At 33.4% G+C, this 144,179-nt stretch overlaps 1 protein-coding gene across 3 annotated transcripts; it reads left to right on the top strand.

The window, feature by feature from the left end:
- Positions 1-71,115: 71,115 nt before the first annotated feature.
- LOC146996798 (uncharacterized) lies at positions 71,116-139,713 on the top strand. Of its 3 annotated transcripts, none has more exons than XM_085818667.1 (4): positions 71,116-71,215; positions 115,273-115,324; positions 116,911-117,037; positions 131,124-139,713. In XM_085818667.1, exons 2-4 carry the CDS (start codon positions 115,303-115,305, stop codon positions 131,188-131,190), a joined length of 216 nt encoding a protein of 71 aa, XP_085674793.1. In that variant the 5' UTR covers positions 71,116-71,215; positions 115,273-115,302; the 3' UTR covers positions 131,191-139,713. The 3 variants fall into 3 exon arrangements, with proteins under 3 accessions (XP_085674793.1, XP_085674790.1, XP_085674791.1); XM_085818664.1 differs by lacking the exon at positions 71,116-71,215 and adding an exon at positions 71,257-71,584 and having other exon boundaries at positions 115,278-115,324; XM_085818665.1 differs by lacking the exon at positions 71,116-71,215 and adding an exon at positions 71,262-71,584.
- Positions 139,714-144,179: the final 4,466 nt, after the last annotated feature.

Here is a 144,179-nt window from a genome sequence, read left to right as displayed (position 1 = left end):
ATAACCCTAATCATCTTTCATGGAAGAAAGTGAGAATCTAGAGAATCTTCTGGCTAACTGTAATGGAATTGACTCTAGCTCTGTGTTCCTAGCAGAGATGACTGACTTTCATTTCTCTATCTCTACTTCTTTCTCCTTAATATTTACAACTGACTTTTGCCACTGCTCCTTCGGATTCTTCAACCAAGCTGGCCCTTGCCACCACTTGCGTTTCTGAAGTTTCCTAGGTCCACAACCTCTTGATAAAATGTCTGCTGGATTCTGGTCAGTTGAAATATGGAACCAATCTTCCGAAGTTGTCAATTTTCTAATTTCACTTATTCTGTTTGTAACGAATACCGACCACTGTTCTCGACGAGTTATCCACACAAGTACTGTATCTGTATAAGAATCTGTCCAAAAGTAGGTCTTGATGTTGGAAAGTTTCAGAGCTTGCTTCACAGAAATAAACAGCCTAGCACCTATGGTAGCGGCCATTAATTCAAGACGTGGTATAGAAACAGTCTTCGTTGGAGTTATTCGTGATTTGGCTTGAAGTAATTGAACAGTCACAGAACTCATACTGGATTCACTTCTTAAGAAAATGCATGCCGCATAAGCTGTCTTACTGGCATCGACAAAAGTATGGATACTTAAATTGGATTCCTTCATCACACCTAACCATCTTGGAATTTTTATATTTTTGAAGTATTTCAGTTGTTTTCCCCCATTTTAAAAATTTCTTCTTTATTTCATTTTCCCATCCTCTGAGATCAAACATTCCTTCTTTCATTACATTAGTTGCAGATTCGATGAATATTTCTAGTTCGGCATTATTTTGTACACTAGTTACGCAATTATCGACATAAAAACTATCTTGTAATTTTTTAGGAAGCTTTTCAGAATATTTTTCTTTCCACGATTCTTTGGATAAATGATGGTCAATAACCGCCATCAGCAAAAATGAACTACAAATAATGCCAAATACCACACGGGTGTGACGAAATGTCTTCACTCCACCATCACCACCATACCAAAGAAATCGTAAAAAATCTCGATCTCTTTCATTTAGAGATATCTGTAAAAAACCTATTCTGATGTCTGAAATCACAGCAATTTCATGTAAGCGAAATCTTGCTAGAATAGAGGGAATAGTTTCAATCAAATTAATTCCGGTTTCTAAACAGTCATTTAGAGATGGCTGATTAGGAAGCTTTGCCGAAGCATCAAAAACGGGTCTAATTTTCATGGAAGAAAGTGAGGACGTTTCCTTAATGACTGGACGGTGTGGGAGGTAATGAACAATGGGTAAAGACAACTACTCCTTTTGGGGAACTTCTTCAATAACTCCTTCCTGCAGCCATTCATTAAACACTTCATGATACTTTTCATGATATCCGATTTTTTCCAACTTCTTCGTAGTAGATTCGAGTCTTTTCAAAGATAGGTCATAATTGTCAGGTAAGACTGCATGCTCAATCTTCCAAGGCATATAAACCTCGTATCTACCATTTTCTAACTGACGAACTGTTTCTTGGAAATGAACCATAATAGCTCTTCTTGACTCTTCTTTAGTTTTTTGTTCAACAGGATCTCGGATACCCAATAATTCTAAGTCCCAATAGAGATGAAATAGGCAGGTCTTATTGAGATAACATAGAAACTATAGTCATATTTACATTGTGCTGATGTTCGGATTGAGGTACTTTACCCATCTTTATACAGTTCAACCCAATTTTGCTTCTATAGTCACTAAACCTGCTCTTAGTTCTTCTCGTTTGCCAGTAAATAACTTCCCTGCAACGTCTGCCCCTAACAGTACTTCAATAGGGCCTGGATTCTCTTGGGTATCAGTTAAGCCTATTCCTTTATTCCCTAATTCGCGAATCCAAGAACCGTATCTTATGCTTGAAATATCATTACAAATAACATCATGGTCTGCAGCATCTAATTTACACGAATAATTACCATCAAGGCTACTCAAATAAATCTTGTAACATTTATGTTTATAAATTTCAGTTTTCGTTCCACCAAATAAAGAGTGACTAAATTCTTCCTTCCATTGCAAGTCAAAACCCATTTCTTCTGCGGTAGACTTTAAAACATAACTTTTTGAGCTTCCCGTATCAATCACTAATCTAACTTTACGCCTTTTATTCTTACACTCTATGTTTACAACCAGGGTCTGAAGGAAAACTTCATTCGTAGCACGCGAATGCAAAGAATCGATTGTTTTCTCTTTTTTTCTCATCATTTTCCTGGTTATGCATTTCACAAGACTTACATTCAAGACTAGGACAAAAAAATTTCAAATGTATTTTTGAACAGATCTGACACTTAACATTTGATCGACATTGGTTACTGAGGTGACCTTTAACCAAGCATATTCTTCATAAACCTTTCTTTTTTACCGCAGACATTTTTTCATCTAACGGAATATAAAACGCCTTTTTACAGTTACGCGTTTCATGATCTTTGAAACAAAACGAACAAGAAGGTATTGCTTCATGACTCATCAAATCCGACGCGGAAGGAATATTTTGGCTAGTTGCCAAGTGCTTACGATCAAACACAGAAAAAATATCCGCTCTGCTTAATTTTATTTCTTCTGACTGAATTTCGCTTTTCGGAATTTCAATTATTGCATCAAGACTCGAAATGTTTTGTTCAGATTCAGTAATTTTTCGTTGTCTTTCAAATGATCGCAATACGTGAATAGGAATAGCACTTTCCACAAGAGGATATAAAATTGTTCCACACTGATCAGTTGTCACACCGAGACTGCTCAAGGCTCTAAGTTGTGTTGAAAGTTTGTTATACAAACTACTCAAAGAATCCTGCTTCTTTTTTGCTGCGTTATCCAAAACAAGTTTTATTAACTCTCGAACATAAAAATCAATTAAAAGTTCTTTACGGCCATATCTCTCAGTGAGGCTTTCTATAGCCAAAGGATAATTTTCGTTCGTCACAGAAAAAGATTCTACAATATCTCTAGCTTCTGATTTAATTTTTGTTGACTGTACCAAATAATGGAATTTGTCTGCATTCGTTAAGTTATTATTTTCATGTATGTTTTTAAACTGATTCCAGAACGTAAGCCAATTTTTTAAATCACCTGCGGACTTATAAAGTTCTACTTTCGCTAGGCGCTAGCACAAAGTTTTACATGTATTTTCATCAGTAACTAATTCCTGACTACTCTCTGACGCTGTATTTTGGATTTCGTTAAATTTTCTCTTGATATTATCGAGCAATCATTCCAATTTTAACTGTATCCTAAAAGCCTTTTCTCGATAGTCCTCTGTTATTTCAAATTCTGTTTCGAATTCTTTATCATCAGTAATAGTATCTAAATAAGCACTGTGCGTCAATTCTAATGTTTCTGCCTTTTTCTTGAACAAATAAAAACACATTTCTGCTTCTTTATAATCAACATTAACATCATTTAAAAGTTCATCTAGTCTTTTATATGCTTTAGTAAAAGTTGAACGTTGCGCAGTTTTGTTTCTTTTCATCATTTCCATTTTGTCTTAAGTTTAAAATATTCAGATAAAAATTAGGCAAGAATAGTATTTTAAACTTCAGTAAAACAATAACCAATAACTTCAAAACGGAAGTATAAGGTAATCAACTTACCCTATCTATTCTTTTATCCGACATGTTTCCAACTAACTACGAGGCTCTCTAAACGTAACTAACCTCACCGCGTTCTAAAATACCGCTGATAATTCAGCAAACTCTGAATATTACGTTGAAAGATTAACAATTTGCCGAGGCAAGCACACAGGCCGAAACGCGTGGTTCTTCAATTTCTAACGAACCGCCTCCGCGCTCGTGAAGTAAGAAAGCACACTTCGAACTCGTTTCCTTTCTATTTAACTCAGAATACTTCCACTGATAATTTGAATCCTTGCGCGTTCTACTAAAATTTACATACTCTGGCAATGGCAGTTCCAGGGGAAAGTAAGGCTTGACAGGAAAGATAGTTTAAACTTAAAATAAATGTTAGTTAAAATAAATATAAACCCTACAACTGATGAAAACACAAGAAATGTGTTACGTTTGGCAGAGGAAATAATTAAATGAATGTATTTCAGTCTTGTTCCATGCTTCAAAAAATATTTATTTCAGATTCTAAGCAATTCATTCTACTGTTATACAAAGCTGGGATAAAAACTAAAGAAAACACGAAGATAATTCTAAATAGATTTAATTACTCTAAGGAAAAGACGCTTAAAATCCGCTCAGTATACTCTCCTGACATGTGTGTCACTTTCTGGAAGGTGTCCTGCACCATGCCATTTCTTGTTGTTGTCCAGCAGCTTCCATTCAATTTTCGGCCCTTTCAGTTCGACAAGTGTTCGGGCGCCAATGTAATGTTGCGCGCTCCCAACATGCACGCAACCATAGTGGTGACTGCTATGAACTGGAAATTATACAAAGTCTTGAGAAGGGTTTAAATCCCTTTTTATTCAACTTTAGAAATTACAGATGCGTGCTCTTGACGCTCACAAACTACGCCGACCCGGCGGTAAAATAAAAATAAGAAACTAAAAAATGAATAATAACAAGTGACTACCTACGAGGCTCTCTAAAACGTAACTAACCTCACCGCGTTCTAAGATACCGCTGATAATTCAGCAAACTTATGAATATTACGTTGAAAGATTTAACTATCTACCGAGGCAAGCACACAGGCCAAAACGCGTGGTTCTCCAATTTCTAACTAGCCACCTCCACGCTCGTGAAGCAAGAAAGCACACTTTCGAACTCGTTTCCCTTCTATTTAACTCAGAACACTTCCGCTGACTATTTTGAATACTTTGCGCGTTCTACTAAAATTTACATACTCTGGCATTGGCAATTCCAGGGGAAAGTAAGGCTTGACGGGAAAGAGAGTTTAAACTTAAAATAAATGTTAGTTAAAATAAATATAAACCTTACATTTGCCGCTGCCAGAATTTGGTAAACTTGGAAGCAGGTCCTAGAAACGACCTGTTGAAAAGTTTCCACAACTCTGAACTAAAATTTAAAAGCCTCGTTTACATTAAAAAAAAAAAAAAAAAAAAAAAAAAAAAAAAAAAAAAAAAACTGTTTTCTTACAAAAGTTAGAATAAATTTCTGTACATACTTATTTAACCCTCTCTTCTTACAGCAACCTTTCCTGGACTTCAGCGATCAATCTGTTCTCTTCCTTCTAGCATCTGGAAGGAATAAGTATCAGTATCTTTCTAAATACATTATAATTTACACTTTTTTGACATTGAATAAAGTTTTTGTTTTTGATCGATTTATTTTTCTTAATTCACATTCATTCAAGTATTCAAACATGAATTTAACTTTACCCTGGCTCTCCACAATGTGTGGTGTCAAACGGGAATATTCGTGTTTTAGTATTGCAACACTTCCCCTAACCCTAACTGATTTGTTAGAATTCAGCGACCAAATAGACACACCTTACTCGACATTCTAAAACACGATGAGGTATTTTAACATTCTTAAAATTCAAGTGTAGGTGGAGAACCCTACAAAACACATTCATTCTAAATTCCCCCTCATTCATCTTTAGACATGCAGGCATTCGCTCTAAAGCATGATTTTATCTACAGTTTAATACTTAAATTTCAATTCATTTCTTTTGAGCATTTACTTTTAGCATCTAAAATTTTATGCTTCTAGACTAAATTCTACTTTTACATAAATTTCAAGTATTTACGTATATTTACAAAATTCTAATCCATATGATTTTTACAATTTACCATAAAATGAATAAGAGAAAAATAAATTTTTACTTTACGCATTCTTCGCCAAGCTGGCGGCGCTGAAACTAAATTTCTTATTAATACAAGAATACGAAGTTATTTTTATCTTCGGCCAAATTTTGGCTTTAACATAACAGAATTAGTCTTTCGACCAACAGAAACTGCTTGTTCTTAGATTTTATACTTAAAGAAAATAATACTTTTGCCTTAGCTAAATAAAGTAAAACAAAACTGAGTCTCAACCGAGACAATTTGACTTCCGTCAAAACATAAAACTTCGTAGTTACGCATAACCTTTCGGAACAAAAGAAAAAAAAAAATTTGAAGATTTTAACTTATCTTTGAGTTTTCGATGATTGGAACTCCGACATCCTCTTCTGGCGGAACTGCTCCCACGATACGGAATTCATCGACGTCAGTCGTCTCCTTTGTGTCCTTCGAGTGTCGTCCATGTTGATATTTCTTTTTCGCCCTCTGCATGCTGACCTCTTGGAATGGTAGTCGTCGGGTTGCTGTCTTTTCTGTCTTGCCCCTGGACGGCTGGTCTTGGCATCCTCCGGTCTGGAATCATGCTTGAATTTCTTCTGTTGGTGGTGGTCTTTTCGTTCCTCCTGCTGTCTTTTCGTTCTCGGAAACGGCATCCTTGTTTGCAGCTGACTCTCTGGCCCGGGAAGCGTTTTCCTCGATGCAGAATTTCTACTGCGATACGTTGTGACTGGTGTTTTCCTCTTTACCAAAGCTTCTTTACTCGGCGGCGTTGCTTTCTTGTCTTTCTTAAATGCTGGAGTCTGAACGTTTTCATTTCTTCTTTTCGGTACAGTCGCATGACTTGTAGCAGGGCTAGGTTTCTCTTCAGTTTTCTGCTTCTTGGGTGGTGGGCGGGTGACGTTACTTCTGGACCTTCTACTTCTTTTAAGCTAGAGAAACTTTTAAGGATTTCAAAATCATTTTGATTATAATATTTTTTCACCTGGTCAGGGCTTGCTTTACAGATTTACCCTCTCTGGTTCTTAAGGTACAATACGACTCCCTTTATTTCCTGAATTACATAGGGGCCTTCAAATTTTGGAACTAACTTTGCAGTAAAATTGTCTGGGGCACTTGATAAAGAAAATTTCCGCTTCAACACTTTATCCCCAACTTTAAAATCTGCTTCACGGCGTTTTCTGGCTTAGTATAATTTTTGTCTATTTCTTGCCGTATCCGAGCTTTTAACCGCCTGGTCAATGAGTTTTTGCACATCTTTTTGTTTAAATTCTTGCTCTCTTTGTTGCGCAAAGAATAATTTATCTAATGGCGTAATTAACTTCCGTCCTAAAAATAATTCTGCTGGAGTTTTTCCCGTAGTATCGTGATTTGCCGTTCTTAAAGCATAAGCTAACTCATTTATGTAGCCATCCCAGCGCTTGTGATGTGTGCTAACATAACTTCGAATTATTTTTACAATATTTTTATTAACTCTTTCTGCTATGTTTGCCTGTGGTCTATACGGAACCATTTTGATATGGCGTTTTTGCCAAGTCCAGTGCAAATGTTTTCAAATATTTGGCTAACGAATTGTTTACCGTTATCGCTAATAACTTTTATCGGTGCATCGTATTTTAAAATGTATATGTGTAAGAATGCGTCTGCGACTGTTTTGGCTGACGCGCGTTTAAGTGGAACAATTTCTGTCCATTTTGAAAAATGATCTGCAATTACTAAAAGAAAACTATTTTTATTTAACTTACTCTGGGGGAGAGGACCAAGAAGATCTATGCCTAAAATTTTATTCGGAAATGTAGCGCGAATGCTATATAAGTACCCGGCCGGGCTGTAATTAATATCACTTATTAACTGACATTGATAGCAGGATCTGACATACGCAGTTACTATTTTGTATAATTGCGGGAAATATACCGCCTGCGTACACTTTTTAAAGTCTTTTTGACCCCTAAATGACCCGCCGTTTTCGCGTCGTGTAATTCCTTCAAAATGCTTAATCGAAGCGAGGCTGCGATGACTGGTTTGTACTCGAGATTTTCGTTTGTTCTTTTCGTATAAAATAATAAATTATCTATTATTTCATAGTTTTCTGCTCTATTTCTTATCGCATCGATATCTGTGTGCTCAAAGCTTTCGGGGTCTTTCAAATATGCATAGATACTTCCAAATTCAGGATCAGCTTTCAATTCTGCAATAATTGTTTCTCTAGAATCTAAAATTTTTTAAGTCAACACAGCGCATTTGAGTTCATTTCCTTCATCGTCCAGTTTTATACGAGAAAGTGCGTCAGTTACATTGTTTTCCTTACCCGGTTTATATTTAATTATGAGATTATATTCTTGAAGTTTTAAAGCCCATCTTATTAACCTGGGCGTTAGGGTTTTCCCCGAGTAAAGTCTACCAACAGCCGCATGATCCGAAAAGACTGTTACTGGCGCTTTGCCGAAATAAACTCGAAATTTGTGTACAGCCGTTAATACGGCTAATGTTTCTCTCTCTGTAGCTGTATAATTCCTTTGTGTAGGGTTCAACGTTTTACTAAAAAATGCCAAAGGATGGCCATTTTGCATTAGAACAAAATAAAAGGGATACAGCATAGTCCGACAAATCTGCTGCAATTTCCAGGTTTTCGTCTCCCTCCGGGAATTTCAAAACAGGGGCATTGATGAGCGCTTCTTTTAACCTTTTAAATGCGGTATTTGCTTCTGCTGTCCACGTGAATTTACTTTTCTTTCTTTTAATTACTAACAAGGGTTCAACAATATTAGCAAAATCTTTTATGAATGACCGATAATAAGAACATAACCCAAGGAAAGAAGAAAGTTTCTTGGCGGTGATGGGAGGTGGGAAATTCTTGATGGCTTTTATTTTTGAATCTTGAGTTTCTATACGCTTTTGCGAAATTTTATAACCCAGATATTTAAGTTCTTTAGTTGCGAGCTTGCATTTTAAGTCGATTTTCCTAGGACAGGCTTTAGAACAATGTCCATAGCTCTCTGAAATGTTGACGGGGTGACAGGGCCTCACACAACCCAAAGGGCATGCGTAAAAATGCATAAGTGCCCGATTTTATTATAAATAAACGCGGTTTTATGTATGTCTTCGGGTCTCATAGCTATTTGATAGTAGCCAGACGTTAAGTCCAACGTAGTCATGTATCTTGTAGATTTAATCTTTCTAATAATTTCCTCTATAACTGGCAAAGGGTAAACTGGGAATTTAGTAACACTATTAAGTGTTCCGTAATCGATAGCAAACCTCCAAGCCCTTTTATCCGAAGGAGGAAACTCGTTCTTTTTCCTACATAGTACGACTGGACTCGCGTACTCACTATTTATGGGCGTTATTATTTGGTTCTTTAACATTTCCTGAATGTGTTCTTCTATGATTTGCTCTTTATGTTTATCATAGCGTAAGGTTTCGTCCTACAGGGTTTGTCGGCAGTTAACTGTATCTCATGCGTAACTATTTGACAACTACCAAACTGAAAACAAATTTGAAAAAGTACTCACCACTTGCTGGATGGCTTGACTTTCATGGTCATTCAAATGGATAAGGTCGACTTGCGGTTGTTCCACTGGTTCCACCACCCTCCGATCCATCTCCAGCACAACAGAACTTTCCTGAAAATTGAGTTTGGCGTTCGAGGCTTTTAAAAACTCCATACCTAAAATAAGTGCACTTTGCAAGTTTTTTACTACCAAAATTAATACTTTAGGCTTTCGTTTTGAACTTGTATTTTTAAAGATAGTTTTCCAATACAATGACAAGTTTGTCCTTGCGCTGCTTTAATTTCTGTGTTTTTGTTTTTAAATAATCGAAACCTATTAAAATTCTTCTTAAAAAAATATCGCTCATAAAATTACCTGCTGCTCCTGTATCGATGTGGGCTTCTACTGGTACATCGCCAAACAAGACTTGTATAATTGGTAAGTGTGAGTTTTTTACGATGACCGTATTTAAGTATCTTCTTGAGGGATTTTTCAAAACTTCCGGGGTCTGGACCCTCACTTTCACAGGCCCCTCTACTCGTTTAAAGCTTTCCTTTCAATTTCTGCCTTCTGGGTACGCGGACGGTTGTTTTCAAATTTCCTTTTTGGGCCTTGACCTTCGAGCTTCGATGAGTTAGCTTGATAGCTCTTTTCCCCATAAGAGCGGTTTGCATTTCTGATCTGCTCATTTGAAGATTGCCTTCGGATACTTTGAGAATACGGTGCCCCTCTAGCTTTTCCCGCTATTCTGCGATTTTGGAACTTGACGCCAATTCGAAGAGCTCCTGCAATGTGCTTGGGTTTCTAATTTCGAAGTAATCTTGAGCAGCAGGTAGCAATCTTGGTAAGATTATTTCAATAATCTCCGCGTCGGGTTTCTTCCCATACAGCATATCCGTCAGCTTAATTTTTCGCAGAATAATGTCCGTCAACTCTTCTATATCCCGTTGATAAAAACTATATAGATCGGCTTCAAGCCTTGCTCGGTCTTTCACTATGGGGAAGGCCTTTAATAACGAATTTTTGAAATTTTCAAATGTATATGTCTAGCCTCCGAATTCCCCTAATAAAAATTTGCCTATATTCTTCCACCATATCGAGGCCTGTCCTCTTAGTGCAGATGTGGCGATGGCAACTTTTTGTCTTTCAGGCACAGGGTAGAGCTTGAAGTGGTTTTCGAGGCCTTCTAGAAATATCGCCACCGCATTTTTTGCGTCGAAATTGACGTTTGGCTTGATTGACGCTCTCATCGTCTGGACCAGGTATCCAAATCCTTCCAATTGGCTTGCCATTTCTTGTTGTTGTCCAGCAGCTTCCATTCAATTTTCGGCCCTTTCAGTTCGACAAGTGTTCGGGCGCCAATGTAATGTTGCGCGCTCCCAACATGCACGCAACCATAGTGGTGACTGCTATGAACTGGAAATTATACAAAGTCTTGAGAAGGGTTTAAATCCCTTTTTATTCAACTTTAGAAATTACAGATGCGTGCTCTTGACGCTCACAAACTACGCCGACCCGGCGGTAAAATAAAAATAAGAAACTAAAAAATGAATAATAACAAGTGACTACCTATGAGGCTCTATAAAACGTAACTAACCTCACCGCGTTCTAAGATACAGCTGATAATTCAGCAAACTTCTGAATATTACGTTGAAAGATTTAACTATCTACCGAGGCAAACACACAGGCCAAAACGCGTGGTTTTCCAATTTCTAACTAGCCACCTCCACGCTCGTGAAGCAAGAAAGCACACTTTCGAACTCGTTTCCCTTCTATTTAACCCAGAATACTTCCGCTGACTACTTTGAATACTTTGCGCGTTCTTCTAAAATTTACATACTCTGGCATTGGCAATTCCAGGGGAAAGTAAGGCTTGACAGGAAAGATAGTTTAAACTTAAAATAAATGTCAGTTAAAATAAATATAAACCCCACAAAGTCATAAAATAACTTTTTTAATTATAAACTATTGTCATACAATTAGTTTGCATTGCGACCCTTCATCTTTACTTTATTGGTCATAAATTCTGGGCACTGAATGGGTATTATGTTTGGAAGAGTTTGTAAAAGTGTGTTCACAAAATCGTGGGTGACCGTCAACAGTTAGTTAAACAAGTCCTAGGTGACCTAACCAAAGAATGGATTACAACTAATCTTACGTTAAATTGTACCGGAGTTAACCTCTGCGGTCCGTTCTTAATTAAATACAAAAAGCAGAGAAACAGAGTATATCCGAAGGTTTAAATATGCATATTTATTTGCACGGTTACTAAGACAGAACAAATAAACGTTCAGCGTATGGCATCCTTCAGAGACAGTGGCATACAATACAATAAATAGTACAGAGAGACGTTAAAATACAGTGGTTATCATTTATTCAGAAAAAATCACAAAAATGATGATTACTAAAAACGTTACATGTAGAATTTAATGAAACTAATCCAGAATATACAATACATAGTAAAATATAAAATAACATGTAAAGAAATTCCTAGACAATTATGGTGTTATAGAAATTAGCATATGTATGAAATGGACAGATTGGACGTGTCTGTATAGCCAAATTGCCCTCAATATGGAGTATTAAATCATACTTAAATATGGAGTATGATCTCGCCTAGAAGAATACAACACATACATCGATGCCGTGAATCATGTAGTCTATCAATCCGTAGGAAGTCTATCAATTCCGTAGGAAGTGAGGGCGATTACTCTTGCAAATCAGTTGCAAGCATAATAAGGATCTGAGGAGGAGGATTGAAAGCACCTATACATTTTCCTAAAGTGTCTCAAACATGCGCGATAGGATTCAGGTCCAGTGATCGAGCTGAGCACTTTATGAGCTGAATTGTTTGCTGCTGAAGATAATTATTTACGATGCGAGCTCTGTGCGGTCTAGCGTTGTCGTCCTGTAGCAGGAAATTGCTCCGATAAAAGCGCGCATATAAGCATCAAGGATGGCATCTCCATAGTCCTGAGCATTCATGGTTCCACGAGAAAAGATACAGAGGTCTGTACTTCCACCCAAAGAAATATCACTCCAAACACAGATACTGCCTCCTCCGTATGCATCTCTTCCGCGGATGTGTGATGGATAATAACGAGTTCCAGGTTCTCTCCAAATCAAAAAACGCTTATCGTTTTGGAGGATAAACCTGGACTCATCCGTAAAGAGTACAGCCCTCCATTTATCAACTGGTCCAGTGGGCATGTCGACGTGCCCACCTCAAACGTTCACTTCTACGAAGTGACGTAAGCGGCACGCAAATGGCTGGTTGCCTCACGTACGGACCACTTTTGTGAAGCCTTCTAAGCACGGTTGACGTTGACACCAGCCTTCCAGTTGGCTGCAGCAAAAGAGGATCTGAGATGAGTAAGAGCAGAGGTTCTATTCTTCCGTGCGCATAAAAAAATATCGGTCATCAGCGCTCGTCGTAGTGGTTGACCGTCCTTGGCTGAAATTTCTAGATGCCGAATCTACGGTTATAAATTATTTCCAAAGTCTATGAACCACAGGAGGACTTTTATTTAGCCATGTGGCCACTTCTGTACGAATTAGTCCTGCCTCTAGTCTCCCAGTAGCTCTCAATCGCAGTTTTTCGTGCAAATGATGTCTGGAGGTCGTTGTAACAAATTGGCTATTACAGATTTCTTATCTCAGCATCACAGCGAAATGCAGTAGGCTTGCTCCAAAATATGCAATTTTATGCTCATCGCAGATGACGTATTTCGGTGGCAGCGCCTGTAATTTGCATACTGCAGTTTTACTCAGCAATTCTTACTTCACAACACATTAAAATTTTATACGGATTGGCTTATTTTTGAACGGGTTATCACTACTTTTGTGATTTTTCATAATTTTTGAAATCAGTGTATTTTTAATGCATCAATACACGATATTTTTTAATTTTAAAGAAATAACGAGACAAAATGACAAACTGGTCGGGACGCTAAGTCTATACTTTCAAACTGAAACAATCCCGTCAAATCGGGATGTCTGGTAAGCCCATTTAAAATGACGAATATATAATTATTAAGAAACAATTTCTTTTTAAAAATACACTTATACATCTATAATTAACATGCTGGTTGAAATTTCAATAATTTTTTTTTGTGGTCGAACAACAATGGGTACACGTAAAAAATCGCTGACATAGGATTTGAATCTCATATCTAAGCCAAACGAGACCATCAAATATGCAGTATGGCAACCAACAAATTATTCATTCTACAATCAAACTAAGATAACGTAGACTATAAAGCAAAGAAATACATTTTTGATTCTTTTAGTAGTAGAAGGGTTTTCATGGGGCGAATTAGTGATTTGTTTATTCAAAATGATTTGTTTGACTGGTAAAAACATGAAACACATGATGTCTATCTCTTCAGATTGTGTAATTTATTATATAAGCTCGTTTGGGATTATGAAACAGTTTTTAAGTGATTTATCACATTTTCATATTTTTATACCAATTTTCATCATTTCCTGTAGGAGCACTGTATGCATAGCAAATCATTGTTGGAAATAAAGCTAGAAACAGTTTATTTTTGTTACTACATTAAGTTGATTTCGAAGTTGACAGTTGAATGTATTTTTGCATTTTTTTTTCTTTTAAAATCATTTTGTATATCTTATAATATTAACGATTAACGTTACATTAAATTGTTTGCAAATAAAAAAATAAAAGTTTAGAAATACGACTTAATATTACAGCAAATATTGACGGTTGTCTGCTTGGAGAAATATGCTATTGAACGTATAATTTTAAGGCTGAGGGGAGGGTCTTGGCAAGAGCATGGCTGTTACATGACATATAAAATGGGGTGTAAGGATTTGATGAGTTTCATGAATGTTACAAGAGAACGGAGGTAAAAATATATTGTTAGACATACAAAGGTAGTTTTTGTTGTTTAAAAGCGATTTATTCCCTCCTAAAAATCACATTGAAAATTCATGAAAGATTGCATTAATTCTATTAGAGTTATGGCATTAATAAAAGATTGCATTAATTTCCATTACAGGTCTTGCATGAAAATTTTCGCATAACACATTGCAACATAGGCAACGGTATCATTTTAATGAATTTCGCTCAAAAGAGGCATTTTACATTCCTGGATAGAGAAAGGCGAGGTAGTAAATGCTTTGTATTAGACGTCCACGCAAAAAAGTAAAAAACATTAGCTCAGGAGATTAAATCTGTAGTCAAATGTCAGGGAATACTATTTGAAAAACTCCTTGTTATTCCTATTGGTTTTAGAGTAATACAGCTTTTTAAGACCGAAGTTTGGCATCAAGCATTCTGTTATGCTGCATCACTTTATGAGAAATTTTCACCTGTGACAATAAAGTTGTATTAAAGAAGTATAGTAGAAGACACACTAGTTTCTCTCAACACCTTGCTAAAAAAACAAATTTCGAGAAATTTTAATATTATGTGCCCTTGATTCTTCTTTTCTTCCAAATAACTATAAACAAGGTATCGAATGAAACATTTTTACCATTGTATTAAATACTGTGGCTAGAAACCCACCATTCAGACTAATTTTGAGGGAACACTTTCCTAGGTTTTGTTTGTTTGTTTGTTTGCTTGTTCACTTTATTAAGTGAAAGCACTCGAGAGCTCCTACTTAAAATAATGTCTTCGTAGATGAATTTACAAGGGAAATTGGCTCACCTTCACATTACATAAGCTTTTCTAAAGTAAGTTGCTTTTTCATTTTAAGTCCATAAGTGTGATACCAATTTTAATTTTAAAAGAAGCCATTATCCCATCTTCAAGACGCAAATATGTCTCAATCAATTGGAATCCACCTTTTTCCTAATTATAAAACTGCGATTTATCTTTCTGCTACACTTACTTGTAACATTGTTGTGAAAATCGTCGTATTTCATGTAGAAAGAGAAACTTCGCATATACGTGATGAAATTTTAGCGCTCATATAAATATTGTATAAATCTAAAAAAGCTTTTTTTTGTTAAAGGTAATTTAATAGATAAATAATAGAAAAAAATAGAAGCATGAGGAAAATAAATAGAAGCTGGTTAACAAATAGAATAATAGGTTATTAAATAGAAGCATAAGGAAAAGAATGCCTTCCTCTTGATAAATGAAACATTTTATCGAAAAAGACCTCTTTAAAGTAGCATAACTCAACTCAAAAGCAATTTTATTAATCAAGTTAAACAGCAGCCGAATCAATGCATTTTTGCCAACGCGATATAAGTTTATTTATGCCGGTAGAATAAAAGTTTGGAATTCTGGAAGCGATAAAGTTGTCAAAGGAGTTTTTGACCTCGTCTCGGTTTCTGAAACATTTCTTCTGCAGAATGTTATCCAGATGCTTGAAAAAGTTGTTATCGGTCGGCGAAAGGTCAGGCGAATATGGGGGAAAGAGGGAGAGTCTCGTATCCCAATTCGTTCAATTTCTGTAGGGGCAGTTGCACGACGTGCGGCCGAGCACCGTCATGGAGACCACTTTCTGTTGATCAATGCCGAGCACATGCGTTGCAACTTTTGATGCATTTCGTTCATTTGCTGACAGTATTTATCTGCCGTAATCGTTTCGCCCAGATTTAGGGTTGTGTGGTGTATTTAATTATGGCAAAACACACTAGGGCTACCTGCCTAAGGGGAGGGATGCCTTCGTGGAGGACTTTCTAAGGGAAACTGGCTCGTATACACGTTATACATGGAGAAAAACACGAAAACGCCCACGCAGCCAGCCCGTTCGCGGGATTCGAACCTCGGACCGAACTACCAGTGTTCAGCGACTTTACCGCTCGGCCGCTGGTGGACCCACCTAGATTTAGGAATGGATGAGACTTGCCGCAGAGCACCAAACAGTCCCCCTAATTTTCTTTTGGTGAAATTAGGCTTCGGAAAGTATTGTGGTGTCTGACCGTGGTCCAACCACTGAGCCGAATGTCGCCAGTTGTTAGAGAGAATCCATTTGTCATCGCACGTAAAAATTCGATCAAGAAAAGGATCGTTTTTGTTGCAGAGAAGAAGAGCAGACAACAGTTTAAAAGGGGAATTTTTTTTATTTTAGCTCAATATGTGAGGCACCTACTTATCGAGATTCTTTAACTTTCCTATACGATTCAAGTGATCAGAACTCATTGCTTTTCTTACGCCAAACTCCTCCGCAAGCTCTCGAACAGTTGTGCACGGGTTTGTTTCAACTTAAGTCTTCAAATCATTGTCATCAACGACGCTCTTGAACTTCCAGGTCAAATTCTCCACGACGAGACTTTTGGTACTATCGCTGAAATGTAGGTTCATTAACACATTTCTCGCCCCATACTTCTTTGGCATTTCGAGCCGTTTACGCTGCGCTGTAACCTAGCTTGTACTCATAAAAGTAAATTCGCAGAAAATCCCGTTTTAATATCTAAAGAAAAATACCTAGTAAATAATTTTAAAATAATTTTGGAACACAATTATTATTATAGAAATATAGAGCGAAAATGGAGCTTCAAAATGATATATAAATCAGTGTAATTCAAAATAATTTTGTTGCTAAAAATGTACAGAAAAGATAAACAGTTGCTAAAACCTGCATTATTTTTCGGACAACCTAATACATGCGGCTTGCAAACTGCCGTTTGACCATGTCTGGATCATAGAAAGGCCAAACGAATACATGTTTTACATATTTTTCCAAATTAATTGAACAGATTCTTACAAGTTATGTACTGTACTGCATTGGCTTTCCATATACAATTTAAAAGTTTGCTTTATTTGGTCTTGAACAAATAAAAAAACAATCCGGATAGCCGGAGTGCTGGATATCTGGTGTTCTGACAGGTGAAGCTGTAATATTTTTAAAGCAACACAAAACTATGAACAAATATGGATAATTTCACTCGAAGCTCAAGCGTGTGCTATTACCTGAATTACCTGAATCAAAATCTAAGAGTAATAATTAAGAACGCTGTGTTTGACTTTTTTCAAGTGGAGCTATAGTACAAAGTCAATTCTGTTTGAAACACACACATAAGAGAAAATCAATGGCCCTATTTCGGTGGCATACGATGTCTTCCAATCCAATTTTCTACCTTCTAGGTCAAGTCATTTCGGAGAATGGACAAACGCAGTGATGGATTACTTGATGTGATTTCTGTTTCCTTTTTCCGCGTGAATCGGAGCAAAAGGAGGTAGATCGGGATTCCACGTATCCGGTGGTGTTTTATTATAAATGTGATACCTGAACAGAGAGATGAAAATTGATTTCTGGAATCAATATCTGAAAATCAGTTTTTGATGGCGAAATATTATTTTCCCAAATATGGTTGCTTTTGCTTTGCAGAAAATATTGTTTATGTTTTAAGTATAATATGCGGGTTATACTGAATATTTGAATAAATAAACTAAAAATGTTCTGCAGACAATATATATAATAAATGCATTAGAAATCATTTTATAAATGTAAACTATTTATACGAATATTACCTTTCGTTGTTTGTATTAATTATGCTAATACAGTATATATTTCATTTATATAAATGAAATTGTATTAAAGCACATAAAATATAATTTGTGTATATCAAGCAGTATATTTTTTAAATTCAATTTGCAGGACAGAGTTTTGAGGAAATCTTCAAAAAAATATTTGTTGAGAAGTTTTAGTAAACTAAATGCTTTTCCTTTTAGTTTAAGCAATTATTCCTAATTGCAAAAATAAAAAAAATCGCTTCAAATAATAATTAAATTAGTCTGTGTATATTAAATACACAAAAGGATTTTTAGCAGACTGACACTGTACATTGAAATATATATATATATATATATTTACAATACATCTCACAAAAGATAGTCAGCATACTGCAATTCTTGAGCATTACCATATACATAATTTTAATAACATAGAAATTACTGTGCTAGATAGTGTACCAAACACCAAACTTAGACTGTTTAAGGAATCCATTTACATACTTCCAAAAAAGTCACTGTATCCTTACGGACTGAATGCCTATCTAAGTAATACCACCAATAGACAGTCAGAAGTCTCTATATATTGACAATTCAGATTTTTTAGCAATATTGATACCAGAGGATCGAGAGGAGGTGATTCTAAAAACATTTTTTTTTCTACACAAGATCTGAAATTAATTATTAAAAATCTTAATTCCTACTTTGAACATAAAGAATTCGCTAAGAATGCCATAAAACTTTTTCATACCTTTAAGAAAACTACCTTATGAAATCTGATTAAAATAATAGATCAACATTCTCAATGTTTACAAATAGTTAAAGATCTGATTATCGATTTTGCAATTTTAAACTAAAGAATAGTAATTTTTTTCACAAAAAACTTTTTTGTACTGTACAGTTCAAGCACCCTTATTAAAATCAACTAAAAATACCAAGCATTTTTAAAAAGTATCAACACTTGCTTCCTGAACAACAACTTCAAATTAAGCCCTGTTTTAAATTTGAAAAGACCTTAGGTCAACTAGTTATCAACCACCACGTTGTACAAGAAAATAGCATATGTAATTGCCAACAGCCTATTTACAATAAATATGTCGATCCTTTTCACCAACATGTTATTACTGGAGATCTCAATATCATTGAAGACTTAGAATTGCGAGCCCTTTTGCAACTTGTCACCAAATTTCGCCTACTTTTAGTATTAATAAGCGCTTTTGGCTCAAACAATTCAATCAGGATCTTGATAAATTTATCATCTTAGTTAGTAATAAATCCAATTTACCTACTACTACTTTTCCTGAATGGAAAGCTGCACTAATTAAAGAATTTCAACATTTACTTTTCAAGTCGCCTTATTTCAACTCTTTGCACAGTAAAAAGCAACTAGATAACCTTATTCAAAAACTGCAAGATAACTTTATCATCACAAAGATTGACAAAGCCAGCGACAATTTTAGTGTAATTTGAAAAAAGGTTTTACTTCAACCTTCTGCATAATGAATTAAATAACAATTGCACTTACCAAAAAATTACTACCAGCACTAAAATTTTTCTCAATAAAGTTAACGCACTACATAAAAGACTCAAAATACATCCCTGGAAATATAATAACAGATTTGCCAATCTTTATGCACTACCAAAATTTCATAAGTCTCCGATTAAATTCAGGTTTATTGCCAATAGTACCAAAAGTTATCTTATAGAAATAGATTATCTTTTTGCACAAAAGCTTCGCCTAATACGTGACCTAATTAATAACTATGATTTTAAGGATCTACATTGCAACTGGATGATTTCAAGTAACGAACTAGTTCTTAAAACTATAAATTCACTTAAAATAGACCATATCCAATGCTACGACTCTATACACTTCTTCCTCTATACACTTTACCACTTAAAGAAACCTCTATACACTTTTCCACTTAAAGAAATATATACAAGCTTACTTGCTCTTCCGAATTTATTTCCGCAAATTTCTACAATAATAAGTACCGAGAAATGGCAACCTTTTTTCTCATGCGTGCTTTTCAATAATTTTATTCAATTTAACAATAGCATCTTTAAACAAATACAAGGAATTCCAATGGGAGGTAATTTTTCAAGTTCTGTCTGTGAATTATTCCTTTTTACAAAAGAATTGACCTTTGTCCGTTCACTCAGTAAAGAAGAACTTAAATTTTACCAACACATCTATCGTTATATTGATGATGTCATTTCCTTTAACAACTACAACAAAATAGAAGTTGCTAATATCTACCCTACATGCTTAAAACTAAATAATACAAATACGGGGCAACATAATGTAGTCTACCTTGACTTACATATTATTGATTACAATTTTATAAAAGTTTACGACAAAAGAAGAGAATTTAATTTTTCTACACTAAAATTAACCAACTGGAATTCAAATATTTCCAAAAGAGTCATCCTAAACACAATTTATTCACAGCTACTTAGAATAAAAACAATATGCAATGCAACTAAACACCTTCAAGAAGAAATACTATACTTCGTGACTATTTTGAAAAATAACCTAATTCCTCAAAAAATAGTTAAAAATACCTTAATAAAAGCTGGCATTAGCCTTATCAATTTTTAGATTTTTTGAGTTAGATAGTGAAATTTTATACTTAAAGCCCAATGGGACGGTATAAAGTGGATGGCTGATTCAAAGAATCTAATGTAAAAATGTACAGATCATTCTTGTCACTACGTTTTCTTTCCTCCAAAAAATTTTGGCACAATACTTTTAATACTATTGTTTAAATAGTTTTAAATTAATTTGATGGCCAATTCTACTACTTTTATTAACAAATCGGGCCTTTACGTTTTTCATTGTAGCTTGATCGCCCTCTAGCTTGAAGAATGACGACTTTTATTAACAAATGACTGTTTTTTCCATTTTACTCTTACTTTTGTAGCCATGTTAAGTAATTTTAGCTGAATTAGCCATTTTCACATTTAGATACAGTTTTATTCTTCAAACAACTTGACTAACGCCATTTTGAAATCTTTCCACGTCTTTTCAAGTCTTTCAACCCATTTTAGCTCTGGGGGGACGAGTTCCCGCCAACGGACAATCTAATCGCATTGGCTGTTGCCCAGTGACATTGTTTCCCCCGCCTTACATCACACGACGAGTGGGATAGCGTTGAAGGACACAGAGGGGAATTACAACCCCTTTTCAACTTTGCTTCACGATCAACAGGACTGCATAGCCAGCCACAGGTCTGTTTTTTATGTTTCTTTAAAATTTTTTTTTTTCTTAGACATTTAGACAAGAGACATTTAGCAAGACCCACTGTGTTTGTTTTCATTTAAATTTAATTTCAAATCTCTAAAATTTATAAAGGTTTCATTCTTTAAGCTTGCAGGTCCAGCCCGTACGTTATTGTATAGTTTGACTAATAGCAGACCGCTATTTATTTTTATTTTATTTTAATTATTGCTGTACATCGGAGTTGCATTTACATTTTTTACACCTTAATGTGTCATTTTGTGCGGACGCGTCGGGAAATTTGAACAGAGAATTGAGACTATAAAAAAATTTTTTTAGGACAATTCATTTAATTACAAAAAAATTTCGTAAAACAAAAGTTTCAATTGTCTGTTTTGGCGAAACGCGTAATGGAGTTAGCTTGGTTCAACGTTTAACTAGAAATTTCCTTTGAAAAGTCAGGTTGGACATCGAATTGAGCTAATTTACCATTTTCTGCTTTATAATTTTTATAATTTTATGTTTTTCATATGTTTTTATTTGTTTTATTTGTTTTAACTTGTTCCATCGATCGGTTTTTTTAGGTTTTAAACTTTTCACTTATCACATCGATAAGTATTTTACTGTATTTTTTGCCATTTACCTGTTTCCAACGATTAATATTTTATTGTGTTTTATATTCTACATTTTTTTTCGCGTGTAGCCTAAATTTTCACTCTTCAATGTCATTGTTTTTTTAAAAAATACTGTGCTGAACTTTTTCTTGGAGCCACAGCTCCTGGTAACTTTTTAGCGAACTCACTACAATTTATCTTCTCCTCATTTCCTTAATTTTGCAGCATATTGCGCAAAAATTTTTTAAGACCAAATAGGTCTTTTTACACAGTACTTACTAACTAGCTTTTTAATTATATATTTACAATTTTATAGCTTGCATGAAAAATTTTGAATTAAGTTTTTATTTCAAAGTACCTGTTTAATAAAAATATGATTTAAGATCAAATACAATAATTACTATATTTTGCTTTAAAAAGCATAAGCTGTTGCTTCCTTTCAAAAGAGCTATTTAGATAGCCCGATTTTTCTGGGTTATTTAAATAAGATGTTAAGATATTTGGATATCACATAGCCACTAGAGCTGTCTGCGTAAGAGGAGGGATGCCTTTGTGGAGGACTTTCTAAAGGAAACTGGATCGTACTCACTTTACACATGGGAAAAACCACGAAAACGAACGATGCAGTTAGCCTTTTCAACTAGGATCGAACTCAAGACATGTCGAACTACCAATACTATTTAGATATAAATATAAAAAGTTATAGCTCAATCTGTTTTTCAAAACAACCGTTTCAGAAACTTAAGGCGTTCAACGCGGTGTCAGAAAATCTACAAAGTAATTTTCGCTGAGCAGTTGCTATCATACTGTAGAATCATTAGGTTTCTTTTTTTTTTTTTTTTTTTTTTTTTGTTCAAAACAGTAGAAGTGAAAAATGAGCAATGCCCTCGCCGGTACTCGAACTTGGACCTCTCGAATACGCGCTGAGTGTGCCCCCGTTACACCACGAAGGCATACAGAAAAGAGGGGAGAAATACCTTATATACTCCCCCTTTTAAAGGGCGAATCCTGGTGGTAAAGAATCATCATCCACCACCTTTTAGTTCGAGCGCCACTGTAGAGACATTCGGCTACTTTTAAAGCAGGAGACATGAAAAATGAGCAATGCTCTCACCGATACTCGAATCTGGACTTCTGGAATACGCGCCGAGTGTGCCACCGTTACACTAAGAAGGCATGAAGAAAAGAGGGAGAAAATACCTAAATCTGTTCATAAATCTTAACATAATTTGTTCAGATTTTCAGATTGTTTTGAAAAACATGAATATAACATAAATTATTGTTTTTAATCCCTTGTAGAAACAAAAACAGTGCTGTTTATGAAACGTACCTTGCCTGCAACATATGTTGGGAATGATGTTCCAACAGTTCAGCTCGCGTTTTGTATACGTTTCATTGTGTTCATAAAAATGTTTAGAAATGTTTCTTATCTATACTATGAAAAACAGAAGTGATGCTCAGTTTCAGTTTATGCCTTTCTCACGAACAGAACTTTTCTAAACTCTCGACAAACTTAGTCTAGACTGATGACAGTTGGAGAATTCGGTGGTGACAATCCTAAGATATGATTCTGTCACAAAGAAAAAAAAAAAAAAAAAAAAAAAAAAGAAAAATCTCTTCCAATATTTTCGTAGTGAAATCTGCTGTAAGACATTTCGCTCTTTTTCTCTGCATCGAAGTATGGTGTTCATTCTCCTGCAGTAAGCAACGAATTACCAGAAAGTATCTTCATAAGTTTCAGCACCTGTGGTTATTTCAAAGAACAGAAACTCGATAATTTGTCGCCTTGAGTTGGCATACCTTACATTATCGCAAGGAGGGGAGGAGATTGTATACGGAGATGCAGGTAGATGTTGTCTAATAATTCTGGCCACAGACGTATCCACTTTGATAAAAACACGCCTCATTCGTATGCAGTACCTAATCTAATATAGAATCTGTGTATGTTCTAGCACAGCAGCAATGAGCGATGTAAAGCACGATATGATAGTGTCCAGCGTTTGTTGTCCTTAAAAAATTAATTATCCCTCTTTCTACTTTTGAAGAATTCATTCTCTTCCTCATTACACTAGACTATACTAGTTTATTAACATTTAACACATATCGAAACAATGTAGGAATCCTTAAACAACTGAAAACAAAATATGGGCAGAGACATACTTTCAAATATGTTGTTACCTTTTAAACAGAGGAGCATCCTGCAAAAATCTGTCTACCTAAATAAAAAAGACATTATTTTAAATTAAAAAGATAATAGATTCATAAGATAGAACACAATTTTTGAATTACTTTCATTGCTTTTAAGCTGTAAAAATATGCCTTTCTTTTAAATCTACATCAAACAAAAATCAAAATTTAATCCGAACTTGTTGCATATTGTTTTATTTTAAATAAAATTAAATATTTACTAAATATTATTTAAATCAATAAAATTAGTTAAATAAGCAGAAAAGTATTTGCACAAGCGATCAGCAGAGAGCCATCACCTTTTTATTTCATTATGAACCGAATTGTTCAGGAGAACTCCAGTTTCCGTCAAATATACTATCCTGCACAATGACTGTAGCAATGAGGGGAGAAGAACTTTGAGCTTCAAAAGGGAGTAACGAGTTAGAGGAATTGATGAAAGCCTTTAATCCTGAATCCAAGTAATCGGACCTCTTCACCCCCCCCCCGAATTTCAATCAATATTTAATTTGCGTTAGGTAACTATAATTGCAACTGCGAATTATTTGTAGCATCAAAGGCAGGGATTTATCCAAAGCATCTGATCCGATTTTATGACATTTTAAGCAATATTAAATTAAATATCAACATGAAAATCACGTTTTATTTTATTAAAATTTTTGAGAGCAAGATCAAAAAATTAAAATCTTTCGAATAACGAATAAACGGACATTTTTTATTTACAAATATCATGTTTCAAGACTACAATTTGAAGTAATCTATAGGAATTTTTAGCCATTCTTTGACAAACAAAGTCATATTATACCATAATATTTACGAATTTAATACATCAAATAATTAATCGTTATATTTTGGTCATGTGAAAAACAGTAAAATTATTTCTCACTGAAAACAAAATAATATTTTTTGATGTAAGTTATTATAGTTTTAGAGTAGTTTAAAAGGGCATTAAACTACCATAACTATCTTATTATCCTTTTGCTTAAAAATACGCATTTAGTCATAAAAAAGTGAGATCCATTAAATTCTCAAGAAATAAAAGGAGATCAATAAAAACGAAATAAGATACTACGGATAATTTAAGCATTTTATGTATTCAAATAATTTCTTTAATTTCACCAGTTTACCATTTTATAAATCTGATGTTAAATTTAGTCGCTTATGAAAAATTATAGCTTAAACAATTTGTCATTTCAAAAAGAACTAATCTTTTAATCTTCTTTGCCCATTATGGATTACAAAATTTTTATTTACGCAAAACTGATTATTGTTATTAATTTTTATTAACAACAGAAATTTAAATCAATTGGAAAATTATAGAATTAATACTTTTTTCCCTGCATGTTTATTCCAAAACTCGTATCAATTATTATTTCTAGAAATGTCAAATAATTTTAAAGTTATTATTGGATGATTATCAGTGTTTTGTTGTATCTACGATGCTTAACTCAAATATTCTATAACTCATTGCTTTCTTTACAAAAGGCTTGTTGCCATACTCTACAAAATTAAAAACAACAGTTTTATGCAGCTAATGTTTTCAGGAGGATTGTAAAACATCATAAATACATCATTTTCTGAATATTCTTATACTTAATGAAATGGAAGAGAAACTCTCTAATATAAAATTTTAAACTAGGTAAAAAACCAACCTAGTTTTGGTGAAGGTTTAGCATGAAACTCTATCTGATTTGAGGGCGATCAGACACAGTTCCCTCTTCTTCAGGAGCAAAAAAAGAAAATTTCCATTGCTCCTGAAGAAGAAGGACCTGTATCTGATCGCTATCGAAATTCATAAAGTTATATTAAAAACTTTCGCCAAAATAAGGCATTTTTTGGCTTAATTTTAAATCATATACTTATTCGCATTCTCAATATTAGATAAAATGTTTGCGTTCAACGTGAAAATATTGCGAAATTAAAAGCAATTATTAATAAGGGCTCTGATTTTTGATAACGTAGAAGGATTTTTCTATTTGCAATTACGAATTTAAACCAATTTTATCAATAGAAATATGAAATACATAAAGTCTTACATAGCGAAATCCATATTTCACGGGTTTCTTCGGAACAACGTTTTAAAACGTTAAATGCTAGAAATGGAACACACGCGAGCTATGCAAAATAGAAAATTAGAAATTTAATTTAGACAAAACAAATTTATAAAATCACCATACAATTTTTACGTTAATTAGCATAGTTAGCTTGTTAGTTTGCCTGTACGTTTACTTCTACTTTCATCTTCCACCTGTATACAACTTAGTTAAAATATAAGGAGTAAAGATCTCTTGAATTTAGTACAAAGCTTTTGGCAGCTTTGCTGAAATGCAACTCCGTTTATGTTTGCTTGGTATTTGAAATGATTAATATGCTTTAGAATCGTAAACAGCATTTGCTTCGTGAATACTTAAGACGCATGCCAAAGCTTTTTTATTTGATTTCATATTTTAAATTTGACTTGAAAAACTGCTCAACATTTCCCGCGAGATGTTAATGATGTTCCCACAAGATGTTAAGATTAATGTTATTGCATCAGCTTTGTATAACTATCAGATTGATGTGTTAATAAATAGATTTTATTTTAAACTGAATAGTCTGAGATGAGTTTACTGTATTAAGCAGGGAAGGCCGGACGATAAGCTGTCCGACTTTTTTAATATTTCTAATGAGAGCGTGACGTTTTAAAGTAGTATAACACCGTATATAAACCTTGAAGCTGAAGGACTTTGCTTAAATGTTTTTCCCTGATTGAATTACAAGATTCTTGTGTTTTTTTTTTTTCTTTAAGTTCTTCATATTTAGAAAATGGATAATTTTTTTCTTGCACGTTTACGTAAAGGATTCAGGTATAACCCAAAGGGACGGTACCTTGGAAGGGCTACTGGTATTAAAACGGGATTTTGCGTTGAATCACTTTTCAAATTATTGCCACCAAACATTATCGCTCTATATCATATTTAAAGAAATTGAATAAAAGAGTCTGTATATAAATGTAAGTATATGTTATAACGACGTAAAACGCCGTTTCGAGATTAATAGCCCTTTGGGCTAAAAATCTGAAACCTTTCAGAAAAGGTCGCGCAAAGGGATTTGTTACGGTTTTTTACTATCTCACAGAGTTCACAGTCTACCAATCTGCTCTTACACTCACTCCTACTATCCTACACTTTTTTATCATTTTATTTTTATTATTAAGTATCATTTTTTTTCGCGCTTACGCCATATGCAATTCAACAGCGAAATTACAAAAATTTTAAAAGCAGCATAGCAGCATATGTTTAGAATTTCCGATGTAGCATTAATAGTTGGTATACAGTTTTCCATTTTTTTTCAGTCTTTTTGCAGTTCATCACATCATTGTTCAGTTTCCTTACTCAGATGGCTTAAAAAAACCTTTGCATTTTTATAATTAACGTGTATTTACTTTATTTACTAAATATGAGGTACTTGGCATTACGCTATATAAAATGCTATTAAACAGCAAAATCACAAAATATTTAAAAGCAGCATATCTTTAGAATATCCAATAGACAGTCTCACACACTGGAAATAATTTTTTTTTTCATTTTTCGCTTTAAAATCGTTGAGGTTTTAAATCAAACATGCGTTAAAGTTTTACAAAATAGGAAGTAGACGGTAAAATAAATTCGAAATTCAAAAGTATTTTTTCCAGTTGGTCATATTCGGGTGGAGGATCACGTTATTCAAAATTTTATTACTCTAGAGTACCATTGTTTCTTCACAATACGAGAAACATACATACAGTCATGCAGATTCTTCATTATTTAATTTCTTTAAATATAATACAGGGCGATAGTGTTTCGTGGCAGAAATATGAAATGTGAAACGGACATTTATAGTGAATCGACGCAAAATTCAGTTTCGAGACTAATTGTTCTTTTGGGCTGACGCCCCTTTCGGTTAATAATTTTAGCGAATTATCCATTGTATTTATTTTACAGGATTTCATCCTTACTATATGATGTTGCTTAACATCAATAAATAATTAGTAGTCAATTTTATGAATAAAATTTGCTATCAATTGGATCTTGATTATGCCGAACAATTGCTGGCGCATATTCGGCTATCGACCACCAATCGACCTCTTGGTCACTATTCACTAACTTTTTAAAATTTTATCGATCCCAAAGCGTCAATACCGACACCAATGGGCACCTCTGATCTAAAGAATCTAATATAGAGAATAGTACTGTTTTCAGAATGAGTGACAAATTCAATACACAAGTCTATGGATGATAATACAATGCGCTCAATGGATTTTTTTTTTTTTCAAAATTCCATTTAGACATTTCTAAAATTTAATTTTAAAACGATATTTATAACGTATCCGTTTAACAAAGAAATTAAAAATCTCAGAATTTTACTCTTGTATCATCGAATAGAGCGAAAAAAAATCTTTTAAATGAGATTTTGATGTAATTACTGATTTTTTGGTGGAATCGCTGGTGTTTTTCGATCATTTGATGTAAAGAATTGTCAGAAATAAAAGACTGATTATTAATTATTGAAAAATGATATTCAAGTTAACAAATTTGATTGATAACGTGTCAGATAAATAAAAAATATGAAAAGATAAAAGGAAGATAAAAGTTTCCCTAAAATAATCTTTTATTTTAAACTCATAATAATAATTAATGGACAAAAAGCAGAAAAAAAATTATCATATAGTTTAAAATGAGGGCAAGTGATTAAATGATTCTCTTTACAAAATTAATCTACAATTTTATATCATGAATAATGGCGCCAAAATAGCTAAATCTAATAATCGAATTGCACTGTCAAAAGTAAAAGCCATTAACTTTTTAAATTTGTTGAGGGTATCCTATGCTTTTATTATTCATAATATAAAATTGAAGAGGAATTTTGTGATGAGAATTCTTTAATTTCTTACCTTATTTTAACTAAATTATATGATAAATTATCGTTCTGCTTTTTAAGTCATTAATTATCAGGGTAACGGAGCCCAGAAAGGCTAGTAGTCTCAAAACGGGATTTTACGTTGAATCACTATAGAAGTCTGAATCACTTTTCAAATTGCTGTCACCAAATATTATCGCTCTGTATTATATTTAAAGACATTAAACAATGAAGAATTTGCATGAATGTATGCACGTTTTTAGCATTGTGAAAAACGGTGGTACCTAAGAGCCATCAAATTTTGAATAACGTAGTCCTTCATCCGAATATAGATACCTGGAAGACGGAATTTTGAATTTCGAATTTCTTTTATTATGTAAAATTTTAACGAATTTTTGGTTAACAAACGCAACGATTTCAAACCGAGCAATGGCAACACTGTAGGGAAAAAAACATTATTATTTCCAGCGCGCGAGATTATGTATCGAAACTTCTAAAGATATGCTGTTTTTAAATATTTTATTGTGTATTTCAAATTTTGTAAAACTGTAATCATTTTTCTTATTAACAAACTCAACGATTAAAATAAAAACATTGGCAACTTTGTACGGGAAAAAAAAATTTCAACAGCTCGGAGACTGTCAGTCGGGAATTATAAAGAAAGGCTGTTTTTAAATATTTTTAGCCCAAAGGAACATTAGCCCAAATGCTCTCGAAACGTGTATGTGTTTCGTCCCTGTGAACGTAATATAAAATCCAAAAGCTGTCAGCCTTTTATAAATATTTTATGAGTTTAAAAAAAAAAAATTATTCTTTAAAAACTTCTATTTCTTTTTTAGATGCCCATATTACCTAGAAATTATCCAAGACATTTATTTGTACATAATATGATAATCCGAAGTTATGTTAACGGAATACCTAAAGCAGACCTGAGAATTCTGTCTCCTAAATTTTCGCAGTTTGTTCTATTTTGCTACCATTTTTGTCGCATTTTATTATCATTTTCCTCATTAGCTGTTTGTAAACAATTACGTGCTGTAAATCGAAGCTATTCAGTTATATCAAAATAATCAGATGCATTCATAATTTAATTTATTGAAACAATGAAATTTTGAAGCTTAACGAACTAAATAAAAAACAAAATAGCGAGACTTTTAAAAGCGAGGATAGTCACTTTATTGTGATTTAAGTTCTGTCAAAGCTCTAGGAAATGAGTATTCTTGTTTTACTTCAACGCCGTGATTAAATTCATAAACCTTCATAACTAAGCACGCAGACATCTGATGGCTCGACTGTCAAGAGCGCCATCTGGAAGAGAAAGCTATCAAACGAAAGTTGATTGCCTGATCTGAAGTGCAAAGGGTATGGAAAATGAATAACGATTCTGCATTGAAATCATATGCTATGTGGAATAAAAGGTCACTTCTTGATACGATGATAACATGATATGTACCCCACAAATTATATTAGAGTCATTTACATACTATCACATTATTTATTGAAGGAATATGCTGAAACAATGCTAATTTAAATTTAAGTAATCAGTTATGTCTAAATTAGGTTTCTCAATCACTGCATAGAATATTACGAATTAATTTAGTTCAGTTATTCATTCCAGAATAGAACTCATACATGTTCTTTTTATATTTTACATAAAGCTCTATTTATCACTCACTAACAATGGATGGGACATTTAAATCACACGATTCTCAGAATTATTCGACATTCGAAAGCTCGAATAAGTAGAAGAAGAAGAAGCTAGTAGCTATATTTAACTATTACCTATATTTCCTCATTCGAATTTTCTTAAGCTGAATCTAACTTAACTATTATTTAAATTTAAATAAGTTAATTGTTTAAATTAAAAACTTTGGGAAAATTTATTATTGACGTCTAATGAATAAGTTCACTAAAAAGTATCATGTTCTGACGGCCCTAAAGGTCATATTTTTCATTTTTTTCCAGAAAATTTAGCAGTCGAGATTAGTGTTTAATGTGCATTCATTCTTGAAACAGTCATTTTCCTCTATAATTCCTTTAAATCAAAAAGATTGTAAAAGAAGTTTTTTTTTAAATTATGAATCATACCTTTTGTGAATTTTAATCAGAAAACAAATCTCAGGTTTCAAGAGTTATAATTATGTTCTTCATTTCCTACTTTTATTTTGTATCTTCTTAATAAATACAAGAATATTTATAGAAGAAACTGTATGCTTGTTTTTCATTACACACGTATTCGAAAGATGCTTTGATTAAAAACTCTAAATATTAGAAGATTTTATTTCTTTTTCTTTATATTTTCAAGTATAGGATTCGGGAGTTTCGGTATTCGAAAGAACTTTGAGAAATTCTGATTCGGATTGGAGGGAATTTATAGTTCGTCCCACCTCCGGCAAAATAACCATATATTTCATTCTCTAATCGGGAGGAGGTTTTTGCTTTGTTATAACATTAAATTATCTTCAGGTACATTTCTTGCTGATTTCAGAAATTAATGCTATATTTTTACCGGAAATCTTCACAGATTGTGCGTACATTACAGTTACAGTAAAATTCTGATTATCCGCGATGATACGGATCAGCACTACTTTATACATGACACACAGTTTCAGTTTCAACCCTCCTTTCAGACCCCGGTGAATTTAATTTTGTTCGAAAATAAATAATATTACACGTTCATTCGTTTTTAAGGGTATAATAATCATTTTAAGCTATAAAAATCCGGCTTATCGCCTTTTGCATTAACCGTCCATGCTTCCGCTACTTAACTTTTTTAACACGAAACAAATTTCCTTTGCCATTTCTAGGTAACTTTGTAGTGTCTTCCAATGAGGTAACGTTTTTACTTCTTTCAGAGAGTAATGCAAACAAAAGGAATGCTGTTGATTAAAGTAACCGCTTTGGAAAACCCTCACCTCCCCCCTCCTTTCTCGGTGAATAGCTTATCTATTTATCAGCTTTTAATTTGCATAATCTATCCAATGGACTTTAGCTACCAATTTATTACAGATATTTATCACTTTTATCACTTCCCGACATAGATAAACCAAAGTTTGCACCAGCATTTTATATGCTATATGTATAGATAGGAATACGACACATACCATTTGAAGACTTTCATGTTGTTTCAAGACAAAGTATAACGAAACTCCGGTTCTCGAAATTAATTCGTTCTTGAAAATAGTCGGTCATCAGAAATGTTCGCAAACCGAATTCGCACAAGTTCATATCACAAAAACCAAAACTAAGACAATAAATAAATAAACACAATATTAAATAAATAAAATAAACGAAACTTTAATTTAATATACCTGTGCATAAGAGATTCGACGGCTTAAGTGAGGAGGAAAACAAAAGAAAGATTATTGCTTGGATGAGGAGTCCCAGATATCTATCTTACCTGACGCATCTTATTTTGTCTTTTCTTTGTCCCTCTGTTTCCTTTGTTTGTAACGCAGTATGACTTGAGACTCGCCGTGTCTTTGTTTTAATCAAAAATATTCTTAGTGAAACTTTTCATTATCTACGTTTTAAAATGTTTCTGAAGTGAGACATGGCGTTGTGATTGAAAATGACTATGCTGCAGCCTACTAATGCTATATCAGGGTAATATCATTAGATGAAACATTACTGCTTACAATATTTTGAAAAAATTTGGAAGATAAAAAAAACTAGGTCCAGCTTCTCTTCCCTTCTCTTCCTGTAAAGACATGGTCCATAGTAGCTTTTTATTGATCTCCTCCTAAAGTTCTTAATTATTCAGCTTTTCTATGATCGTATAGCAATCCTTCAGGGTGTCACTGCTAACTTCGACGCTCATAGTTTTGTCTATCGAAGTAATTTCTTAGATAACAAAAACATCCTCAGAATTAAAGCCGTCAGATATATGCCTGCAACATACACTGGTGTGCAAAACTTAAGCAACGGGTGTTCTTTTGGCCATAACTCCACAAATAATCATCTGAGAGACATGAAATTCAGCAATGAGAGACAGCATTTTGTATTTAAACGATGACAGAAGAATAGATGAAACAAAATGAATACAATGCAAAAATGAATACAATGCATACAGTATAGAATCAAACAAAAAAAGGCTTTATTGAACTCATAGTATCGTTACACATGATTGTCTGCACAAGAGGAAGAACGACAAGCAGATGTTTCTTAGTATGGGATATGTGCTCCTGTTACTGCAATGGTAGCTTCGCACCGTCGCTTCATACCCAGCACCATATTGTCCAACAAATCATGAGGTAAGAGTGTCCATTCCTCAATCAGCGTCTGTTCAGTTGTTGGGTGTTCCCCGGAGGATGTAATCGTGCCGCAAGGCGTCTTCCTAAAGCATCCCACACATGTTCTATGGGATTTAAATCAGGGGAGTGCGGTAGCCAATCCATTCCAGTGATATCTTCACTTTCCAGTAGCTTCTGAAAAACAGGAGTCCGGTGTGGCCGTGTACTGTCATCCATAAAAACGAAATCTGCTCCAATGGCACCTCGGAACAGAGGCACATGGGGAAGGATTACCTCCTGACAATAGCGATCTCCGGCTACAGAACCTCTCTCGAAAACGTGGAGCTCTATCCGAACGTGCAGCATAATGCTTCTATAGACGAGAACTCCGTATTCATTGTACTGATCCAAAGAACCCCTTTTCTGCAATTTTATGGCTATCTGATTAAAATTTACATTGTTGCTTAAGTTTTGCACACCAGTGTAATTTGGCCATAATTTCATCCAGGCTAAATTCATAATTCTGTAAATAACTTGCTGCCAGGCTTTGTTAATGAAACTTTGTAGAGACATCCGATTTACTTTGAAAATTTCGATTCGATTTTTCGGTGCAATTCGTATTCCAGACCTGCCGATTGCTACCCTCATGTGCTTCCTGTTACACTACGAAGGCAAGCTGTAAGAGAAAATGCCTTATAAGCAACGCAAAAAAAAAAAAAAAAAAAAAAAAAAAAAAAAAAAAATAAATAAATAAATAAATAAAAAAATAAAATAAAATAAATAAAAAAATAAAAAAATAAAATTCAAACAACGTTTCTAGAAGTCCCTAAATGTTAGTTTAACATCAATGATTGCTTTCTTCAAAAATCCCTTATTGTCGACTTGAGAACTCGTAAATAGAGATAACGTTTGTTATCCGAGATGTTTTTTGTTCAGATAATTTGTTCGTGATCCGACTTGTTCATGATGAGAGGCTTCCGTGATCATACGTTTTACTGTATGCAGTGATAGATGCAGTCAAACATATTACAATCACGATTATAATTACAGAAAATAATGATACCACACAGGTTTTAAATACCCATCGTATGATAAAATTCAAGTTTCAGGAATAAATTGTAAAAAATCATTAGGCAAAAATAAGACAGAAATGAAATCTGCGTGCTAAAAATTAGAATGTAGATACAGGCGTTTTACTTTCGTTTATTTATTCATTTTAATTTTTGGTAAGATATTCTTATGAGCGCTTCAATTTGCTGTTGTTGCTTTAAGTTCAAAGAACTATATTTTATAAGTTTTATTATAGTGATCTATTTCTTTTCACAATTAGTGACAGTTTTGAGAAACTATTGAAAGTTACTCTAATTCTTTACTTGCTCAGGCCAGGCTGGGAAGCAAATTAGTAGGATCTGTTGTACGTTAAAAGCGGCCGAACACTTGTATGTTCATTGACATTAACACTTGACATTAACTTGTATGATATAAGATCCGACTTAACTAATGAGATCTTCCTCTTTCATAGACAGTCATAGTTTAAATCGTTAGTATGCAAAACTTTACGCAATAAAATTTTTTGAATTTAATATTTATGCCAAAAGTGCAAAGTATGTATAGAGATTACGAGACCAGATGGACGGATACAAAATACACATTTTATATTGATAGTTTTTGTACGCAGTGTTCTGCAGCCAACTGAAGCATGTCACACTTCGCGCAGTTGTTCTGTTCATATGCTTGCTCATCCTCCAAAGCTTTGCAACTATTATCGTACCGGAAGAAAAAATGTCTTGTTAGCGACATAAAATAAATGTGTAAACTTCATGTAGGCTTAAACGTTTTCTCTAACTGATAAAATTTATAAGCTGTTTGCCAAGATGTTTTAGATTAATTGAACCGATTTTTATTCCTTCTATGGTTCGAACGCTGTTTCTGTTTTACATGCAAATAGAAAATGTGTTACACGTTATTGCTAAAAGAAATGAGCGTTAGATACAACAAATTTAATTACATATAATCTACGTCTCACGCCTTTGATTCATTTAACTATGTTATAAAGTGATTTTCCGAAATCCTTATTTCCTGATAGGAAAATCATTAGTGTATTAACGCATATAGCGGAGGGAAACGTCATTAATGAAAATGTTATCATTTAACGCAAATTAAATTAGACCACTCAATATATTCTGAATTAGTTAATATCTAAGAACCAAGTAAGTTCCGAATGAATAGAGTTAATTAATTTCATTTTAGGACATTGCATTATTAAAAATAACCATAATTGTGATAGTTGAGGAAATTAAGGAGTTTTAGAACTCGTAATAATAGAATAGTTACTATATTTCTTGAAATCTCAACTACTTTTCTTTGCATCGGCTGGTGTGACTTTTAAAATACGCACTGAAGATTTAATTAATTTTAAGATCCTAAAAATCAAATTGTTTTAAATATATCTGTATCATATTTCATTGAGATGTAAGCATGTACTTCTTTCACTACATCGCTTAGAACAAGGTTCGCAATAAATACATCTTTCAAGTGGCAACACTTTTTTTTTGTTTATATTAATTCCTAATCCACTTATTGAGAAAACTAAACGCATATTCGGAACGTTTAAAAAGATAAACTTAATAAATAATCTTGAAGGTCACAGGTAGCAAAAGAAAGGATTTCTATGTTCTAAAGATATTTAAAAGAAAGAAACCAGTTATTTGATCTTCAAAATAAAAAATTATTGAGTCATTGTGCATTGGAAGATAAAGCGAATTACATTTAATCAGTTTGATCGTTATTATGGTTAGTGATGCCAATTGCTGGACTTTTTGAATTCCGGTGGATATTTTTAAATGGTGTTTTTGTTACATAGGATCCCTTAAAGTATCATTGAGGGTAAATTTCCTTTAAGAAGCTGATGATAGAGAAAACGAAATTGGAGATCTCGGATTCCATTCCCTTGGATATTCTTCATCAAAACTGGACCTACCAAATACTAAAAATACTAAAAATTTCGTACTCTCACCTACCAAATACACAAGGTCCAAATACAAAGACCATAGGTTATGCCTGTTCGGGAAGCATAATATAATCTATGGATGTGATAAGAATTTAAGATTTTGTTCTTATATAGGTAATTTTAGTAGAATTATAAGTAAAATGGTTATACTTTTCTGTATAATGTAGCGCGATACAAATGTTTTAAGAAAAAGCTATGCCAGAAAAGTAAGAATACAGGGGTAAGTGTATTTAACATTGAGTGAATGAGTATCTCGGTAATTTGGCGAGAAATCGCCAAAAGTCGCATGCCGAAAGTGCTTTTGCTGCATTCCAAGAAAAGATGGAAGTGGCAGTCAAGTCCGTTAGAGAAGAGATAAAAGCTGGCCAAGGAGGTGAAATCCGGCCAAGATTACGTTGAAGAAAAACTGGAAGCTGGACACGAATCCGTTAAAAGAGAGATGAAAACTATTCAACAAAGATTGAAGCAGCACAAGAGGAAATGAAAAGAGAATTTAACCGATAAATAGAAAACAAATTTTACGCTATGGAAGGCAGAATAGACCCTGTTGAAAATAGACTTGGACACATAGAAGAAAGAATTTCTTCTGTCAAAGAACTAGCAGATCATAGAGTTTCTATCTTGGAACAACGAATCGAAAGAAGAATTCCTGTCGACCAACAACAAACTGATGAGAGAGTTTCTGCTGCCGTCGACAAAGAAGTTGACACCTTAAAGAAGCGCATAGCTACAGCAGGAAGCAATTCTGAGGGTTTTAAATTTTTAAGCATGCCCAGCTCGTCCTTCCCTGAAGATATCCACATATGATCAAGAGACCTCCTGGTAAGTGTATAAGACACACTTTTCTATAGTGCTGGAAGCTAATGGATGGGATCCCCAAGTTAAGGCCTGTCATCTCGCCGCTCAGTTGAAGCAGAGCATATTCTTCAGACTCTTCCCGAAAACGAAAGGTTAGATTTTGATGCTCTGTCCGGCGCATTGGAACTGCGCTTTGAAAAAAAATGTTTAAAAGACTACAGTAGACTTCGATTAAAATCCTGTCAGCAGAAGCTCACTGAAACAATCCAGGAGCTCACCACTGATGTTAAAAGGCTGTCTCACCTTCGCTTTTCGAAGTGCATGGCAGAAACAAAGGAAATTCTGTCTCAGCAGTTTTCATCGACAGCATCCGGGATTCTGAAATACAGAAAGCTCTATGAATGGTGGATGTCAAAGATTTGAAAAGCGCTGTGATGTACGCCATGAAATTTGAGGCAGCTCTCCAGCAAGCAACTCGTAGAGACCACCAATCAAAGCTGCTGAAGTTCAAAAGCCAGTGAATGAACTGATTGCTTGACTAGATGGTTTAACCAGACAAATCGATGCTTTGAGACGAAACAGGAATGAGAAAATTGGCTCTTAAGTGCTAGAACTGCGGTGCTAAAGGCCACATAAGAAAGAACTGCAGAAAACCCCAGGCCACGGAAGTTAGGACCGCTTTTAACAAGAAGGAGGGAAACTAATCTCTACCATCTCTCAGGGCGGAGGTTGTCAGATAATGATAAGCCCCAATTTAAAGCGCTTCAGATTTCTGCTGTGATTGGAGGGGCAGTAATGCACTTTTCATCATGGGACATGTCAAAGGAGTTTCTTGCAATATGATCATCAATACAGGAGCCACTGTTACCATCATTCGAAAAGATTTCGCTCAACAACTGAAAGGTAAACTCATATGGGTGCCACCCAGCGTTACCTTACAATCTGTATCCAGTGATAAAATCGCTATTAATTGAAAATTAAACGTTAGCATTTGTAGGGTTTATATTTATTTTAACTAACATATATTTTAAGTTTAAACTATCTTTTCTGTCAAGCCTTACTTTCCCCTGGAATTGCCAATGCCAGAGTATGTAAATTTTAGTAGAACGCGCAAAGTATTCAATTGTCAGCGGAAGTAATTTGAGTGAAATAGAAGGGAAACGAGTTCGAAAGTGTGCTTTCTTGCTTCACGAGCGTGAAGGTGGCTAGGTAGAAATTGAAGAACCGCTCGTTTCGGCCTGTGTGCTTGCCTCGGCAGATAGTTGAATCTTTCAACTTTATATTCAGAAGTTTGCTGAAGTATCAGCGGTATCTTAGAACGCGGTTAGGTTAGTTACGTTTAGAGAGCCTCGTAGGTAGTAACTTGTTATTGTTCATTTTTAGTTTCTTATTTTTATTTTACCGACAGGTCGGCGTAGTTTGTGAGCGTCAAGAGCACGCATCTGTAATTTCTAAAGTTGAATAAAAAGGGATTTAAACCCTTCTCAAGACTTTGTGTACTTTCCAGTTCATAGCAGTCACCACTATGGTTGCGTGCAGGTTGGGGCCGCGCAACATTACATTGGCGCGCGAACACTTGTCGAACTGAAATAGCCGAAAACTGGATGGAAGCTTCTGGACAACAAGAAATGGCAAGCCAATTGGAAGTATTTGGATACCTGGTCCAGACGATGAGAGCGTCAATCAAGCCAAACGTCAATTTCGACGAAAAAATTTCGGTGGCGATATTTCTAGAAGCCATCGAAAATCATTTCCAGCTCTACCCTGTGCCGGAAAGACAAAAAGTTGCCATTGCCACATCTGCACTAAGAGGACAGGCCTCGCTATGGTGGAAAATTACAGGCAAATTTTTATTAGGGGAATTCGGAGGCCAAACATATACATTTGAAAATTTCAAAAAATCGTTATTAAAGGCCTTCCCCATAGTGAAAGACCGAGCAAGGCTACAAGCCGAACTATATAGTTTTTATCAACGGATATAGAAGAGCTGACGGACTTTATTTTGCGAAAAATTAAGCTGACGGATATGCTGTATGGGAAGAAAACCGACGCGGAGATTATTGAAATAATCTTACCAAGATTGCTAACTGCTGTTCAAGATTACTTCGAAATTAGAAACCCAAGCACATTGCAGGAGCTCTTCGAATTGGTATCAAGTTCCAAAATCGCGGAATAGCGGGAAAAGCTAGAGGGGCATCGTATTCTCAAAGTACCCGAAGGCAATCTTCAAATGAGCAAACCAGAAACGCAAATCGCTCTTATGGGGGAAAGAGCTATCAAGCTAACTCATCGAAGCTCGAAGGTCAAGGCCCAAAAAGGAAATTTGAAAACAACCGTCCGCGTACCCAGAAGGCAGAAATTGAAAGGAAAGCTTTAAACGAGTAGAGGGGCCTGTAAAAGCGAGGGTCCAGACCCCGGAAGTTTCGAAAATACCCTCAAGAAGATACTTAAATACGGTCATCGTAAAAAACTCACAATTACCAATTATACAAGTCTTGGTTGGCGATGTACCAGTAGAAGCCCTCATCGATACAGGAGCAGAAGGTAATTTTATGAGTGATATTTTTTTAAGAAGAATTTTAATAGGTTCCGATTATTTAAAAATAAAATCACAGAAATCATAGCAGCGCAAGGACAAACTTGTCATTGTATTGGGAAAATATCTTTAAAAATACAGGTTCAAAACGAAAGCCTTAAAGTATTAATTTTTGTTGTAAAAAACTTGCAAAGTCCACTTATTTTAGGTATAAAGTTTTTAAAAGCCGCGAAGGCCAAACTGAAATTTTAGAAAAGTTCTATTGTGTTGGAGATGGATCGGAGGGTGGTGGAACCAGTGGAACAACCGCAAGTCGACCTTAGCCATTTGAATGACCATGAAAGCCAAGCCATCCAGCAAGTGGTGAGTACTTTTTCAAACTTGTTTTCAGAACGGCCTGGTAGTTCTCAAATTGTTACGCATGATATACAGTTGTTTGCCGACAAACCCTGTAGGACTAAACATTACCGCTATGATAAACAGAAAGAACAAATCATCGAAGAACACATTCAGGAAATGTTAAAGAACCAGATAATAACGCCCATAAATAGTGAGTATGCGAGTCCAGTCGTACTATGTAGGAAAAAGTACGAGTTTCCTCCTTCGGATAAAAGGGCTTGGAGGTTTGCTATCGATTACAGAAAACGTAATAGTGTTACTAAATTCCCAGTTTACCCTTTGCCAGTTATAGAGGAAATTATTAGAAAGATTAAGTCTACGAGATACATGACTACGTTGGACTTAACGTCTGGCTACTATCAAATAGCTATGAGACCCGAAGACATACATAAAACCGCGTTTATTTATAATAAAATCGGGCACTTATGCATTTTTACGCATGCCCTTTGGGTTGTGTGGGGCCCCTTCAACATTCCAGAGAGCTATGGACATTGTTCTAAAGCCTGTCCTAGGAAAATCGACTTTAATCTATCTAGATGATATAATTATAACGAGTAGTACGTTGGAACAACATATTAAAGACCTAGAAGAAGTTTTTAAATTATTAAAAGAGGCCCGTCTTACAATGAACGCCTCAAAATGCAAGTTCGGAACTAAAGAACTTAAATATCTGGGTTATAAAATTTCGCAAAAGGGTATAGAAACTCAAGATTCAAAAATAAAAGCCATCAAGAATTTCCCACCTCACAACACCGCCAAGAAACTTTCTCCTTTCCTTGGGTTATGTTCTTATTATCGGTCATTCATAAAAGATTTTGCTAATATTGTTAAACCCTTGTTAGTAATTAAAAGTAAGAAAAGTAAATTCACGTGGACACCAGAAGCAAATACCGCATTTGAAAGGTTAAAAGAAGCGCTCATCAATGCCCCTGTTTTGAAATTCCCGGAGGTGGACGAAAACTTGGAAATTGAAGCAGATGCGTCGGACTATGCTGTAGATGCTGTTCTCATGCAAAATGGCCATCCTTTGGCATTTTTTAGTAAAACGTTGAACCCTACACAAAGGAATTATACAGCTACAGAGAGAGAAACATTAGCCGTATTAATAGCTGTACACAAATTTCGAGATTATTTCGGCAAAGCGCCAGTAACATTCTTTTCGGATCATGCGGCTGTTGGTAGACTTTACTCGGGGAAAACCCTAACGCCCAGGTTAATAAGATGGGCTTTAAAACTTCAAGAATATAATCTCATAATTAAATATAAACCGGGTAAGGAAAACAATGTAACTGACGCACTTTCTCGTTTAAAACTGGACGATGAAGGATATGAACTCAAATGCGCTGTGTTGACTTCAAAAATTTTAGATTTTAGAGAAACAATTATTGCTGAATTGAAAGCTGATCCTGAATTTGGAAGTATCTATGCATATTTGAAAGACCAGGAAAGCTTTGAGCACACAGATATCGATGCGATAAGAAATAGAGCAGAAAACTATGAAATAATAGATAATTTATTATTTTATACGAAAACAACAAACGAAAATCTCGAGTACAAACCAGTCATCCCAGCCTCGCTTCGATTAAGCATTTTGAAGGAATTAGACGACGCGAAAACAGCGGGTCATTTAGGGGTCAGAAAGACTTTAAAAAGGGTACGCGAGGCGGTTTCCGGCAATTATACAAAATAGTAACTGCGTATGTCAGGTCCTGCAATAAATGTCAGTTAATAAATGATATTAATTACAGCCCGGCCGGGTACTTAAATAGCACTCGCTCTAAATTTCCGAATGAAATTTTAGGCATAGATCTTCTTGGTCCTTTCCCCCAGAGTGAGTTAAATAAAAATCGTTTTCTTTTAGTAATTGTAGATCATATTTCAAAATGGACAGAAATTGTTCCCCTTAAACGCGCGTCAGTAAAAACAGTCTCAGATGCATTCTTACACAGATACATTTTAAAATACGGTGCACCGATAAAAGTTATTAGCGATAACGGTAAACAATTCGTTAGCCAAATATTTGAAAACATTTGCACTGGACTTCGCAAAAGCGCCATATCAAAATGGTTCCGTATAGACCACAGGCAAACATCGCAGAAAGAGTTAATAAAAATATTGTAAAAATAATTCGAAGTTATGTTAGCACACATCACAAGCGCTGGGATGGCTACATAAATGAGTTAGCTTATGCTTTAAGAACAGCAAATCACGATACTACGGGAAAAACTCCAGCAGAATTATTTTTAGGACGGAAGTTAATTACGCCATTAGATAAATTATTCTTTGTGCAACAAAGAGAGCAAGAATTTAAACAAAAAGTTGTGCAAAAACTAATTGACCAGGCGGTTAAAAGCTCGGATACGGCAAGAAATAGAAAAAAATTGTACTATGATAGAAAACGCCGTGAAGCAGATTTTAAAGTTGGAGGTAAAATGTTGAAGCGGAAATTTTCTCTATCAAGTGCCCCAGAAAATTTTACTGCAAAGTTAGCTCCAAAATTTAAAGGCCCCTATGTAATTCAGGAAATCAAGGGAGTCGTATTGTACCTTAAGAACGAGAGAGGGGAAATCTGTAAAGCAAGTCCCGATCAGGTGAAAATATATTATAATCAAAATGATTTTGAAATCCTTAAAAGTTTCTTGCAGGACTCAAGCGTAACACAAGTGGAAGGTCAAGAAGTAACGTCACCCGCTCCACCACCCAAGAAGCAGAGAACTGAAGAGAAACCTACCCCTTCCACAAGTCATGCTACGGTACCGAAGAGAAGAAATGAAAACGTTCAGACTCCAGCATTTAAGAAAGACAAGAAAGCAACGCCGCCGCGTAAAGAATCTTTGGTAAAGAGGAAAAGACCAGTTACAACGTATCGCAGTAGAAATTCTGCGTCGAGGAAAACACTTCCAGGGCCAGAGAGTCAGCAGCAAACAAGGCCGCTGTTCACGAGTGCGAAAAGACAGCAGGAAGAACGAAAAGACCACCACCAACAGAAGAAATTCAAGCATGATTCCAGACCGGAGGACGCCAAGACCAGCCGTCCAGGGGCAAAACGGAAAAGACAGCAACCCGACGACTACCACTCCAAGAGGCCAGCATGCAGAGGGCGAAAAAGAAATATCAACATGGACGACACTCGAAGGACACAAAGGAGACGACTGACGTCGATGAATTCCGTATCGTGGGAGCAGTTCTGCCAGAAGAGGATGTCGGAGTTCCAATCATCGAAAACTCAAAGATAAGTTAAAATCTTCTATAAATTTTTCTTTTGATCAGAAATGTTCTATGTTTTGACGGAAGTCAGTTTGTCTCGGTTGAGACTTAGTTTTGTGTTACTTTATTTAGCTAAGGCAAAAGTATTATTTTCTTTAAGTATAAAATCTAAGAACAAGCAGTTCATGTTGGTTGAAAGACTAATTCTGTTATGTTAAAGCCAAAATTGGGCCGAAAGTAAAATAACTTCGTATTCTAGTATTAATGAGAACTTTAGTTTCAGTGCCGCCAGTTTGGCGAAGAATGCGTAAAGTAAAAATTTATTTTTCTCTTATTCATTTTATGGTAAATTGTAAAAATCATATGGATTAGAATTTTGTAAATATACGTAAATACTTGAAATTTATGTAAAAGTAGAATTTAGTCTAGAAGCATAAAATTTTATATGCTAAAAGTAAATGCTCGAAAGAAATGAATTCAAATTTAAGTATTAAACTCTAGATAAAATCATGCTTTTGAGCGGAAGCCTGCATGTCTAAAGATGAACGAGGGGGAATTTAGAATGAATGTGTTTTGTAGGGTTCTCCACCTACACTTGAATTTTAAGAATGTTAAAATAGCTCATCGTGTTTTAGAATGTCGAGTAAGGTGTGTCTATTTGGTCGTTGAATTCTAACAAATCATTGTGGTTAGTGGAAGTGTTGCAATACTAAAACACGAATATTCTCGTTTGACACCACACATGGGGAAGAGCCAGGGTAAAGTTAAGTTCATGTTTGAATACTTGAATGAATGTGAATTAAGGAAAATAAATCGATCAAAAACAAAAACTTTATTCAATGTCAAAAAAGTGTAAATTATAATGTATTTAGATAGATACTGATACTTATTCCTTCCAGATGCTAGAAGGAAGAGAACAGATTGATCGCTGAAGTCCAGGAAAGGTTGCTGTAAGAAGAGAGGGTAAAATAATTATCTACAGAAATTTATTCTAACTTTTGTGAGAAAACAGTTTTTATTTTATGTAAACGAGGCTCTTAAATTTTAGTTCAGAATTGTGGAAACTTTGCAACAGGTCGTTTCTAGGACCTGCTTCCAAGTTTACCAAATTCTGGCAGCGGCAAATGTAGGTTTTATATTTATTTTAACTAACATTTATTTTAAGTTTAAACTATCTTTCCTGTCAAGCCTTACTTTCCCCTGGAATTGCCAATGCCAGAGTATGTAAATTTTAGTAGAACGCGCAAAGTATTCAACTGTGAGCGGAAGTAATTTGAGTGAAATAGAAGGGAAACGAGTTCGAAAGTGTGCTTTTCTTGCTTCACGAGCGTGAAGGTGGCTAGGTAGAAATTGAAGAACCGCGCGTTTCGGCCTGTGTGCTTGCCTCGGCAGATAGTTGAATCTTTCAACTTAATATTCAGAAGTTTGCTGAAATATCAGCGGTATCTTAGAACGCGGTTAGGTTAGTTACGTTTAGAGAGCCTCGTAGGTAGTAACTTGTTATTGTTCATTTTTAGTTTCTTATTTTTATTTTACCGCCGGGTCGGCGTAGTTTGTGAGCGTCAAGAGCACGCATCTGTAATTTCTAAAGTTGAATAAAAAGGGATTTAAACCCTTCTCAAGACTTCGTGTACTTTTCAGTTCATAGCAGTCACCACTATTGTTGCGTGCAGGTTGGGGCCGCGCAACATTACACATTAAATTTGGAAGTGTCGCCTACCATGACACGGCATATGTGGCAGATATTACAGATCCTTGCATACTCGCCCTGGACTTTCTAAAGATATACAATTTTCGCTTTGTCTTTAAAAGTAACGAATTGCATTCTGCCTCTGAGCACATCAAGCTATTCGTAATTAATGATGAAGGAGTTAACTCTGTCCATAAAATGATAGGTCGAGACAATATAAGAACACCAGCAAGAACAGAATTTTTAATTTCTGGATCCACAGCGTAAAATACAAATTTCCTCTACGATGTCATGAAGGGCATGGAAGAAAAGCGATGTCGTCGAGCCTTCAGCAAGTCCATGTGCATCTCCTACCTTCCTGGCCAGAAAGTAAGACGGTTCGACTAGATTTTGCGTTGACTATCGCCGGTTGAACGCTCTTCCAAGAACTGGCGACATTCTGGACAAGCTTTCTGGAGGCAAGTGGTTTTCGACGCTTGATTTGAAGAGTGGTTTTTGGCAGGAACAGATACATTTTGACTACAGAGAAAATACGGCTTTTGCTATCAGACAGGAACATTGGCAGTTCAAGGTGATGCTGCTTGGACTATGTAAAACGCCTGCAACATTCTAACGCCTCATGAAGACTGTGTTGAGAGGTCTTTCCTAGGAATCCTGTCTAATATATCTGGATGAAAACATCATCATCGGGAAGAGTTTTGATGAACATCTAGAAAATCTTAGAAATGTGCTTCAGAAACTTAATGTAAGCCGACTTAACGCTCAGTCCCACTAAATACAAACTATTGAAACAGGAAGTGACTTAGCTCGGACATGTAAGCGCTGCTGAAGGTGTGTGTACGGATTCTGAAAAAGTATCAGTAGTTAAAGACTGGAGATGCCCTGAAAATATCCATCAGCTGAGAAGTTTTCTAAAACTTTGCACCTACTATAGGAGATTCGTGAAGGACATTTTTTCTATCACAAGACCCCCTTCGCAAGCTGGCTGAGAGCAGGCAAATGTTTTATGGACAAAAGAACGTGAGGATGGATACATTCAACAACCTGAAGAAAGCATTAACATCGGCTGCTATCTTGACGTATCCTCAGCACTACATACCATTTATTCTTGACACGGATGAGAGCAATGAAATTGTGGGTGCTGTTTTGTACCAAGAAAAAAATAGCCAAGAACGTGGCCTCCGGGAGCAAGTTCCTCCGAAACCGGGGAGAAATTACTGTTCACCAGGAAAATGTTGCTCGCCGTAGTTAAAGCCGTAGAACATTTCCATCATTATCTCTGTCGCAGAAAATTCCTACTCCATGGATCGTTGACCTGGCTTTTAAATTTCAAGAATCCTGAAGGTATAATAGCCATACGGATAGAGAGACTCCAAGAACATGTCATCACTATCCGTCATCAGAAGGGATCATCACACGAAAACACTGACGCCCTGTCTAGAAGACCTTGTCCAGCAAACTGTTAATATTGTTCCAGGGTCGAAGCGAAATACTATCTTCTTAATCCGGTCGCACGACAAATTTCACCATCAACATATGCTGATCGAGACCCATGGTGGGACAAGGAAGTCAGGAAAGCCTAGCTGGAAGATGGCGACATTAAACCCATAACTGACTTGATGGAGTCTTCAAACTGGAAACCTACCTGGCTGGAAATTTCGATTTATAGTCTTATAACAAAACAATATTGGATTCTCTGAGACTCACTTAATATTCGAAACGGCATTGTTTTGTACTGGAAATTCGAATTGGATGATAGAAAGGCTTTCCGATGGCAGCTGATAATTCCAAGATCCCGGACTTCCGACCCCCTTAAAGGACTACATAACAGCTCTACAGAAAGCCACTGCGGAATGATGAAGACTTTGCAGAGAGTTTGAGAACGTGTTTACTGGAGTAATGCAAAGGATGGCTTGCAAAAGTGGTGCCCATCTTGCGATGCCTGTGTGGGTCGAAAAGGACCGAAATAACTCATCCAATGCAAGCTGCAACGTTGCAATGTAGGTGCACGTTTTGAATGTATCTCCTTTGACATCTTGGGACCTTTGCCACGAGCTGCTGAAGGCAACAAATACATCTCAGTTGTAGCAGATTATCTCACCAAGCGGCCTGAAGCGTATCGTCTTCCTGAAGAATAAGCTGTCACGGTTGCAGGTATTGATACAGCATTGTATTTCCAGGTTAGGAGTGCCTCTTCTGTTACATTCCGATAAAGGAAGAAATTTTTCACCTGATGTAATTAATGAGTTGTACAAGCTACTCGGTATTGGCAAACTCAAACGACACCTTTACATCCCCAATCAAAAGGCATGGTAGAGAGGTTTAATCAAACCATTCTTAATAACCTCTCATTGATGGTTTCCAAACTCCAAGACTAGGATAAGAAGTTACCTTTGTTTTTACTGGCTTATCGCATTGCTGGTTACCAGACTACCGGCTATTCCCCATCCCAAATGCTCTTCGGTCGTGACTTTCGTCTGCCTTGTGGTCTCTTCGGTCACTCTCCGGATGCGTCTTCATCGCCTGAGGAATACTTCCAAGATCTCCAGGAGCGATTTGAAATGATGCATGCTTTTGAATTACAGCAAGTTATTTTGACGGAGGAGAAGATGAAGACATGATACGACACGAAAGCTACAGGCCAAGAATTCGTTGGAGGAGACAAGTTATGATTATGGAATCCAATTCGACGGAAAGGACTCTGTCCTAACCTACAGTCACTTTGGGATGGTCCTCACACAGTTCTAAAGAGGCTGAATGACGTCGAACTCTGGGAAACTGAACAGTATTGGAGAATAACGCTATGAGGTAGTTTCTCTTTTCTTACCGTGTGTCTCCTTGGTGTAAAAATGTGCAGCAATTTCAGTTAACAATCGGGAGGTCCAGTGCTCAATTCTCAGAGACGGCAATGTACATTTTCCACGTCTTCTGCATCGTACGACGTATGACTTTACAATAATTTTCTAGACTGCTACCATGATTACCATGATTTTTCCTGACAGAAATTGCAGGCTGTAGCTTACATGCATGTTTAAATAAGTAGCTACACTATTAAAAATCTGTGCGCGTCTGTTTGTTTCGGATTAAGATAACTGTTACGGTATGTTATTGCCACGTAATTTCTTTTATTGATATTGAGAAAAATTTGTATTACCTTAAATTTAAATCATGACGTCATACGTTTCCGCATTAACATGAGATGTCCAAAGTTTTTGTTTCCTGTTTTGGCAATCAAAAAATTTTACAAATTTGTTGTTGCTTGGAAAGAATCAGCTGATTTCATTCATACTGAAATCATTTTATCAACTTTCTTTTCAGGTGTACATAGCACTCAAAAGTTTTGCTTTGGTAGCAACTAGCAACTTTGTATACAGTACATTAAATTAATTGTTCTTTTTATCTTCCGTTTTTCAGTACATAGAACTTAGATTCTATGAGCTGAAAAACGAAAAATAAAAAGAATGTATGTATTCCGTATGTATGTAGATATAAATATTGCTTTAACCGTAGACCGCTCATCTAGCGGGCTTGCCCCCTAGTATTTCATTTAAATTATGTTTCCAGCGAAAAATATATGACAAAGGACAATGGAATACTAAAGTGCTCAGCACTTATGAATATCTATAAAGAGACGCACACGAGACAAAAGTCAAAGAAGATAAACTATAATTACATTCCAAAGAAATTATCCCCTATAGTAAAATTTAGTGTGAGTAGCAACAAAATAATGCAAAAAAAAAAAAAAAAAAAAAAAAACTAAAAAGTCGATCGCACAAAATGAATGCCGAATATAAATATTTGGTAATTCAACATGAAATGAGAGAAAAAAACTGTTTTAAAAGTGAGAATATGAAATGAGTTAAAAACTTATTATGGATTTCAATATTTAAGGTATCGGTAACAACAAATCCAAAAGAAATGAGTTTTGTTTTTAAAATTAATTTGTAATTTTTACGAGTTTTATGTAAAATTTTAACTGGTTTCATTTTTACTTAAATTTAGTAATGATCCTTTCTCTTTTAACATTTCTAAGGAAACTGAAGAAAAAAAAAAAAAAAAAAAAATCCTAGTTTCAATACTCCGAACTCGGCAAGACACGTCTGAATTCCCCCATTCCACATTCGCCAATCAAGTGTCTTCGATGCAGAGTCAGCTGGTTTTAATCAGTCCATTTAATTCACTTTTTCCCCAAACTCTTTTTAAATATCAAATGTGAAGCGTCATTGGTATTTTCTGCGGTGTAATGAAAGACTGAAGTTCTCTTCCAACGAATCGATGGAAGAATACATTTCCCCCCAAACTTTACTAACTATCTTAAAAGGAATTACGGAGAAAATTTATTCCGCCTTTATAAATCAACGACTTTTATAGAAAAGCGATTGAAGAGCTATTTAATGAATTGTCTACCCTTCTAATAATATAAATAAAGCTACATATAAAAGGGAACAATTTGTTCAGCCTTCCGTGCCATTTTCTATTACCTCATTTAGTTTAAAATTTGGCTTATCTTGTATTAGTCACAATCAACCTTATCTTACTATGGTCTCAGTGTCGTCACAAACTAACGAAATGCATGCACCCGACATCAGTTAACACACAAAACTAAAAGCAGGTGACGATTTATTGTTACCCCTTGTAAACAACATCTAAAACTCAAAATTAACAACAAATGACACCCCTACTAGCTGCATTTCTAATAAACTTGACCTTGAGGTTACAGACATACGGCTATAGCTATGCCTTCTCAGCTTTATCTCCAAAACAGTTCTCTTATAATACGAAACTTTAATAAATAACAGATAATAAACATTCTTTAACAGCACGGCGGCTAATACATCTTCAAGGGTACACTGAATCACTGAGAAATAGAGTTTTAACCTTGCCAGTCCACACTCTCTAAATACTAGATGCACTTGTTCTTTAAATTTAACCCAATTTTTATATTAGTTAAATAAGGCAGAGAAATGGAAAGATCAGAAAATAATTGACATAAAATAGCTGGTTAGTAAATAAAGTTTTACAAATGTATGTGGCTATCTCCATACCAAAGTCATGAATTAAATAAATAGTTAAATCGAGAAAAGTTAGTTCATTTAAATTTTGACACATATTTGTTATTCAGAAAAAATCGTGCTATAATTTTTACATAATAGTTCTTATATTTTCATTCTGTAAAATATGCATCTCTCATTTCTAACATAGTAGAAAATGATATACCGTTAAAACATTATATTATTTAGTTTTTAGTTGCAAAGAAAATAGATGTACCTGAAAACAGCAAAAAATGTAAATTCGCGATTTCGGGGTAGATCTGATAATGTGATTTCCAATCACATCAACGCAAAAACAATGCAATCATTTTTAAAGCTCATTACGTTCGAAAGCAGAATGTATACCATTTTACTCTTTAAAAGATGTTATAGGCCTCAGAATAGCTGCCTTTGTAGAGAACTTTTTAATGAAAACTCGTTTCTTTCACATAATCTAAAGCTGAACACTAGATTAGTCTTATGCATCCGCTTCGTTCGGTTACAGGAATCAAAGAATAATTTTAGTAGGATAAAAATCTCATATTTGATCCCTGATTAACTTATTAAATATGATTAAATCTCTTGTGCATGAGTTTGAGAAATAGACTGAAATTTAAATTTCAAAGAATCGAGTACAAAGTAAGACAGGTCAAAAGTTTCATTCCAAAGTCTTCAAATAGTATCTGCTTAGTATGAAGAAAGGACGGTTTCACATAACTTGTACGGGAGAACAAGGGTATCTGTAAAAGATAGACTTTGATTTTGCAGACCTAATAGTAAACTGAGAAATGGACATAAATAACAACTAGTTGAAAAAGCTGATTTTACTTTATTTAAAATTACTGTTATATATTAAATTACAGTTAATATAGTAACGTTAAATTATATATATATATATAAATGAATGTTTGTTTATTTGTCTTTTATAAAAATCTACAATTTAATTCCGAGTTTTATGAAACTTATCATTTTCAAACTTCAAAACAATAGAAACGTCACTTTCCACATAAAATTTCTCAAAAGGCAGCCCATCGGGTTCGCACTCTTTATATACATATATTTTATGCTAATTTGACGAACTTTTGATTAAAAATTCAGCGATTTAAAAGCTTTTCGTTATCAAGACTAAGATATATATATTTCAAATTTGATCAGAAAACTTGGCGACATAAAAAAATTGTGCTGCTCTTCGGGGAAACGCAATCCTATTAATTTGTCTCGAATTTAATGAACAGACTCGGTTATTTAAGAGAAACTTGTTGCTACTGCCCAAATCAAAATATTTTAAAAAGTGTTGTCGCTCAGCAACGCATAAAATATTTAATTTTCCAAGCACTGACATGCATGTTATTGCATAACACACATTTTCTTTGCTTTTTGAAAGTGTATTTATAATAATCGGCACAAAGGATTACTTTCACAGTTAAATTAATTATGCCACCAAAATGAAAATCCAATCGATCTAAGCCTCAAGCACGAAAGAAAGAGATATTACGAGCATCAGAAACAAACGAGCAAAGGGAAGCTAGACTGGGAAGCGTTCCAGTACGCACTGCTTAAGCCTGTTCGTCTGAACCAGACGAGCAAGGGTGAATTTATTTAAAAATCTTCCGATCTCTTAATGTCCGTACCAGAAGGAAAAAAAAAATATTGTGTATCCAAAAGCACTTCAATAAACAGAACTAAAACACAAACACTTTCTTTCCTTTAAGTAGCACTGCAACACTTGCCGGGTTACAGCTAGTTTTCAATAAAACAATAAATGCAATAAAATGTATAGGAAAAGTATGATGATATTTTAATTCAATTTTTTTGTCACCATATAGTGGAAGAAAAGATTTAAAAGGATGAGAATTAGGATAAGATTCTCTCTTCCAGTAATGATGCCGTTAAAATATGCATATCCGCAGTTCAGTACCAAAGAAAATAGCACAGTTTGTATTTTGTCACAATTCTGTTAGTTTAAACATTTCTTTCAGAAATATTTCAGTATTGAGCAAGGTAGCTGAATATAAGCCTCGCCTTTCCTTTACTTGATTTTCTACTGCTTGTGAACATGCTATATTTTCAATATTTAACAAAAAATATTTTAAAACTTAAAATTTTCGCTCACCTTGCTTTGCAATCGAGATGAGAAATCAAATTTCAATTCAGCGCTACAGGTGTTGCAAATGTTTTGAACCTGTAGATATAGTCATTTTCCTGCAAAACGTCTCTTGCCTCTTCAACACTAATATTTAGTCGAAAGTTTAACACGTGCATGAATATTTGAACATGAACGTAACATATGTAATCTGATGAAAATTTAAGTAACATAGAGAAGCAGATTTTATACAATGATGATGTATTCACGTGTAGGCTTGTCGATTGAGTTCTTTATTTTTACTTCCTTACACGAAGTAAAGGAAGTATTTTAAACACGAAAAATTCTGGGTATTATATTTCAACAAAAATATCGATTTTGACCACTGTCGAATGAAATTTAACGATACTTTTGAGTGATATCTGTACGTAAGGGCAGAATAAAGGGCTCTTTTCCCCAAACGAATTAGAAAACTGATTTAAAGTAGATTCAGTAGAGAGAAGAGATTTTTTTTCGTGGCGTCTGTACATACGCACGTATGTATGTTTGAATATGGCATAACTCAAAAAGGTTTAGCCTCAGAAGGTTGAAATTTCGTATGTGGGACTGCTATAACATGTAGATATGCCCCTCCCTTTATGGTTGCAATAGGCTGCAGCAAAAACAATATATATATATATATATATATATATTGTTATATATAAGAGAGTGAGTATATATATATATATACTCACTCTCTTACTCGGCTTCATGAGCTCAGGTTTTTTATTCTTATATGTTGGTAAATTGCGCATTATTTGCTTTAAAATTATTGAATTATTTTTTTCTTGTTTTTATGACTTTAGTTAACTTCCACGCAATAGTTGCAGAATTATCAACAATTTAAAAATTGTTTAAGTACGGCTAGGCCTAATTTTGTTTTACCATAGCAGCCATATTTGTTTACATTTGAAACTTAGCAGAACAGTGAATTAATTCAGTTTCTGCACATTCAGTGTCGTTCTACCAAATGGGACCAAAAGCAAACTTTCACTTTTGTGCACCGAAAAATCTTCCTTGTTGCCCGCTGGTCGAAATGCTTGTTTTTGCGTTGAAACTGTAATTCTAATTGCAAAAATTGTATTTTTAATTGTTTTTACTGCATTTGTCGTTTTATACTTTTCCATTTTTCAATTTTTAATAAGAGCTTTTATGTTATTTTAATAATTGTGGTTTTATGTATATTTACTTTGCTATTTTTCAGTAAGAATTTATTCAGTGAGAACAGAATTAATTGAATGAGAAATGTATCTCTAATGAAATTCGAAGAGATTAGTTTAAATGAAATGCAGCAAAAATGCTTATAATTTAATATTCCGTACAAGGAAATCGTGGTGTACACATCAGATTTTTCTTTTATTTATTAAATAATAAATGTATCGAAACAAAGAATGCCACCAAATGGGCGTATCTTCTTTTCGAGTTTCAAGTACAGCACTGGAGTTGCAACAGAAAAGACAGAAGCAGATTACATCTTAACTTGATGAAAACAGGCGTGAAAGTGGGGGGAGGGAGAGAAACAATATTATTTTACGTATATGAAACATAAGAATTTACATAACGAATGGCAAAGCTTTTTTATTTCTAAGTAGAAACATGATATATTTGTTTATAATACTGATTTAAAAAAATTGGTTTTAATTCTATTTGACTAGAATATTTCTCTTTTCGTTTTGCCATTATCGAACACATCCGTAACCAACAACAATCGCACAACAGGGATTAAGTTTGGAATGATGCACTTCGGAAAGATTTATTACAAACATTTTACTATTTTTTGAAAAGGGAAATAAGGAATACTTCAGAAGATATTAGAAGTTCAATTTTAAATGTTTCACTTAGCAAAACATCTATGTGGGATATGGGATGAAAATTCAAGGACTACAAAGTTCTGCATTTTAAAATACGCCTTCTAATATTGCTTCAAATGGGTTCTCAATATAACCGTTTTTTAAAAATACGTATTCTAATTTCAAATTTATTTCTATAGGCAGATATTATAAAACAATTGCAAGACGACATTTATTTTAGATTAATTTTTTAGCACAACTTTAATCATTCGTTGATTTACAAGTTTTTTCTATATCGTTTAAGAAATTCATCTTTGATATATATATATATATATATATATATATATTGCTACTTCAATGTGTGAAATTAAAATCTTCCAGAAAGTAATTTGGGCAGAGAAAGCTAAAAACATTTCAAGTTCTCAGTTTTCAGAAATTTAGAATTTTTTATGTGTTTAAAATTTATTTAAGCTTTCTAGTATAAGAAATATAAAAAATCTACTTTTCTTCTACAGAATTTGATACAGAATTTTTCTTCTACAGATCTTCCACTTCCTGGGTGGATGTGCCAACAACTTATACCACGAAAACGTGCAAGTGCTAATTCAACAATTTCTTATATGTTCTTTATATATGTCAGCTAGTAAGCTGTCCTTAGGCACGAAAAAGAATGATCTAAAAGTAAAACTTGTACAGAATCATTTAAGGCTCGTTTCCACTGCTGTGTATGCGTTGCGGTGCGAATGCGTTTCTCCAATCAGCGAGCGAATTTACTTTGATTGACATCTGCAATCCGGTTGATGTGCGGTGACAGATGAAGTTCAACAATATTCATCTTCTATCCGTACGTCTGCGGAAGCGTTGTCGTCACGTGGTAAAAAAGGAGCAATCAGGTGTTGTCACCAAAAACTAATGGCGGCAGAAGTAGCGATGAACTCTGGATCAGGGAAAGAATATTTTGCTAAAAAATACGTATTTCTGAATTTAAAGACAGCAATCAATTGAATTTAGTAAAAAGAAGAAAAATAATAAAATAACTGCAACTACAACGTTAGTTCACAAAGAGCAGTGATTATATTCCAGAAAATCAGGTGAAAAAAGTATAATTCCAAGTCCATGAAACAGCAAAATTTGTCCTGACAATTATTTTCTAGCTCTGCATACACATATACTTTTAATGAAAATAAACGTCTGACTGTATCAAACTGCTATAGCAAATCAGATAAGGCATTAAACGATTTTTTTTTCGTTTTGAAACAGGTAAAAACTAATAACGTTATTTATAAATTAAATTTGATAGCCTTTTAAATATTCTATTGCATTAAAAAGCATGTTAAAATTGTATTTCTCTATTTATATCTTTTTCGCTAACATATATTTGTAAGCACCTTGTTTGCAACTTTCTTAGCTCCGTGTTCTAGTTTAATCTATATTTGTGTTTTATGACTTATTTCTATTATTGTGTGCACTAAATATAATGTTTTATTTATGCTCTTATTTATTTAAATTTTCCCCTCAAGAATTTGTTTTAAAATTTATAATATAATACGAATTTAAAGCATACTCCCTGTATATACAGAGTGTTTCATAGATCATGGGACAAACTTGGAAGGGGGGTGGAGCGTACTAAAACATGCATTTTTCGTATAGGAATGTAGGATCTAAAGTGGCGGGTTAAGCAGGAACGTAAAAAAACGACACGAGAGGGAAATGTGTCTATGTACAGAATCAACGCAAAGTGCTTCTTTGCAGCAATACAGTATTCACAATAAATGTTCAAAAAAGAGAGCACTAAGAGTAATAGGAACTACAGTTGTGATTGGCTGGCAATGCAGCGGTAGAGGGCGGTAGTGAGCCGGACAAACCACGATCCGATGCATCAGAGGATCATTCGCAACTCTGATGTCGAGCGTGATTGGTGAGTTTACGCACAGGGAAAAAGCTGACATGCATCTCATGTATGGTGCTGCTAATGGAAACGGCAGAGCATCGCTACGGTTGTACCAGGAACGGTTTCCGAACAGGCGTATGCCGAAGCACACAATGTTCGAGAGGTTGCATCGGTCTCTGTGTGAAAACGGGTCATTTGAAGCCACCTCTGACACTAAGAGTGGAAGAAGAAGTGCACAACAACCTCGCATCGAAAGATTTATCTTGAACATTGTGCATAAATCACCTCAAACAAGTACAAGAGCTATTGCACGTTGTCTGCAGCTGAGTCATTCCACCTTTTGGAGAGTATTGTATGAAAATGTTTTGCACCTATACCATTTGCAGAGAGTCCAAGTCTTGCAAGAGACAGATTACCCTCTTCGAGTTCGTTTCTGTCATTGGTTCTTGCAGCATAGAGACGGATATATATATATATATATATTCTATTATATATATATATATATATACATGCGGCGCAGGCGGATTTCTCACAGGACGGCATCTTCAATAGCCACAACATGCACGAGTGGGCAACTCATAACCCACATGTCCACGTCCACATGCATTCCAAACCAGCTTCTCCGTGAATGTGTGGGCGGCTATTGTTAACGACTACCTCATAGGCCCGTACCTCTTACCTGCACGTACAAATGACTTTTGTTATCACATTTTTCTGCGAGAGGTGCTACCGGAATTGCTGCAGGATGTTCCAGCTATCGTTCGTGATCGCATGTGGTTCCAGCATGATGGTGCACCAGCGCATAACCACGTGAGGGTCCGCAATTACTTGGATGGGACATTTCTGGGCCGATGGATTGGCCGTGGTGGACCCGTTCGATGGCCACCCCGTTCGCTAGCTTTATCCAGCTTGGATTTTTTTTTATGGGGCCATTTGAAGGGCATCCTTTACGAGACTCCCGTTGACTCACTGGAGGACCTCGTTGCACGACTATCCATTGCGGCTGCAAACGTGCGCGAAATACCTGTCGTTTTTCAAAATGTTCGCCAATCCCTTCTGCTATGTTACCAAGCATGTATTAATGATGATGGTCACAATTTTGAACATTTATTGTGAATACTGTATTGCTACAAAGAAGCACTTTGCGTTGATTTTGTACATAAACACGTTTTCCTCTCGTGTCGTTTTTTTTTTTTTTTTTTTTTTTTTTTTTTTTTTTTTTTTTTCCGCGTTTCTGCCTTAACCCGTCACTTTAGACTCTACATTCCTATAAAAAAAAAATCATGTTTTAGTACGCTCCACTACCCCTCCAAGATTGTCTCATGATCTATGAAACACCCTGTATATATATATATATTCGTTTCACTTTTATGTGAATATACATACATGTTCTGAGATTTCGGAATACTTCCAGCTCTAACTTTCACTACCAATTAAGATGAGACAGTATTAATGCCCTAAACATTTTTAACAAAACATGTTTAAAAAATTATTATAATAATTGCTTTAAAATTCATTCCTATCCAGCTGAAGCGCAGGAATTTATTAATTAAATATTTCCATTTTCTTTACGTTATGTATATATATATATATACACATATATAATAGAATATAATATATATATATATATATATATAATAGAAGAAGTTATTCTTTATAACTTCTTCTATAAAAAGAGATATGAATTTAAAATTTATCAATTAAAAATAATATTTTATGGATTATGAGTAAAATATAAATGCGCATAGTGCATTTTTAAAACAAAGGAGATTTCTAATAAATTAGCCACTGAAGAAATTGACCCTAAAATTTTATATATTACCCCTTTTCTCTCCAAATTTGGGTACATTTTAAAAATATACAATCTCGTATGGCAGTCAGCGATATACAAGCATAGCAAATTTTGTGAACCTTTCTTTACAGTTTCTGTGTATTTTTAAAATACCAACTATTTTTAAATGCATTTAACTTTTTTATTTGTTTTGCAGTAACAGTACATTTTAGCTTCAATTATATATTATTTCATTAATATTTAAGGTTTCTAGAAACGTAAAGAAATTTTTAAAAATAACGGTACTTTTCCGTTTTGCCGGGGCAAATGATAAAGTCGCCAATAATGGTACAACTGATGCCAAACGGAATACCTTCGCTGGTAACCTTTTACGCTTCATTTTCAAAACAAGTCGCAGCTATTTCTTATCAGATTGATTGCTTCTTTCGATATTGGCACACAATTACATAGAATTGTTACCTAGATAGTTAAAGTTTATGCCCTAAAACCATTGGCGGTAATTTAGTCAATTAGGATGCAATCACACTGCTCACCCGAAGGAATATAGAAAAGAAAATATAGAAAAGGCCAAATTAAGGGTTAAATTCATCCATTCTAATGAGAATGCACTAGAGAAGTAAAGCAATGCGGTTTCACATAATTTCTGACTAAGCTATTCGTACGAATTGAAATAATTCTTGCATTTTAAACTTGTATTCCAAATTAAGATTTAACTTGAAATTAATGTAGATAATTAAAGAGAATTAGCTGTTTGTAGCGTAGTTTATGTGAGATGAGATCACTTGGGGTCACGTGATACGAACCGGCGAATCAGGATGTTGAACTGTGAAAGCATTGTAAATTTTAAATTATTGTCTTTTTACTACTTTATTGTCTTTATTTACTGGCTTTTTACAAAATTTTAAACCATATTAAAATGTTTATGCCTTCAAAATAAAAATTTCTTAGAACTAACATTTGATAACATTTTTTATGTGTATACTGTATGCTGTCGCAAACGAAGTCTGCTTGGCAAGATTGGCGCCGGCGAAACGGAAAAGTACCAAAATAACTTCAGCTTTTGTGCAATTAGTGATGTTTATAATATGCATTATAACTGTACTTATCTAAAAATTACTAGCATACTTTACTTTCACAGTTCATATGCAGAAATAGAAAAGTTTCCAATAACATGAAATTTAAGTATCTTTAGAGTCCGAATCTCGTAAGTTAAATACAGAGACATCTGGTGGCAATAAATGCAATCCAGCCACTGAACTTCCGTACGCGTAAATCCAATGGTCTTCCTTCCGCGTATGCGTTTCTCCCAATGACGCTACGCGTTCGCAATGCACTAATGGAAACGGTGCTTTAGTTTTAAACTAACTAGTTTTGTTCAGTTACCTATCTTTTCTATCTACCCTCATTTCCATTTCCTGCCAAAAAGATATTTTAGTTTTGCGTGATACGCCAAGTAGGGTAGAAAGATACTCTTTAAGCTGTTACTTCGGACATAGCATGTTCTGCTGTTCGGCTACGTTGTTTCGCTGATTTAAGCTTGCTGTTTTACGGCTGTGTAACATTAATTGCCGTTTTGCTTACGTCAGTGGAAAGGCAGAGACAATTCACGTTAATTATCTCTGTTCAGCCTGCGATGAAGTTTTTACTTAGGCTTAGTTTAAATTTTTTATTTCTATTTTGAGATGCAGCCAAAAGTAGTGATTAATTTTGTAAGCACCAGGACTACCGTCTGTAAATCCTTTTTTGATTTCAATAAAAGTAACTTTTAACCCTTCTTATGTTACATTGATACAGTTTGATACAGTTGACACCCATTGATACAGTTTGATCTTAGCGAATAGTTGCTTTACAGTTCAAGTAAAGACCTAGCCAGCAAATTAAAGTTAATTTAGCTAGAATTTTAATAAAAACAAGCGTTTTAAAATTAAAGAACTCCTGAATCAATAGAGGTTACTAATGCCTCGAGCGAGTTAAAGATCTGATCTAGCTAAATCTGTCTTGTGATAAATTTTTATTAGGCCGAATTAGTAGAGGTACTTCGAGTATGTGTCATATTGTGTACGCGTGCCAGTTTTTGTTTCACAAAATAACTAGTTTGATACCCCTGTCTGGCCAAATATGTTCATGCTTTTTTCCAAAATATTGTAAACTGGTTTCTTTAACCAACAATCAGTTGGATTCACATAACAGAAGCATAAAAAGTCTTGCATGAGCACCTATGCAAAATGAAGTCGCGAATTTGTTCTTTTGTAGTTGTAAGGTTTATCCTAAGTTTTTAACAGTTAATTTTTAGTTAAAGCCACTTTCATATCTTTTTAAATTTCAGCTTACAATTTCCTGCCAGAACTTGTTTTCGGAATCGCGGTCAAATGCAAATGAAGGAAGAGTACGCATTTAAAGTTGAAGTTCTACTGACTTCGTTAGAGAGCCAGAGATTCTGATCAGCGCGCGTTCGCCTTTAAGTCTACACTCTCTCTAAACTATTTCTCCACTCGGCCGTATTTCAGGCACTTGATAGCTTCGTCGTTTAGTTAGCGTTTCTCCTGTAGAACGAGAGCCAACTCCTGTAGAATTTTGATAGCTTCGGCTATATGGTTTTAGTTAAGTTTTATTTCTTAGTATTTCTGAGCTCAAGCCCAAGGTAGAGGCTTTTCTGTACATCCTGAGAGAGGACCGTCTGTTAAATTTATTTTGAGCAATAAAGGGTAACTCTTCTTGAGTGTCTGTTCTCTATCTACCGAACTAAAGCGATTATTCACTTACCAGTTCTCAAGGTTTCACACATTTAGTTGTAAATTCTAGGTTGGAACATTACATAGTCATATAAAAAAGATTACCAATTTAAAATATTGAAATAAATTTTTAAACAAATATATCATAATGCTAAAAGGAAAGACATTTTTTGCTTCCTGTCTTTAGTAAAGTTAATCATTCGCAGCTGCAAATACAGTATAGGTTCTCTTGTGTTCCCTGCTCCCAGTAGCAAGCCTCTTTCTTTGTAATGGTATCTTTCCACAATTTTTCAAGCGAACTCAAATCTCGTAATCTCTCCCAATTAAAACCTTTTAGAATCATTGAGGAGTTTAAACCGAGAGTCGTTCATAAGGAGTACTTACAGACACCGACCTCTGTCCCACTTGAAAAGGTTTGTCAAAATATATGCCTTCTTGTACTAGAGAAAGATCCGAAGACAACCTTCACTATTAATCACTTCACTATTATTGCTCACCTTCTAGCTGCTGCTGCTAACCTTCACTATTACTGCTCTTGTTACAGCATTCATCATAAGATCTTGAACTGACCTCTTTTGTAATGATTCTAAAGCTGACATATGGTATTAGGTAAAAAAAAAAAAAAAAAAAAAAAAAAAAAAAAATCAGGTTTTTTAACAACGTCATTTGCAACATTTTTAAACTTTGCAACATACTTCATTATTCAAATAGATTGTTTTACACATGAATTCTAAGTAGACTTTCTCGCATTTCTCAAACCACTCACAGATTACAATGCGAAGGAGAAGGCAAAAGTGCTCTGTTTTCAAGAATTTTGACTTACAGATTACTTTTTATGAAGATTCCACTTACATACTTGAAATCAGCTCTGAAAATTAGGTTAATATATAAACTTCAATTCCAAATAATCAGTTTGGTAATATTGTTCTTGATATTTGTTGCTGATTATTTTAGCAGTATTGCATTCTAAAACATCCCAAAACCACAAAGTAACTCACAGTGTTGTGTTTGAAGCATTCAGCAATGTAATTCATCAGTGGAAAAAAATTTGTTTTTCTAGAAACAAATCTTATTGTAGATAAAGAAATAGTTAGATAGCTTTAGAAAGATTTTATGTTAACTTCCGATAAGTGACACAAGAGCTGCACATCTACTTGAATATTAATAAACTACAAAATTTAGCCTTATTATTAACAATCAAATAGATTGGTTCGGAATATCTAGATAATGGCAAAGCGCTTTAAAGCTATCTGCTACGACGCAAGATGTTTTCTTGGAGAACTTTTTAAGGTGAAATTAAAATGTCAACACTATCCAGTAAAAACATTCGGTGCAATTGAGACAAAAATATACGTTTTCCGTCTTCATGAACCAAAGATTTTGCAGAATTTACTTTCCTTAAAGATGGGAGCAAAAATCCTGAAATTTTAATAAAGAAAAATCGTTCCTTATCGTTTCTTCTAAAGCATTTCTTAAAATTTTCATTAAAATGAATGACAGTGCTAATAATAGACTTGAAATATTCATCGCCTCGAATATAATTACCGAGTGATGTTTGTTTACAATTTGTATTCCTTAAAATCTTTTTATGATTTGAACATTGAGGCATTTGTACTGCATTTAGAAAATATGTTCTCTATTTTTCTATTATGCGTTGACACAAGATTGTTAGAGACATTTCCAATTAGTCTATTAAATATTAAGTTGCTTCTAATCATATTAAATATTTTATAAAGAAAGACATTACTGTGCAGTTTACAAAACTAGTTTCAAATAATTGCCAAAATTATTCGACATAAACCATTTTGTTGATGAAAACAAGAGTCAAAATAAAATCTGTTTACGATTAGCTCTGAGAGACGTAATTTTTACGCTAGAAAATCCCTGGTTTTCGAGAATGGATATTTTCAAAAGAATTAAGCAGAAAATAAAGAAATCGATTTGAAAACCATTCAACTGCATACAGTCTCTCAGAAAACGCTTTGAAACATCGCGGATAAAAGGCCGATGTATCAAGTTTAATCTCAAAGTACTGAAATTGTCTAAAGGAAATTGTAAACAGAATTTCATTAAATTCATTAAATGAAAATTTATTTTCGTTTATTTATTTCTTAACTTACGTTACTCGCCAAAGACTGTAACCGTTTTCTGATTTCAGCCTAGAAATAAATTTTAGAGTGAAGCTAAAGTTTAGACTGAATATAGTTCAAAGCTTATTTTATAAAAAGGCAGTCTAACGATGAATTTTTCCTAATTTAAAATTTGAAATTTTCTTTCATATACGCTACCAGTAGGGCAATAAATTTATTGCCACTCGGAATTTTACACTTATTTTGGCTAATATGACGGAATCTTTTAAGACTCTGCGAATACTACATTATTTTGCAAACACGGAATAATTCCACAAAATTCGTATATTTTTCTGTTCTTAAAAGTTTCGACTATAATAACTAGAATACTTTTAGATGTGTATAATTTTTATGCTACTTATCTTTTGTATTTCTGAAAAAAAAAAAAAAAAATGCTGAAGAAAAATCTTACTCTAAAATCCGAATTAAAGGAATGTATTATATTAAGCTTTGATGGACTTAAGAAAAAAAAGGACTATTACCGAAGTTGCATAAAACTATTTTCCATTGCCTATCAACGCCAGTGAGCAATTTCAACACCAAATGATTTTTTTTTTTTTTAAATGTAACGTTTAGTGAAGAAAATCAGCGTTCGCAAGGTATAATGAATAAAAACACACATAAATAAATGAAAATTATTAAATAGTTTGGTTTATTTGATTATGGCAAAGCACTCGAGGGCTATCTGCCTAAAGGGTAGGTATGCCTTCCTGAAGGACGTTTCAAAGAAACCTTGCTCGTATACACGTTGCACGTGGGAAAAATCACAAAAACGTCCATGCAGCCAGCCCTTTTGGCGGAATTCGAACCACGGACCAAACTACCATTGTTCAGCGACTTTACTGCTCAGCCGCTGGTGAGCCCCCTTATTAAATGGTAAACAGATTTAAAATAATGTACTGAATATGTTTCTGGAATGTAGCTGGCTTATAAATGCTTATTTCAATCAGAAATGCTCTGTGCAATGATTATTTCATTATAGACATGATTATTATTAGATTATGTTTCGAATTTTGCATATATGTAAATAATTTTTGTGAAATAATGTGTAAATTGTAGCATGTCTTGTATAATGTAATATGCAAAGCTTCATTGAAAAAAAGTTATGTTACAGGGGCAAGTCCATTAACAAGGCCATCTCGCCAAATTGGCGATGATTTTTGCGATTAATTTTTTGGCCAAATTTGGCGAGAATTTGCTGGAAGTCGCTAAACTTAACGGCCATTTGTTAATATTTTTGTACAGTCTCAATGTAACTGTAACTGGTCTGACCCCTATGTAACTCTAACTGTATCCGGCCTTATATAACTGTTACTATATATGCCTTCAATCACTTTTGAGAAATCGAAGGTACTAGAAATATCTCTATGCCCGGAGGAAATTATATAAGATTGGAGAAAACATCAGTTTTCAGTTGAATTCAGAGTTTAGCTCAGAGTATTGAGAGATCCCTGTGCATCTGAAGCTTTTATTATCTTGTATTTAACATTCTTAACAGTCTGAAGTGGCAACTACTGATTGCCTTCTGTCTTCCTGAGAGAAGCTGTGTTAGAACTTTTATTAAAAGTTTCAGAACGGTAAAGTGTTACTTTTGGGAAAATAAACTTTATCAAGCTACCGTCCTTTCTGTATGCAATAAGTCCATTATGAAATCGTATGCACGTGACAATATATTTTTAGTTAATGATTTGCCTTATTTCTCCGTGATTGACAGATATAGCGGTCATTCCACACAAATGTTAATGTAGATTCTCAAACACGAAATTTTTCGCAAAATTGTTAATGTAAATATTAAATTTCATTATTTAATTCGCGACCAGCAAGAAAAAAATTCCTGCCCTAACTATCTTAAATGAATGTTCTGGAACGTAAATTTTAGTTAACATATATGTTTATAGAGAGAGACAGAGTTTTGGAACATTGTACGCCATATCCTGTGTTTTATATACATATGTATATTAAACATAGAACACACCATACTCAATAATAGCGTTTTTCATAATTCTTATGTACTACCAAAAAGTTCGAAATATTAATTGCATCCTATTCTTATAAATTTTGTTTTGGTTGAACATAAGGATAAAAAAATTGCTCGATTTTACTTTATGCATGTGTATAAATGTGCACTATTGTGCAAAACGTACGCAATGGTTTACGGCACTAGTGGGCAAAACTTACAATTTGGGTCATAATTCCGCAAAACATCAATTGGAAGACATGAAATTCATACTACAGAGGCACAATGTAGTATTTAAAGATAAGAAAAGTGTAGCAACAACAACAACAAAAACATGAATGAGACGTACACAGTATATCTGTCAGATTTGAAACGACTCTCATTGGTAAAGAAGACATGACTCCATTGATGAGATGTCCAGTTTTTGCGTTCACTTCCCCACTATAAATGGTGCCGCCAATGGGCTGCTGTCAATGGTACACAGCGTTCTGAAACAGGGGGAAGAATAGGCGATCTCTCTGAACTCGTTTGTCCGCAAGCCGGGACATGTCTCGTGCGGCTGCCGAGCGCAGCTGCTGAATAATGTTGGCCGTTGTCTGGTTTCTATTTCTTTTCGTTTGCAGGGGGATGCATCGGTCATCAGTCACCGTTGTTTTCCGTGATCGACCACAACCAAACTTTCTTTCGTTTGGAAGACCTTTCCAATGTCGGGAAGTAACCCTTTTATCAGTTCCAAACTCTCGGGCGACCGACCTCAAACTACGCCTTCCCTAAAGCTTGCGAATCATTCTACTACATGTAAAGTAATCCTGATGTTTCTTTGTAACTATCCTGCGCGTACACTCTCACTTTCACATGCAGAAGAAAGCCTGGAAATGGGCCTTCCTTTCTTCAAGCTGCCTTATACTGAGTACGCTTACTTCCCGCCTTTTGGTGCCTTGACATAACCTCTGACGTCATGTTGCTTGATAGCTGCATACGCATAACCTTTCTACTGAGTTGCTTTTCATTATACTGATCGCAGAAAGCCCTTTTCAAAGATTTGATGAAAAATCAATTTGTTGCTTAAGTTTTGCACACAAATGTATATATTACCTTTCAGGTGATTAACTGGATAATATTAATAATAAACAAATAAAAAGTTTAAAGAATTTTAAAGAATTTATCACATGAAACCACGATTTTTAACAATCCTCAATCATAAGCAGTAAACATAAAAGTTTTTAATGCTTTCAGTGTAAACTTAAAAACTATGTCATCGTCATTAGCATGAACGACAATTAAAACTATTCTACACGCTCTTTATGCGAATTTGTTGTTACTTTCGTTGTTAATTACTTATGTGCATGATTTGTTTTTACATATTTAGTAATTTATTTTACTCATGAAAATAGCAGGTGATTTAGAAATAAGGAAGACGCGATTTAACATGGTATTAATATATTAAAATTGGAAAAATCGTCAGTTATCTACAATAGAAAAGTGTTATCTGTTTTTAGTGAAGATGAACAAAGATATTTCCGACAAATCACCTACGATTCTTACAACACTATATAAGATTTGGAAATGTTAAAAAACTAATCATGCCGTTATAAGAAAAGAAATGATTATGTATTACCCATTTATAGAGAGAAAATTACAAAATAATCTAAGAGATTGATATTACAATCGGACAAACAGAGTGAAAAAGTAATAAAAACAAAATATTAGAGTAGAAATTTTTATGATCTGTTTAAATATTTTTGAAATTTTACAAAAAAAGCAAAACATTCCAGAAATGGTATCATTATTAAATCGATTAAAAGCAATCAGTTCAACTGTCAGTTACCTTTCTCATTGACAAGCAATCGGAAGTGTATAGAGAATATATGAAGGTTATAAGAACTATCTAATGATATTTATTCAGTTAAGAATTTTAAAAGAAAAAGTCGAGAAGGCCGTTGAAGGAGTTGTTCACAATATTTAGAAGATCATGCAAAATGATCGAAAATTCACCAACAAAATTATTAAAATTATTTATGAAATATCGGATGAGTTGAATATTATTCATATAAAGCCAAAACATAATCATTGACAAGTTTAGATTAATGAGCAAACTAGGACACACTGTCCACTTAGCCTGAAGCAAATAACACAACGAAATGTTCAGGAATAATAAACTTCTTCCAGTTTATAAAAAAAAAAAAAAATAGACTATTACTTTAGAATATCGAAGTCCGTATAACGTTATGATGAGATACAACTAAGATAGTACGAAATATTATGAATAACCAGAATGTTATACCCAATAAAATTTATGTGAAAAAAATCTTACAAATACCAAGCGCGAAATATGGCATTTGTTAAACGGCTTTTCACATGGAATGAGTTTACCGTCTACAAGAAACTTTTGATTTCAGTTAATGAAACTGAAGACACTGAAGTAAGTCTAGGGTAATGTGCTTGCAAGAATACTAATTTAAGTGGTCAAAGATTTCAGTGTCGCCCAGATTTCAGCGTCGCCCAGACGGTATAGTGGTTAGGGGAGCCTACTATGGTACCGAAGGGCCCGGGTTCGAATCCCGGAGAAGACATGGACGTTTGTAAATGTATAGTGTAGGTGCGGCATGGCAGCACTCTAAATAGGTCGCGAGCGAAAAGTCCTCTCGTGTGGATTAGTAGAAGTAGAGAGGGGTCGGATAACCCCGGATCTCCTCCCGGGGTGCCCTCCCTCGAAAGTTGGGGGTGGAAAATAGAAGTCCAACCTCTCTTTTGGAGTAGTAGGCCCTGGCAACTATTGTTCTATGCAATATGGACACGACAACAACAGCAAAGATTTCAGTTTTGCAATTGTGCAGTACAAATGTAAAACTTGAGAATTCTTTGTAATCTTAAATGCCACAGAATCTTTTTCTGCATTTGCTTTTAACTAACAGGTGATTTTTGAAATAGGAAATGGGGCATAGTACATATAAAAACTGGTCAGTGTAACAAATACATGCATCGTGTTAAATAAATAAAATTAGTATCAAATATATTTTTAGATTAAATTTAAATTCTGCAGACCACCGGTTCTCGACCTTTTGACCAACTCGTCCCATCTAAGCAAAAACTGAAAAACTTTTATACCACGAGTACATTATTTACAATGATTAATTTTCAATTCTCAATAGAAATAGTAAATATATGTATATATGTATTGCCATTTGCACAACCTATTGGCTATTTGCATTAAATATGCGCGCATAAAAAATATTAGATTAAAAATTAGTCCCCATTTTAATCATCAAAATTTAAATTACAAGACTTCTAAACTTTAGTGTGAAATTCGGGCCTGTTTATGAGAGATCAATTTATTTATGTCTGGTCGCATTTTACTTATTTCACTTATTTTTAACCACAAATTAGAATCCACTTTAATTTTGTTCTATATTTGTTTTTCAAATATAACATGGAAGAAAATTCTTGTTCACACAAATAGGTTGTACAAAAAAGTAATAAAAATTTAATAGCTTCATTTAAAATGACTTTAAATTCTTTTTTTTTTTTTTTTGGTTCAGCCAAAATAACAGGTGTGTTATTTTTGAAATCTTCAGTTAGAATTAGGAAATTTTTATCAATTGTCCTTTTTCTTCACGAGATAAAATTTCTGGTACATTTGAGCAAAAACGATTTCTAATACAATTTTCTTTTTCATATTCTCGGGAACATGGTGAAAATATTTATTAATGAAAAACAATAGTTTTTAATGTCGATTGCTAATTCTTCTTTTACTTTCAAATTATCTTCGGTTAGAAAACTTTCTATAAGTGGCAAAAAGCTTAAAATATTATTATGTAATTCTTTGGTTTTTAGCTCGAGATTTTTATCATTGCATTTATTTTATCTGTAATAGTAAACAAATTAACACTTTGTCCTTGTAATCCTAAATTTAATTCCTTTAACTTTCCAAAACTATCAGCTACATATGCTGAACGCGCAACTAAATGTTTATTTAGTGAATTATAATAATTCCCTAATAAATACTAATTATAATAATTAATTATAATAATTCACTAAATAAACATTTTTGCAATTCAAATTTTGAATCAGAGAGGAAAATTTGAATTTCGGATAGAAGTTCAAAAAGACTATCTAAAACTTTGCCTACGGATAATCACCTTCCTTTGGATTGTAACAAAAGCATTTCATGTTCACTGCCCATCTCTTGGCCTAAAATAGTAAATATTCATGAATGTAGAGCTCGGCTTTTAATAAAATTAAGAATTTTCACAGCTTGATTTAAAAAGATTCTTTGATTGGATAATAGATAACACATTGAGGTTTAGGGTTCATTTCATCTCCATTCCAGTTAACCCAAATAACAAACAACTTTCATATCATTTTCTATAAAGAATTTTTCTTTTCTTTTCAATATTATTAGTGCCAGTAGACTTTCCTGGATCCATAACCTATGAATAATCATTTTTCCGCTTAGTCAATCCTAGCTATTTTTCCATTTTGAAAATCTAGGTTTACTTTATTATTTTTTCACAAATATTTAGAAGCACAATATATTACAAATTCTTCAAAAATCAAGTTTCTCAAATCGCGTAGAAAAGGAATACAAAGCAACAAGATCCCTGCTGTTAAAAACAGCAGATCGATGTATAAAGTTATTCCAACTGAAAATAGAGCAATATGAGCCCGGAAATGATAGTGATATAAAGTGTAGACATGCTAATAAATCGTTCAACTCTAAAATAATTAATGAGATACTATTATCTTTTTATAGGAACTTATTTTTATTTTCTGTTAAATTTAATACCCATTTCTATTACTCCTTTTAAAAACATCACTTATGACAAATTTTGTTACGTCTATGACTAAAAGAATTTTGTGAAAATAAGAACAGATTATTTTGCCAAAGTCTATGAGCGGCTATTGACTGGAACAAAGATCAGATAGCATAAATTTACGAGTGTTATAGAAAACTTTTAAACAGAGTACTGGGGTATCTAATTTTTGAATTTATAGTTAAAAATACATTGTTTCTTTTGCCGACCACTTATTTTTCTCTTGCGTAACACCAGTGGTACGCGTACCACCGGTTGAGAATCGCTGCGCTAGACTTTACTGGTAATTATTAATATTTGCAAACAAATATAATTATTATGTGTAATTGGTCACACTGATCCAAAGTCGTGGCTGTTTTGAATAATAACTAGTTATGACAATTAATAACCGAAGTTATTACATATTACCGGAGTTTTTACGTATATGTAATAACCTTAACAAATATTTGAAATGACGGTAACTTTCAAATATACTTCAGTTTTGATTATCAGAATGGATTATATAGATTATTGGAACAATCACTAATTCAAATCATTCAAATATATATACTACGTGTAATGAAGAAGACCTAGCAATGTTGATGGCGTTGAGCGTAGATTCATACTGATCCAAGAGGAAACTTGGCAACCGAGAAAGATTAAATATTCAGCTTTATTTCAATTGGCATATGCAGCCATAATTTACTTGGCACTCTGATCGTGCTTATTCAAGAACATTTATATTTTGGATACTGTTGCGATAGGAAAAGAGCAGAGAAGCAGCGTCTTAGCGGCATCAGAGGTAGAAGCAAAAGCGCGCAAATATCCAGTATGGAGGTACAGAAAAAGAAGGTTTCGGTTTCAGCTGCTTATTAAGGGAAAAGTTTCAGTTCGAAATTTTGAGTTCAGGTTTCGAATTAGCTATGGCCTCAGTGTCAAGTTATGTGAGATAGATTGATCAGGAAATGACGCAGTGCAGAAAAAAGCATTACCACTTTTAAGATAGAGAGGGAGAATTAAGGGCTATTACTAGCTTAAATCATAATTTTGAGATTTAGTTAATTTTTATCTTATGTACATATGCTACGATTATCACATATATGTATATATGCAATACGAGTAATTCTGGTTATTATTAATTATAACCGGGTATTATTAATCATAAAAATCTATTTGAACAGAGATCGTCGAAAATTCATAGAAAAATTTGAAAATAAGATAGAGATTAATTGAGTAAATTCGTTCCAAATCTTCTATTTATGCGCCATAATCTAGTTATTGGATATATAAAATTTCTTGTAACTACTACTATTGCATTTGTCTCTGGAGGGTCGATTTCATGAACATATTATTCTTAATTATGGCACCTAATTTCAAAACAGTTTTCTTTTCAATTAAAGATGAATCAACAATTATCTGTTATTTAAAGAAATTGAAACAGCAAATACGTTACTCGAAGATTACAGTGTGCGAAAAATAACTGCTATTTTTGTGATAATATAAAAACACTTTTTTCGCCTTGGCATTTTTCTAAAAAATAAAATACTTACTTGAAAATAAATTTACATTTAACTTAAATATATAACTTTAGATAATAAATAGTTCACCTAAAATCCATTGAAAACGCAAATATCAAGATCGATTAAGCAATCAGTTATCCTAATCCATTCTGGTTCTGCACAGTTCGAATAGTCAAATCATTTAAATGATATACTTTTATAAAGTTCAGTTGAAACTCATCCTTTTCTCACATTTATTCAAATACATCTCCTTCTTTTTTATTTTCAATATAAACTGATTTATAGACCAGTAGAAACTAAGTAGAAACTAATGATTCAACTCACATCCGAAATTAAATGTTCTCAAAGATGAATAGTAAATTGAAAATTATTCTTAAAATCAGTTAAGATCGATTCATACATAGAACAAAGGACAAATGTGCCAATATTTGGTGTGAAAGAATCAAGGGAAACAAAATACGTTAATTCCTTTACCTTATTTCATATTAAACAGAACAAAATGAGAAATCATTTAATAAGTATGCGTATCAAAAGAGTTAAGAATTGGTTAGTAAAGTTTTATGGCTATTATTCGATTGATAATGTTTTAATAACCATCGAAAGACCAAGGCTTGTTATTCCAATTCTCCGAGCTTTCGTTGGTTTTTCCGCGCTTTGATTTGGTGGCGATTCATGTGCTAACCGATATAGCATTTTAAATACAGTATTTTAAGTAGTTTGATCTCTTGATATAGTACATTTGTATCCGCTTAGACATCTTTTGCTTTATTTTTCGGAGCCCTAAACATCTCAGACAGGTAAAGACAGAACAAATCAATCAAAATTAAGGCACGGCAGAGGTTGCGAAAGACACGTGGATTGTTCATCCAAAATGCAACTTTCAGTCCTTCGCTCCCTCCGATGCGATTGGTTGGTTCCTCGAGCATGCCCAAATGTGTACCCCACTTGTGGATCGGTTGTCTAGGCGACGCGTCAAACGTCTAAACCGAGAGACATCCGAAGGCTTAAAGAAGGGTTTTGGATGATCTTCCATCTGCAAGGTAAGCAGGCAATTGATTATCACATAGCAAACTGAATATATCTATGGAGTGTTTTGCACCTTAGCAGGTCAGCAGTGCGCCACTTGCAACTGCAGACGGATCGACATCCTTTCAGCAGCTGAACCGCTGTCAACCAGAAGGGGCGATTTTTAAAAGGGAGAGGAGAAAGGTGTTCCCGTGCTGAGGAGAAATCGGTACCCAGGGCATTCTCCGAGACCTGGAATAACTTTGTGCCCGTTACCGGCGCTTGAAAAGTACGTGTGAAAGGTTCGCTGATGAGCAACGTGCACCCATTAGCTACGATTGAATGCTGAATTTTTCTACGTTATTTCGCACGTTCTTCTCAGCTTGGTTGAAGCTTCTGCTATGGTAAAAAAAAATATTCCTAACTGCACCTAGCATAACGTTTTTGACAAAATAATGTTACTAAACTTTTATTATGTTTTTAATAATTCATAAGCTCATAAAAAGCATTTACTAAAAGCTAAGCAATTGGAAATGCATGCAAATTTACTTACTTTTATATATTCACTTAATGAAAACTGAAAATAAAGCATAAAAGCATTTAAAAACATAATAAATTGTGTAATTTTACTTGAAATAAAATTTTCTGCTCATTAAAATAATATCTGCAGAAAATAAGAACATATTAGTGTATTTCCTGTTGACTTAATCTATTACTGCGAAGTACTATTTTATTTTTTCTTGCTTTCATTTATTCTTAACTATTTAGAGATTTCTTAAGGAAAATGCAATCTCTTTCAGTTCGATTCAAGCACCGACTGTGTGGGTAAAATGATTAATATTTGCTTACTAAGTGTGCATAGCCCGAATATAAAAATAAATAATCAATAATTTGTTTACAAGGAGTTCCCTCATGTTTCGCGTAAATATGAACCGATTTTCTTGACTTATAACTCCTATTTTCCTAGATAGATATGTATTTGTGCTATAGTTTTAAATATCATCCCAGCCTCCTTTACTGTAAAAATTTTTTGCCTTAACTTAGGCATGAGCAATATGATTATCTAATTAACAAATCAAAAACTGTTAAAAAATGGATATAATTTCTGATTTCCTGAATTCTTTAACCTCTTAACGATATATCCTTTTCTTATAGAATCAGATATTTTCTAGATCCTTCTTTACCTTTATAGCAGTAAAGAGAAAAATGCATTTTCTCTTCTTAATTTTAATTATTTTGCGAATCTCGAATCGTCAGATTGTGCCATAAATAAACATTTGTTTTGCTTTCTTATTAAAAATTGAAGCTTCTAAGAGATGAAAACTGCATTTTCAGTATGTGAATAGATTAAAACTATTTGCAGGTCAAAATGTTTTACCTATTTCATATTCGGCCTTTTCTCTTCAATACGTTAGATAGACTAAAACTATTCGTCCATTAAAAATTAAACGCAAAATCAAATACTAGAATGATGAATATCTATAGCTTAAAATTTATGTGAATTGACATTTCTTTCTAATGTTCGAAATTTCTATCTCTTTGATACAGAAATAGAATTTGTGAATACTGAATCTCCCGACGAAGGTATAAAAATGGGAACACTTTCACTGCTCGGAAAAAAAATTCTGCGCAGTTTGAAATAATAATTCTTTACCGTTTGCACGGTAAGTAACGATTGTACTTTTTCAACCGAAGTTTAGATAAGTATCGTATTATTAGATTATGCGATTTGGAAGGAATTAATTATGCGTTATTCATTTATTCATTCACATTATGATATCTTCTTTATTCATATAAAAAGTTAGACAGAAATTTAATTCGAGTTGTGGTCTTGGAGGTCTAAAATGATAATTGTTCGAACGATTCTCGTATTTGCATAACACAGAACATAATCCCTCCCTTGAAGTCACTAGGAATTCAACAAATAATAATAGTTATTTGTTGAACAAATATAATTGATGTATCAAATATAATTAAAAACAATTTTAAATTTGAATAATACTCAACATAAGAATTCTCAAGTCTGAAATTCATGGTATCGTGTTTATATGATCAGTTTTTGGCATTTCTAAAACTACGGCTAGTGATTTTGATTTCTCAATTGTTTCACTTTTTCTGAAAAAGGAAGTTCAATCAGTCTTTTTAGAGCACGGTTTCTTAAACTTTTTTTCAGTCGCGACCCCTTTTTATGATTGAGAACTTTTCGCCCCAGGACCTCATAATATTTAAACAAATTTTGTGGAATCCGATAAGCATTGCGCAAATCCGACGCATGGGTGAGTGAAACTGTCAATGTTTTCACTTGTACTGTAATACACTATTGCAGTTTTAGGTCATTAACTTTAATTTCTAATTTTAAGACATAGAACAATGTGAAAATTTTAAATAAGTAACTGACGAAATGACAGCGTCGTGTGCAAAACAAGGAAAATGAATGTTTATATTATAAAAAGAATGCGTTGAAACTTTTTCGTTTTTTTCTTTGTATGTATTGCTTATCTTTATCTATTCTCAGATATATTGTGTAAAAATATTTGGTAATTGCAAAATTATTATAATAAGCTAAAGAAATATCAAAACTGCTGAAATTTTTGGCGAACCCCTGCTGCAGGTTCCGCGGCCCACAGTTTAAGAAACCCTGTTCTAGAGGTTACTCAAGAATTACTGATAAAAGTATTAATAATGTAATACAGTTATCAATAAAAGTATTGATAATTGATAATGTAATGCATCTGCATCAAAATCAAATTCGATTTGATTCTGTTGCAGATGGATATTTAAATAATAAAACAACAGATTTTTTTGCTATATAATTCAGATTATTTTTTTACTTATCTTTTATTTAAAATCATTATGATACATTTATTCAAATAAAAAATAAAAACTTAATAATTAAAGATAGAAAATTTATAAATTTACTTATTTTAAATCTGACATACTTTGCCATCTGAAATATAAATCTTATAGCAACATCAAGAACAGAGGGTTAAAAGAATTAGAATCTGTCGTTCAGAGAGGGTAAGAATCGGGTGAATAGTACCTGCGTCATCAGGTACTATCGTTCTGCCTGCAGAGGAGGGAAATATTTGCATTGTCCATTATTGCGATTATCGTTAGCTCTACACCACAACGTACGCGACTACTTTGGTGAATTGGAAACGAACATGAATAAACAAATGTACGATATTGTTTCTTCAGACAAATTTCGGTTCTGCTTATAATACGGTGTACGATGGTCGTACCCGAATCAGGTGGCACTGCGGTGACAGACATCCCGATTCTTGCAGTATACCTCGTCATACCAGTTCATCTCCTGGAATTATCGTTACGGTTGTCATTGTATGTATTTTGCTTCTGTACTCGTTTAATGCAACATTACCACGACTGCATCTCATACTCAACAGCCACCTCTATACTTCTGTGGTTTTAGAACCTGTTGTCCTCCCATGCCGGTTGCCAAGTTTCAGCAGAAAAATAAGCAGCAGCATGAAGAACTTAATGCTCTATAATTCTGTATTGCTTATTAAGCCGCACTGCTGCCTTGACTTGACGGTTCTCCTAATATATCGTCTGTCGAACACGTCTGGTTGATGACTGGCAGGCGAGCGATTCAGAATATTTCATCCTTGGTTATACCAAATGTACTTTGGTAACTAACATACGAAAATACTGTTAAACCCAAATCGCTCTAGCAAAGCCTCTTACTTTAAGTGCTGAGATATGCCTCAGCAGGTACTGCAATACGAAAAATATTGCTTTCTTTGAGTCCCGTGAGTCGAACGGGAATATGATTTTAATCCGATAAATATGTCTTTCATGTGTTATATTATTCAGGGAGTAAATATGGCTTTACTATTTCTTCTTATTATTGGTGTTGTATTTTGGATGTCCGGTTTTGCAATAAATAAATATTTAAGTAATTATAAAACCAAAGTAATGCACGCAGAAATGTATGCCTGAAATTGCTTATTTAATGAAATTTTCTTTATTTACCGAATCTAAAAATGAACGCCCACTCAAATTCTTTTTTTTTTTAGCAATAAATTACCAACCTAAAAATCTAAATCTTACGCTCAATTTAGGTTAAGTCAATCACAGAAGGCATATCCGTTAGATTATTAAAGCTTGCTGTACTTTTAGCCAATCACTTTTGAAATATTATGTTTTTGAGGTGAGAGAATACAATTAGATTTTCTGACTTCCTAAGCTTTCTGTCATAGCTTTTGTATAAGATTAAGTTTGTTGAAGCCATCTATTACACTATAAGAATCATTTTCTATAAAGGCAATTTAACATTTCCTTCTTTTATTATTTTGTTGTGTGCAGCGATGTATCTCATTTGTCTGACAATAATAGCGGAATAAGCCGACAAATTTGATAGTGACTAAAAGCGCAGGATTGCACCTGTGTTAGGCAAGGGTCTTAAGCATTTTGCAGGTGACAGTACGACTTTGTTCCGTTCCGTCCCAGTTTTGAAGGAGAATCTTGCGGGCAATGGATTCAAGAAATTCCCACCTCTCTTTTCCTAATACCAAATCGCTCGACAGGATTTTTGGTTTGCCTCCGCAAAGACGCTATGCACTTACAAACATCTAAGTCTTCTTAGGGATTCAAGCGTGGGTCAATGATACAGCGATCATTACCGCTAATCACTGTATCTTAATAATAGTGGCTCATTATTTAGTAGAAGCCCTTTTTAGAAGTATCTTTTGCTCGATAAGGGGTTATTTTATTTACTTCATTTTAAATTTGGGTAATTGTTTTAAAATTTGCAAACACATTTTCAGCACTTATTGCTCATTAACCGTTCTATTTTATTTGAATAAATACTAGACAATCATTCTAATAAGCTCCAATATCGCTAAAATTATTTTTGCATTTTTTGAGAAATCGTCTTTCCAAATCATAATAAAGACTGATATTTTAATTTTAAAGCATTCATTCAATGAGTACCCCCATTTTACAGACTTTGTCTGTTATTTCAAAATCAATGATAACGCTTTTAGTAAAGCTTCTTTAACATAGTTTTTATCATACTCTTATTTCTAACTACGAAATATTTAAATAGTTTTGCAATCTTCAAAATATCGGTTCGAACAGATTTTTCCCATTTAGAACGTCTTTAATAGGTATTATTTTAAAAAGTCTTGTTCGTGAGTCGCTACCATTCTCAGTTTTCAGACGTAACGTTATAAAATGATATCATAGGCGTAGTAACTGTATCAAAATAAAATGAAGTAATATTCTAACTAAAGAGAGAAAATTTGATTATTCTTATTTTATTTTATATTTTTATTTGTCTGCCAATTACTATAAAACTAATATCGAACCACGTTTTTAGAATATTGTCATTGTAGCAGTGAAAATTTATTCGAATTTTAGGAAAAGGAAAGAAATATAAAGTATTGTTCCATAGATTTTAATTAGAAAGAATTGAACCTGAAGTTGATAAATCTAAAAAAAAATTATAATTTATTATTTATTAGTATTAAAATACATGACCAGTATATTTTCTAATTTAACTAAAATCTCAAGGTATGTTAATCTAGATAAGATTAGTTTGTGGCAACAACTACAGTTTATATATCTTAGAATAAATTTCGAAAGAAAGAAAAATTGAGCTGATGAGAGATCATTACCGCGCTACGAATTTCTATGATTTTAAATTGGAATTAAACAAAGAAGAATGGCTTCAATAACTACAGCTAGTACATGGAAATGAAGCTCCATCTTGTTTCACTGTATTCAAATGACTTACAGAATTTTACAGAAAGTCTTCTTGATAGGTTGGTGGTAGGGAAAGAGGGGTAATAAATCCTCCGGCCGTCCTTGGAGTGTTCACCTTCAGAACTGAATACTTACGTAGGTTAAGCAATACCTCTATCACCCTTGATACTACAAGGCTAATTGAGATTCTTCCTGTACTCATATAACTATACATGTGAAGAAGAGGAGGATGTGGAACCCCACATAGTATTTTTAGTATGTGTACATGTAGTGGACAGCACGCTCGAGAGGTCCATGGTTCGAATCCCGGCGATGGCATTGCTCCTTTTTCATCTCTCCTGCTTCGAAATAACCTAATGTCTCTACAGTGGCGCCTGAACTAAAAGGTGGTGAATGATGATTCTTCACCACCAGGATTTGTCGACTGGGTCTACTAAAACTCCAGTCGCCCTTTAAAAGGGGGAGTATATAAGGTATTTCTCCCGCCTTCTTGACATGGCTTCGTGGTGTACTGGTCAGCACGCTCGAAGCGAGTTCGAGAGGCCCGTGGTTCGAGTCCTGGCGAGGGCACTGCTAATTTTTCATGACTCCTGCATCAAAAAAAATCCTAATGTCTGTACAAAATGTTTGTTCCTTTATGCGTTTTTCTTTTGCTTTTGTACCACTTCATGCAGATTCTCTAGCATTTAAAAGTCAATTCTTGTTTATATACATACATTAACGTATATTGAATTTTAAATAATTTTGTTTGTTATTAATAGTTCTGAATACATATAAGCATATACTGAGTTTTAAATCCTTCTGCTATGTGTCAAAGAAAATTTAAACTTTTTACAGATAAGAAAAGTTTATTCAATAAATTATTTCTTATTTTACTTCTCCAAAAAACTTACTTATCTTTTGTTCATTTCGGCGCACTTCCTTACAACATGTATCACTATAGATCGATTTCTGATGTCGTTGAAAATATCGACTTCTATCAGTAGGAATAAAATACCCGAAGTATTTATCTAATAGTTTGCCGGTGCAAATACAAAAAGTGATCTAGAAGAAAGGCAAACGGAGTGAGAAAATACAGCAGCTAGAAAATATTAATCCCAGCTAAGAAGAGTTAGGTATCTACCAAAATGATAGATTGGAACACGAAGTTGCCAAACTAAAGGTTAAACATTAGAAGATGGAAAAGAGCGAAGAAAACCCAATGATAAAAACTAGATATGACAGCAGTGGAAGAAAACTGAGTGGATTTGTTATATGCATGAACAGCCAAAAATTAATTTAAGTATTACTGTAGACAGGAACGAAGTAAAATCATAGAAAAACGTTTTTGACATTGAGAAAGCAACTGTAGAATGTCTTTTTGCTTCGCATTATTTGTCCAAAAGATAAAGCTTGCATTTAGCTGAAAGTTCATGGAAACCAAATATTATTTAGAATGCTAGAAACTACAAAATATCACTTTAAAAATAAGAACCAAATGGATTTTTTACAAAGCTACGGAATCTTTAGCTTTGGAAGCATCTTTTTTAATGATACTACTTTTACAAATGTTGGCATTTCAAACGGATATGTAATAAATTGAATGATTTTTCAAAATTTTTATATATCAATTAGATATGTTGATAAAATAAAGATTCGAATAATTTAAAAATGGTTTATTGTATTTAAAAACTTAGTTCGTTCACTTACAGTTTGAAAGACAAGTTAGAGATCTTGTATTACTTCGAATGACAGCACTCTATATATTAGCTGCTCGACGGGCCCCTGGAAGATACAGTGCTATCTTGTGTATATCTTGTGTATACTCTTTCCAGGTTGCGTGAATGATAAATGACATGATTGCGCAATGTAATGTTACTTTACAGCTCAAACCAGTTCAGAAACCATCGCTAAAAACGTTTCTAATTAAAAAAAAATCTCATTTTCGAATAGTAAAACAATTAAAATCTACCTTATCTTATTTAAAGATTTGCAATGGAATAAATGTATTAAGCACTTTTAAAATTCGTCTCGATAATACAGCGTGGTTCATGAAAAAAATAGCTAGCCCTCCATCCAGAGCCACGCTGTTCTGAGGAATCCGTAGTCACATGCTCTTCGTTAGCTGTCTATCTGTCTGTTTGTGTCTCCAAATAAAGCAGTGTTCCAACTTTATTTTACCTTCCTAGTCAATTCATTGCGTCAGAAATGGTCTATCTTGTCATCTTAACTCTAAAGCTGGGCTGTATTTTCCTTGGCTCCCCCTGTGCATTATGAATGTAGAGATCTCAGAACAGCTTCAAAAATTCCAGTCAACTCGCAAACGTGGTAATTTACTAATCTACAATCAACGTGGATCATTAATTCTGTAGGGATATTACATAAGATGACACAAAAAATTCGAAAACTAGAAATTTCTGAAAACAAGAAATATAAGTTGAACTTGGTAAAATTACTGTAGAATTAATAGTAATACTATTAAAAACAGAAAATATGCTGTGTAATTAACTATAAATAATATTAGAAACCCAAATTACTATAGAAATCTGTTCATAATAATGAGCGCTTGAATTAATTTCTTTGTATTCTTCCCGAATAATTTATATTCATTATATTTACTTCCTAACTTCCAAAGAGTTATCTGAAGTTTAGTTGTAGCGTTTACTTTCGTTCTGGTCAAAGAATGCTCAAACCTTTATGCTTATTTGTCAAAAGAATGGATATTTTGCCTTTCATGTAATGAAATTCTCATCTGAATCTGCCTACAATTAAGTCTGAATATAGTGAATGTAGTTGTCTTAATAAATTGTAAAATTTTAAAGGTACGTGTAACAGAATATAAGGAAGCAAATTCTGTATCGAAAACAAATGATAATTAATCTAAATAATGTATTTAATAAGTAAAAACTCAGAATACATTATATATATATATATATATATATATATATATATATATATATACATACATACAGAAATATGCAAATTAGTATTATGAACTATTAAAAAATATTTCATACCTTTTCCTCCATCAAAATATTCTGTAAGTAAACTTATGATATTGTTGCTGTAACTTTTCTCACTCGTCTGACAATAAATAACATCAGAACAAGCCCAGCAAGTTCACAGTAGCAAGGAGTGCAAGACTGCACTTGTCGTTGGCAAAGGTGCATCATACAGGTGACAGTACGAATTTTCTCAATACCGCTCCGATTTTGATAAAGAGCACCCGGGGGGGGACGGATCAGAGAGTCTCCAATCCTCTTCCCCTACCACCAATCTCTCCAGAGAATTTTCCGCTCCCCGCATATTTAGAGTGCCCCCAAGCCGCACAGACACTATACATTTACAAATATCCATGCCTTCTCCGGGTTACAAATCCAGGCCCTTCGGTAGAGCAGTCAGGGTCACTAACCACTGTTGGGCGTCACATATGATGAAATGGCCTTGCCATTTAGTAATACATAAATGTGAAGACGGTGAACCACTCTAGGGACTATTAATATAAGTGATTTTTGCCAGTTGTTCTATCCATGGGGACCTTAGCCTTTCGGGCTAAAGCTAAGTATACATCTTCGATTACCAACAAGCATGTGTATAAAAACTACATTTTCCCATTCATATTCGTTTATAAAAGTAGTTCTACACTGTGAGTAGTTCTACACCGTGAGTCAAATTTTAAACCCACCAACGTATTAAGTTGGGTCGCATTAAGTTCACCACAAACGACGGTCTCCAACGGTCTGAGCAGTCCCTCAAACTAGTATAAAGATTCTCCGAATATCGATAATTAAACTAAGAGAAATTCGGTAAACCAGACACCGAGCCCGAGTAACTTGAACGTTAGTATAAAGAAACCAAGCAAACTAAAAGTAATACATTTAACATAGTTGCACAGCTCAAGAATTTTTTCAATTTGAATAGACAATATGAAAGCAAAGATGAGAGAATTTTAAAATAATTAAATAAAAATAAGGCTATTAGTAATCAAAATTTACTTAAAATAAGGAAGCCTACCACAAAAGCAAGCTCAAGCACAATCACAACATTAAAATACGAACTATAGACACACAGTTAACACATACCAAGTAAAAAACAAGCACTTGTAGAATTAAGAGATCACAAGGGATAAAATCATTAACATCTCAGTAAGTCAAAATGAATAAAACTGCAAGCAGAAACGCCAAATCAGTTCAATAAAATTTTAAAATCATTACAATATAAATAAAAATACAATAAAAGACAATTTTTAGTTAATACAGTCATAATTTTGATTATATCAAAACGCCACATGCACTCTTTTTACCCTTAATAACTCCTACAATCTCTTTGTCAAACTTACATAATTTATTGTAACTTATATTTTTAAAATTTCCAATTTTCACTTTTTGTGTAACACTTTCTGTTAATTTGAATTCAAACGCTGCGGAGCCAGGTGAATTACAAGATAAGCATAATGAACCCGTACTTACAAATCTGCCAACCACTTGTAACGATGTAACATAGCGTAACAGTCAGTCAAATGTAAAATTTAAATTCAAGACACTAGTAAAAGAAAATTACACAGACCAATTTACGCGAAGTTGGCTCACTTATCTAACTAGCGTGAAAATTCAACGTCGGGAATTATAAAAGGCAAGGCTGAAGATTATAAATCTTATCTTATCGAGCAACTTAGTAACGTGGGCCTCGCGAGGCAGAACGCGCACTGTCTTACAATCCAGAAAGGTCACTTTAAATATAAGCGAATTAATTTGCCTTCTGGCGGACAAACGAAAGGAAGAAGTGTCAACAAGGATACAAATATAAAATAATTGGTTAAATAACAAAAAGGAACCTTTATAATTCTCGCTAATTTAACCACTCATGTTTCTATAGGATTTGATCTTTAGAGCAGATGAACATCTTAAACAGATGAATTTCACTATACATGCTTATTAATGGTCTCGAAATGCTGATCACTATCAGAAGTGGGCGCTTTAAGGTTTTTGCCACGCTAAACTTTTCTATCACTTTTGCAAACGAAGACTAAGAAATGCAATAATACTTATTAATTTCTAATAAGCTAGTGAAAATCAGATGAAGAGGCCAAAATGGATGACGAATGCCGTAAAACATAATTAGAAAATGTTTTAAAGTTTTTATCTCAAAAAGCACGCAAGAGCGCGTTGATATAAAAGCAGCTTCATTTAGCTTGCTTTTTACTTATACTTCCTAATGATATCTTGTACAAGTACTCGTTTTTCGTACCACTTCCGCTTCCATAGTTTAAACTGGGAACTACTGCTTTAATATATTTTATGTGGTATTATTTTTCATATTAAAACTTACGCAGACATTAACTAGAAAATCTAAAATTTTAATTAATTTCGCTTCTAAATCAAGAGAAATCACAATTTGTTATAGCCTAACGGAAGCAATTAACAGTACGTCGAAAGAGTTTATGGGGCCAGACGAAAACCGGCTAAACCCTTTTGACATAGGACCGATACAAACCGTGCTCATTCGTTTCGCGCAGGTTCTGAAAATGTAAATGACGATCCTTTTAAATGCTTTTGAATGTTAGGCAAAAATTAAAACGTCATTTGAAACTTAACCGTCATTTAAAATGTCAGGAAACTATTCCAGTCCCTCTAGTCTCTTGACAGCATGTTGTTTATTGTCTGAAGTCAAAGGAATTAATCAGGAATGAGCTGAGATAAGCTTATAATATTCCTATATCTATCTATCTGTATTCCCTGATGATAATCCCATGACAATTTATGGAACACCAATTCATGCAATATATTGTGCACCAATATCTTTTGCAACAGTTGCTTTCCAGCACTTCAGAATGCTGAGCGACAGTATCACATTTACCTTTCCAGTAATAATTAAGTACTAAAACAATTATGACATAACCTTTCTTATTTGAATAGTTTCACAACATGTTATCACATAAACGTTATATGATTTTGACCAGAAAGATGAGCATAATTTTTTAAAGTGACTGACAGACTTCTAGTGACTTCGATACCTAGGTATGCAAATTCTGTCAGTTTAATTGCTAAGATAAAATGCTAAAAGGATTCATTTCAGGATTATGATCATATAATTCAATCTAGGTAATATTAAAAATTAAATCTAAAATTTCCATGTAATCCAGCATCGATTACAGAACGAAAGTGATGCAGGTTGCGAATAAAACAGAGGATAACCGATGAACACCTTACAGAGAAAAAAAGGGTCAGTTCTTTATCTCCCGTTCTACCGGGCCGACGACGAAATTCAGCTTGCATTTCTCATGCCTCGAAAGTGCAGTTTAGGATATATATTTGATTTATGTATAGCATTGTTCTAAAATAGGTATGCTGACACAAAATTTGGACTTTTCCGGAATTGATATACCGATTTTTTTCCACATTTCGATTCTAAGATTAAAATTATGCCAAAGTGCCATATTTTGTTAAGTCGCACGAGTGTTTTTTTTAAATTAGCTCTCAAAATTTTAGCTCCTCAGTGTTAGTTTAATTTGGTATATAATTAAACTTATTTGATTTCTTCTTTCACAATTCAAAATTTAGGTTCAGTCCAAATAAAATTCGAGGCTATTTTCTGATCTGTTTTTAAAATTTGTATTTTATAGTAATTTTTATAAATTTTCCGAAAACCATTTTGAATTACAAATTATAAAAGCTTTTTTATTTTCTTAAAGTAAGCGTGTTTCTAGGTAAATCTGCAAATTTCCAAATATATACGGGAATTTATACATTGGCGCGTTTGCAAATTTGGCCTGTTTGTTATAAACTATACGAATAATAACACCAAATGGGGTATAGAGTATAGAGGGTACTCTCCGACCCTCCTGGTCACGGAGTGGCGTCATGGTCAGAAAGAAAGAATGACCCCAAAAGGAAGTTAACAAATATAATACATAATGAAAATGCAATTAAGAAACAACATATAACAAACAATCACGAACATACAAACAAAAATTAACACAAAGATTCCAAACACAAAGATCAGATCACAATTCTAATTAAACTTCCATTTGCCCTGATAAATTTGAGGACATCTTGTGCAAAAAGTAAAAGAGCTTTGATATCACAATTATCACTATATATACACAGTCCAGTCACATTAATGTGACCATCTGTCAAAAGCCAGAATAACCACCTTTCGCAGAGCGGACTGCTGCGAGACGTGCAGGAAGAGAGTCACATAGGTCCCTGAAGGTGTTCTCTGGGATGTTGAGCCATGCCGACTCTAATGCCGTGGCCAGCTGCGCTAGATTACGCGGTTGAGGATCCATGGCGCGAACAACTCGATCGAGATGGTCCCACAGATGCTCGATTGGGTTTAAGTCAGGTGAGTTTGCTGGCCAGGGGAGGACGGTAAACTCATCCTGGTGCTCTTCGAACCACGCACGTACACTGGCAGCTGTATGGCACCTCGCATTGTCCTGCTGGAAGATGCCATTATCCTGAGGAAAAACAATGCGCATGTAATGGTGAACATGGTCCGCAAGGACAGATGCGTACTTGTATTGATCCATTGTGCCTTCCACAATGATCAGTGAACCTAGAGAATGCCAGGAAAACATTCCCCAGACCATAATGCTCCCGCCTCCAGCTTGGACCATTCCGGCAATGGTTGCAGGGTGGTTCCTTTCAGAGGTTTCACGCCTTATACGCCAACGTCCATCTGTCCGATGGAGCATAAAACGCGATTCATCCGAAAACGCAACCTGTCGCCACTCAGTGGACGTCCAGCTGCTGTACTGGCGTGCAAATTCTAGCCTTCGCCGTCGATGAACAGCAGTCAGCATAGGTGCACGAACCAGGCGTCTGCTTCGGAGGCCCAGACGCAGCAATGTTCGCTGAATAGTACTTTGGGAGACACTTTTGGTAGCCCCTTGGTTCATTTTGGTGGTCAGTTGCTCAACGGTAGCCCGTCTATCTGTCCGAACGCATCTCCGCAACCGTCGTTCGCCTCTGTCATCTATGGCCCGTGGTGCACCACATTTGCCACGTCGCTGATTTTGGACAGTCCCATTTTGCCATGCACGGTACACTTTTACCACGGCGGCACGCGAACAGTTCACAAACTCAGCCGTTTCGGAAATGCTTCCACCCTTGGCCCGAAAGCCAATGATCATGCCCTTTTGGAAGTCGGATAAATCGCTTCGTTTCTGCATTACGCCAACGATTGAAATGTTTTCCGAAGCCCTCATACACCCTTTATATACGCTCAACTGCACTGTGCTGCCACCTGCCTTCTGTGATTGGTTATTTAACTCTGACATGGAAAGTACGTGGTGGTCACATTAATGTGACTGGACTGTGTAGCATTATCAATTTTATAAAGCTTCCTCTGATCAGCAAAGATAAGACAGTCCTCCATGAAGTGTTTCGAGTCTCCGTTGACATTGCAAAAAATACGTTCATTATTTTGTAAATTAAATCTCTTTAAATAACAGTGAAATCTTCCGTGTCCCGTGAGAATTTGGTTTAAATTAATGTTGTTAAAAATAGCCATTTGGTTAGAAATTCTGATAATTTTCATGCATCCTTTATTGTTTGGTGAATTTTCCCACCGCATTTTCGATTTATCAATATAAAATTCCTTCATATGTGTGATGGCTATCTGTTTCGATTCTGAAATTTCAATAAAGGGGAGATTCGCATCTGAGGCTGCTTCCTTAGCCAGACAGTCGGCTCTTTTGTTTCCAATATGGCCCACATGAACTTTGATCCAGTCCAGTCCACACCAAATGTGGTTTACGCACTTTGTTTAATTCTTTCAAAGTATGAACGATGTACTTCCGCTATTTAATAATTAAAAGAGGAAAATAAAATAGCTTGCTATAAACTGACAATATCGCCAAGTGAATTATTCTGGGATCAAACTGAAAAACATTCGCCATGATAAATTTTTAAATTCCTTGGTGAGTTTTCCCCAAATTTTACAATTAATATTTGGACATAAATTGAGTCATCGAATCGAAATATGGAAAAACATCGGCACGTCATTTCAGAAGAAGTCGGATTTTCTGTAAAAATACATACATTAGAACAATGCTATATATAAAGCTAATATACATCCGAAGTCGGTTTCGAGACATGAAAAACGCACGTTAAATTTCGTCAATCGGCCTAATAGGGCGGGAGATATAAAACTGCCCCCTTTTTTATCCAAGGTGTGCAAGTGAGGTTGTCATTCCACGGGAAAAACTATGAGGATCTTCACAGACAGCTTTCTAAAAAGAAAAAAAAATGGCAGACTTTGAGAGAGAAATATAGAAACTTTAAAATTCAGTAAACAACTTCAAAACAATATGAGTTATTTTTTTCAGTCATTCGAAAACTCAGTTTATCTTAAAACTTGAAGAACTGACAGAACAACATTACGAAGAATGCATATCATGGTAATTCTTTAGATTAAGCCAAACTTCAGATGTCAATGGAGAAAGCAAGTCATAGCAAAAGGTTTCGATTTCTACATATATACACTAACGAAATACTTTTAAAAACATACATCACGTTGATTGATTCCAAAATTTATATTTCCTAACAGACGGGCTAGCTATATCGATATTTCATAATTTTTGCATGCGTAACATGAACAGGAGACAATACCTTTCAGAAATCCCTCCGCAAACAAATTTCTTTAGGTAGAGAACCCTCATGTGCGTTTCTTCAATTAATCAATCGACAAGAATATATACACAATGTCTGAAAAACGAAACTAGATTGTAGGATGTTGAACAAAGCAGTTGAAATGCTTTCATTAGAAAGTGTGCAGATAAAATAACTATCTGTATTAGTAACTACTTTAGGTTACATAAAATCCTTTCTGAACTCATGACTAGATTCACTTAACAATATTATATTTCGTTCATATTATAACTCATAATGCACAAAATTTATATGATTTAAAGAATAGAATTATCTAATCGTTGTCACATGTTCTATTCAAATACTATAATAAAGCTAGAATGATGTATAAAAGAAATTAAGCAAACAAAACAAAAAACAAACAGTTTTTCACAGACGATTGAGTATTTTTCATTCAATTAATTCAGTTCTCACTTCGCGAGAAGGCAAAAATACATAAAATCTCAAAATATTTATATTAAAAATTACGAAGTAAATCTCAAACACTTATTTCCTCGAAAAAATTCTAGAAAGGATTAAGCATGATTTAATTGGCAATAATAAATGAAGAGATAAATGAATGTTATCTTTGTTGTTGCGAAGCTAAGTTTCTCTAGATTGGCCACAAATCCAATAGTCTCCTGTTTCAAACGTAAACAATTAATGGCCGCCATAAAAAAAAGCTTAGCAGCACTTAAACAACTTTAAAATTGTTGATAATTCTAAAAATATTGCATACAGATTTACTAAAGGCATAAAAACCTTAACCGGAAGATAAAAACAATATAATTCAATCATTTTTAAAGAAAAAAATGTACAATTTACAAACATATACGAGTAAAGAAACTGAGGTCACTGAGCCGGGTAACAGAGTGGATATATATATAAATATATTTATATACGTTTGGTGCGGCCGATTGCAACCAAAATACGAGTGCACATCTACATGTTATAGCAGTCCTATATACAAAATTTCAACGTTCTGAGGCTACTCATTTTTGAGTTATGCGAGATACGTACGTACGCACGTACGTACATACGTTCGTACAGACGCCACGAAAAATTCTCTTCAGAATTAATTTTAAAGCAGTTTTATAATTTTTTTGGCCATGGCCTGCCAACATGCTTATACATCGCGGATAAATCTCCGCAAAGTCTTTCACAGTACTGGCGAAAAGAAAATACATCTCGCAGTTCTCTTACACGGACTTGTTCAAACTCAGTAACTTCTTGATACTGGCTTCTCCGTCTCCTTAAAGGCCTTCTTGACTCCAATCTTGCTCATAATGGACTGGCTCATATGGCTCATATGGAAGATAAGTGAAGGACACGAAGTTTACGTCGCGTTAAAAAAAAAAAAAAAAAAAAAAAAAAATGATTTGCATGTTTATAGTGGGTCATTAGCGCCAGCCTTATTTTTCTAGCCCAAAATTTGAATAGACATCATCTTTTAAATGAGTAAGCACACCTCTAAAATTTCGTTTATTTAGCACAATTCCTTCTTGGTGTTGGGATATGTAATCAGTAAAGTTGTGCATTTTTTGTAACGTCAAAACATGGCCACCAAAGATCAAGACTATCGGCATGATTGTTCCATTGTTTTTGCTGAATGTAATATAGATAAATGTTAGCGAAAGTACCTTAGAAAGCCCACCATGAAGATATGCTTCACTCTACGTGGCTGTGTGCTTGACAGTGTTCACTTTCACAAATAATAAGCAAATGATTTTGTCCCGCGTCTTCTGCGGATGAGATCAGGATTAAGTTTCTAGCCATTCTTTCCTCGCGTCTTCACTAAAATCTGCTAACTTCAGTTAATGAAGTTAAGAGACTTTCCGTACAATAGTTAAAAATCCATTTTTATTATAATACTGAAATTCTAAGAACATTAAAAACAGTATTTTGATAGAACCAGGCTGCACGTAATCAGGCTGTATGTAATGAGGCTTCAAAGAATAAAATCAGTTTCCTTTGTTCTGCCAAATTCCCTAGCCTAAATAATGAAATTAAACAAAAATAAATAAACAGAATAACGAAACATAGAGGGTCTACCTATCCAGGGAAAAATGAGATAACACATTTAACCCTTCCGGAAGTTCAGGAATGAAATAAAGATTTTTTTTTTTTTTTTTTTTTTTTTTTTAATCTGTTTATAAGGAAATTCTTCGAACTCCAGTTAATGGAGATGGCAGGTTTTCTTTCCAACAATTAAGAATGCATTTTTATTCTAATAATGAACTTCCAAATTTATTAGAGAACCTTATTATTTTCATTGTAAATCCTATTCTTCCAAAATCCTTTACTTCTTTTTCTTTTATTTTAGTCAATAGTCTCAGCACATTCCTTTACTTACTCATTTATGCTTGTTTCGTTTAGTTAAAGGATTTAATTTTAGCAGCATAAAGCAAAATAACTTTGCATCTTGCAGAAAAATGGCCAAAATGAGATTAGTCGGTCACTCTCAAATGCATGAAGCAGTTGTCGCAAATTTACGGCCCACGAAGCAACTTAATACGGCCTGCGTATACTTTAATTAGTATTATTATGAGAAGAATTTGAAGAAAAGGGTTAATATTTTAATAGTTTGGAGTCCAATTTTACATTATTTTCATTATTAAAAACGAATATGAATAACGCTTCGGAAAATCTAGAAATGTAGCTGATTAAATTTCACCGCTATATCTTATTTAATTAATTAATGTAATTTAATTTATTTTATCGCTTCATCTTATTTCAATAAGATCTGAAGATAAAAATTTGATTAACTTTTATGAATACCTGTTTAAAGATAAATATTCTTAGTTACGAATTTTTGCAATAAGAAAATCGTTTTGTTTGGGAGTTCATTTATATGAGAACAGTTTGTATGGGAATGGTTAAAAATTAATACGTTTACGAAAAGAACTAGACTGCCGATGAAGATCTACATTTTTTTATGAAGATAATTTCCAGTTATTTTCCTCCACGATTATAAACTTTATGAAACTCGAAACGCCATGAAATGTTGTATCTGAAATATGTAATAAGAAACAAAGAAGTTTGAAAAGTTCATAATTATTTACATACAAATATGCATTTTTTTGTATGCGCGTTATAGAAAAATGTAATAAATAAAAGAAGGAAAATAGGTTGTCATTCTCGAATTTTGTCCACTCGAGAAAGTTTTAATGTTTGTCTTTAGATTAAATTATTAGAAAGTTATTTAGTGGTTACTTCAATACATTTCGTTTATTTGAAGAACTGGCACTCTGAAAATTTTAAAATTTAGCTGCCATTACACTTGAATTAAAAATTGTGGCCTATGGAATTTTTTTGCTGATACCAATTTTTAGATTTAAGCAGAAAATAAATATTAACTTCAATTTTTATTTGCGTCACTTTTGTACATATGTTTTGACAAATATGTAGTAAGAAATTTTTAAATTTAATAAAATGTTTGCATTGTTAAATTTCTTCTTTTTTTCTTTCTTTTATTTTTGTTAGTGCGACCCGTCAGCTACTTTGAGATTTGGGCCGCGTGTGCAATTTGAGTTTCAGGCCACTGGCATAAAGCATTTCTAAAATTAATATAAATTAATTGTTGCTTACTTGAAAATGCTAATAACAGGACTATGGTCAAGTACAATGCAATAACTTAAATGAAAACTGTTTTACTTTCATATCCCGTTTGATATGGTATCTAGAGTTAGTTAACAATCAACTAATTTTTACTGCATATCGTCAGCCCAATATCATAGCAAAATTTCTGCGAAACTATTGTTTCAAAGAGAAATGTTTAATGACTTGCCACTGTGGGAGAATCAAGTTATAAGTTGTTAAATTTATCTAATAATTATATGCTTTACGTAGAGCACATAATAAACGCATTACTCATCCTTGGCTAAGCATGAAACATCCAAACCTATGTCGAATTTAGTGGAGTATATTCAGTGTAAAGCCGCAAACGTATACAAATAAAATAAAATAAAAATTGATGATTCAGGGCTTTGGAGCGGTACCGACGACAATTTGAAAAACATAGTAAACTCCGAAATACATTGATTAAATGTAATTTAGCAATATTAGGTTTCCCTTAATCGCTAAGTCGTTCTTCTAAACCTGCTGAATAATAAAATTCCCGAACGAAAAAATTTTTCTCCTGAAACAACTTCAGAAATATTTTGATAAGGTGCTTCTCCATTATTAAATCCTGCAGGGTATGTTAAAACTTACCAAAAGAAAGGTCTAAATCCTTACCATTCCTTTAGTTAAGCAACCTTTTTTCTTTGCCATGTACTTTCAATTTCCAAAATGTTTCAAATGACACTAATATTCATATTTTGGCATTTTAAAGTTTTAAAATAATAATTTTGCAAAAGTTACGAAATTTAACTTTTTATATGTTTCCTTGATTCCATCCTCGTGTTTAAGAAGTTTTTATACTTATAATAAAAAGTAAAATACAAAATCCTTGACACTCATACTACAAAAACTGACTGAGAGATTTCGTTGACAAACAAAATATTTGGCATTAGTATATAATTAAAAATATTAGCTTATAAAAAGATTTATGATGCTAATAGATAAAGTGATAAGCATTAATATGAAGATAGTTGTGATTTTTTTATTCATATAATATTTTAAAGAGAAAAGATCTTATTCTCAGAAACTTATATAATTCGGGTTCTAGAAAATACTGGCAGGCTTCAGTATTGGCACGTAAGCAACTCATAACATTACTTATACAAATTAAAAAAATTAATTTGTGTGCGACTATTAGATATTGATTCTAAAGTAATAAAACTTCATCAAAATATTGATAACGCATATTTAGTGTTTGAAAAACTTTGTATGCGAATTCCTTTGGTATAATCAGTTGTACCCAAACCATAAATTTTTTAATTATTATAAACACTTTAAAATTCTAAATATAAATTAAAAACAGAATACTGCACATTATTAAATCACAAAATATTATTATTGAATGGCACTTAAGCCCGAAAATTGAGCTACTCTAGCTTCTTCATTACCGATCCCCTCGAGGCAAGTTAAAAATGACGTCAAATATTCCAAATTTTAAAATTAAATATCTCGGCCATTTTTGTGTCATATAGGAGTCACTCCTTTTCGTGTTTTATATTATGCACAGCAGTCGCAAGACCACTTCCATTCCAAACTTGTTTGAGTTTGTTAAGTTTTTGAGTTTAACAGATTTGTTTATTGTATATTGTAAGTGATTTCTCTATTGTAAGTCCTGATATCAGTTTAAAAGTTTTAAGTAAAATAATAACAATTAACTCATTTATTAATTAGTCCTAAATTAATACTGAAATTAAACTATTATGCAGTTTGAAATCCATTTTTAATCTTTTATAAAATATTTTTATAATTACGTTCTTGAAGAAATTTTATCTCTTACAAATAAATATTTTATTTATGTTTGTTTCATAAGTTTCGACAACAGTGTCTCAATTGCATTCTCAATTTCATAAAACTGCTAAAAGCGTTTTTTCTTAGAATTTTTTGTGCTTTTCTAGATACGACTGATGATAGCATATCATCACTTTTTTTTAATGCATCACTTTCTCTCTCAGTTTGTTCAGAATTTTATAAAACTTCAGTAGTTAGTTAGGTTTTATGCATACTGTCTCAATACTGTTGTGAATACTCATATTCTAAAACTTAATCTTTGTAACTTTCCTCACTGATGTCTGAAAGCTATAATTTGCAATTCCTCTGAGGCTTCTTCTGCATAAAAACCCTATTTTCAGTTTTTATCTGATTTTAAGAGACTAACCCTCGCATTGACTAGAATATGCATGGCCTACAGTAAAAATATCAACATGATTATCTCGTTCAGAATGCTTGAGTTTTCTCAAAATTCAGTTACGTTCATCATTTACTGAACATTGTTTCTATAATGATATTTGAAAGCTTTGATAATGCTCTAAAATGAAAAGTTAAATGTTAGAAATTGCATATGCAGAAGGAGACACTACTGTTTTTTTAGAAAGAGATCAGAGGTGTGTGCGCTCACTTTATCTAATTAGTAAAGCCATTTTGTAAATTTATCAATTCGCTGTCCCATCTCAAATGAAAGTCAGTAAATAAACGATTTGTCATCGATGACTTCTTGTTACTGTGATTAAGTAAATTTTTGACTTTTTTTAACCATTGAGGTTTCTTGCTTATCTCCACAACCAGTGCTATCTTCTTTATTTCCGGGTCCATATTGCACATTAATAATACAGCAACTATTCCTTCAGTTTCTTAAACCAACGAATATTTCAATTTCAAATAATAATGTGTGTCCAGACAGTGTTCTGCAACTCAGTTCAATTTCGTCTGAATTATAGACTTTGCTTGGCTTGTATCCATTCAGCAGTATAAGTAAAATGTTTTATACTACATAGTTATCATCTATATCACAATCGGATTCTTTCTTGGCACCATGCAATATCTGGTGAAAAATGTTGGATTATTCTTTCTCCAACTTGTGAGCCATATGTCAGTTGACTTAAAATTATCTTCTAGTATTTAGCAAATTAGCGAAAACAGCTCTAGCTTTCTTTATAACTTTAAACTATTCTAGAAAAAGAATTCAATGTCTCTTGATTTTCTTTCAACTTTCGTGAGATATCTGCATTTTTATTAGTTCTTTATCAATTATTCCTTTTTCAAGAAAACTGCACAACACTGACTAGGAAATTCTTGATTTAACTTCAATTTGCTAAAATGCTTCTTTCAGAGCTTTATTCAAATTTCAAAATTTATGTTATTAGCCAGCGAAAAGATTGCCCTTTGTCTGTTTTGTCAATTTGCCACTTCATTATCTCAAGCATGACCAAGGCTTTCCTTGCTTTCAGTTCACAGTTACCATCTCCTTTCTATTCAAAGACTTAATGTACGATATTGCTTAGAAAGATTTCATGATTTTTTTAATAACTCTCTGTTAACATAATGGTGTGTATCCCCAAGAGAAGATTTTGAATGTGGAAACCTGAAAAGATGGATAGTTCTAGATGTTACTCTTCTACCTCCTGTCACCTAGTTTTTCAGAAGAACCCTTACTCATTTAGAGTGCTTATACAGGATTGTTTGAAGTTAAATAAAAATATTCTGATTTTCTGAAGTCTGAAGGTCAAAGGACTTTTGGAACAATGTCTCATAGGTACGTGGACCTGGGAGTAGGAGGATATCGGTCAAACCTATTTTGTTTTCTAGAGTGTCGCTATGGTAAACAAATACTAGAGTGAATTTTAAAGAATGCATTTATTCTATTGTGGTTTATGCGCTGTCGGCGAAGTAGATTTAATTCAATCCAATAAGTTTAACTGAAATGGAAGAAAAAATGCATATAATTTAATATTCCGTACAAGGAAGTCATGTGGTGTACACATCAGATTTTTTATTCAAGATTTCCGAAGCTACAGGTGAATTTATAGGTTGGCGCGTTTTGAAATTTGGCATATTTGTAGAAAGCGACATCAAATATGGTTTAGACACTTTGTTAAAATTATTTGAAAGTAGGAACGATGTGAGGAAGGATGTGCCTTTTTTCCCGCTCCGGCATAATGGAAAGGTAAGGAAAATAGGTTGCCTAATATTAAGAAGTTCGCCAAGTGAATTATTCTTGGCGCAAACTCTTGGCACTGATATATTTTTGAAATTTTCCGTAAATTTCGCATCAAATTTTACAAAATTTAATATCTAGGCATAATTTGAATCGTAGAATCGAAATATGGAAAAAATTGGCATGTTATTTCAGAAAAAGTCCGATTTTGTGTCCAACTACCTATGTTAAAACAATGCTATATATAAATCAAATATATATCCTAAGTCGCGCTTTCGAGACATGAAAAACGCTATTTGAGTTTTGTCAATCGGCCCAGTAGAACAGAAGATATAGAACTGTTCCCCCCTTTTTTTTTCGCAGTGTACTTTGCAGTTAAGATGAGGATGGTAGTGGAGATGATTACAAATGGCGTCAGGTAGAATGACGAATGCAAATACAGTGAGTAGAGTACAAGCAAGATATTTGGGTATAAAAAGAACTAGTCTAAAGATGTAATTGACTAGTAGTGATCAAAATAATAGGGAGTATTATGTTACAAATGTCCAGAATGCTAAAGAAACACGTAATAGGATACTATATATACGATAAAATCTAGAGTGGCCGTGCATTAGTTAGATATTTGTTATTAATTATATATATTAGTTAGATATTTGCACATGACAATCTTGCATGTATTCGCTTTTCACCCAGTGAAGCATGGAGACAATTTAAATTCACAATAAGTGTATATTAGTTAAGTTGACATTGTCTTGGTAAGTTCATCGTTGATTGTAATTCCTATAATCACACTATATTGCACTAAGTGTCAAATGCGCTACAGTTCCTTGTTGCAGATTAGTGCTATTTTGTTGGCTAATATAGGATAGCTCAGTAACTGGAAGTCTTACATGACATGGCAGATGTCCTGTCCCAGGTTTGTAATAGACGTAGTAGTCTGGGAAGCGCGTTGCAGTTTCCGAAAGGTCAGCGCGATAGAAATAAAGAGGAAACGGTTCATGGCCCGCAACAAAGCTGATAATTTGTAGGTCAGCCATGCGTCCATGAAGGTTGACTTTCGGAAGGAAGACGAGTGTACGTCTCTTGGTATCACCAAAGTCCCATTACTATTACCCTTTCTGGGTGACTTTGTGAAGCAGCTTCTTTTTCAAGTAAGAGACAGGCGCCGGGTTGTTGATTTTATATGCTTTTATGTTGCTATAGCCTCTTTAGCAACTTTGTCAGGTGCTTCATTGCCTTCCAGTCTTGCGCGTCCTCTGACCCATACTACTTGTATGTGCTTATAAGTACTGCTGTGCAGAAGATTCTGTTTGTTGACAATGAGTGGAAGAGTATTGGCTGATGATTTAAAATTTCCCAGGAGAGTAGACATACTGTTTCAGTTAATATTGATGGAAGAAGAGGGTGAAGCCAGAGCGTATTCAATACCCATTGTTACGGCTAACGCTTCTGCCTGGAAAACGCTTTCCCAGGGTTGTAGATGACCGCTCCAAGTCTGAATTGTACAAAGGTGAACCATACAACGACGCTGCTTATTCTAACAAAGGACTTGGAACCGTCTATGAAGATGGTAGGGTCTTCTCATTGCGTAAGATGGTGATGCCAGTTACTGTTAATCTCAAAATGAGTGCCCATGTTCTTAGGTACTGAATGCGTGAGCATGGGGTTGACAGGACATTCATACTTTATTGCACTGAATGTTACGCTGTGGAAACTGGCATTCCATTTTATCTGTATGATACTGATGTAGGCGGTTTTCTGTTTTGCTCGAATGGGGAGAGAATCAATCCTGCGAGGACTATGGCAGCTTTACCCTGTCTTCCTTGCAAAAGATTAGGGCAAACGCACGGTGGATTGTGAGTAGTTACGTTTGTTTTTGGTCCCTCATTGGCGGAGCCTAGGTGGCAGTTGCCAAAGATGATCTCTCAATATCAGTGATGTAGAGAATTTTGCGAATGCGTGGGATTTGTCTCCATGTCACGCCTTTTAATTGGCGAGTTTTGCATTCTATGGCTTCAGTTCCAGCTCTAGTGTCCTAGGGATACATGGTAGTCCTTTGCTCCTTATGAGACCCATGTATTTTAATTGTGGGACGATCTTGATGTTCCTTCTTTATGCACGTATTTCGTTTGGAGTTAGAAAACGGTTTACGTATTATCAGCGAAGTTGATTTCTCTGCCGAGATCTCCAGTTTGAGGTCATGCCATAGGGCTGTAAATTGAGTACATTTGTTGGTGCATTTTGAGTTCTTCCTGAATGCGTCTTTTGAAGAGGGATGCAACAACGCCTACATATGCGATAAGATGTGCTTAATCTGACCAATTGTAGTCAAAATAGAATTACAAGTGATGTTCCAAAGTATAGGACCGCACATTAGCCCTGGGGGCAGCTTTGCTGTTGTTTTTCGGTGGTTATACTTTGGCAGTGGGCAATGATTAAAGTCTGATATTTGAGATTACTAGCAAATGCATGCTAAAGGATTGTTGGGTATTAAGCTGTTCTAAGGTCTTGCATGATGGTAGGCCACTGGTGTGCATCAAAGCCGCTTTTGAGGTCAATTGAGAAGACGGCAGTGTAGAGCTACTGTGTCATGTTAAATTCGATGTTGCAGCGTACCTCTACCAGAGCTTGTATAGTAAGACTTAGTCGAAACCCATACTGTAATGGGTGACCTGAAGATGACGAGTAAGAAATTGTACTAATAATTTTTCGTACACTTTGAAGTATATGTAATGGACGTAGGGAGCCTGGGTCCTGCGGGTATTTGTGTTTTGAAGGAAGGAAACCACGTGGCCTCTTTTAAAAGATTTTGGGAAGAACTGGTGCTGAAAAAGCCAGTTAAAATATTGCAGGAAGAATGAAGGGTAAGAGCTATATGCTATTTTGAAAATGTTATAATCTAGGCCATCAGAACCCGGTGCTGTTGCAACCTTGTAGGAGGTGTAGACGTGAATTTTATTTTTTAATTTTGTTTTTGTTTTTCAAAAGACTTACAATTTAAAAATAATTTTGAATAAACTGTTTAATATTTTCTTTCAATCTTTTACAAACTAATAGGTTTTAAATTTCTAGCTTATGAAAACCATCATATAAATGAATTCTATTTTCTTTAACCTCTCAACTTATTTTGCTTTCCGATCTCTTTATGTCTACTACATCGATCATAAACTACTACAGCTATTATTACTCCAGTTATTCTCATTGGTTGTGTTAGAACGCATGGCCTTAAAACCGGTTTAAGAAGATTTGGGAAGCATTTAAAATTTAACAAAAATTCAGTTGCCTTTATGCTGACTACAGTAGTTTTAATTTTATTTTATAAAATTTTGGCATGTTGCTCTGAAACAAAACATTAAATATTTAATGCCATTATTTGCCACTAAACTCTTTGTGTGTATATGTATTTTTGTTTAATAATACATCATTACATCTTGATCAAACGGCTGCAGAACTATGATACAGGTGACAAGTAATCATTTTTATTGTCTTAACTCCTTTTATGATGGTAAAGGTGAGTTTTAGTTCTTGTGAAAAAGGGAAAATATTAATAGAATAAAATTACAAGGTAAAGAAAATATAGTAAATGAAATTACTATGTTATGAATGATTTCGTCTGTTTTGCCCATCACTATTCAAGGGGGAGTTTTCTCATTTAAGGGTAAATCAGCCGAAATTAGTGTTTCGTAAACGTTTTTGGTTTACAGTCTACTTTTAGAAAATACTAAACGCTTCACTGTGATTCACTGTGAACTAAAAACGTAATACGTTGAATAAGAAGGGTGAGCGTCAAACAGGTTTATCAATATTTGGCTTCAATTTTGTTAAAGCTTTAAAATCTCCCTAATGAATAATCCACAGACGATTTTTTCAGTTATTACTTTTATTACTACAGTGAACTCCCGTCCTGAGAAATTTCTGTACAATATTTCATAATCTAAGTTGAGATATATGCTTCTGAAGCTAAAATTACTGTTATCGAGATCTAAGTTTCAATGTCCTGTCCTCATTTACTCAAGAAATTCTAAAATTAGTCTAAGCTTAGAGTCTAGGCTTAAATTAGTCTAAGCTTAGAGATGCTTCTGAAACTGCCACAGATGAAAGAAAATGAGTCCAAAAGTTCTGAAATATTTTCTCGAAGTCCAGTTACAGAGCTTCCAAATGTTGGCTATATTCAAGTACATCTTTGTCATTTATTTTCTACAACTGATCATTTGAGACTTGCAAAATAGCTAAATATTCCGTCAAAAGTTTCTTTTATGTTTTTTAAAGCTTCTTTTTGGGAGGGAGGGAAAGTACGTTTTCTATAGATTTAGGCCGTCACCTTGAAAGTGAAGATTTAATTCACTGAAGTTATTAAGCAAATCCGTCACTTAAATTATATCTGTTTTTGAATTTTTCAAGTCTGCTTTCAAAACAGCATTGCTGTCTTCCCAGAATTCTGGAATTGAGCTAAACATTTTGAAATATGTAGCTCTTTTTTATAGTCATCGAGTTCCTTTAGGAAAAAAAAAAAAACACAAGACTAAAAATCTTAACATTTTCGCTACTATGACAATAATTGCTTGATAAATATACATAAATAAGGAAAACAAAAATTTAACAAAAAATCAAAGCTTTCAGATTTTGTATTCCGCTCAAAGGGGCTTAATACAAAATATCATTAATACATTTTTTTTTCATTTACTGTACTGCATAACGCATTTTTTCATTCATTACTTTCAATAATATATTTTTTTATTCATTACTTTCAATAATACATTTGTTTCTTTTACATCCACATACACATTTCGACATCATTTAGGCTAATGTCTCTTTGGGCTAAAAATATATAAAAATAGCATAACTTTAGAATGTACGATACACAGTCTCTCGCGCTGGACATAAAAATATTTTTTCCATGCAGCGTTGGCATTGCTCTCTTTGAAATCTTTGAGTTTGTTAATCAAAATTTCGTTAAAGTTTTAGAAAATATGAAATAGGCAAAAAAAAAAATTTCAAATTTGGGCTTCGAAGTGCCCATATTTGGGTGGAAGACTACGTTATTCAAAATTTAATGGCTCCATGTGCCGTTGTTTTTTCACAGTGCGAGAAACATACATACATTCATGCATAATTTTCATTATATAATTTCTTTAAATAACACAAAATACTGTTTCGAGACTAATAGCCTTTCTGAGCTAATGCCCCTTTGGCAAAATTATTTCCTTCTTTTCTCTATAAACAGTTTTGAATCTGATATTACATTTACACTATTAATCAACTTTCCGATAGAACAGAGCAAATAAAATCTTAGTTTAATAGCGTATTAATCATTGCATGCATAGATTCCATTCACGGCTGTCACGATCGATAAGTCGATCCTCATTGAGAATGGTTTATTCACGGTGAAGCATGAAACACAATTTTGTGTTGGCAAAGTGTATATAAACTACAGAGTGCTTGCAAAAGCAGTGTGTATATAAACTGTGAAGTTAAATATGAAATGTTTTAGACATTTTTATACAATTTGTGTTCATGTCATGAAAACTTTCCATGACAGATTTTAATACTTCTAAAAATCGTATGAAAACTTCAAACTTTAAGGGCATCTGAATCTTTCATGGTAATACATAATAAATCAACAACTAAAGGTACTGCCCTTTTCTTCTATACAACTGCAAGTTCGAGTTTAAAACACATGGGGAATCCACGCTTTTCGATTTATACCTTTGCGCTTAGCATTTATTGACGAACTTCTAAGAAAATTAGGCGATAAGTTAAGACAGTAAAACGATCATGTTACACTGCAAATATCAGCTGTGTACGAAATGTTTCTATAAAGGTATGTAGAAAGAAGACTCGAATATTGCCCTATAAACACAATTATTTTCTCCGCTCACCTATTGTTATTGGCGTCTCCGAATATCACTTGGATTTTTACTTGTCCCATTAGACCACTCCATTGCCCAATGAGGGAGAGGGAGTCAGCAGTGATGATTTAAAAAATCACTGGTATAAATGATATAAAAAATAGTATGATAAGCATAGTATCTTAAGCTAAGTGCTTAAAATAGTTAGACAATATTAAACTTCTTCAATATCTTCAGTTTTAAAGAGATTTAATATTTCGCTTTTTCCTCTTCATCATTTTTTACTTTGATAAGTAAAAGCATAAATTGCTGATATTATTTCTCTGCTCTACTTCTGTACTGTAGCTACTCTTAAGATATATAGTGAGTAAGATACATGATCTAGAATGGTTTTGGGGTTGAGGAAGAGGTGTCGGAGGCCTTAGAGCCGTCTTCCGATAGGATTCTCTTTTAAAATTTGGACAGATCACGGCAAAGTTGCAGTGCCATTTACAAGAAGCCCAAAGCCCGTTATATTGATAAGTGCAATCCTGGTCTCCTCGGCACCATATAACTCGTGAAGTTGTTCTGATCAAGTCAAATAAGCGAAACAAGCGGCAGCAACTAATATTAATCAGATAATGCGTTGTCTTAGTAACGTGCCTCATTTACTCCTGTGATTATCATCAGATTAAAGTTTCAATGAAATTTTGAGATTCAGGTTTTGGGGTTCATGGTTTTCTGTCATTAATACAAGACAAATTCAAGGTTTTTTTGAAATTCCAGTGTAACACATTAAAGACTTAGCTGAAATGCGTCACTGATTGTTTCATTTCCTATGAGTTTCTTAGTAACTTTTCCTATTGTTACGTTTTAATAGTCAGTTTAAAACTGTCTATAAAAGATAGCTAATTTTAAACTGAAATTTTAAATGCATAAAAATTTCCTGGAAAATAAACTATAACAAATTTTTAGGCATTTTAAACTGTAATTTTAAAAAGTGAAAGTAAAAGGTTTTTCTGTAGCATTTCGTACTGAAAATTAATTTTAAGTTCCTTTCACATATTTTTAAGAATTACTAAATAAACTGAAATTCAAATTAAAGAATATGAAATTTGCCAAATTTAGACAAAATATTACGTACAGTTAAATTCAAAATTCACGGAGGGACAATTAACCAACATTGTCATAAAACAAATAACCATATCTTTAACAAAAATTATGTTTTACCCAAAAGGGAACTACTCATCACCGAAACGTAGTACCATTACATAGCCGAGCAGTACCATTGCATAACTGCTCCCAAACTTTAATTAGATTGAATAAAGCGAATATGTATGCAGAAATTAATTTCGCCAATAAATTCCTTTCTATTTAACGCTATAAATTTCGTTCGTTACGGGGAGGAATTTTTTTTAATAATCCAAAGCATAATGAATTATTTTTTCTGCATCAAATTTAATACTTAATTATAATATTCGAAATGTTTACTTTATGAAACCATGCAAAAAGTATACCCTCAACCCTGCAGAAGTTACATCTCTACAATTCCCAGCCTATTTTGGTAAAAGTCTGTGCAACTTAATTTTTATTAGTTTAAGTAAAATATACTGCAATGAAGTTAACTTGAGAATACTAGAATGCTCAAACGGCTGAGTTACTTTTCTATTCCTTTATTTCGCCTGAAGGACTGTTTTAGAATTCGATGTTAACAGATTTGGATTTTTAATACCGTTTTACTCACTTTAACTTGAAACCGCTGATCAGCCTTCTTCATTTTACGACCACATGCTCCCACCCTCTGGGCTGGGCAACAACTGGCTTACAGATTTTAATCTTTCCGTTCGTATCGGAAGAATTAAAAATTAAATTAGACATCAATCAAGATTATTAATAAAAGATTCATATTCGAATTGGTGGGGTGGAAAGGGTTACTGTAGTACCCAAACTGTCAAGAGAGACCTTTGTTTGATCGGCCTCGAATTTGTGTAATTGGTGAAACAGAAATCAAATAACCAGGTAACCTGACAAAAACTGTTTGCTTCTGAAGAACAGACTGTCGAATTGTTTAATTGGAAACTAATATTGCACTATTTAAAATTAAGCCAAAAAAAATGTCTCAGATTGGTTACAGCCGAAAACATCGCGGCAAAAACATCGCGGACGAAAACGTCGCGGAGAAAACAACGCAAGGCGAAAACGTCGTGCTACGAAACATCGTGTGAGAAAACATCGCAAAGAGAAAACTTCGAAGTTCTAAAACATCGTAGTACAAAACATCGCCGTCAAAAATAAAGCGGTTGAAAAACTTCGCAGTTTAAAAACATCGTTGTCGAAAATATCGTGGCAAAAAATTAAGTATCTACAAATCATCTCATAACGATAACATCGCAGACATGCTTTTTTCAGGCTTTAGAAACTATAATTGGATATTTCCAGAATGATTTGTGAGCGCAAGATAGAAAGAAGGATAATTTTTACTTTCATATTTTTATTAACTAATAAATTATTGCTGAGAAAATAAGAAGGAAACTTAAGCATAGAAAATTAATGCAACTTATAGCACTTAATAGAATTTTAAACCGACATAGTTAACTAACAAAGGCTTATTAAAATCATTTTTGTAAAGTTTCTACTGGTAATTTTTCATGAAACGTGTAATCTATAAGTTGCATTTAATTTTCTATGCTTTAGTTTCCTTCTTACTTTTTAAGCAAAAATTTATTAGTTAATAAAAAATGTGAAAGTAAAAATTGTCCTTCTTTACATCTTGCGCTCACAAATCATTGTGGGAATATCCATTTAGAATTATTAAAACCTGAAAAAAGCATGTCTACGATGTTATCGTCATGCGATGATTTGTAGATACTTTATTTTCTACCACGATATTTTCGACGACGATGTTTTTAACCTGCGAAGTTTTCGAACCGCTTTATTTTCGACGTCGATGTTTTGTGCCACGATGTTTTAGAACTGCAATGTTTTCTCTTTGCGATGTTTTCTCCCACGATGTTTTGTAGCACAACGTTTTCGCCTTGCGTTGTTTTCTCCGCGACGTTTTCGTCCGCGATGCTTTTGCCGCGATGTTATCGGCGGACACCCTAAAAGTATGCTGTAAAGGGAACGGTATTCCTCTTATATTCGTAATACTCAAGTATTCATGCAATTGCAGTCATATATTCCTAAACAATTGGATAATTTTGCATTTAGTCGTCCAGCTTCTTTTCGATATAAACTCTATTACTATTATTATTATTTTCGTTCTTCTTCTTATTATTATTTTGAGGTAGCTTTGTAAAAAAATAATCCATAATGTCTAAAATAGAAAAATAGATTTTACACTGAAATGAAAAATCTTGGAAACTCAGGAACATGAAATATGTCAAGTAAAATAAAAACGTTTAAAAAAAAATAGAGAAAACTTTAAAAAAAAAAAAAAAAAAATAGGGAAAATAAAATAGGCCAGTGATTAAACCAAGGTAAAAAAAAAAAGAAAAAAAACTGTTTTTGTTTAGAAAGAAGACAATTAAAGAATTACAGTAGTAAATGTAGTCTTTAAAATTTTCCTTATGGAAAATATTTTATCCACCTCATATAGAATATGAATGATAGAATGTCTTTAGCTCTTTCTTCCAATCTACTGAGCTGTTGTTTACCTTTTTCCTTCCGCTTTGTAACTACTTTATCATTCAAGCTTCAGAAATTCCATATAAAAAATAAATGGAGGGAAAAAAATAAAAATCTCGAAGGTTTCAGATTTTAGTGGTTTTTTTCGCTCTTGCTGAGCTTGCAGTCTACTAGCTTTTCAGCCCAAAGGGCTATTAATTTCGATTTGACATTTTGCGTTGAAAACTTTAAATGTCGGTTCACTTTTCAAATTGTTGGCACCAAATATTATCGCCCTTCATTATATTTAAAGAAATTAAATAATGAAGAATCTGTATGAATATATGAATGTTTCTCGCTCTGAGAGACATGAAATTTTCAATCAGTTGTTCTCCACTAGAATATGGGCATCTGGAAGCCCTAACTTTGAAGTTGGAATTTGTTTTATTATCTATTTCCTATTTAGTAAAACTTTAACGAATTTTTGATTAAGAAACTCAAGGATTTCAAAGCGAGCAATGGTAACATTGTACGGGGAAAAAAAAAATTATCTCCAGCGCACGAGACTATATCGAAAATTCTAAAGATATGCTCATTTAAAAATTATTTTACGATATTGCTGTTGAATTGAATTTTATGGTTTAAGTGCGAAGAACATGATATTTAATAAATAAAGGTACCACAGAAAATGTTAAAAAAAAAGACCCTTTGGCCATAATATAAAATCTGAAAGCCACCAGATTTTTTTTTTGGGGGGGGAGGTCTTTTTAGCTTTATTATTAAGCATTATGTTCTTCGCAGTTACGCCATATAGAATTCAACAGCAAAATTACAAAAAAAATTAAAAGCGGCATAACAGTATAGGCAGTGTTAAGTGTTTTCTTTTCTTTTCTTTTTTTTTTTAATTCTTTTTTTCAGTTCATCATATCAATGTTCAGTTTTCTTACTAAGATGGCTTTACAAAACTTTTTTGGTCTTTTTATTTTTAACGTTTTGTGTGCTTACTTTATTTTTTAAGTATCAGGTTCTTGACGCTTATGCTACGTAAAGTTCGATTCAGCAGCAAAATCAGAAAATATTTAAAAGCAGCATATCTGTAGAATTTCTGACAGTCTCGCGTGCTGGAGTTAAAAATGTTTCGTTGCCACTGATGACTTTTTCATTGAGTTTGTTAATCAAAAATTCGTTAAAGTTTTACAAAATGAATTCGAAACTTAAAATTGAAGCTTCCAGGTGCCCATGATCGGGTGGAGGAGTCCGTTGTTCAAAATTTGATGGCTCTAGGTACCGCTGTTTCTTCACGATGCGAGCATGTATACATTCATACAGATTCTTCTTTATTTAGTTTCTTCAAATATAATACAGGGCGATAATATTTGGCGGCAACAATCTGAAAAGTGATACCCCGTTTATAGTGATTCAGCGCAAAATGCCGTTTCCATTCTGGACTAACGTCCTCTTTCGGCTTGGATATTACCACAGTATGTTGTTGCATTTTATAATAAATAAATATATAGCACTTTTTAAAAGAAAAAAATAGTTCAATTTTTAAACCTCAGAAGCTTTTTTTTTATTTCACATTTGACTATTTTGACAAACCGTAAGGTTTTTTTAATGAAAATTTCTTACATGTGTTTGTTTCCTTTGCTTCATAGTGAGTTAGGTAAAATAGATTTCAGTAACATTTTCAGTGATTTTATTAAATTTTAGTTCATAAAATTTTGTTAATACATATTTAATTAACCTTCACATTTAATTTAGTTAATCACATTTAATTCACACTGATAATTACTTCCTTGTGGTTGGGCATCGAAAGTGTTTAATCTGGGGATGGAAAGCTGAGGAAATTAAAGCTAAATTCCAGAGGGAACTCTGAAAGTAAATCAATTATTTCCAGCAAACCATCGCTCCCCAAATAGGAATTAATGATCGCGCCTTTTTTCGTAAGACTGAAGTGCAACTGCATGCAGCTATATGAAGATCGGATTGAGCGGATTTTCAAAGAAATCTGCAGTCTTTCACTCAGCTTTCAAATTTGTTTACATCTGCGATAAAGGATTGCATCATCCCCGGGAAGCCAGGGCCATTGCTATGACCCTGCCCGGGATGCAAGGGTCGAAACGACCCCGGACAACTTTGGCAATTACGCTTTTAAATAGCATGTGCTGCCATCTATTGGACTGCGGTTGATTTAAATTATTTTGATATTTAAATTATTAGGTTTGCGTTTTTATTTTCAGTAATACCATGGAAATATTAATTTATGTTACTTATATTCCAAATATCTGCAATGATTCTATACTTAAATGTGAATTTCTGAATTGCTTGATTAACTAATGTGAGTTCTAAACACTCACTAAAATTTAAGTTTCAAGGATGTCTCGAGTTTTTTTTTTTGTTTTTTTTGTTTTGTTTTTTGCTTTTTGTGTGTGTGTTTGCTTTTTATTGATTGAAGTATAGATAGTCAAGGAGCTTACAGAACCAAAATTAATAATAAAGTTGTAATTCTTAAATTTAGCTTATTTAAATTTTCAGTTAATTTAATTGATATTTTATAATTTATCTGTTTCATAATAAACATATTTACGGGATGAGGAAGAATTATATAACATTTGGCAATAATGAAAAATTTAAAAAAAAGGCATAGAAGAAAGGAAACGGTAATTCAAAAAATTTTAATTTTGTAATTTAATTTCGTTTAACGTTTTTATTACCTGTTTATTAGCTTTTAATTTTAATTGCTGATACTTTAAGTTCGGAAATAACGCATATTTTACTGCACTTTATCTACCAAGTAATCTACAGTAAAATGGACAAGTAACAAGCAATAAACAAGTAATCTACAATAAAATGTTGAGATAACTAGAAAAAAATTACATTTTTTTTCCGAATTTAGGTATATGACTTATTTTTTAATTACTTTTTATGCTGCAATATTTTTATTTATTTAGTTAGTTAGTTATTTTTTAAATAGGATCTTCCTATCATAGAAACTCTAGTTAATTAAGCAGCAGTTAAGTATAAGTATCTGTAAAAACAAGCTTTCGCAGTTGTTATTTATATACAGAGGTTATGAGTTTCGTTCGTAAATTATTAATAATCAGACAGTGACTGCTAGAAATAAATAAACAGTAATGTGCAAAAATAAAATAAATTTATATCCTCATATGTGTGCATGCGTAAGTCTATGCATTCTTAAAATGATCTGCCAAATCTATAGAAAATTAACTATGCAAGAATTTAACTATGCTGAAACTATAGTAACAATCTTGTTCAAGATGTACTTAATCTTCAACGGGATTACGGCGCATCCTGCCATTGGCGTCCAATGTAAAGTCGGGTAGTTCTGAAACATTTATTAAAAAGAAAAATAATTGAGTAGTTAAAATATTTTATACTAAGATTAAGCTACATTAAGCTATTTGAAAATTTATGGTCTTACGATTTACGGTATTAAGATATAAATATATATATATATATATATATATATACGGGGTGTTCCGTTAAGATCGCTCAAACTCTGCATAGCCAAATTCTTTGCATGGGATTCATAAAAAAAATGCTCAAATAAATGTGCGACCCATAATTTTCGAAATAAATCCAAAAGTAATGTATGACGTCATACCCGGTGCAATAAAAAAAGACTGAATTGGAAACATGAACATCGGTATTTGCGTATATTTACATAAGAAGATGTTCAAAATATTCACCGTGCATATCGCAGCATGCATGCATGCTCCGCGGAATGGCTGACTGTACACGTTGAAGCAGCGTGGTGTCCACCAAAATACATGCAGCATGAAAACGAGAAACAAAGTAACTTTTTGTAGTAATTAGAGCTCGATGGACCAATTCCATCAAATGGTCCTGTAGGAAGAAATCCAAAGGTGTCAGATCTGGCTAGCGTAGTAGTCATAAAACTGGACATTCAAGTCCAATTCAGCGCCCTGGCTATTTTACGTTTAGCCAATCATGTACACGTGCGCTGAAATGCACCGGAGCTACAGCATGCTGGAACCATAGGCCATGTATTTGCGGCTAAGCGTACGCCAACAAAGAAATCGGTTAGTACAACACTGAGAAATACTAAATATAAATGTCTCGTGAGCCGTTCATCCAGCAGATGCAGTCCAATTAGGCGACTGTCTAGTATGCCGGTTCACACATTTACAGACCAGTGGATTTGATGTCTAGACAGGCGGACTGCATGAAGTTTGACTACATATGGCTTTAGCGACTGTTGAAGACCCCGTCACGTGTCATGCAGGATTTACCCGTCCACAAGATATGCGCAGTGAAAGCATTAACAGCTTCATGTTGTAGCAATGACCATTCACTAAAGTCAATACGTTGCTGAAAAGTCATCCGGATGTAGACCTTGCACGGTTGAGTCTTGGTATAATCCTGCACGATTGAGTAGCGAAATAGATGTAATCCCTCTGAACGTAATAGCCTTTTCTTTTGCGTTTATCTCGAAAACTATGGATCGTACAGGTACAGTTCTGTGGATAATTTTATGCATTTCAAGCGAGGAATCTGATTGTGTAGAGATTAGGCAGTTTCTATTGGATATATTGTATATATTGCGTATGGAATTAGTTCTTATCACCTATCTCGAAATGATCATCCTACTCGTTTTCACATGAAAATTTTGTTTTGTATGAAAATTTTGTTTTGTGGGGCAACCATGCAGAAAGTCTCAGTGGCTATGCGTCATAACTATAGGAAAACAGTTGGAATAGTTATTTGCCAATATGGACGTAGCTAGTGGAGTGCAGATAGGTTCACTTGCACCCTCTAAAATCTGAAAATTAAGCTTAAGGGATGAAATCCAAAACAATGTCACCCTATTCAAAAGATAAATTCCCATTGTTGTCAACGCGAAACATCTCAGTGTCATGCTGAACCGTTCGTTCATTTGCACCACTCACATCTCTAAAGTTCGAAGCAAGGCATACAGAACAACTATTAGGCCTTTTTCCCTTTTTCACTGGCAAGGAGAAAGAGAATTTACACTTCGATCTTTCGACCGATTATTACTTATGCTTCTGCAGCGTGGGTGTGTGTGTGTGTGTGATTATAGCAAAGCCTCGAGGGCTATCTGCCTAAGAGGAGGGATGCCTTCGTGGAGGACTTTCCAAGGGAAACTGGCTCGTATACACGTTACACATGAGGAAAACCACGAAAACGCCCATGCAGCCAGCCCGTTCGCGGGATTCGAACCTCGGACCGAACTACCAGTGTTCAACGACTTTACCGCTCGGCCGCTGGTGGGCACTCTGCTGCGTGGGAGAACGCGAGTGACAAAAACGCCAAGAAACTTCAGTCCCTGCAGAGCAAAATATTTTGAAATATCACGGACGCGCTTTATCTCCGCAGGAAAAAAAAACCTCGTTCATGAGAGCTTAGAATACTTTGCATAGTACCTCAAAAGAATGAACAATAAATGAAGACAAAATCATCTAGAACAACCCAGCAGACTTCGAAAAAATTTTAAATTATGTTGTTTCAGAAAAAGATCAGCGAATAAGGTCTTCTTGCAGCCAGCCCATTCCTTGCACAGAAAATAATTTTATCTGCACGTGACCTCTGTAGCCAAAGTTAGCAAGGCTCCTGCAATTCTTAGCGCTCACCAAGAACAGTCATTACTACTTACTTCTAGTATTCTCCAACAGACTAAGGATATGCATCATAAAATTGTCAGGATTTTTCTGAACACTTTTATAGGCAATATATACACTGCAGAGGGGGGAAAAAGGGACAATTCTATATCTCCCGTTCTACTGGGCCAATTGACGAAATTCCACTTGCGTTTCTCATGTCTCGAAAGCGCGACTTAGGATATGTATTAGATTTATATATAGCATTGTTCTATTATAGGTATTTTGACACAAAATCGGACTTTTTCTCAAATAACATACGAATTTTTTCCCATATTTCAGTTCAATTACTCAAATTAGACCAAACTACCAAGTTTTGTAAAAACTGCACTAGTAGTTTTTAAAAATTAGCTCTTAAAATTTTAGCTCCTCAATGTTAATTGAGTTTGGTATATATTTATGAAGTTCTCTTATTTTATTAAACTTATTTGATTCTTCCCTTCACATTTCGAAATTTAGTTTCTTTCCAAATAAAATTCTCCCATTTTTTATGATTTATTTTGAAATAAACTTTAGAAATTTGTTTAAAAGAATTTTGAGATGTAATCTATAAAATGTTTATCATCATCTTAAAGTAGACGTATTTCTAAGCATACTTGGAAAAAATTACAGTTTTTGATTCAAAATTTCCGAAGATATTCGTGAATTTAAATATTGGAGCGTTTTGATATTTGTAATATTTTTTGAAAGAGATAAACATCAAATGTTGTTTAGACACTTTCCTAAAATTATTTCAAAGTAGGAACGATGTGACTTCTTTTTCCGCTCATGCACGATGTAAAAAGATAGGAACGAGGTGCCCTTTTTTCCGCTTCGGCATAATGGAAGGGAAAGGAAAATCGGTTGCCACATATTAAGAAGTTTGCCAAGTGAATTATTCTTGGCGCAAACTGAAAAAGTTACGCCAAGATAAATTTTTGAATTTCTCCGTAAATTTCGCACCAAATTTTACAAAATTTAATATCTAGGTAAAATTTGAGCCGTAGAATCGAAATATGGAAAAAAATTGGTATATTATTTCAGTCCGATACCAATATTAGAATAATACCAATATTAGAATAATATTTATTTAGTCCGATACCAATATTAGAATAATGCTATACATAAGTCTAATATATATCTTAAGTCGTGCTTTCGAGACATGGAAAAGAAAATTTGAATTTTGTCAATCCGCCCAGTAGAACGAGAGATATAAAACTGTCCCCTCCTTTTTTTGCGCAATGTACATAATTTATAAATAGTTATACTTTACATTCCATTTAATCGAATCTGCACAAACATTGTGATTTTTTAGGACAAGCTTCATCATTGCCAATCATGACGCAGAAAGTATGTGCCACATTATGCATTCGGACGTTTATGGATTTTGATCCTAAAACTGGATTTGGAACTTGCACCAGTTTTTAAACCGTAATTTTCATCTGATTATTTTGATATTGAATTTGCTTAGGTATAGCCTATCAACAAAAACTCTAATTGGGTTGTGAAAATAATTTTTAGACTGACAACTGTAGTTTAGTTATTGTTTCTTGAGGAATTTATGTGGGATTTTGTTATTTTTAGCATATTCATTAATAAACTATGCTCTTCTGTTAAATAATTGCTTTTATTACAAACATGTGTTATTTTTTTATTTGATTAATAACAGTGTTAGCAATAATTTTTCCGTTGATTTGGGATTTCCAATCAATTTTGAAACTGAAAAGTGTTCTTTCACCAAATAAAGTAATATTGTTGTGACTGTAAATTCGTGAGTCAAAATAATCTGTTCCTTATGTTTATGTGAAGAATAGATATCTTCATCTTTATATTCAGTATTTTTGTACTTATTGATGGCAATGTTTTCATTTAAATATCTTTAGGTAAATCTCAAAAGTTCTTGTATATGGCAGTTGTAGATAAAATTATAGTTTTTAACGAAGACGAACAGATTACAGATGAGAGTTAAATAATTGCTACCCACAGGAATACCGTTAATTTGTTAAAAGGTTTTATTTTGAGATTAAAAAAAAAATGTGGAAAATGTCCCTTTACGATAAGAGTACCAATTATCGAAATTAATTTATTAGTTTGCTGCTCAGAAATATGTTGTAGAGTTCGACTAAAATATTGTAAATTTCATTAATATGCATGGTGGTTCATTAAGTGGCAAGGTGGTTTCATTAAGTGAGAAGTTGTTGAAATCACAGCAGTTAACATTGTAAATTTTTTGTTTGATAGTGGCTTAACTTTCTAATTATTGTTGATAATCCAGTTACTATACAATTTAATATTTTTTTTCTGGACCTCAATACGAACGCTTTGAGAATTTTAGGGAAATTCATATCGATCCTTTTCTTGTAATTATCCCCCCTTAGCTCTGAAATGATTTAAATTTTTAAAAAGTGTTTTTTCTTGACTGTTAGAGACCTGGTAAGTTATTTTATCATTTAGTTCATTGTAAAAAATTTCTTGATAGAATATTTTACAAATAATACCAAAATTGCTGTTAGCTTTGTCATTAGTGGTAATAATAAATCGGTTTTTATGCTCTTCTATATTTTTCATGAGTTGTTTTTAGTTGAATTTGATACTATTTATATGATTGAACTGAAGTTCATTAATATTAATTATAATATTGAACTCCTTTTTTAATACTGATTTAAACATGATGTTTGGATTGTTCAAAGGAGTTGAATGGATAGCTGTATTTGTGGCTGGGGATAGTAATAAATTGATTAAGGTTGTGCTTAATTTCTTAAAGCAGATATTCTTACTACGGTTGTAGTTAATTCTGAACTTGATTTCTAATTTCATCAATTCTTAAGCCAGCATTTTTCAACCTTTCTGTATTTGCGACCTAATTTTCGATCATAATTTTATTTGGCAACTCCTCTCTTACAATAACAATGTATACAATTATAATGTATTTTGTGTATTTGACGTTAAAACTAGCCGACGACCTATATAAACTATATAAATATAAACGACCTATATAAATTATAAACCTTCCAATCAATAGGAACTAACTAATTTATTTATATTTGGCAGCCCCGATCTGCTGCATTGACAAAACAAGAATCAATGCCTCTTTGTTGCACTCTGTCTTTCGTCCACCAAATCAGACAATCTTGAAGCTTTGCGAGAAGTGATTGGTCTCGAACATTCTGAAATATCTACGCGACCGCGGGGCAGACTTCATTCATGCTGCACCCGATTCAGTTCCAGCCACTCTTAGTCGAGTCTATCCTCCTATTGCAATCGAATTTATTGTTAATGTGTATCTTGCAATTCGCGTGTTAACTGAAATTCACGGTATTAAATATTTAAAGCAAAAGATTTATGCAAAATCATTGATAAATTTTTAAGAAGACTTAAGCGAGCATTAGACGGTATAAAAACATCAACAAGCGCACAGATGTGCGTGGTTTCAAAATTAAAATTAAAAAAAAAATATTTTAAAAAATACTTAAGTTGTCGGATTACCAGTACTAAAGAAGAAAGGTCACTGTATGTCATTTTCTCAAAATCTTTCACAGCAGAAGACATAAAACTTATTTGGAAGGATTGAAAAATATTTGGAAGGATTTCATAATGAGTGCATTAACAAACTTTGAGAATTCTTCGAATTAAAATTAAAATAATTTGAAAAGCAAAAATCGTTTAAGAAAACACTTTGTGAATAAATAGCTTTACTTACTGTTTACTAAGTTTCATATAAAATAGCTAGATGTAAAAACCCACAAACCATTCGTGAAGAGCTTATTTTGCATCTGCAGCTGAGATTGCAGATTCTATGTTTGGAGATAATTTTGCCAAACAGTTTCAGTCCGTACCTCTATCAAATGATATTGTTGCCCCTCGAACTGGTGAAGCTATTCGGCATCAGCTTTTCGGGAAGTTTCATGACAATTTGTTTCCAATTCACCTTGATGAGGCAACAGATAGCAATAAAGGTGCTCATTTCATCGCCTGTGTTTGATTTTGTGATGGTATGTCAACAGTAGAACTATTTTTCTGCAAACCAATATAGCACTCTCATTATTTGCTATCATAAATGATTTTATAGACGAGGCAAACACTGGGTGGAAAAAGTGCATCGGAATAAGCATCGATGAAGCTTGTTCAATGTCTGGAAGATTCCAAAGTATACAAGCAGTAGTAAAACAAAATCTTAAACTATTTAAAAATGCGAACCTAAATTCAAGAATCTTTTCAGCACTTTGTAAAAGCACGGGTGCAGAACATTCAGCAATATTATTTCACTGTGAGGCAAGAGTGTTATCACATGGGAAATTTTACAACGTGTTTATGAATTAAGAGCTGAAATCGCCATTTTTCTAGAAAAGGAAGATCTTCCGGAAGTCGAGCAGTTTCTATATGTTTAATTTATGATGAAACTGAGTTACTTGGTTTACAGATTCAAGATATTGAATAGCTTGAATTTTCAACTCCAAGGAGTAAATAGACATATATTTGATACGGCAATGCTTTTTGCAGAAAATTGGAGTTGTGGAGCAGAAGTTTAAAACAAAAAAATGCTAGAATTATTTGCAAATGCGGATGAATGTGTTAAAATTTACAATGCTGAGGAACGACATGGGAAAATTGTTTCTCTAAAAATAGAAGTTTATTAGCCGTGCTGGCAAAGAATTTTAAGAAGAATTTTCTTGCTGCAAGTTACGAGTAGGTGAAGGATTCCTTTCGAAATACACCATAAGATCATTCAAATGCCGAAGGAATAATAGACTTCAAGGCAAGTGGCGAAATCAAAAGACAATTTAGTAATAAATTACTCTTTGAATTTTGAGCAGAGTTAAATGATGAGTTTTCTGCTCTGAAGACGAAATCCTTTCGTCTTATGCTTAATTATTAAACATTTTCAACCTTCTACTTTTGCGAAACCATATTTTCCGTGGTAGCTGCTTTGAAGACAAAATATAGATCTCAGTTGAATATAGAGAAAAAAATTCAGAGTGTCTATTTCTAGCACTAAAGCTTTTTTCGTAAAACTGCCCTGCAAAACAGACCCAAGAAAGTCACTAATAATTATTGAACTTGTTTTAATTTAGTGTTGGTAAGTTAAATTCATTATGAAGTACCGATACATTCCTATTTATAAGTGTATTATATGTCACTGTAAATATATATTTTATTTTTTATTATGGCAGAATGATTTTTGCTTTCCTTTCGCTCAATTAATAAATTTTTTAATATTTTCTTTTCAATATTCTAACCTCCTCTACTTAGCGTTAACACCTCCCTTTAGGAGAGCTCTCCCCAAGTTTGAGAATCGCTGCCTTAAGCTGTTTGTTTTCAATAACATTAAGATTTCCCATAATAATGTGTTTGAATGGTGGTCAATGCATTTGAATCTTTCCGTTGTACATACATTTTCAGTTGGAAAAAAATGACACTTAACTATTATGCTTATACGTAGGCGTTTATTACAAATAGTAATGCAAGATAAAATATTGCAATGGCTATAAAACTCTTTCGAAACCTCATGTTGCATATTTTACATATGTACTTAATATATTTTGTAAATTAAATACTTAAAATATTTTGTAAATTTACAAACAATTTGCTTAACAAAATGCTTAACGATATCTGCGTTTTTGAAAAAATGAATAGAAGTTAAGTTTGTAGGATATAGGTATGAGGTTTCAAAACATGAATTAATATATAAATAAAGGTTAGAGTGCTTACCATCTTACTTAACAGGTATCTGAAGAATTATTTTGATATTCGACTGGTTTGAATAAAACATCATTATTAAATTATCGTTCGATTAATTTAATTCTAAAATATAATTATTCTTTTTTCAAATGGATAAGTCTTATTTAAATCTCAGTTTTTCATATTCCAGCCGTTCATAAAAACAAAATTTTTTAATTAAAAATTAATTAAGTAATTTGTGTTTTAAAGGTGTTAACATTTCATGGAAGTAATTTATATTCAATTGTTATTTAAAGTTTTCAAAAGTGTTTGGCAGATACGAAGGTTCATACCAAACATTTTATAAAAACTTTAAATGCAAAAATTATGTGTAAAAATGTCCAGAAGTTTTATATTTGTGCTTAATTTAGGTTTATTCATACATAATTACTATCTGGATATCTTTTCCAGCACAGCTCTGAAATATTTTTGGGCGTAGAAATGATGGACTACTCATCTTTCGGTAAGATTTATATATTTCTATCTTACTGCAATATTTATTTATTTCTTATAGAGCTACATTTAAATTAATTAGCGAGTTTCACAATAACCTCCAACGTAAAACATCTTCCTGCGATCCATCAAAATGCCTATCAGTGCCTTACATACATCACTACGGCAACGAGCCTCGGTTACGTGAAGCAGATTGTCTCATCTGAAGCTTTGTCGACATCATTAGTGTCACTGCTGCATAAGTACATAACTTACTGGGCCCTTTTAAAAGATGTATGTATCAATTCTGTTACACTTTCTCTCTTTTCCTCTATTTCTGTATTCGATGCATACGTAAGATATATATGTAAGATTAAAAATATGTAAATCAAAATTATAACTTAAATTAGCAATAGCCCCATAAATCTTCATTTTAATTTATATATCTCCCTTTCTGTTCTAAAAGGAACAATCGCTTCTGTGTCTTTTCAAAATTAATTCGTTTCATGCTTTCTTATGTGATCCCGCAATGCGGACAGCTCTTATCCAGTCACAGATCAAGATACCTTTTGACTCTCCTACGTTTTTGAATATGCACTTACTTCTGTCCTTTCCATTTTGCTCTTGATCTTGCCTCTCTGCTTGTCTGAAAGTGTAAGCTTTCAAAAATTGTGGGGTGCTTATCGCACCTGTGATGTGTGACGAAGAATCTGTGTATCAAGACTTAGTTGTTATATTTTGTCTTCGGCCGCGTCTGTTTGTAAATGTTATGTTTGTAACTACGCAAAAGAGCTTTCGCCAAGTTATTGCTACTCAACTATCTCCAATACATCGCGGCTATCACGCAAGCATCAGTATGTTACAGATTATATTACATATATATAAATATGTTCGTTTTATATTGATAATTTTAATGATTGCATAAAAGCAGTATATAGGTGATTTTGAACAAGAAGCGCATGAGAGGTTTGTCTGAAGGCTACCCAACCTTCCAACATAAAAGATGTTTTCCCTTCCGTATGTGAACATCAGAGAATATCTAAGAGAAGAACGTTACGCATTGAAACGCTGCTAGTTCTTTCACAGATGAGAGAGTTGCAATTAGCTTTAAAATTTATATTTACGATAAGATTATTGTAAGAGCCGCGTATTACTAATTCGTTAATGTATGCTTTCAATATTTTTAAGACTATTTCCTATTAAATAAAAATAATATAAACAAATGTAAATATATAATTCAATTCCTATAAAATATTAATAATAGCATTAGATTAATAATATATAGTACAATATTGTTTGTTTTAATACTGTTTTTAACAAATATTTAAATTGAGCAATCTACTTGTATAGCATTTTCTATTCTTCTATTTATTACCTTATTTTTCATTGTTTGGAATATTTTACGCATACTCATTGGAGAAGGAAATTAAATTTTAAGCCATACAATTCTACTTCAATATACTTGTATATATCAGTATTTTCGAACGGTGTGTTTATTAAACGTATGCATAATTGTTATAAAAGAATTAAAAAATAAATAAACTCGAATGTTACACTAATACGTTCGCAACTACCACATTAATTTTCTTTCATTATATAGAGCTCATTTTTTTCCAGCGTTGGTAACGGCGTGCATAGTAGCTGCTGTTATCGGTGTGCTATCAGTTTTCCTGATCGCATTTTTCTGCTTTCTGGAAGCCGAGGACGTACCACATGAACCTCATGAGACGGATTTCTTGGCCAGGTATTTATATTTATATTTCATTTGAAATTCTAAATACTCCTTCAACATTTCACTTGAGATAATTTAAGGTTTAATTCCTTGAATTATCATTTTATCTTACATTCAACAGAAATGGATGCATCCTTTCTATGAGCCTGATTAATGTAGGCACCACATGCCTCATTAATTTTGTTATCAACTTGTTTTCCCTTAATGATGTAAATAAAGTTATGTAAAGCGCTAGCAAATACTTTAAAAAGTAAACTTTTGGATTCCTCTGAATCTTTAGAAAGCACATATAGCTTGATAGTCAGAACATCACTTTATTGTTTTTGATAAATAAATTCTTGGACATATCTTAAGACACTTTTCTTGGTTTACAAAAAACAATGGTTGCTATAAGCGCTCCAGAATTTTATTTACGCACATCACATCTTTAAATAATAGATAAAAGCAACAAGGCGACGGGATGTGAATTAGCCAAGCAAGGTGCAGCAAAGTGAATGCGCACTGATACACTCATACATATTTACATGCTAATTTCAGGATCTATGTTAAGCCGCTGTTACTAACACTAGAAACCCCAATTAAGGGAGACCTGACATGCAAAACTTCACGGGTGGGAAGCAATGGTGAATGTCAGGTAGAAAAAGTAGAAGCCCTGGCCTGTGTATGTTTTGGTGTGCTCTGGGCTCAGAAAAGAAAGGGAACTGATGCATGAATGTGGTTGTAATTTAATGTCTATTCGAAGGGTGCGCGAAACCAATGAAAATTTAAGCAGAGCCCAAAGTTAGGTGTTATGCAAGAGATTACGGAGGAGGTGGGTGGTGTATCGTCCTAAATTCCCATCTGTATCAATAAATTCATACCCGATGAGTTGTCGAAGAAAATTGTTCTTCTGAAAGGCTTGCAGAGCTTTAAAATCTGTGTTTTAAGGCAGCGCACAAGGTGGGCGAAGAATAGGTCATAATTGGGCGAATATTTGCAGTGTAAACCCACGTTTTCCACCGAAGCTGGAAGAGGAGGCAGTTTACCTAGCAATTATTAGTGGCTTTACCTATTGCAGCTAAAACGTGCGATTTCCAACTGAGAGCGGTATTAAATTTCACCCCCAGATATGTCGCCATGTTGACTTTCGGCTCTGTCTCATTGTTAAGCGTGATCCTCCTCCTGTGGTGGTCAAGAGTCAACAATTTAGATTTTGTCGCATTAATGCACGTCCTTTTGGGCACACCAGTCCTCTATCTCATGCATTTTGCCTTGTAGACGATCAATGACAAAGGTCGGGATTTATTGAACACCAGAGTGTCGCTGCATCTTCGACGTAGCATGCCATAAAACAGTAAATGCTGTCGTTAAACCTGGGAAAATCTATGACATAAATTAAATAGGGTTTTTTAGGCCAAGAATTGATCATTGCGGTACACCAGCTAGGATTTTGGTAGCTACCGAGTAGTGCTTGACTCACGTGACACTGCAGGTTCTGTTAGTCAGAAAAACGTGAATGGGAAGGACCAGCTAAACTGCTGATCAGGAATCTTGCACAAAGCTGGTTCCAAACTTTTATATATGATGCATTCGAGGATTTGTCCAAAGTCGGAAGCAGGCTAATGGACCTGAAATTTTCTGGCTTTAAATTATTTTCCCCTGGTTTGGGAATCAGAATATCAGTTGCATGTTTCCATTCGTTAGAAAAGTAGCTCAGGTATAAGCACGCATTGTATATTCCACAGATTTTCGAAATAAAACTAATGTGGGAGTTGCTTGATCATCTTATTTGAGATATTGCCTTTTCCAGGATCTTTCTTATTTGATAGTTTTAAAATAATGTTTTTGACCTCCGTTGGTATGATAAAACTATTAATGTTTATGGCTGTAGGTTGCTGTAATCAGCTGTCTGCTGATCAATTGAGTGAAATGAGTATGTGAAGGATGCACATTAGGAATGAATTGCTCTGGAAAATGCTTTTGGTTTGTCTTCGTCTATGTATAAAATGTATGTAGAGGTTTGTTCGTAGTCTTGTTGCTTTTTACATTTATTCATGTATTCCAGAAAGATCCGTCCTCCGTGTTCAAACCATCAATTTTTTTTATTCCACATTGCATTACGGTGGTCTGCTATCATGCATCTAATTTTCCTATTTAGCCTATTGATAGCTGATTTGATGTCTGGGTCCCGCGAATATAATTTTATATGGTAATTGCGCTTTCAATTTCTGCTGGCAGTTTTAGGTGAAAATTTTATATTTAATTTCAGTTCATTTTTGAAAGGCAGTATTAATGCACTCTGTGATGGTGCAGATTGCATAAGTAGAGTCATTGATGAATTTTAAAAGTCTACTATTGAGGGAATAAGATTTGAGATTATCAACGAAGGCCGATAAGTTAGTGGTTTTATATCAGTCATTTTCAGATTTAAAAATTCCCAGGTCCGCCAACACCGGTACATGATCGGAAGAGAGGTCGTTGATCAGTTTATTATGTAGTAGGTTCTTGCTGAGTGTTAGAAAAATGTTCAAGATATCAGGATTTTGTCTTGGGTTAGTAGGCCTAAAATTGCATGCTTCGGTAGGAAATATGTAATAGGGATTATTGAGCAGAAAGTTGTACAAAATTTCAACAGTTTAATTGCTTTTGCGGTAAGTGCTTGGCATTTAAATCTCCATCGATGGTGGTGGGATGTGGATTGTTCAGGAGATTTAAAAAATACTCATCTCTTAACTTGAGGTCCAGGATGTTGTAAATAGAATAGAGAATCATACTACCCCAGTTCGGAATGTGCACAATGGCTCTGACATCCTCAAATTCATCACTGTTTTTGGAAGCGTAAAGAAGCGTAGGTTCTGAACGGTCATTGGACAAGTGATCTGCGGCACTGCGGATTATTGCAGGTGTAAGTGGCACGGTACAGATTCTTTGAAGGAAACGTAACCAAATATAATTCATAATTAAAAAGATTAGTACTATGGTTAGCAATTTTGGGCTTCATATTATTTTATCTTACACATACACACACACACACACACACACACACACACATATATATATATATATATATATATATATGTATGTATATATAAGTTTGTATGTATATTAATTTTACTCTTAAATAAAGTAAGCAGATTATAAAAGTAATTAAATCAGCTATATAAACAGACTTCATTACCAACCCCTTAATACAGAGTAACGCTATTGTTTACAGTGTTTCTTACGACTGAAACTTGAGAGCGAAATATCAGCAAAAGGAATAACAATGAAACGCAAGTAAAACTATCTTCCGATTCAAAACAACAGTACAATGGAATAAAAATTGTGCCGTGTTCTTACGATTAAAAACTGCATTGATTTGTAATGGCGTTCTGTGTGGTGCTTTAATAATGAGATGTATAAGTTCGTATTAGCCATGCGTGGGATTAATTAATGCATATAATATGCAAAGCCATCTTAGAGGAGATTAACTGAGCAATCCAATGAGCTGTGCATTAAATTCGATGTTCATTAAACAGACATCTATTAAGTTACAGAACAATGTTGAATCTTTTCAAGCATAAATCGCAGTCATTACCTGAAGTCATCTTTTAGCTGATTTATTACCTGAAGTTATCTTTTAGCTGATTAAAAATGTAAACAAATTTTAATCAGCTAAAAGATGACTTCAGGTAATAAATACTACGCAACATACTTCAGGTATGTTGCGTAGGCTACGTTTGACCATCTAGAAAATGAGAAAATGACTGTAGTGAATAAATACTAAAAAATTTGATTTCAGAAAATCGCAAGTATATAGTTGCACAGTTTTTTAATGGAATAAAAATAATGTGTGCGAAGACTAATAAGATTCTAAATTACAACGTCATTAGAGCTAATACTGTGATTTCTATCTAAAAACGTTTAGTTTAACACATTATTATTGGCTCTCAGGAGCCAATTAAATGATTTCTATGAAGAAAAGTTAAATCTGTATTATTATAGAATTATGTTTGAACATTCTGTTTTTGTTTGGTGTTATTGTATTCAAACTACGTTTTGTCAAGCAATATTGTAAAATGTTTCAGAAATTATCAGACACAGAACTTATTTTAAGTACAACGATAATATAAAATACTTTAGAATAATGGTTTACGAACTGTAAGTTTTAGCCATTCTAATTTTGTTGTATAAGATTTCTTGAATAAAATAACACCAACTTTGGGTTATTGCATAGACTTCTTAATTTATGAAAGATCTCTCTGCCAAAGAAAACTATTCATACGACTAATACTACTTCATTGCCACTTATGCAAATATAATAAATTACGACATATTGAGAGATCTGTCGATTTCTCGAGGTAAATTGTAGTAATTACTTGTAACTTTGGAATAAAACAGAGTTCTTGGTTTACAGAATAAATGTCTTAATGAAATCTATATTACAGTTGAGTCCAAATCTTATGTGTATACATGTCATAATAGTCATAATACAGGGAAGACCCAATCCTCCTAGTCTCACTGGACCATATGATCATAAAGGGTCGACCCCCTCAAGACCACAAAAGGAAAGAAGAGAGAAAAAGAAGCTAATTAACTAAAAATAATTGGAGGTTAATTAACGAACTAAAAATAAGGAAGAGACATACAAACAACGAAGCACAGCACGTAACATTCAAAATCCAAAAACAATTAAAAACCCCACGGACAAACAGAGTGGCGGAAACTCTCAAGAAACATTCATTCACATGAATTTTCGGAACAGGCACAGGCGGTCCAAAGCCATCGAGGAATTCCCAATTTAAATAACCTGTAGAAGGTCAAACCGAATTCCCTACAATATTACTTAAATAGCATATTATTTGTATAATCATAATTCTATTTAAACTATTAATTTATTTCAAAAATTTACATTAATAGTCCTACCACTATCTGAATTCAAATGTATTAATTATCTTTAATAATCATAGAAAAGAAGCTCCAAGACTGCCAATAACCAAAGACCAAAAACCAAACCAAAACCAAAACTGGAAAAACTTAAGATTGCCATGTATCATATTAAAATTTTAGCAATTACTCCATTAAGAACAGAATATAAGAAAAATTTTAAAACTTTAAAATTTCACAACATTTTAAAGTCAAAAATTACAATTTAAAATTTAAGAAAAATATAAAAATTCCTTAAAATTTAAAATTTAAAAATCAAAATCCTGAAACTCAAAACCACCATTAATTTCGATAATTTAAATCTGGTAATCCATCATGGTTCTCAACATCTGCAAGGCCATATCTATGCAACAACTTATCTCCTCGAAATATTATATGCACAAAACATCTACAATGCATTAAATAAAACAATACACAGAAAAATTTCAAAATTTTCGTAGTAAACCTATAAATACTCATAACTGAGAATATAATACATATAATCAAAAGATAAATATACACAATACTGAACAAATATTCCAAATTCAACTCTATTAGAATTAATCAGATTCATTGCACATTTAGAATATGTTTTAAGATTTCCAAGTTCCATGACTTATCTCCCAAACATTTCTTTCTCAAATTTTCCAATAAGGAACAATGATTCAAAAAGTGATCTGCGTTACCAACTTGATGGCAACGACCACACAAGTCTGAATTTTGTAAATTAAATCTCGAGAGGTACGCGGGAAATCTTCCATGCCCAGTTAAAAACTGGTTTAAATCAATATTACTAATTGGTCGCATACCATTTTGAATTTTAATAGACTTCAAAAGATCCACGCACCTCTCTGATTTATTCCATCTAGTATTCCAAATTTCATCATAAAAATTTTTCATCTTTCTAATTGCATAACTTCTCGAACCAGAAATTTCTATATATTCACAATCATCATTAGTGGTCGCCTCTTTAGCCAGCACGTCGGCCCTTTCATTTCCAACAAAGCCAACATGGGCTTTTATCCAATGTAAATGAATGCACATATTCTGCATCAAAAATTTCAATAGACATTTAATATCAAATATTAATAAATTAGTAGGACGGGCCGAGGTCAAGGATTGAAGCAAAGACATACAATCAGTATATATATGAATAGAATTAACACAAGTCAAATTTTTCTTAACCCATTGCAGGGCTTTAAGTAAAGCACAGCATTCCGATTGAAATACATAATTATAATTATTAAGCTTATATTTTTTATTTTCAATTTCAGTTCCATAATGATAAATCACAAGTGCTGCACCCAATTTATCATCTTGCCTGGACCCGTCAGTATAAATATCCAATTCTCCAATTATTGGGAATTACAATCAAATTCAAAAACACATAAATCAGAAGGATGTACCAAAATATTATTAATTCTTTCAAACATATGCCTTGTAATCAAAATATCCTTATACAATTTAAAATCAAGTCTACCAGTGCTGAACAAAAATTTTTCAAAATATAATTTATATAAAATTGAAAGAGGCGGCGTGCCAGCTAGAACGCAGAGCACCTCAGTTGAGACAGTACGGAAACATCTTGTAATCATTAAGCACCAGCTCCTCTGTATCGCATCGAGTTTGTTCCTCAACCTGACCAAATCCCCGGCTCTGGATCCCCAGGCACCAATTCCATAGAAAACTCTAGGGATAATTACATTATTCAAAATATCTTTAAGAATGCATGATTTGTTACAAAGTGTCTCACTAGAAAAAGATCTCCTGTAAAACATTAACATATCATCTGAGAGCCGATGAATTGTTTTAAAATGATCTGCGAAGGTCAACTTGCAATCACTTTTGACTCCCAAATATTTAATAACATCAACGAACTTTATTCTTTTTCCTTGATATCTAAATCGTGGAGCTCTCACTTTGATCCCAGCCCGCGGGAAAATGATTGCAAAAGTTTTTTCTAAGTTCAATTCAAGACCCTCGCCGATTGTCCAGTTTTCCAGTTTTAAAATAACATTCTCAAATGATTTCTCGAGTTTTTCCAATGATGCACCATACATCAGAAGAGCAAGATCATCTGCATATGCAATAAAGTTAACATCACTGGGGAATTCCAAAATAAGAAATTTGTTTAATATGATATTCCAGAGCAGGGGAGCACTGCAGGAACCCTGCGGACAACCAATGAAAATTTCTAGTTCTATCTCTGCAGTTTCATCCTTAAAAGCATTAAACAAGATTTTGCGATTGTTAAAATAACTCCTATAACATTGAATCAAATTCCTTGGCAATTTAAGGTTAATCATGGTTTGTAAAATAGAGTTCCAGCACACTGAATCGAATGCAGACGAAACATCCAGGGACAGCAGCACTACGTGATACGAACTCTTATAGCTTCTAATAAAGTCAATAGTATCATATAATTCATCATCTGTAGAACAGCCAGCTGTGAAACCATACTATCGCCGACTGAGTATCATTCTACTATTCAGGTAAAACTTCAATCTCTCAACCAAGATTCTTTCATACACTTTTCCAAAAACACTCAAAAGTACAATTGGTCTATATCTGTCATTCTGCTTTGGAATTAAAACAACTCGACCGATTTTCCAATTTCTTGGAAACACATAAAATTTAAAACAGTAATTAAACAGCAATATAAAAATATCCAGATATGTAAAAATTAAAATCTGAACAAATATAGGATTAAAACAGTCCGGGCCCGGAGCGCTTGGACGCCTCATTTATTCAACTGCACTTCTGATCTCTGCCTCTGTAATTACAGCGACATCCAATGGACAATCAGAAAGTCTATCCTCATCTAATGAAATATCCCCAGGTGCTCCCAATCTGAGTGATTGCAAAAGCTTCTGTCTATTGAGTTCAATCAAATTGTCAACGTGCTGAGGATTATTCAGAGCAACAGCACGTCTCACTTTTTTAGAGGCAGTTCGATAAAAATCATCATAATAATAAAGATTATTAAGAAAAAATTTCTTCTTAGTTTCAAATTTTGTCTTCCGAATCAGACATTTATAAGTTGCCAATTATTTTTTATATGCAATTTTCCTTTCATTACGTATATTGTCCGCTAAATTCAAAATTTGCGAACTTTTCCTCAAAGCACGTATCCGGCTACAAGTAAGTTGTGGAGTCCACCACAAAATCTGCCTACTTCCCTTTTGTTTTGTTTGTAACTTCTTTTTAACATCGATAGATAGATCCTCAAAAAAGTTTTCAATACATTTTTCAATTCTATCAGAGTCCTCACACTTCAATAAATCTAATTTAAACTTCTGCATTATCGGAGCAATTTTATTACAATATCTTGTAATCCGGTGGACATCTCTTGTTAAAACAATCTTAGGAGCACAGTGAATATTTTCATCATAATTCAACTGCAAATAACGATGATCACTAAGACTCTCATCCATCAGAACTTGCAGAGCTCCAGAATTGATAGACAAACCTGGTGAGGTCATAACAAGATCAGTCCATCCCTCACCGACGGTAGATTTGAAAGTTGCAGGAAAACTCAAATCATTTAGTAAAATTATATTATTAGAGACGATAAAGTCAAATACCAATCGCCCTCTTGCATCAATATCTCCTGCGCCCCAGCTTGGATGTGTAGAATTAAAATCACCGGTAACAATGAATTTATTATAATTTTTCATCACAGATTCCAGTTGAGAGAGATATTCCTCTATGTGTTCTGCCGCAGAGAAGTAAACTGTAATGATGCCCAGTCTGCCCGAAGACAAATAAATAGAAATAGCTGTAATAATATCAGTTTCATAGTCTCGTGTGAAATCAACATCTGGTTTAGTTACTATAATTCCCGTTCTTCCTCCACTATTATATGCGGATCTCCATTCAGGATTTTGAAATGCCAATTCATTCTGTACCGCATAGGGCTCCTGCATACAAATTATTTCAGGAGAGGAACCAATAATCTCTTTAAGTACCTGGAGCTGGGCTTGGGCGAGTGCGCAATGATTTAAGTTTATACTCAAAATTTTCATACCAGACTTTTTCATGATTAATGTCCAAAGAACAAATATATTATAAAAATTCAATAAAATTACAATAAAATTTTACAATAAAATTGAATAAAATTCAATAAAACAGAAAAAACAGAAAAACTTGGAACCCAACCACAAATAATCAAAAATGTCTAAAACTCACAATTAATATCTAGATGATCCTTCAGGAAATTTAACTCACTCATGTAACATGGACAATTTTTATCCATGGCATTATGTTTCATATCAAAGTTAGTATGAAATTTTTCATTAGAATAAGTACAATTAATGCAATTAAATTCTTTACTACTGCATTCTTTGCTCAAGTGAGCCACCGTACATTTGGAACAGCAAATTTCAGCTTGACAATTCTTTTTGGAATGACTAAACGAAAAACATCTTGTGCATTGTCTAGGTCTAAGAAACAGTTTTAGGTCATAATTTCTCCAACCTCGGTTAATACCTCTTGACAGTAATTGATCTTTCTGGCAAGAAGCGCTCACTAAGAATACTCTATGACTATGATTCCGATTTCTTGTTGGTAAATTGAAAAGAGGTCTAACGCAGTCTGCAGAACACAAACAATTTTTCTTTAAAAGAATTCCCAATTCCTCATTTGTAAAACTATTATCAACATCGTATACAATCACACGAGGCCTTATAAAGCGTTTCCTCCTAATAATCAAATTCTTTTGTAGGCCTTCATCATCAGCAATTGCTCTTTCCAGCCTCTTAACTTCCTCTTTATCTCCCAATTTCAATCTCAATTTACCTCTTTCTCCAAATGAAGACGTTTTAATATTAATCCCAATCTCTTCCGGTTTAAACTTATCGCAAATTTCATCATATGCGTTAATATCTGGAACCGCAGGTTTAATTACTATCTCATTCAATCCTTTAGCCGTGAAGGCCCACCAGCGGCCGAGCGGTAACGTCGCTGAACACTGGTAGTTCGGTCCGAGGTTCGAATCCCGCGAACGGGCTGGCTGCATGGGTGTTTTCGTGGTTTTCTCCATGTGTAACGTGTATACGAGCCAGTTTCCCTTAGAAAGTCCTCCACGAAGGCATCCCTCCCCTTAGGCAGATAGCCCTAGTGTGCTTTGCCATAATTAAATAAACCAAAACCAAACCTTTAGCCGTGACCTTAGCATATGTAGGAGATCCATCTCCGTGCAGTTTCTCAAATTCGGAGGTCATTTCACTTCTCATTTTCATAATCTTTTCTCTCAAAGCAATTACTTCATTAGAATTTTCGCATCTAACACACTCGGAAACTTGAGAGTTTTTCCTATCTCCAAGAACACCAGCGCAAGTCATAATCATGTTTAGTCCATAAGTCAATTTGTCAGTTAAAGTACATCCAATTTTACGCTGTGCTTTGATTTTATCGACAACTCTATGTAAACTATTAACGAATTGCACAATGTCCCTTTCTTCATCTTCAGTTGTATTAACCTCATCTTCTATTTTATCATCTGCATTAGGCATAAAGAAATTATATTAAGTGGCCGGGCTCCAAATATAATGTATTAAAAACACATAAATACAGTTAAAAACATTCAATTGCAATCTTTTATCAAAAGTATCGAAATTCCGCACACTCTGTAGTACATACAGACAGTTTAAAAAGAAAATAATAATATACAAATTTATAACACTACAAGAATTTACAAAATTCTAAATACGCATAATACTAATTTGCACTAATTTCAAATCCAACTACATTTAAAGCTTAATAAAAGCAAATAAAAAATATATGTTTACACAATGCACGCTATACAATCGTGCTATGATAAATTTAATAATCTCTAAAAATCAATAAAATACCACAACATTCAAAATTTCCTATTTAAATACATCAATATTACATAAAAGTAGCACAATAAGCAAATAAACAAAATCCCACAATAAAATTCCATAAAATATTCAAAAATGGCCTAAAATACTTTTGAAACAGGCCAAAAAACATTCAAACATGCTTAAAATTGACTTCTACACAAAAATAGAAAAATTGATCAACGGGCCGAAAGTTTCAAACGCAGGTGCACCAGTTTATCAATTAGATACTCCTAGAAAACATAAAAAACAGCTTCAAAAGATTTTTCCACTTCGTAATAAGACTTGACCGGAAGGTGCAAAATACAAGGCTTTCAATTGTCAACAATCGGTATCCATTAAAATCCAAAACCACTCAAAGTTTTAAAACACGTATTTCTTTAAAACCAAAAGAGCTAGAGCCGTCCTTTTTCGTATATAGTTAGAGTAAGTAACAAGGTTTCTAAATATACAATCATAAGTTATTTACACATAACATGTAAAAAGATATAAAGGAAAGAAAACTTTTCATATGCAGATGAGCTGGTTGGCCGACGCTGAATTTAAAAATCTTCATATCTTCAAAAGTATCCAGTATCCAGTAAAGTGTAGCACCTTTTCGCAAACCGGAGCAACTAAGCAATCATTTAAAAGTGGTTTCACAAAGCAAAATTAAATATGCACGGAATTATAAACATTTCAAAAACCACACACCAACACACCATGCGACATGGCTGACAACCTGCGCAGATCCCAATGGCTGACATGGCTGACAATCCTGCGCAGTATAATATTCGCTCACTAATTGACAACAGCGCTAAAAAGCCGTTGACAATAGGGTTTAAAATTCATCTATATATCCTGCGCTGCACGCTGACATACACTGGGAGTTTTACATCCACAGTCGCAAAGTATTGCATGAAGATACGTTTCGCATTAACATGGCAGTTGTTCTAACAGCCGGTTTGAATGTCACCAAAAGCGCAAACAATGTAAAATATACGTTGCTTAGCGGTGAGTTGATGTTCATCCACTTTTTCGCTTCTGGAAAAAATTGCGTTTAGAGTTTCTTCAGAGACACATGATACAGATTGTTTTTGCTCTCAGAGTGAAGCGAAATGTTGGACTAATCCCGGTTTGGCCTTCATTGTCATGGAAGTCAATGTCATGTCATTGTCATGATACACCTTTGTGAGCACTGATTGTTCTTAGCTGTCAAGAACTCAACATTTAAGAGCTTGAATAGACCAAGTTCATCCAACTCCTCAAATTTTGTATTCCCAAAGACATTATGTGTACCAGGCTGGCAATACATCCGTTAACATTGCAAAACTGGTGTCAGAGTGGTTTCAAGAACACCAAAATGAACTTAATTTTCTTTCATTCCTGCACAAGTCCCTGATCTCAGTAACGATAAGAATATCTTGGATATACTACGAGGCAAAACTGGAAAATATATTTTGCCTCCATCTTCATGATCATAATAATGCCTCTAGAGGAATAGGCAAAATATTTTAGCGATAGACCGAGTCTTTATTGGTTATCATTGCAATGATGGTCTCAAAGAAAGCGTATGGAAGGCCTCCATAGTATTGTAGAGTCTTTTTAGTATCTTTCGAAGCCAGAAAACTGAAAAAATTGCCAATGGCCTCGCCGGGATTTGAGCTGCTGACCTCTAGAATGCGCGTCGAGCGTGCTTCCAGTTACACAACGAATGAGGGAGAAAATAGCTTATATATTCCCTTTTTAAAAGGCATCTGGGGATTAGGGGACCTAATCCCCAAATCCTGGGGGGAATGAATAATAGTCCACCACCTTTTAGTACGAGCGCCACTTATAGAATCAGTTTAGAATTTTTTTCGAAATCAGGAAACTGAAAAAGTTCCGCAAGTTCTCGCCGAAATTAGAACTCTGGACTTCACAAATACGCGTTGAGCTTGCTACCAGTTATACTACGAAAATATGGGGAAAGAAGGGAGAAAATATTTATAAAATTAACTAAAATATTACACTCTGGACGAAGATATTTCTAGTTAACTGCCCAATTCCTTTATTGCATCAACATTTTATCACCTACAAAGATTTCTAAAAAAATTCGCTTATCATCCTTTTTATAATATACTTTGCAACTAACCACATGATTTTTCTGTCCTCGCCTGTGAAAAGACGGGGCATTCAGGTACTCACCTCGAAGATCGATTTCTAAAATCAAGGCGATTGTGAAAAAATAACGTAGCCACCCTCCAGTTATCTTTATGTAGTATCCTCAACTTGCATTTATGGTGATTTTCAGTAGCAAGAATTTTTACAATAACAATATTATTTGTTACAATTAAGATGGATGGCCCGCATTAACGTGCATCATCTTCCCGAGATAAGTCCCCATTTTATAATAAGCGCATCGTCTAAGTACACTAATATGGTAGGTTTTCGTCTGCCAACCATGCTGTAATACAATTTTGGCACTCTCTACATTTAACCATTTTTATGATATAAAAGTAATAAAGTAAATTTTCATAATATAATAAGTAAAGCCCCAAAATAATTCCCTTCATGGGTATGGTTTCCTCGATATTTCTAATGCCTTTCTCATTTAGCATGAAAAAGCAAGGTTAAAAGAGTTTTGGAATCATAGAAGTTGTGACATTTACTGCAATGTACGTATTTAAAGTGTGAATTGGAAGGATATGGAGATGTTGATTTCTTGTTGCGTGTCTCAAAACATTTTGAGTGTTTCATGTGCGTGGACTGTACTTTATGTATGCAAGGGTATAATATATATATATACTATATATATTAATTGATTATATTATCTGCCAAGTTTAATTATAGTAGAATTATCTTAAAAGAGTGAATCTATACTAGTAAGTTCTATTTTGAAAGATGTTTTGAAGTAACTTGAATGTAAGTAGGAGAATAACTTGTTATCGCACTAAATGAATTTAAGATTATACAACATTTATATATATATAGAGAGAGAAAGAGAGATAGATAGATATAGATATAGATCACTATATTCTTAACTAAGCCAGATTTTGTCCAAATCCATCTCGTTCTTTTTGGATGGGAAAATATACATATTTCGATGTCCTACTTATTCATGTTTTTAATAGAAAACTTAAGTTTTTGTTAATACATACAGTTCATATATTATATTAAAATTTCCACATTTCTCATTCTTTATGAATAATAAGGAAATAGTGTGAATTTTAAATGCGTAAAATGGCCAAGCTTAGCTAATCTTCAGTAACAGAAAGTATTTATATAACATAAAATTGTTATATAATAGTCATTTCATAAAGATCTTTTACTAAGTGCTTGATTAAAATATAATTATGTGAACTAATTTGTTTAATTATCCAATTTGATTTCAGGCCATATTCTCCTATGCCTGGTTGTTCCACAAGTGATTCGGAACTTCTTGTTTGTACAGCTGTGTGAAAGTCATTTCTACTTTGTAGCAGTGTGTGGTGAAATGTCAAAGTTTTGAAAATTTGCTCAATACTTTGTTATCATTTGAAGTATAAGTCAAGTGTTTTTCATACAGTTGTACGTATGATTAAGTTATGAAGACTATTGTGAGCATTTAAAAGAATATTTCTGAATGAATTCAAAATGGGAAGAGTTATGTATATGTATTTCCGTCACTGCCTTTTGTGTTAATAGCTGTCAAATTATTGATGTATAAAAAGAAAAGCTATGTGATATATATGTATATATACATATATTCCTTTCTACACCTAAAAACTATAAACATGGAAAAGGGAAGAAATCTTTAGATGTATTTATGGTGTCAATTTACAAAAGTTCATATCTTTATTATATCGATGTAGTAAGCTAATATTCAGTCATGGAACGGTCAGAAGACTTCACCAGTTTCGAGGATAATAATGGAAATGAAAATTTCAGATTTCTTGAAGAAAGGTTTAGCACATATTACTGTGAAATTCCAAAAAGAAAAGGGAAGATATTTACTAATGTGCTCCCAGTGGACTTTTAATTATTCTCGAAATATTTTTAATTTCGTCTTGTTTATCAGTGTGATAAAATGCTTATTTTTCAGGCCTTTAATTCATATAGATTGAGAAGAATGTTAAGAGATATAATTCAACACAAGTGTCAGTGTCAATGAAGCATTATTTAGCATATCCAGTGGTAGTCAGAATAAGATTTATGAGCACTAAAGCAAGAATAATTGAATACATGGGGACAACCTGACAAAACATCCTCAGAGTGGAAATTTGTATTAATTCCGAATCATGCTGAGAAATGTCGTAGATTCATGAATAAGAAGTACAGAAAGTTTCTTATAATGCATTACGAATTGAAATTTTATTATAAAATAAAAATCTGTGGTGTCTTTTGGACTATTGAAAGTAATGTTAATTTTCAAGCATTTCTTGATGCATTCTGTGATTCTCAAAGGGTAGTAATGAAGGAATACCATTTGCTAGCTGACTCTTATACCTAAAATCTGGTGAGATAGTCGTTGCTGTTTTCAACAGATGAACATGTGAAGGTGTTAAAAATTACAAGTATAAAAAATGTTGTAGTTTAATCAAATCACATAAATTGAATTTAACACATTGTTTAGTGTTAAATGCTGCCACATGCTCAATTGTCATTCAAACATATGTACCCTTGAAAGCTTTAGATGTATGGCTTTCTTTCACTGTTTCTTTGTATTACAAACTACTGCCACACTCGTCCACGAACTATACGCCTCTCAATTAATATTACCATAAATCTGGTATCTTCTGTCAAGGGAACCATGGCTGCAGCATCAGACAACTGGATAGAAAGTTTTGATTACTGTGTAATTTCAGACAGAACAGGATAAGCTCAAGACTTACATTCTTCATATCATTTATTCGAAAACTATTATAAAGGTTTAAAAGAATTACTGCTAAGTCACTGAAGGTACTGAGTTTGGTCAAAATACTCTTTTTTTTTTTTAAATGAAGGTAAGAACTATGTTTCAAAATAAAGAAAGAAATGGAGCAAAATTTATTATTTAAACTTATTTGGACATATTTGGACATCCAGAACTCTAAATATTCGGAAATGTTTCATTTCTTTCTAGGGAAATTAAAATTAAACATGCTGTATATTAATTAATCGTTTTTTATGCGTTTCATTTTTGGTGCACTTTTTAGATTTCTAAATTTATTTTAAATTTTAAATGGAAAGGTAATGATATATATGTTAATTATACTACATCGCTATGTTACATCAATAAAAAAATTATTATTGATTTCAGTTCTTACTGAAAAGACTTAAACTATCTTTTTGTTGTGGTATATAAATAAGAAATAATATTTAAGATTTTAATTTAAGCTTAGGATCTATGTAAAGGTTTTATTTAATTAAAACAGAAAAGTAAATTTACCGTTTAGCCAAGTATAAAATAATTTCAGAATTTAAGTGAGTCAAAAATGTGTTTTACAGAAATGAAAGCTGTTATGCTTTTTTTTTCTTTTTTGTTCTAATATATTAATCGAGAAAAGTACGATACTCAAAAAATAAAAATTTTCTCAGTTATATAACAACAGCTATATATCTGACCAACACTAAAAGACAACCTATTTCTCTGCATTTTTCGGACATCAAGGTGGGTTGTAGTTTCAATTAGTCCAGTTATTTGCAGTTGTTCTCTGGGATGATTTGATTAATTATGCAAACCTGATCTACTTTTACATGTATGAAGTTTGTTTTTATTCCATAATGCATTGTAAGAGGAAAAGCAGAAGAAAGTACTTAAAATTTCTCCAAAATCTAAGTTATTTACTATATTTCTGAATAAATAGTTTTTACTTTCAGGTTACATTTTTATCTTTGAATTAAGCATAATGTAAGTTATAAAATAGATAGTAGTAGCTTATACCAAGATAAAAAATAATATTTTATTCCAAACTACTCATATCTTCTTATTTGCTCTATGACATTTAATAAATTAATTAAATTTCAGTTCTAAAAATTCAGAGTAATTCCGAAATGTAACCGAGAATTAAGAAGGACGGTAGAAGGAATAAAAAATTACAAATAATTTCATAAATTCTATGTTTAAATCAGAATTTTCCCAATAGTTGTAAACATATCTGATAAAAGTAATGTTATTTTATAGTATAATTTTATTTTCATTTAAAAAATCAGTAAACAAAATGGCTATAATTAAAATTAAATAAAAATTCTTCCTGTGAATCTTGCTGCTAGAGATGAACTCGAGGATTCTTAATGATAATAAGAGTTTTTTTTTCGTCGGAAAGCTATACGTAAAACAATAGATGAATCTAACAAATAAGATTGTAATAGTGTTGCAACAAAATGAAGAATTCATTAGATTAATGTTATCAGTAGTAAAATTCATAATAATATTCATAGAAACAACGTTAGTAAGTTTTGAAGTTTCTTTATTTTTAAAAGTAAAAAGTGTAATTTTAAAATGTTAAAATGTGGAAAAAATGTAAACTAAACAATTTAAGAAATAAAGCATGAAATTTTGAATTTAAATCACTATCTAACTCAGGTTAATAAAATGTAAAATATACATAAAATTTTGGTTTCTAAAATTATAGTATTTTAAAATATCCAAATTAAGGTAAATAAATGTTTAGTACTCTGCAGTCATTTATTAAAGATATCATATATAATTTGGCAAAAAAGAACTTTAGATTTAAAAGTTCCTAACAAATTATCTAGTAGGGATTATTTGTCTGGAAAAGTATTGACAAATTAATATTTCCGAATGACTCCGTTAGTTGCAGGACGTATATTACACATTATCTGCTTCATAAAATAATTATAAATTTCATGCGAAATGGTACCTACAGCGTACAAATATTTTATCAGGCATCGTGAAATTGCATCACCACTGAAACAAATGTGCATGTGCTTGTACAAATTTTATAAACTGTCCCATCATTTTTCTGTCATTATCTAACAGTACAAAATCTAAGTTCTTGACACTTATTTAAGTATCCTAAATCTATCGTTCCCTGCACTAATGCGGAAGTGTATAAAATAGTGCTATTTTTGTATTGAATATTCATGACATTTTGACCCTGGGAATTGTAATATTGATATATCAGATATCAGAATAGCAGACACATTTTCAAGGATTTTCAATTACTCCTTTTTCAAAAAAAATCTTCAAAACTTATCTCCAGCTACAGTAACATAGCTTTTACAGATAAATCAGTTTGAAACTTTCAAGTAGAATTTTGTTTTGAATTCCCGAATTGTAATACTTCTGTTTTTCATTTTGAATTTTTATGCCTAAATGAGCCATGAAAATCAATTAAATGTTACCGATTAAATATATTCAAGTAATCGATTTTCTAAATTGTTCTGCTTATCGTTTTTCGCAATAATATTGCTTAAATCCAAATTTAGATTTTCGTTATATTTTATAATTCTTTCTTTAAGACATGAATATCAGCAGCATTGATCCTAATTGATTGTTGATTTGATTGCTAAATATTTAAAAGTTTTCCGGCTGTACTGTATATTAAAAAATCGTTATTTAAAATTTTCTTTATATCAACTTTCGTATTAAATAGCTGTTCTAGATTTTAAAATACTAGAAGTATATTTTCTGCATTCTGATTAGAGACATCGTAAAACGTATAATAAAAACACCGTAGAAATATTGATGAATATTTTGAAATGATGATTGTAGGATTTTAGCGGGAGAGTAATTTTGATAAAAGAAAAATAAGTGTTTTTTACTGTGGCATGGAACTGAACTTGCTAAGGATATTGCAGCCAAACAGGACAGTATTTATAGATTTAGAAATTCGTGTTCGTGAATAAAATGTTAATTTAATTATTGCTTTCTATAGGGTTTAGAAGACAATTATTTTTATTCGCTGGAACTGTCTAGAATGTTATGTGTAAAATAATCTTGTAAAAGTACAAAATATGTACAGAGTATCTCTGTAATATCAAGTAGATTCTGTGTATTACTCTGAAATTTACTGATCTGTTCTGATCTTAAGTGTACTGTGTGTACCGGATAATTGATATTTGCATAATCGTTGGCCTTATACACCAAATTGCTAAACCAACAGATTTGTATTAATCACAATATAACACGTATCTGAAAAGACTTATAAGACTTAGAAACATAAAAAATATCAAGAACAAATGGAATGTGTAAAAATATTGTGTGTTACCAATGCATGTACAAAATCTGTTCATACTATGTAGTATTTGTTTGTTTGTCCGAAGTGTAAATTTATATGTTACGCTTTGTAACTCTTTTTAGACTGAGAGAATGTAAATTTCTAGCTAATATTTTACATTTGAATATTTTAAGTTTCACCACTGGCGTCAATTTCACTAACTGTACTCGACTTGCCAAACATACATGCTGTATTTTCTCAAACATCCTCTTCATTCGTATTGCTAAAGTTTTGCATATCTATTTTTTAATCTATCGACATTAGATGATAACAATTCCTTGATGCAGTCTTTGTCTTTGGTTACTATTATGTAACGTCCATGGATTTAAAAACATTTAAGAATCATTAGCAATGATAAATGTAAATGATTAGTCCATGTGTTGTAATTCACGCGAACAGCTGTCAATCCTGCCTGATGTATTTATGTTTCAGAACTGCAAAAAATAGCAAGGTTTTAGCAAAAAAAAAAAAAAAAAAAAAAAAATTGTATAATTTTGAAGTATTTTTTGTAGTGAACGAGATATTAATTTTTATTACAGCACTATTTTCAGTATTAAAGAGGATATGATTTTGATTGTTAAAGTTAAGTATATTAGGCTCGGACATTCACGCATCTAAATACCATTGTAAGGTAAAATGCCTATGTCTCTCTTTTAAAAAATAAGCATTTTGCATGGAAGTTTTATGAAATAAGTTAGAACAAACAATTATTGATGTCCTTTGTATTACTTTGCTGCTCGTTTTCATCAAGATTTAACCACATAAAATTCGAAGCAGAATAACTTCAGTAATCTTTGATTAGTGATAAAATCGTAAATGAAATTATGTTACAAAGCTTAATGAACATGCACATTTTCTGTTACATTTGGCGAAAAAATTTATACCCTCTTCAAGATGTCTCTTTAGTTATATTAAGAGTTCTAGAAATACCTAAAAACTTCTCTGAAATATCTTAAGATTCTGGAGTAATATAAAAATAAATTCGAAGCAGAATAAATAAGTTCAGAAGCAGAAAAATAAATTCGAAGCGAATTTTCTGTTATATTTGGCGAAAAAATTTATACCCTCTTCAAAATGTCTCTTTAGTTATATTAAGAGTTCTAGAAATACCTAAAAACTTCTCTGAAATATCTTAAGATTTTGGAGTAATATAATTTAAAAATTGAACTAATATTAATTAAAAATTAATATACTGATCTTTGAAACTGACCTTTTATACTTAATCTCGGAATATAATACCAAGAAAATTTTAATACTGAAATTATTGGAACTTGAAACAAATATTTAAATTTTATGAACATCCCAAATACATTTGCTTCATTTTAAAAGTAAAGTTTACATAACGGTGAAGTTTTACATAATATATTAAACGATAAGTTTTGCGTAATGTAAAATTATTTCAACACTGATACTCTGCAAATTATGTGTCGATTTCAGGAATACAGAAAAGATTGAAGAATGAGAAAATTATGATATCACTCGTTCACGTAAGTATATTACCTTACATTAGTTGACATATCATACATACTCGTAACATTTCCAATTAATTCATATAGATAAAAAATGATACGTAATTCAGATCATATAAGCAAAAAGTTTTTAACATCAATGGTTGATGATTTTTATATCATTAAATCAACTTGAAAGGTTGGTCAGTTAATTGCATTAAATTGATACCACTTCTTTTGCATAAAAGGAAACGATTTTTCCTTAGCAGATAATTTTTAGTTTTAAATTCTATAACATTATTTCAAATCCCATTTCTAAAAGCAAATTACATTTGTCATGGGACAGGAACTTAGCAACTTGTTTGTGCAGAATTTTTTCAGGAGTACGAAGATTTCAATAAAGGTTTTAACAATAATATTTTATTCTAAAGAAAATAAGGTGTATATTTGTAGAGTATTTGATATAATCAATAGAAAACACTGGTAATGAATAGCACTAGGATCAGTTAAAGAAATTTGGAATTTATTTTCACGTTTATTATTAATTTATTAATATTTGCTATTCATAAAACAAACGAACCCGTTCTTATGCTTTGACATAAACTAGCTAAGAATAAAATTTATAACTTTTCTACAAAATAGCGCTTTAAAAGCAGTGAATAATATGTGAACACTATTATAAAAGGAGTTTTAATTTTCTTTACGCTAGCTTTTACAAACCACATACGTTGAATAAAAAAATCAAATTTCAAGTTAATCTACAATATATAAAAATTCTGACTCTTTCACTGAGTTGTAATAAAAATGGGCTTCAAAAAGTTTAGGAAGTTATTATTTCTTTTTTTTTCTATGAGGAATACCCAAATTTAGAGAAGGTGGCCATGAAACCTGTCAAAGTAGATATTGTATATCAAATAAAACGTTTTTGGGTGTCATAAGCAAACATAACGAAGACAAAGCAAAAGTCACATCTGGTAAGCTTATAATTATAAATCTTGAATAATAATTTCTAAAGACAGAATTTTCTGTATTAATTTTGGTAAACTTTGCACGACATTATAACTTATTTCCAGGGACATAATTAGCAATAAAACCTTAGGGATTTCATATGCTCAGCATACATTTACAAAATTACATACCTCAGGAATCTGAGATGTAACTATTTTCAAAGCTAGTAAAATCTCATCAAATAAATAGACATATCTGCGTGAACAGGTCTCATATCCTTAACTTTAACAAGCAGTTGAAGTAGAAATAACCAGACCTCGATTATTTCCTAGTTTTGCTGAAGCTAAATCCCAGTGTAGATATGGACAAAGATACCAAATGATTATGTGTAAGTGGCAGCTGGGACCAACCAATCAAGGGACCAGAATTTTGTGTAGATATACGCTGGTTATTTTTGTATTCATCATTTTATATATCACGGTAGCATTTTTTTATGTATTAAAGAGAATTTTTTATTTATTTAACATGATCCACTTTAATATTACGATACAGAAGCATCAAATATAGTTAAAAATTCATTTAATCTAATTTGTTGCTTGTTTAGTATATTATAACCAAGATATATATTTAAATAAAATCTTAGATTTGTACCTTTCACACTAAATGCATTTGCCAGTATCTATATTTCCCAGTTTTGAGTAGGGTACAGATATGAAAGTGCTTTAACATTATTTAACTACATTATTGAAGAAGTGCAGCTTCGTGTTTGTACTAATGACAGGTAAATGAAATTAGGATTGGTGTAGATTAATTGACGCCTGTTTATGTAAATTTGATGAATTTATTATTATCTATTTGACTCTTATATAGTGAATCATAGTAGATCTGTGGATGTAAATCTAATAGTTCTATTTTTGGTGGTCCCATTTGCTTAATTGAATTTGTGGATTGATAGTGAATCAGAACTGTGAATTTTATGAAACTGCATGAACTTACACCAATTGGTACCAGTGTGGTATTTTGTTTTAATGTTTCCTCACCATGAATTTTTGTAAGCATGTTACAGTATCTTATTTGTATTAACTGCAATCATAACTGAATTAACAAACATTTTAAAAATGCACTTTGTCAAGAACTTACTCTAAGATATTGAGGAATACTATGAAGTTTAGCATGATTATTTGTCATAAGATATATTGTTACTTGTGTATGTTTTATATGTAGATTATGCATTTATAAAATGTTGTTATTTTCAAGAATTTTTTTACGAATAGTTTTTTAGAATATTGTTTTTCTAATGATGTAAATGTATTACTGTGAGATGTGTGTGATATTTGTTTATTTTAACATTGTGTGTTTGTTAATAAAGGTATAAATTAAAACCATTTTAATCTGTCAGCGTTAAATAATACCATAATTTATACGCAGAACAAGTGTTTAAATCCAAAACGAAACTTGCATAATTTAACTGGTAATTTCCAAGACAAATGTTATACAGCGTATTAGTTTTCTTTAGAAAATTAAAACGAAGTATTTATTTAGAAAATTTCTTAATAGCTAATTTTATCATTTATTTAGGCAGTGAACAAATTTTTAAAAGTTATAGTTCTGAATCCCACCATTACCAAACTGTACACATAAACCATACATTTATTTACATAACATGTTCTGTTGAACAATTATTATACACGAAATATCTATCACTGTGAATTGTCGAGAGCAAAGGATCATGAGGAGGTAAAGAAACGGTTAACATTCTGTAGAAAAAGTAAAGTTTGGTATATAACTAAAGGGGGAATATAATAGGTAAACTTCAGCAAATAGTGAAACCTCAGTTAGCGGCAATACAAGCTCATATGCGATAGAATTTATAAATAAGTTTTACTCTTCTTGCGGGAGATTCTGTGTAAATAACGAAACTTCTCGGCTAGCTATATCTAGGCTGTTAATAGCTGCAAATGGCTTTCTCATTTTATTTTGAATAAGTACATTAGTCGATGAACTCAGCGACATAATAAAATCTTCAGGGAACTCTTATCGCTGCAGAGCAAAGCACTTCAAATACAGAAGGTGTACTCATTAGGTTTATCCATTCAGGAGACGTTAAAATGTGCAATGCTCTTGCAGGATTCGAACTCCCGATTACGCATCGGACGTGCTATCCAAATACACTATGAAGGCTCGTGGAAAGGACGGAGAAAGTACCTTATAAGGTAGTCTACTTTTTATGACCATGTTTCTATAACAACAATTAAACTACAAATCAGGTATGCCAGTGCTCTACAATATGTTTATTGGTATTGTTATTGAGAAATTACTGTTCCAATTAGCCCATTTTTCTTCGAAGAAAAGTAAATGATCAGAAACCAGCCGTGAACCTTTCTTATAACATGAAGGTGAGATACGTTTTGACACAGGTGGTCTTTTGACCAAAATAATGCACGTTTGATCTTACAGTGGTTTTAAAAGTATGATTCGGAATTCAATTTTTTCCATTGCGAGTTCAAGCCTGTCGTCTTATTTATGAGACGAAGGTCACTTCAAAGCTTCAAGATCACTTCACCCATTATGCAACTTGAATGAAATAAAGGATACAATTATGTGAACACGTACTAATATTCCTTAGAAAAGATCATCAAAATCTTAGATTATCCCATACCAAAATCTACTAAGGTCAAAGGTAAAAGTGAATGTATTATTAAAGGTTCCTGTAATATTTTGGCCACTCAGTAAACATATTAAAAGAAAACAAACTTTTAACAAAAGGAAAATTACACTACTCGACATTGAAAATGCGACACCAAGAAGCAGTGACCAGATTAAGCAAGTGTCAGGGTAGACGCACGTCACCAAGTTATGCGAATGATATAAATTGCGCAGCTCTCCAGCGTATGTTGAAGAATATATAAGGGAAGGAACCTGCAGAATTTTGTGCCATTACTTCTCCTGGCGAAATCATCGTAGAAAATTTGTTCTTGTTTCAGATGACGCGTATAATAGCAGAGAATGCTAGGCCGTCGTCAAGGGAGGATGTTCAAGGAGACAGACGATTTTACGGGTGGCATAGTGATTGTTGACAACGGCAGGTTGGTACATACAGAAAATTTCAGCTGACACACACCTGGACACGTTCACAGTGCATCAGCTGTGGCGACAAAGGTTGGAATAAGAAAATGTAGCAATTTGGAAGGCTGCCGGTGCAGCCAGAGTGACGTTAGCAAGCGTAGATCGACGCATCTACCAACAAGCAGTTGCGCACCCACAAGCTACTTCTAGATTTGCTATCGATTGGTAGTTAGTGGCCTGCACTTGTAGCGTCTGTTAAGAAGACGGCCTTTGACCACACATCATAGACATCAACGTCTGCAATAGTGCCAGGCTTGAGCGATGTGGACGACAGAATGGCACAGGGTCATGTTCTCAGATGAGTCACGCTTCTGTTTTTCCAATGATAATCGCCACGCACGAATGTGGCGTTGATGTGGAGACTGGTCCAGTCCCACAACAATTGTGAAAGGCTCCACCGCGCAACAACGCGGCATATTAGTTTGGGGCCTAATTGCGTACGATTCCAGGTCACTTCTAGTTCTTATTTAAAGGTATTACGACAGCCCAACGATAAGTGGATGATTGCTGCAGCCGATGACGCTCCTCTACCTTCAGGGATTGTCGAATGCCCTTAAACCGCAGGATAACATCCTATAATCAGCCTAGAATCAGCCGGTTGACAAGTAATGGAGAGCCATTCCTTAGGACAATATCCGTAGTCTCACTGACTCTTTACCTAGACGTGTTTGCTTCGTTCTTCGTTCAAGGTGGTCCTACAACGTACTGAGCTGAGACTCTGTTCTCGCTTTGTATTATGCATATCATTTCGAAATAAAGATCCCTTATTGTTCGCTGCTGTCTCTCTCTGTTTGCCGAGTTTAATTACTTTATGGCCATTCCTTCTTGGTGTTACATTTTCAACGCCGTGTAGTGTAAACGCAAAGCACATGCAGTCCTTTTAATACCTGAACCTTGTAGTATAGCGTACGCGGTCTAAACTCATATTTAGATAAATGGAAATAAAATGATTAGGCAAAGACTGAATAATAGAAGTAAAATTATCCTAATGTGGATACTTTGTTGCAATTTTAACTCAAGTTACCATTTTTACGCTTAGAGTCCAACCTTTTGATATTGCTATTTAATGAAATGTGCCTGAAGTATTTCAGAAGAAATATTAGAAAGAAATTCAATTGACATTTTGTAAAATACAATAATCTCAAAACGTTGCATTTGCAAAATATATAAATGCATTTTGTTCTTTGTCACTGCTATTTCTTATTTTACTATTTCGAATGCAATGATTCTTCTTTTTATTGTTCTGTACAACTCTTAATCCATCTGAGAAATAAATTAAACTGACAAAAATACCTGAACGATGTACAAGCTTAACTTATTAAAGCGAAGTTAGATATCGTTTCTTTATACTTTTAATTACAATTTACTTAATTATCAGCTAGTTTTTGACCGATCTTTCTCTATGAAGTTAACCCCCCACTTGCACAAATAACCCTTGCATTCTTCGCCATATTCGAATAAACAAACATAACTGAAGCATTAAATGTTTGTCAGAAAAAGAATTTCTGCATTTTTTTCGCTTTGTAGAATATTTAATCTCAGCAGAAGTTTCATTTTAAATCTATAACAGAATTTCTCGTGGTTTATTTTTCACACGACTTCTCGTTTCGTCCATTCTCGGAAAATGCTTGAGAAATAAGTGCCTGGCCATTTTGAATAGTAAATATTCTTTGATTTGACGACAAAAATTTTGTAACAATTTTAAATTAAGAGCACGGTCGTTAAATTTTTATCTCATTTCAAATGAGATCCACATTCCCGCTCCGTATATAATATAACTTAAATTTCGCTATTTATTATAGTAATTTGTCATTAAATTAAAACTGCCTCTAAAATATTATAACGTGTTCTAATAAGTACATAGTGAATTTTACGTATAACGATAGAAGAAAGTTACTGATTTTTACATCATGTAATTCAAACAAAATTTGGAGGAAATATATGAATTTTTGTATTATGCAATTTAGTTTATAATTCTATTTTAAGTCCTTCTACCCTAAGTTACAATACTGGAAAATGTTTACTCTTTAGTTATTCCAATTAGTTTCGCGAAAAAAAAATATTTTGTAGACTGTGTTCGCGACAGGAAAAAATTAAATAACAGCATTTAAATTATATCATATTGGTGTAAACATAAATACTATTTACCAACATAATCTTCCGGGGTTCAACTCCACATATGTAGAACTGTAAAAAGAAATTTATACAGCTTAACTGGTAATTTCCAAGACAAATGTTGTGCAAAGTAAATATTAGTTTTCTTCAGAAAATTCATCGTGAGAGTTGCTTTTTTTCAGACAGGTACTTTAGTGTAATTAATTAAGTAACCAGTAAAAGAAAGAATCTAAGCAATTTTTTTCTGTTACGACTATTGGCATTTTGGGCTACTTTTCATAGATTGCAGAAGCTGGTTATTATGTTTTTCTTTTATTATTCTAATATACCGCCTTATGTCAGCTGTAATTCTTCTACATAAATCACCAACATTGTTAATTTGTATAGAATTAAATGGCTAATTATTATCATGCAAACATGAGTAAACATAAAATTGTTTAATTTAAAAATATTTTAATTTTATCTTGGTAATCTTTTAACTTGGGTAATCAGGTGATTTAAATGAACAGGTCACATAGTGCAAGCGGTAGGCCTTCTATTTCATCCTGTGTGTAGCAATTATAAGTAACAATAGTATTATTCTTATAGCTATGATAATAACGATAGCCCG

The sequence above is a fragment of the Stegodyphus dumicola genome, chromosome 6, assembly GCF_044657685.1.
Source record: "Stegodyphus dumicola isolate Sdum_Otavi_A_Nest chromosome 6, ASM4465768v1".
In the NCBI taxonomy this organism is placed as follows: domain Eukaryota; kingdom Metazoa; phylum Arthropoda; class Arachnida; order Araneae; family Eresidae; genus Stegodyphus; species Stegodyphus dumicola.
Note: the sequence above shows the minus strand (reverse complement) of the source record. Positions and strands in the feature narration are given on the sequence as shown.

Bases quoted from the DNA above. Each gene is read 5' to 3' on its own strand.
- LOC146996798 (XM_085818664.1), top strand. From the start codon at position 71,523: ATGCTGAATTTTTCTACGTTATTTCGCACGTTCTTCTCAGCTTGGTTG. The intron at 71,585-115,277 runs GTAAAAAAAAAT...TTTCCAGCACAG, and splicing joins TGGTTGAAGCTTCTGCTATG to CTCTGAAATATTTTTGGGCG. The intron at 115,325-116,910 runs GTAAGATTTATA...ATTTTTTTCCAG, and splicing joins GATGGACTACTCATCTTTCG to CGTTGGTAACGGCGTGCATA.